At 43.7% G+C, this 144179-nt stretch overlaps 4 protein-coding genes and 1 pseudogene across 9 annotated transcripts; 2 read left to right on the top strand and 3 right to left on the bottom strand.

Annotated features, from left to right (window-relative positions):
- Positions 1-1030: 1030 nt before the first annotated feature.
- Positions 1031-54360, top strand: CAMSAP3 (calmodulin regulated spectrin associated protein family member 3). 3 transcript variants are annotated; one of them, XM_072149219.1, is made up of 19 exons: positions 1031-1581; positions 30256-30509; positions 36322-36450; positions 37045-37128; positions 37908-37940; positions 44891-44938; positions 46980-47118; positions 47392-47531; positions 47880-47955; positions 48090-48141; positions 49101-49138; positions 49237-49309; positions 49403-51242; positions 51369-51502; positions 51709-51941; positions 52030-52132; positions 52235-52353; positions 52604-52722; positions 53810-54360. In XM_072149219.1, exons 1-19 carry the CDS (start codon positions 1470-1472, stop codon positions 54110-54112), a joined length of 4029 nt encoding a protein of 1342 aa, XP_072005320.1. In that variant the 5' UTR covers positions 1031-1469; the 3' UTR covers positions 54113-54360. The 3 variants fall into 3 exon arrangements, with proteins under 3 accessions (XP_072005320.1, XP_072005321.1, XP_072005322.1); XM_072149220.1 differs by lacking the exon at positions 44891-44938 and having other exon boundaries at positions 1032-1581; XM_072149221.1 differs by lacking the exons at positions 37908-37940; positions 44891-44938 and having other exon boundaries at positions 1032-1581.
- Positions 32521-32668, top strand: LOC140129088 (5.8S ribosomal RNA; annotated as a pseudogene).
- Positions 54361-55013: 653 nt separating the features above from the next.
- XAB2 (XPA binding protein 2) lies at positions 55014-66242 on the bottom strand. Of its 2 annotated transcripts, none has more exons than XM_072149223.1 (19): positions 66085-66242; positions 65422-65570; positions 63854-63977; positions 63575-63772; positions 62823-62957; positions 62568-62732; positions 62330-62474; positions 62103-62254; positions 61279-61398; positions 60474-60605; positions 60253-60384; positions 60048-60161; positions 59807-59969; positions 59532-59722; positions 58907-59029; positions 58649-58829; positions 57575-57674; positions 57384-57487; positions 55014-56157 (listed from the first exon to the last, which is right to left on the bottom strand). In XM_072149223.1, the coding sequence occupies exons 1-19, from the start codon at positions 66106-66108 to the stop codon at positions 56096-56098; spliced, it is 2514 nt and encodes an 837-aa protein (XP_072005324.1). In that variant the 5' UTR covers positions 66109-66242; the 3' UTR covers positions 55014-56095. The 2 variants fall into 2 exon arrangements, with proteins under 2 accessions (XP_072005324.1, XP_072005323.1); XM_072149222.1 differs by having other exon boundaries at positions 57575-57677.
- A 3653-nt stretch (positions 66243-69895) lies between these two features.
- PCP2 (Purkinje cell protein 2) lies at positions 69896-85343 on the bottom strand. 3 transcript variants are annotated; one of them, XM_072149224.1, is made up of 4 exons: positions 85187-85343; positions 83392-83521; positions 82044-82204; positions 69896-71443 (listed from the first exon to the last, which is right to left on the bottom strand). In XM_072149224.1, the coding sequence occupies exons 1-4, from the start codon at positions 85259-85261 to the stop codon at positions 71327-71329; spliced, it is 483 nt and encodes a 160-aa protein (XP_072005325.1). In that variant the 5' UTR covers positions 85262-85343; the 3' UTR covers positions 69896-71326. The 3 variants fall into 3 exon arrangements, with proteins under 3 accessions (XP_072005325.1, XP_072005326.1, XP_072005327.1); XM_072149225.1 differs by having other exon boundaries at positions 83392-83518; positions 85187-85339; XM_072149226.1 differs by lacking the exon at positions 69896-71443 and adding an exon at positions 74789-74930.
- Positions 85344-91360: 6017 nt separating this feature from the next.
- Positions 91361-115780, bottom strand: STXBP2 (syntaxin binding protein 2). The gene is made up of 19 exons (XM_072149227.1): positions 115552-115780; positions 111042-111091; positions 110174-110255; positions 109664-109740; positions 107387-107465; positions 104093-104196; positions 102685-102833; positions 102238-102322; positions 101867-101997; positions 99809-99916; positions 99664-99721; positions 99181-99246; positions 98179-98259; positions 97729-97867; positions 97274-97380; positions 94213-94311; positions 93877-93965; positions 93641-93798; positions 91361-93310 (listed from the first exon to the last, which is right to left on the bottom strand). Exons 1-19 carry the CDS (start codon positions 115586-115588, stop codon positions 93231-93233), a joined length of 1779 nt encoding a protein of 592 aa, XP_072005328.1. The 5' UTR covers positions 115589-115780; the 3' UTR covers positions 91361-93230.
- Positions 115781-144179: the final 28399 nt, after the last annotated feature.

The raw sequence follows: 144179 nt of genomic DNA on the forward strand, positions 1-144179 counted from the left end.
CTGCTCCTGAAAAACTGAACGTGTGGCTGCACCTTGAGGGCACCTTCCCACGTGGCGTTTTTGTTGCATTTTTAAACTCATCCAAAACGCAAGTGGGAGGGGGGGGGGTCTGCCTGAAACACCTGCGTTTCATTCCAAACATATATCCGTTCAGGCCAAACCCCCTCCCAGTTTCGTTTTGTATGCGTTTAAAAACACGACAAAAAAGCCACGGGGGAAGGAGCCCCAAGACAGCATTTACATGTTGCGTTTAAAAAACGCAATTCAAGAGAATCAGACTGGCGTACTCGCAAACGTAGATTGTTCTGCTTTGTTAACTGGCAAAACATGTATTGCTTGTTCTCAATCATAAGCATTTAGATCTAAACGCATCTACGATTGGGAGAAGCTCCATCCTGCTGCGCTTCATTTGCGTTTCAAGATGCAATGTGAGAACACGTACTAAATACAAACTATGAACCGGAGAATGACAGTATAAGACTAAATTCACACTAGCGTTCCCTTCTTCTGTTAAAACGGTAAAGAATGGAAATTTAACGTATCAGTAAAAAATCCCATTGACATCGATGTTAATTTTATGTCATCCGTTATTATCATGGATCCGTTTATTCATAGCGGAGGAAAAGTACCACAGCCTCCGTCATTTTTTACCGTGGATAACAGATCTCTTCCTAAACGGAACATAACGGATGACATAAAACTCACATCAATGTCAATGGAATTTTTAAGTGATACGTTAAAACCTCCGTTCTTTACTATTTTAACGGAAGGATCGGCGGTAGTGTGAAATGAGCCTAACAAGCCCAAACTTGATCGACTGAGGTCTTTTTAACCTGACTAGAACCTCACAGTGATATCCACATGACCCACAGTGCTACAATGTAACAATACAAGGTAACAATAGGCTTCTGTTTGTACCTAATGTTACAATAACACCAAACATTCTAACAGCAGCCACAATGCCAGCCCTGCCTAAAGACATGGCAGCCCCTCCCTCACATGGTGCCCCTGCAGTGGGCTCATATAAGGAGACATCCATAGAGGAGAAGCTGCTGCAGCCATGATGAATCAGGGGAGACTTCCCCCATTGTCCATTCTGAATTACCTGTTAGCAAAGCACAGAGACTCCTCCCTGTAGTGAGGTCACATAGCATGAGAGAGAGGGGGAAGGGAGGAGAGAGACAGCCAGCCAGCCAGTGCACCTGAGACAGCTACAAGGAAGACATCTATACTGGGTGCAGCTCTGCCCTGTGCCCCCCATCATCCTCCTCCCCTCCATGTGGTGCTGAAGGACAGCTCTGCAGCAGGACCCCCACTTACCTACCCCAGCAGAGAGCAGGAGGGAGGATTATCCAGGCTGTCTCATTGCCCTTGTGAGGATTCCCTGTGTGCCTCTTCTCCATTCATATGCCCTCCCTCCCCTGATGGGTCTTCTGCACTAGCCCTGCCACCAACACAGGAGGACAAGGATGAAAAAGAGCTTCCTGGTGCCAGAGATTAAACCCTTGGATGTATATGATGTACAGCAGGCCAGGATCTCTGCCTCACTCAGCTGGCTCATCTACAGATGCTATGGCAAAGGTAAGGACTGTGTGCCAGGGCATCATCCACCACTATATACTGTGTCAGGTGGGGGACTACATGGGTGACATCATACCTGGACATGGGCTAACGAGTCATTACTATATGATATGATATGACTATGGAATATAAAATATTATGTGTACGCCAGAATACATTGCTATATACTGAGTGATAACCCTTAGTATCCTAATACATAATATTATATATGACTATACCATACAGGGTCCATATACTGTATAGTTATATAGTAGTGCCATATGTAAGATAGAAGACTTCAGGTCTATCTATATCATGTCATCTATCCAATCTCTATACCTTCCACTCCTATAAGAGCCACAGTCTCCATATTATACAGCAGATATGTGGCCTAATATATCAGGTTTACACCTGTATCCTATAGGATGACTGTAGCCCCCCATCCCTATATAGGGATCTAACCCTATAAAGGGGGAAAGTTCAGGTCTGGAGACCCACCCTATATACTCATGTTTACATTCAGATACATCACTGCTGACTTAGTTATGGCTCTTTCATTAATAATGAGGGGAGGATCTGGTTAACCCCCTGTGCCCCGCTGTCTGCACATGAGGATGGGTTTTTAATAGGAATTGACATCTAGTGTCATGTAATTCTTAAAAAATATTTCAAAAAATCTTTTTTTATTTAAAAAAAAAAAAAGTAAAATAGAACAAACCAATAAAAAGGTTATGATAAAAATTAGAATTAAATGTAAATTCAATATTTTATTTAAAAAAAAAAAAAAACAAATGAGAATCATCGTATAAAATCAGAACATCTAAATGTATATCATGGGATACATTTTTTTTACATAAAATAGATAAATAACATAATGTGCAGAAATAGATGTGCACAAGCAGCCGTGCCCTGTATTGTCTTTATGTAGATGCCACTGTATAAAAAAACCTCTTTGTTTTATAGATTTTTTTTGTTATCCTGGTAAAGACCCAATGGATATTAACAAATAAATGCATCTCTCACACCCTCGCCGTACACAAGGCCGCATCTCTTTATAGGGGGTGGGGAGCGTTTTTACGAGGGCCTCCCCTCCCTTACAAAACACCTTCAGGGTTGTTTGTAGAAGCGATAGTTAAAATAATGTAGAGATTTTTTTTTTTTTTTTGTTAATCCACCCACCCTTTTTTTTTTTTTTTACACCCCTGTCTTAGAAAACGGGGCCCTCCTATTGTGTCCTAGGGTGTGTCATAGGAATGGGGTCCTTGGATTATAGAGAGAAAATGTAAATTTGGAGTTTGTTTTTGAGTGTGTCAAACAGTAAGGGGTTAAATTTTGACAACTATGTGTATGTTCTATAGGCCGGAGCATGTGACCGGTGTATTGGTAGTGTCCCATGGTATCTATCTGTCAGCCTAGCTACCTCCTAGCACCCTGACTCATGCCGGGGCTGACCTGTAGGCCGCAGCAGGTGTGATGTCACCTGTCACGGATGACTCGGTCATTCCAGGAACGTTCCCTATATGACACTGCCAACGCCTTACCCGAATGACTCTGTGCCACGTACTGACATATGTTTGTAAAAAAATATCTAAAAATATAATGTGGACAGATAATTTAAACATGATTTTATCATATGTGCACGGCTATGATCATGCTGCTTAAATGCAATCTTAAAGGGGAACCGGCACCTAATAAGGTATAGCAGGTGGACCTCCAATATCGCTTACCTGAATATATTTAAAGGAATGGTCCATGAAAGTGTTATGTTTATTGTTGGGCTGTGGGCAGGGCTAAGACTTGATATCCCTTCGCAGTTTTACCCAGGGATGGATTAGGACTGCCATGAGCCCTGGGCTGTATGAATATTATAGCCCCTACAAGTCTGGAATCACTTCCTACATAAGGTACTAGAATCAGCTTCTTGGGGAATGGAGGATGTGTACCTTCTACCTGATTTTAATGTACAGTTTCAGGACCTTTAGAGGACCTTCGAAGGTTCTGAAATGGCTCATGTGTATTGAGAACAGGAACAGATGTACGAGGATTTCATGGGAGAAGGTCCTTGGTTTGATGGGTGGCCATGGTCTTCCTAGAAGGCTTAGGCCCTGGGGCTACCGCCCAAACCACCTATATTATGATCCACTACTTGTGTTACCCCTAACTTTGAAAGGTTATGTCCTTTTGCAGGTCATAAAGCTATACTTATTGGAGGTTGTCCCTCCTGACCATGAGTACCCCGGCGATTCTACATCCGACGGCCATCAGTAACCCGGCCATCCTTGGCCTCCGCAGTCATGACATAACGTGAGATATGGTGTATAATACAATGATTATGGGGGCAAAACTTCATATACTTCAAGTACTAAACTGAATAATACACAGCCAACGTTTGAAGTGGCTGATAACAGAGAACAACAGATGAATTTGAATACATGAGTAAACTTGACCTTCCTTTATGTGTGGTCATATACGTACCTTTAATGGCTATTTTTTTTTTCCAAGCCACCCCTATATCAAATGAGCATGCATGCGTTCTGAATGGGGAGAGGGGAGTTATGAAATTGGCTTCTCTTTCATGTAAGCAAAAGCATTGGCAAAGCAAAATTTGGAGATCCGATTTTTCTTTACCCTAACATCCTTTTTTGGTTTAACTTCATTCAAATCTAATATTTCACTTCCCCTTATGTTAAACCAATGTACGGGCATCTTAAAATGGGGGTACTTTACCTCCATATTTAATTAAGTAAAATATCTTAAAGTTGTCACCCTGGATTTTGATATTGATATCCTCTTCTTAGGATAGGTCACCAATATCAGATTGGGAAGGGATGAGCGGAACCAAATCTGCAACGTTCAGTTCTGTGCTGAACTTTAGCCACAAGTTTGGGTTCAGTGTTTGGGCACCGCTCTGCCGGTAGAGCTCACGATTGTTGCCGACATTTTTCCTGTGATCGTGACCTCAACGGGAAGTGGTTCCAGAACAGATCACGGATTTTACCAGTGGGGGGGTGGGGTGAGTGTTCTTTTACCCCAACCGAACTCTGTGAGTCTGAACCTGAACAGGTCCGCTCATCTCTACTAGTAGGTGATGAAAATGGCTGATCCGGGGCAGTACCAGGTGTTAAACTTAGCCTATCAGATTGCTGGGAGTTCAAGTAATCGATATCAGAAATCTGGACAGTCTCATGTTGTTGTCCAGACTTCTGATACCGATTACTTGAAGATATTGCCTGTATTTATCTACTCTTGGTGTACAAGAATTTCTAAAAATCTGCCATTCTGTTAACAATCGTGGCAATATGTACACGCAGGGAGTTCACATATTCAGTATAGTGTCGGGTCAGGACCAGAAAGTCTCCTCAGAGGGTACAAACCTATGACCTGCATAGCCCATAAGATATTGGAAAATTTGGAAGATGCCTTTGCTATGAAAAATCTTGTTCTCATATCTCTATGTGGGTGATATCAAGCTCTTAAGAAAGTCTCCTTGTTATCCTACATGAACCGTCTCTTCATAATATATGGCCAGGTTAGGAGTCTAGGAAATATTCAGGCCAATAAAACATGTTCCATATCAACCAGGTGGTCAACTGTTAGCACAATTTCATGTTCTCGTCTTGTACATGTGTTGGACATGTCAAGTTGCTGGGGCTGTGATGTCATATGAGACTTGACTCTTCCCAAGTACATTCAGGAGATGACTCCTCTGGGACATTAAAGTGGGTATTGGCAAAATATTATTGTTGACTTGTTAGCAGGTCCCATGAGGCGATTGTCTTAGATCTTGGACCTACGTCAATGCCCTGAACTGTGGGTTTTGGTCTTTTGAAGAGGTCATCAAACCTGGTTGTGGGATCATATTCCATATATTAGCACTATTACGACTATAGGGTTTTTATTGTCTTAGGTTGACCATTCGGAAGCAGAAGAAGACAAGGATGATGCTCTATTTGGAAAAAAAATGTTGAATGTCTCAGTTATTGATTGGTCGGGTTCAGTAATAAGAAACTAGGAGGATCTTTACCATCCAATATTGCATAAAATTATGGCACTATTGAAAATCCCATAAAAGTAAGGGTAACGCTGGATCTTCAGGCCGGTCCTCGTAAAGTGACGCTGAGATTTCCCATGATGTTATAAATTTTCTCTTACAACAATGTATATGCAGAATATATTAGTTATTATTAACCCATCCTGCCCCCATATAACAATGTATATGCAGAGTATATTAGTTATTATTAACCCTTCCTGCCCCCATATAATAATTCTATCATAAATGGGCAATTTTATATACGGTATTTGTCACTAAGTGCTGGTAAAACTTGGCCTAGTACGTTACATGGATCTGTACAGCGCTGCAGAATATGATGGCGCTTTATAAATAAAGATAATAATTAATAATAATTATTATTATTATTATGGATCTAATGGGTTTGATTCTGTGTTCTCTTGCATCTCCTTGTACGTTCTTCTATATGACACAATGCTTAGTAAGCATGGCATCCTCAAACCCCCCAGGGCCTGCGTTGCAGATATGTCCAGGATGCTGTCTGCATTGAATTGGCATCTCCGTCTCCTCTGGGTAGCCCCCGGTTAACAAGGTCTTGTTGGGTTAATTGTATTGTAATTGTGTGTCTGTAAAAGCGAAATTAGATTGTAAGCTCTAATGACAGATGTGTACATGGCAGAGATGGATAATGGGCTGCGGTATGTATGGAGGCTGTCGTCACCGTGCGCTGCGGTACACCCCCTGGTATTGTGTAGGCAGAGCCTGCGTAGCTATGTATGGGATGATGATGGTGGTGATATATACTTGCTGTATACAGTGTGAAGTACATGCTATTCCTAATACTCTGCCTCTCCCTTCTTGTCTTCCCCTTTGTTCTTTGTCCATGAATTAAACATTGCAGTTTGTCGCTGCTGTGCAAGCTGAACCCTCTGCGGGCCGAGTGCTGCCCCCCAACCATTTATCTTCCTGAATGGCTATAGTATTTCTGCTTGCCTTTCACCTCCCCGTCACTGATACATAGGCAGGTGTAGTGTACAGGAGTTATGTTCCATGACTAAATGTCAGGAAAACCGCACAATGGCGACTGTTTTCCCTGTTATCGGCTATTTGTTACATTGTTTTTCCATGCAAAAATGGATAATCTGCCAAAATTTCAGTTTTTATGGCCCGAGGTGTATTTGTTTTTTGTTTTGTTTTCCTGTATAACATTTGTATCACTAGTCTATCAAATAGTTACAGTCACACGACAGAGCAGTCAAGCCCTTGGCAGTAGCTATGTAAGACCTGAGGTCACAGGGGTTATCTCATAGGAGGTAATGGCTTTCAGAACATAACCACCAAGGAGATCGCATGGTCTCCCCACTTCTTGATCTTTTACCATTGGGAGACACTACAGTCGGTCAGGCATTGAATAACATGCCAGGAATTCAGATAAATGTACATGATAAAGGAAGGATACTACTGAGGATGTAGGGTTGGTCCAAGCTGTAAAATTCTGTATAATCGACACAAACTTGCGGATCAGTGGTGGTTTGACTGATGGGACCCCCACTGATCTGGGGCCCTGTTCCTCTGAATGAGAATGTGCACTGAAGGTCACCTAATCCTAGACCCTTAGTGTTATAAAGATCTGATTGTGGAGGGTTAGGTAACCTTAGTGGTATGAGGATCAAGGGGTGGACTGTTGGTGAGGTTTAGCGCTATGGGGATCAGAGATTGGGGAATAAGGAACCTTTGTTGTTTTCAGGAACAGAGGGTGGAGAGTTAGGGAACCTTAGTGCATTGAAGATAAAAGGGCGTAAACTTAAAGCGTCATTCTCATCTGGGCATTCACACTTTAATTTAATCAGCCATGTGCATGCATTTCTTCAATTGGATGTTATTAAAAATAATGGGGCAGATTTATCAAGTGTCTCAAAGTCAGAATATTTCCAGTTGCCCATAGAAACCAATCACAGCTCAGCTTTCATTTTACCAGTGCTCATGAATATTTTAAAGGGGAGCTGTGATTAGTTGCCATGGGCAACTGGAAATATTCTGACTTTCAGACACTTTATAAATCTGCCCCAATGTACCTGTGTGAAGATACTGTGAAGCCATGTTGTCTGTTAAAAAAGAGATGGTGGTCCTTGGATACGACCATCTTTGCCCTCTTGCACCACTGACCACACACACACAGTATTGAGGAGCCGATCACCTGAATTCAGGATGGCTGTGGGAGATGCAGTAACTCCTGGCCACTTCATATGCAAAAACCATTTGTATAATCTCTCCAGCAGCTGTGGTTATATCCAAGGACACCTATTTTAGGGACAATAAGACTACATTTATGGGAAATTATCTTCCCACAGGTACTTTGTTTTTAAAGGTAAATTAAATGTTAATGCCCGGATAAGAATACCCCTTTAAGGACTTTTACTGTTATGAGGACCAGTGGAGAGTTGCAGAGCCTTAGTGCTTTGAGGGGTAAAAGGTAGAGAGTAAAGGACTTTTACTGCAATGAGGACTAGAGCTCTAAAGATACAGAGGGCGGAAAGCTAGGGACTGAGGACTAGAGGATGGAGAGTTCGGGAATCTTAGGGCTGTGAGGGGTAGATGGTGGGGAGTTGGGTAACTTTAGCTCTATGGGGACCAGAGGGTGAAAAGTGAAGGACCTTTACTGCTATGCGGTGTAGAGGGTGGAACAATGGGTAGCCTCAATTATGGAGTGAAATGGAGACTAGGAAGTTGTTATGTAAAAAAGAGGCTTTGATAACACTAAGAAGAACATATGGTTACATAACCTCCCATGTGAGATCTGGGAAAGGTACAGAGTCACAGGACTGCGTGTAAGAAGTAGCACTGTGCATATGTCTTGTTATATAAAAGACTGTATAGTAACACGGAGAAGGGCAATTTGAAATCTGGTCTCAGTACTGGGGTAATAATCTGTTACCTCTGTATAAGGGGATGAAGGCCCTGCACCCTGACTACTAACTATGCTGGGACTAATAGAACAGATGGAAGTATGAGAATTAGAAGGAAATTCTCCACATTCTGCTGATAAACTGGACATTGTCATAGATGATACAAAGTATCTAGTGTCAAGGCCCTAATGTGCGGCTCAGATACCAATGTGCCCTGCATTTCCATAGACACTGCTGTGAATCCTCAGAGAGCCCCAGCTACAGGGCAGGCACCTGACACAGCTGACTACAGCCAAGTGCACTGTCACTCCGCGTCCCCTCCCTGGGTATACGGAAGCAGAACAAACATCCAGGAATTTGCATGGACTTTGAATACAGAGCAAAGTGTTTGTTGAGTTCTGCAAGAGACACATGTGGACATACTGTCTTACTGTGCACAGCGGGTATATATGTGGGCATTTATAGATACTCTAATGCATGTACATATGTTACTACATATATACATTATATGTGCATGTATCTTACTAACATGTACACTGGAAATATGCATTTTCATATGCTTCCCCCCCCCCCCTACTAGGTGAGCTTGGCGGACTCTTCTCTCCCCCCTACTAGGGTCAGCTTGGCAGACTCTTCTCTCCCCCCTACAAGGGTCAGCTTGGCGGACTCTTCTCTCCCCCCTACTAGGGTCAGCTTGGCGGACTCTTTTCTCCCCCCTACTAGGGTCAGCTTGGCGGACTCTTTTCTCCCCCCTACTAGGGTCAGCTTGGCGGAGTCTTTTCTCCCCCCTACTAGGGTCAGCTTGGCGGACTCTTTTCTCCCCCCTACTAGGGTCAGCTTGGCGGACTCTTTTCTCCCCCCTACTAGGGTCAGCTTGGCGGACTCTTTTCTCCCCCCTACTAGGGTCAGCTTGGCGGACTCTTTTCTCCCCCCTACTAGGGTCAGCTTGGCGGACTCTTTTCTCCCCCCTACTAGGGTCAGCTTGGCGGACTCTTTTCTCCCCCCTACTAGGGTCAGCTTGGCGGACTCTTTTCTCCCCCCTACTAGGGTCAGCTTGGCGGACTCTTTTCTCCCCCCTACTAGGGTCAGCTTGGCGGACTCTTTTCTCCCCCCTACTAGGGTCAGCTTGGCGGACTCTTTTCTCCCCCCTACTAGGGTCAGCTTGGCGGACTCTTCTCTCCCCCCTACTAGGGTCAGCTTGGCGGACTCTTCTTTCCTCTCCATCTATACATGTGACACTTGTGTCTGCTTTGAAAAGTTACAAAATAGCAAGTGGGTGCTCTTGAGAACACCCATGTAATGGCCCATATGGACCCCTAGAAGTTGGCAATTAAAACTTTTTCTCCTTTCACTATTGAAGTGGGTTATGCACCATAAGGCACAACTTACTCTATCCAGGTAACCCTAGGCCCAAGAAGCTTGCAGGACCCTTAATCTGTCTTTTCCCCTAAATCATTTATTATAATTTAGGGAGCCAGTATAGATTTTGTATGGTACCAGCAGTTTCAGGTTACGCCTCTTATTCTAGCCTATAGAATTTCATTGCATTGTTATCGGCTATATGTACATCAGAATAACAGGTGAGTGCTCCTTAAAAAAATGACTGCTGCAATAAGCGGAAAATCAGCAGATAAGACTCGGGCTAAAGCAAGCAGATGAAAGTTATGTTTACACAAAACCTGGCGACACCTCTGTATTCTCCTGCCCTCCGATGTGTTACATACACAGGAGAAGGAGACTTGTTAACCATTGCTATCTAACACCATGGCAGTGCTTGGGCGGAGTATATTATAAATAGCTTACGCCGGCTCTGGCTGGGTAACCGGTTCACGCAGCATATTAAAGAAGTCACCTGCTGGATCACATGTGCCTGGTGTGCTGTAATACAGCATTACAACATCTGTGAAAATGTGATGAGCTGGCCCGTACCCATTCATTAAAGGATTTTATTGCCATATTGGCAACCAAACCATTCCTTTATAGCATCTAGATAAAAGTATTTACAAAGCTTTATTTTGGAGATTGATAACATGATATCAGGAGGGTAACTTTTCTGTCCAAATAAATGGAGAAGAACCACTGTCATGTGCCAGTCAATAAATATAAGGTCCAATGTATGTGTTCTAAAAGTGTCTTGATTTAGGAGGACTCCGTATTGCATTTTTATCCATTCACTTGAATAGATACCGTGTAGTACTATAGTTGACCTGTAGTGGCTGCTGGAGAATATCAGTATGACTTGATTATTGGTGGTAATGTGGTAAAGTTTCACCTTCCATACTGGTGAATTGTCATCTGATCACCAAAACTTATATTAATCTTATAACTTATATCTTCTAGTTTAAAACCTGAAGCTTTGTGTTCCTCTTTTGGAGCTGATCAGTAGATTTGCATATAAAACCTGGCTTCCGAAAGTAAAGGAAAAAGTTCTAGAACTTCCTCATAACTATCCTCAGAGATCTGTCCCTGCTGTGGATGGTGAGGAGAGTCATGAACTGTAGATAAAAGAAGATGTCCATATAGTCCTACCAATTGTGGGAAGAGCAGCTCTTTGATAACATGGAGCCATGGGGTCCCCAAACCTGAAGAAAGGGGTGGGGGGTAGCACCTTGTATAAGTAAAGTACTCTGTACAGTACCTTAGAATTTAGGCGTTTTTCTAGTTCCTCACCTACTATCTCTTTACCTAACTCTGAAAACTAGGACATCTCCATCTATGGATATCACTAAATGCTCCGTGTTTGTGGCATTTCTTTAGAAGCATCTCCGGCTGTGATTATAGTAGTTAAAGAAATTGTTGTAGTTAGAATATTGATTGCATTTGTAATAACAACCATAATTTGAATCAACATCGATGCTTTGTTCTCAAAAACAGCTCTGTACATATTTGTTTATGGTGTATTAACTTCAATGGAGCTCAAGTACAGTACTGGACACAACCCATGGACATGTATGGTACTGTTTGAGGATGAAAGAAGCCATGTTTTTCTCATCCAGGACAACCCCATTAGGACCATGTTCCTAGGTCTTCATAATTAACTTGTTCCCGTAAAGGGTAAACCTAAAAGTAAATTTCTGGGATGTACATGCTATCCCTTTTTTGTAAGAAACATTTCCATTAATATTAATAGATTAAGGCCAGTTCGATGATGCTTTTAACTTCTTCTCCCAGTGGATGAGTACCATCAGAGGTTTCCTGCAGCCACTTACCCCATGAGTTGGCCAGGTCACTACCTCATGACCTGATGATTGAGTGATCTTGTTGGCCACAAGTAGTGGGGGGAGGACTACCATTTTTGGCTGGACCCATTGGGCACATATTAGATATCCAAGTTTTCTCACTAAAGACCATAAGATGCCCTAAAAGCGCAGAGTTGTGCAATGCTTCTCATTGGGGCAATTAGCAAAGTCGTTGACCTGGATTAAATAATTTCAGGAATGTTGGTCTAATTAAATAAGGGAGGGGGGCTAAAAATGGAGAAAACTGTGAATTGCCTTATTACCCTGTACATTCCATGCCCCTACAGGCTTCCCTTTTATGTCTCTCTTATATAATGTGAATCTCTTCTGTTATGCTTGTGGTTTACTCTCCGCCTCTCCTCTGCGTTCATAACAAACATGTCTGCACTTATCTTGCTTCTGGTGCTTTGTGAGTAACTTTTTCCCAGCTCAGCCGGTACTGGCCCTGTTCTTACACATGTGTGGTGTTCTCACACTAAGTAGGTAGTTGACTTTGTAAAGTCTACAGATACATAGCCAAAAATAAAGGCAGATAAAAAAGTTGGTCATGAATCGACAACCTCTGATGCCAGTCACAATGCCTCCAAACAAGTAACAGCGGTGTTCCCGATGCCATAGGACATCTAAAGTTGGCCATAATGTCCAAAATGCGCCAAGCCAATCAAAGACCTTCTTTGCCCTGAAATATCCTCAAAAGAGAGATTGGATGCGAGGATCGCTAAAAAGAAATGGGACAACGGAGTACCAAGAACTTCTGTCAACTGATGTTTGGTGGGCCCCCAACTCCAATCTTGTATAGTTTTCTAACCCTAGACAACCTGACCTAATTTTAGAAGACTGGTACAGTCTTCAAGATTATTATCCTTTTGTATGTTTGAAATGTTATCAAGTGCGGGTCATGTTTACCTTGGATTAACTTACACAGACACTAACAAACTGATTTATATAAATTAATCTCCCTATTGACGTGTTTGTGCTACGGCCCATTAGACTGTCAGCTCTTCAGGGTGGGGAGTTGCATTGTTCTGTATCCAGCAGGTCTGGCAAGGGAAGGTTTTGTTGTCTGTCGTCACTTTTATGTATTGTAATTGACTCGGGATTGGTTGTCAGTGATATCATACAGGGTGTAGTGCTTGGAGGTGACAGACGAGGATTGGGGTGTAGTGTTAATTAATATTGCCTGAGGGCTAAAGGTTTAATTAATCGTAATAACCAAAGGGCTTGTTAAATCTTGCCAGGAATATAAACAAGGAGATTAAGAGTGGTATTAGAGCAGCCTACAAATGAGTGATTGGAGTCAATTCCTTAACGATGACTAGAGCCCTATTGCTGGGTTTGTTGTTGGTATGTCTTGGATGCTTTGGGCAGGGCACTGTGATGGGTATGGATCTGGAACTTCATAGTATAGTGTCATATGTGGTGGATGGTAAAGACTTAAAAAGATTCTTTCACAAGATGGTAAAATTCCATAGGGAACAACTTTGACTTGTCTTGCCCCTTCCATTTGTCCAGTGAGTCTTGGATTAAGTGTGGGGCCATCAACACGTTTCAGGAGATGGTTTTTGTGTTGGCAAACTCCATAAGGGTGTCAGTGTTGTTGGCAAATACAGTCAGGGTGTCCATAAACAGTGCACTCACTTTGGCCAAGTAATGTGATTGAGATTCCCCTGGCTTTTCATAGACAGAAGATGCTAATGATGAACTATACATTGTTGATCTTTATATGGATTCTTTGGGATGTCAGCTACTGGTCTGGTAACAACTTATTAACCTTTCCCCATTGAAGGAGTATACATGTTCAGTCAATGACTTATCTGAAAGAGATTTTCCCAGGAAACAAATCGGGCCCTATAACTTGCTGATCTTGGGGGGACTCGGTGATGAGCGTCCCCACAGATCACAAGAAAGGGGAGTCTGATGGGGTCCAATGTACTTCTGTTGAACCACTCTTCACTCCACAAATTGAGCGGAGCAGCGAGCTCTGCATAGCCAGGCTGCCCCATTCATCTCTGTGAAGATTGTCGTGCATTGCCCTCAGACCCCATCAGAACCCCCTGTGCTTCTGATCTGTGGTAGTCTCACTGAAACCTCCTCCAATAAGCTAACTTTTTTTGGGGGAAAACCCCTTTAAGTGCATGTCCACCATGAAAGTACCAATTGAAGATAACTTTTACCTCCCTTTTATAGTTAGCCACAAGGGTTGGCCTATGCAAAACCCACTGTCCCTAGGATTCTGCATTTTCCCATATTTGGTCTATCCAATCACAGAAGAAGATAATCAATTATCTATAGATATCACTAACTACACAACTGTAGTATAAAGGGGCTACTTCATTTGGTTTTCCCCATAGCTGGTCGTAGTAGCTACCATAAAACTGACACATTTTAGGAAAATATATTGAAGTCGTTTCTCATTTTCATTCTGCTTTCCTCAAAACAAGCTTGGGATTGAGAATGGCCCCAAAGACAACAAGGTCCTAAGCCTCTTACCAACCAACAGATTCATGATAAACTAGGCTTGGCTTTCTAATTACATTAGAGGAGCTGACTTCTAGTGCAAGCCATGTGACATCTTAATTGAGCTTGCTTTTTATGTCATTCGTATAGGTGAAAATGTAGTTAATGGGTAAGCACTCCTCTTCTCTGGTTATTATGGGTCAAGTAGCCCTTGGGTAACTATGCTTTGCTTAGACTTTTTGAAGTAGCTTTTTCTTATTCATCACGTGCAGTAGTGTTATGTATACACCTTACAGGAGAACATGGAGTAATAAACTAAAATAAACAAAAGATAAGCTGAAGATCAACCAATGCAGATGTTATCCATGGGTGAAGGCTGGAGTATGATCATCCTAAGATTCTATAGTGGACACCTTCATTCTTCTGCCGTTGTGAATTCAGAAATATAGTACCGTATAGGCATTGGCTGTTTCTCCCGATTCCACATACGTGCTCTTGTGACCTTGGTTGTGGTTAATCCTTCCTTCCAGAATGTCTAACATCAGTTCTGGCATCCCCTTACACATTAGATTGCTGTTCATACCATAATTGTATGACTGTCATCATATGTTTTGTTTTACCATCTAGGGTTCATGATTATTAGATCATTTTGCCTTAATTTAGCCTTTTATTTTCAGAGTCAAGAGAGACAATTGTCAGACTCTTCCCGTTCCATTGTCTTTTTTGCCCACCAATTTGAAAGTAGAAATTGGATTGTTGTGGTTTCTTTGCCCATCTGCCCTGTGTCCTTCAAGATGCAAAAACACTTGTATGTTCGGATAAAATGGTGCGTAACTTCAATGCTCTATCAGTATAAGTATCTCTATCCGTATCCCCCCAAACCATTAAATATTGAAAGATCATAGAGGCAGTTCTCCTGAAGGAGGACACTTCTACATAGGCAAATCATTACAATGTGAGAATACTATTCACCGTTGTTTTTTTGCATAAAAACTTCCTCTTCTGTAGTAGCTCATTGTGAGCTATAGTGGAGACAGGTTTTTATCTTATACTTTTGTCCTAAGGGCTGCATAGTGTATGGCCAAATCTGATGCCTTCCGTGTACGAGTCTGGGTATGTGTAGGATTTATTGAGGTGGCTTATTTATTAGGTGGGTGGACAGTGTTTGCGGTCATACTCGGGCGCCATATTGGAGTAGACCAGAGCTGTACACGAGTTTGTACATGAGGAAGTTTATGTAACATCACTGGCAATCTGTATGTCTACTTTTATATGATGTGCAAATTGGGTTTAACGCCCAGCTGAGATGGGACAGTATATTCTGTACATTGTTTAATATGATAATGTGTTGAAGAGGAAATATCCTACTGTTAACAATAATATTAAGCTGTAATTTGTCGAATTTTTTATGGGTTTTTTTCCCCAACAACTTTAACATGGACCTTCGAGCAGCAGTCACGCTACTTTCCTACTACAGGAAGTCCCCTATTTAGAGAAAACCCAACTTGGATATGATCCATAGTTGCAAACAAAACCTCTCTGCCCAATGTGATCTCTGGCTGCTGGTAATTTTCTGAACTTTAGCCCCATGTGCCAATGGTCAACTGTACAGTACAATAATACATTATTATTAATCCTTGTTCCCAAAATTATGAAAATCCTATTGTCACTGACAAAAATGGCATTTGTCTGGAGCTACTCTTATAAAATATACTGGTTCTGACTTGCATACAGATTCAATCTTTTGTTACAGACTAACCTTGAGCTTAATGGCCTATTCCAATGGCCATATTTGGACTGGGAAACATGGTTTGTGTTAAATGTACTTCCCAGCCCCATCATGGCCAAAGAGTAATGAGGCCATAAGCTCAGATACAACCAGTCATGAGATGTGTCCACCACACAGACCCAGTCCAACTGCAGGGGTCTCCAATGGACCTTCACTTATAACATATTAGCCTGTCCATATACTTAAGATGGTGGCTTATTGGGCTGCAGCTCAATGAATATGAATGTCTTGTGAATAGAGAGATAAATAAGTATTTTTTATATCAGCCATTGGCTGGTCAGATGAGAATAGTGTTCTCTGAGACAGAGAACAGAGAGAGGTCAGAAAACGCCTATGACGGCAACTTATCTTCTCCGGGAGCAAAATTATTAGGCATGTTGAAATCCTCTGCCTATCATTCCTTCTCCCCTCCCTTGACATAAGAACGTTAGGACACCACCATACACATTAGACCATTGGTCAGGCTTTCCAATATTTAAGTCTGATAGACATCTGTATATGGCCATTTGTTCATGTATCGTTTTGTGAAGATATACTTGTATCGGAGCCAGGCTTAAAGTTGAGATTGCAGAGGATACTGTACATAGGCTTCGAATCATCTTTGGTGCTGCAAGTCAAAGCCTAAAAATGGTAGTCAAAAGGAGACAAACCCTTTAAGGATTGATTCCTTGAATGCCACTCTGTATCTCAGAGGGCATCACAACGGGCACATTCTGTAGATGGTGGCAACAAGCGCATCTAAAAAAAACCACCGCTCCTGTGTGAACTTGTGATGCACAAACAGATAAGGGCGCGGGCAAAGCACAAAATATTTAGACAAGTTCTTGCGGTTCTTCAATTTAATATGAGGCGGGAGAGCATATAATTATCCACAACCAAGGTTTAATAAATGGTTATATTGTTGTAAATAAAATTTTGATATTAATGCAAGTTTGATATGACGTGTGAACTTATTTATGTAGGACATAAATTACAACATCTTGTGAACTTTTACCTTGCATATAAAAGATGATTGAGATACATTAGTGATGGGTGGTTGTCAGTATGGTGGATGTAATCTCATGATTCTACCAGGGCATTGTCTTTTTTTTTTTTTTTTTTTAATTTGTTTTATTGGTAGCAAAAGTACAAATGATCAGGAACGCAGTCCTTATAACATTACAAACAATAAGCCAAGTGTAAGCCATAATTGGTAATAAGATTTACAGATGAGAAACCCTTGGTATATTTCTTTATGTACACGTTCCTGACCCCCTTGCACCCTCACCATTTTATGGGGTAAAAACACGAGGGTAGGCAGGAAGGTTGGAGCGTCCAGGACAGGAGGCACAAGGGGCGACCAAGACAGGCTGGGAGGAGATCTGCTACCAGGGCATTGTCTTGATTTGTTCCTTGTTTTAGCTGTTACCTGGCCTCCGGGAAAGGGCAAAATGGAGCAAGAGCAGCTTATCTGGTCCAAACTATAATGTAAGTGTGAAATTGATACCTGACAATCCTACACAAAGATAATGGGGAACTTAACTATGGCTATTCGTAAACAGTGGAGTTATGAACACCTGTAAAATGATGACATCCCCTGGATTCAGACTTCTGTAGGTTGCAATTTTTATAATTTTTACCCATGTAATTGAGGCACAGAGGGTTCACACCATAGAAGGTACCCATGTATCAATGGCACCAACCCTCTGGGTCTCCTAATAGTTGGTAAAAATTCTAAAAACCAAGTTTAAGTGCAGATGGTAGGTGATGGCTAATCAAGTTGGTAATAGTTTTCCCCCATACTACTGATTGCCAGTTGTAAATGGCACTCATTGATGAATGCTTGGGTAATGGGAACTATAGCCTAGACTAGTCTGAGGCCACCAGTCTGCAAGTTGTCGTTTCTAAAGGAGTCGAAAAAAAGTTGTGCACCCACGCTTTGCATAATGCAAGATTTCTATAAATGTCTAAATTGGCCATTTAGGCACATAAACATAAACCTAATTAGCGAACTAATAACATAATGTACATAATGATTTCTTTTACCATAGGCCTCTTTCACATGGACATATGCTCGTCCAGTCGTAGGGCGCTGCTTACCCCTCCCCTATCCATAGCGAGGCATGGTGCCTGGCCATAAACATGGGAAAAGATAGAGCATGCCTTTTCCCATGAATGGTATAGTGGCACATGTGATGGTTTGCACCTGGATTTATGTCCCCACAACGTCCATGGGAAAGAGCTCTTAGTCTAATGGGAAAAAATTGTAGTGTGACCTCTGCCATAGGGGAATAGAGTAACGGACACCATTAGCGGTGATGTGAACTTGGCCCTAAACCCATACTACAGAGGTATCTTTCTTCTAAAATGTATTCCTTGTTTCCTATTCTTTGTTACAAACTACTAGATATTAGTCCTCTTGGGAGAATAACCTCAGTCATCCAGTAATTTTCATTCTCACGAGGCGATCGCCTATTGTTGGCTTAAAGCCATGCTGGTGACTCAGCGGTGTCCATGTGTTCAGGGCTCTAACCTTTTACCTGTGTTGTCTCCTAGAGGAAAGCAAGAATGTGACCAAAAAAATAATTCTGATAACTTCCTTATCGAGCAGGTTGTGCACATTTTTTCACTATTAATCATGATTACAAAGCCCAAACCACAGGAATTCTCTTTTATCTCATTAGTCCCGTTACACATTAGCCTAACGTAGACATATTTATTGTGTTGACATATTTTTTTTAAAAACATATACAATCTGTTTATTGACCTGCATTTGCTATCTCTAATGGAACACGAGTTCATGATGTGCATTTGCTACAAATGGTCTATCACCAGCTACGACCTTGACGTTCTCCTGAAGTGCTCAGGAAGGAGTTGAGAGCTTACACATCAGAAATAATCGATAAGATCACTAGACAGTTACGTTTTGGACATGCAGTTACAAGGGCAAACGTGGGGGAAACCCGCGCAGTTGTTAAATGGAATAACTTGGCTTACTGTATCTTCAGGGGTGTCCTGTGATGACCCTTTGTAGAGGTCAATGAGCTTTGGATCTTAATCTTTTACTTTATCTTTTTGGCATCTACCACCAGGCACCAGATCCCTTTCCACTATCATGAGACTTTATGAACTTGCTGCATTAAGATGCTGAACCATATTCTGATTTCTGCTGAAAGATGGTTGCATCAAGGTGGCCAGATGAATGCAAAGTTGTAGATATTAAATGAAACTTGTATTGAGGATTTTTTTTTTTTTTTGCCCACAAAGCTTCACCATCTTGATACATAGGATAATGACCAAAAGGAGACATCCCAGGTTGACCCTTCTCTGCCCCGTGACTTTTTTACAGGTCTTCAGAGTTCAACATTTTTTCACAGAATACAGGATAATGGAGTTCATGACCATAATTCTCATGATAGGTTCCCTTCATAGCCACCGTGGAAAACCTTCAATATATGTTGCGGCTATATTTGGTATGGAATATCGTTTTTGGGTGATTGTCACCAGGGTCATGGTCTTTTTTTTTCTTTTTGTTTGCCTTTGTTTCATCTAACTCCTCTGTTATCATCTTTGACCCATTGACTTTTGTTTCTGTTTGCTTTTCTTTCCCCCTGTGGAGGTAATGACATTATAATATTGGATTTAAAGTGACCCTTTACCTAAAATGTTGCCTTATGTCTACGTTGTAATGTTAATAGAAGTTGGGTGACCTCGGAAAGGTATTGGTCATACCATGTTTCTACCCGCAACTGCATAAAAAAGACCCCATAAATACCGTATTTTTCAGACTATATGGTGCACAAAAAATCCTTTGAGTTTCTCAGAAATCAAAGGTGCGCCTTGTAGTCCAGTGCGCCTTCTATATGAACCGTACTTACAGACAACATCTGCCTTGAACTGTGAACAGGTCTGCCACCTGCTGGTCATTCATCCTTATAATCAGGTGCGCCTTATAATCCACTGCGCCTTCTATGTGAGCCTATTGATGGTGCGCCTTAAAGTCCGGAAATTACTGTAGAATGAATTGGCCTCAGTTATATAAGTTTAATGTGATGTATATTTTAGTTGGTCACCAACCTTACCATACAATCCTAAAAGATCTACCATCTATTAAATGGTCCTAACACGTATAACCTATACATGTTGTATAATCCCCAAGAATCAAAAGGGAAACTCTGTTCTCTATTATCACCACTAGTCAAATTCATAGTTTAGTTGTAATACCATGCGCTGCAGATGGTCAGGTGTGGCACTGTTTTTGGAAAAAAGCAGCCATGTCTTTCAACCTCTGGCCAACCCCTTTAGTACAGAATGAACATATTAAATATAAACCATTGTGGATTCTTTTATAACTTTTTAAACTATAGCGGCAACACTACCTTTTTAAACATTGTCACTCTGTCAGATTTGGTTTATATCAAAAAGTTTTACTGCATATAAAAAAACTTCTCACATCTCACAACGCCTGTACATAAGTATTGTGGGTATTCACTTATAATATTTCTCTTAGTGACATGCTGATTGCAGTGTCAGCTGTCGCTTTATGGCGGCTGCAAAATGTTAATTTCAGCATGCAATGTCCTGTGTGTTATCCATCAGCTGCTTGGTGAACTTGGGATCTCCTGTACAGTCATATCCACCTGGTATAGACTAAATCTTCTGAATATATGTGAAGCTGATATTAGTGATAACAGATTTCTTAAGGGGAATGACACCTTTTGTAGTGACGACAACTTAATGCTGTATATCTTTGTGAATATTTCCTTTTATCTATCTTCTGCTTTAAATTTAGCAGATATCAGCTTATTCTACGTTCAGAACAGAAGCTAATTTTGATCTTATAAGATGAAGACTAAATATTACATGTCGGCTGTCAGATCACATGACCCCCTAGATCACATGACTACATAGAGATCCAGGAAGAATTTTTACTTTCGCTTTGTATATGGATAGAAAAAAATTACTCTTATCTGAAAGTCTATAAAAGTTGAGTAGAGGAAGGTATTTGCAAAGTGACTCAGTTTGTTGTGCAGAGTTTAACTGTAAAAGGTTATAGAAAAGTTAAAGTTCCTTTAAGACCTTTTGCTAATACCTAATACTTATAAAGCAAGTGGAGTGTGTAATACTTTTTATTTCGGCTCCAATGTACAGACATGGGAGTGAACACCCATACGCTGCCAGTACGGGATAGACAGATGGCATTGTCCAATGTTGATGGTAATGTCCTGAATTTCCACCGATTTCATGAAGGAGGAGTTGAACAAATGCAAATCAACATGTCCAATTTGGAGGATGAGCTGCAATCAGATGTTTTGGGGACAACTTTTGGGGCGAAAGAACTCATGTATGCCCAGCCAAGTGTGCATGGTATCTAAGGTATAATAATAATAATAATAGTAATTCTTTATTTATATAGTGCACACAGATTACGCAGCGCTGCACAAAGCATGACAAATTGGTCCCTGTCCCCAAGGGGTTCACAATCTAAACAACCTACCAGTATGTTTTGGAGAGTGGGAGGAAACCGGAGTACCCGGAGGAAACCCACGCAAACACAGAGAGAACATACAAACTCTTTGTAGATGTTAACCTGGGTGGGACTAGGACCCAGGACTCCAGCGCTGCAAGGTTGTAGTGCTAACCGCTGAGCCACCGTGCTGCCCATATATAATCACCTTTAAGACTATAGTCCCATCATGTACTTCCATATTCCATGGATATTCCATGCAAATGGATATTTTCTTTCCAACTGTTTTAATTAATAATGGTAGATCCCCAAATCCAATCCTATTGCAAGGATTATATCTAACGGCACGTTTAAAGATTTCATTGCCATTAAGTGTCTGCGTCTATCAGGTGTGGACTAAATTTTTTTTTTTTTTTTTACATATTTTCTGAAAAACAAGTTTTGCTTCGGGCATGTAGGGGTTTTTTTGGATGATGAATAATTCATTCTAGTGGAATGCATTAACGGCTCAGCTATTTTTACTTGCATCCACTTACTGTGTATTACCAGTTATATAGGACACGCTGGGTTTCACCAATGTTCTGTACGGGTATATTCATATACATCAGGTTAGATGATATAGGAAACACCAGGCTCCACCAATGTCCTGTATAAGAGTATAATCATACACGGCATATTGGATGCAGACATTTTAGCTAGTGTTCCATGTATGTGATATGCGCACCATGTGGGGACCTTTTTATACTGTCCTGTGATACAATACAAAGGGACATTTATGCTTTTCATATTCCTGTTCCTGTAGGCAAATCTTATACAACATTCTTGCTAGAAAAAAAAAAAGGGCTGCATCATTTGACCTTTTTTAATAATGGCTTCAGTTCACTGCTGTCTAGTAGATGACCCGAGTGTTATGGAGGCATCGACCAGTTTGTTCAGATCATGTTTCATAATAAGGCGAATAATGTGTGGGGCAGCGCCAGGGATGCCCATGTCGGTGACTCCTGGCTAATTACAGACCCTTTGCTTCCTGTGATAGGTGTGACTTTAAAGCTGACGCCTTGGGGACAGGTGGTGGCTTGTGACACTGCTGTCATCATAAACTTGGCATTCATCTTCTGGCGCTACCGCTGATTAAGGGAATGTCGTAAAATTTTAGGCACCTGTAATTTTTTTTTTTTTTGTGCACTATAATTTTAATTTTTTTTTGTGTATGTTTTATTATTATGCATGGTGCTAAATACCTGAGCACTTGCTACAGCGCTTTATCCCCCTAGGGATGGGGAGGCGTTCTTGTAAAAACAAACATTTCTGGTAAAGCTTGGTGACAACAAATATGGCTGCCATTTAACCTTTTCGGGCTAGCGCTTCACTTTTCTATCACATAAAATATTCCATACTGTGCATTGGTCCATCCTTTATTGCCTAATAACACAATTTTTACACAAGCCATAGCATTTCTTTCATTCATCCCAATACTAGTGGGATCACCCTTATAGAATTGAATAAATTTGTATGAAAGAGAATTTTAGCGGGTGTCCCTGGGTGGGCTGGGAAGCATGGCATGAAATTTCCATGAGAAGGGGGATGTAAATATTGAGAGGTAAACTGATTTATTAACTATAATTTATTCATTACTTCATAGGGAAATACTGGATCTTGATGGGGGATTAAAATATCTAGATCCCCCATCTGAATGAGGCCTAGTTTACAGGGGTCTTCACATATCAGTTGGTTGCCTCTGGAAACCGTTTTTACTCCAAGTGTCAGACATGTGACCAAACACTCACTCTAGACATGAATGAAGTTTTTGGGGAGATTTATCAGAGTTTTCTATGGAAACCAATCAGAGCTCAACTTTAATGTTATAAACAGCTGTTGGAAAATGAAAGCTGAGCTCTGATTGGTTGCCATGAGCAACTAGAACAGTTCTGCTCTCAGACACTTCTTATAACTCTCCCCCACAGAATTAAATTAAGAATTTTGGGGAGATTTATCAGAAGTGTCTGAGAGCAGAACTGTTCTAGTTGCTCATGCCAACCAATCAGAGATTAGCTTTTAATTTTCCCACAGCTGTTTATAACATGAAAGCTGAACTCTGATTGCTATGAGCGACTAGAATAGTTTTGCTCTGACTCTTGTGATAAATCTCTCCATCCCTACAAAATAAAGCAAAATTCTCATAAAATGACTCAAAATTTCAGTGTAAAGTAATGATGTATAATTGGAGTTTTCTTTAAAATCATGCAGTCCTATGTAAAACCTATGATGAGATGGTGCAGATGACGAAGCACAGCTATGCTCATATTTATGAGGGTTTATGAGAAAATCTGAGGATGAAGATGTGAAGCTTCATATTTAATACAATTTGTACCCTGTAATTATAGGGATGAATTTTTTTTTCTTGTTTTTTTTGGACTCCTGCCTTGAGTGCTGTAGGAAATGGACTGAGTGATCACTTGATCTGTATGGTTTGAGAAAATCTTTTAAATCCTGCAGTGAACTTGAGACGACTGGTGGACGACAGACTGGGGCGTACGGAGCCACGGTGACCTAGTTTGCCCAATTGGTTGCCATGGAGATTGTAGTAATAGAGGGCAGGAGTGGGAAGCTGTGCCTATAATCCAATCCCTATCAGGCTTCATACACCCAGAAGAGGCGTCTGGGCTCATAAAATGTTAATTCCAGTCAGGTGCTGAGCAGAACTAGAGCTGGTCCCTGGTTAGGGTGATAAAGGACCCCGGGGAATTTTTGTCTATGCAGCAGAAGCCTAGAATTGTGCCTTCTTTCACCCCTTTTGCAAAAAAAAAAAAAAGGAATAAGAATAAAAAAACATTTGGATGTGGTCCGCAACAAGGCCCTGAGCCAGAAGGCCTTAAAAGGGTCATATAGCACCCATTGCCCAAACATGCGATGGACATATACATATATATCTTTGTGTCTGTGTATGTTGTGTGTTGCCTTATCTGACAAGTGGGTAGGTTTTTTTTTTGTGAACTTAGACTTCACATGTCTGGCTCAGTGAGGAAACAACACCACATACTGGAAACCGCTGGGGCTTAAGGGTGATGCCACACATGGTCTTCTGAACCCGTTTTTGGTCTGTTTTTTAAGCAGTCCGTTTTTGCATCCGTTTTTGACCAGTTTTAATTAAGATAATTGGTAAAACCTGTTAAAAAACTGATGCGTTTTCAAAAAATGTGTGCGTTTTTCAAAAACTCATGCAGTTTTTTTACACATGTGTTTTTAACTGATTACTTAAAAAATGGACCAAAATGCCACATGTGGCATCACCCTAGGATGTTACAATGAGTTACTCAGATTCCGGCAGCATTCTCTTTAATAGATGGAATAATCATTCCTTAAATCGTCCTTATTTACTATGCAGGTTTCTGCTGGCAGTTTTGGGTAATTTGTACCTGGTTGTAATTGACTGGAAGGTGCACATTTCATTGTTTTGTGTCTCTGGGGATTGTACAACCTGTCGGATGGGCTATCGTAATTGCGGGATATTGAGAGACAAGGACGGGAGGGTCGGGTGGAGCTGTGATTCACCTCCTTCATCCTTGGGTGTGAGGAGTTGTACACAGGCTAGGCTTAAGAGATACGCTCATGATAGGAAAAAACCTAGGACATATAAATAAATGAAATTTCTGGGAAAAGGACTGAGAATAACAACGCACAAAACATATTAACTGTATCATATAATATATTTAATAACATAATTGTGCTTATCTTTGATGACCAAAATATATGTACACGCCTTGATTTGTCAATAAAAAGGGTTTAAAAAAAATAAATGAAATTTCTGTCTAGAAATGTATTTTTTTTTTTTTTTCATGGAGTGCCATCAAGAAAAGCTGAAAGTTCTGCATATTTCTCAGTGGAAATATCCATTACCCTCAGTGTATGTTTAAAACACGTATAACTCCTCTATTAAAGTCCATTCCTCCTAGTTAACTACACTACACTGACCACTAAAGCCGTTTTCAAACAATGCATTTTATATATGCGTTTTCACCAAGATGGGCTAGAGATACATTCATAGTTCACTGCATGCGTTTATTTAAACATAGCTTGGGGTGAAGAAATAAACTCTGGGAGCAATAATTAAAAAATGGAAGACACATTCAAGATCTACCCCCGTGGGGTCAAAATGATCACAAGAATGATGGGAAAAAATCCCAGAAACCACACGGGGAACCTAGTGAATGATCTGCAGAAAGCTGGGACCAACGTAACAAATCCTACTGTCAGTAACGCACTATACAGCTAGGGACTCAAATCTTACAGTGCCAGACGTATTCCCCTGCTAAAAGGTCATCTACCACCAGGATGAAAGACTGTATTCAAATAAGCCTGAGGGGCTCCAGTCTCCATAGGTGCTAATGGAGCCTGGAGCTCCTCAGGCTTATTTGGATACAGTCCTCCATCCTGATGGTAGATGCCCTTTAAGTCAGTACATATAAAGACCTCTCTGAAGTTTGCTAGAGAGAATTTGGATGTTCCAGAAGAGTTTTGGAAGAATGCCATATGGTCAGATGAAACCAAAGTAGAACAGTTTGGTAGAAATGCAACTTGCCATGTTTGGAGGCAACTCCGCATTCAATCTCCTCTAAAGTCATACAACACCATACCTACTTTGAAGCATAGGGCTGACAACATCATGTTTTGTGGCTGTTTCTCTGCAAAAGGACCAGGAGGACTGATCCGTGTACATGAAAGAATGAATTGTGGCCATGTATTGTCAGGTTTTGAGTGCAAACCTCCTTGCATCAGACACGCCGCCAGGGCAAGAAGGGGTGGCTTCACAAGAGGTTCTGGAGTGGCCTAGCCAGTCTCCAGGTTCCAACACAATGAAAAACTTTTGGGCGGAGTTGAAAACCTGTTTTGCCCAGTGAATGCCCTAAAACATCACTTCGCTAGAAAAGATCTGCATGGAGGAATGGGCCAACATGCCAGCAACGGTGTGTACCTACCTTGTGAAGACTTACAGAAAGTGTTTGATCTCTGTCATTGCCAACAACTAATATGGAACAAAGTATTTGGATGGACTTTTGTTATTGACCAAATACTTATTTTCCACCATAACTTGAAAATAAATTCTTTAAAAAAAATCAGACAATGTGATTTTCTGGATTTGTATTCTCATTTGGTCTCGTTGAGGTCTGCCTATGTCAATTACAGGTGGGAGAGTGGGAGAATTTGCACTTTTTTCTCCCCTGTATGTCAGACATAAGCCACAGTATGCTTATACTGTGGGAGATGTTGTCCATTAATTGAATGGGGGGACGGACGGAACATAAGTAGCAGCCAGTGATTGGCTGATGCAAATGATTTTGGTGTCCTATTATGGGTTCTTCCTGAGTTACTTCCTCAGCGGAGGTCGGGAGTGACGCAGTACTGCTACCCTCCATAGACTTCAATGATCTCCACTAATCTTACATGTTGTTCATCCTAAGGCAGAACGGTGGAAAGATGTAGCTTGCTTTTTACGGAGTATCATGGTAAATAAGATTGGGAAAAAAGTGCTGGTCTATAACGTCCAGCCTAAAAAATTAAACAAATGCTGTTTTATTTCCCATAATCTGTGATTTGCTGTAATAAATGCGGCGCAGGGTCCAAACCTCATCTAGAAACTTCTCAGCTGCTTGATAACATACTGGAATTGGTATATCAGAGCAATTTCTGATGACGGGACCCCTTTAACGGGTTGCACTTGGAGTGTGTTCGAAAATGCATTGTAAGTGAATCTCTTCCCTAAACACCTCTTTTTTTTTTTTTTTTTTTTTTGTCCTTGCATTAAGTAATTAATATTAATAATAATAATTCCTTTCTTTATATAGCACACACAGATTATGCATGGCTTCACAGAGCTTGCCAGATCAGTCAGTAGCACACATCTTGTACTTGCCAAACACGAGTGCTATTGTTTTCACTAAATAACCCCCTTTAAAATTGGGACCATGTGATTTTATATTTAAAGGTATAAGAAAACCATGCTAAAAGTATTGCTGCACCTGTCTACAGGTTGTATCTGATGATACAGCTGTGCTCTTCACTTCAGTGGTGGACACAACCCACTAACAGGTGTGGCAAAGTTTTTGGAAGACTGTAATAGTCTCTGTGACATTTCCCTCCTCTCTGTCCCTTGTGATGATGTCAGTGATACGCAGCCTTTATCAAGGCTGCCTCGGCTAGTACCATCCCCCGTGTAGACACCTGTCATATTTTATAACCTATATTACTGCTCTGTATTAGTAATTCACGTAAAATAAATACGGAGTGAGAAAAAAATCTGCTCCTTTTAATTAATGTCCTTGTACCAGGAGACGCTGCCAAAAGCAAAGTCATGTTCAGGCTATAGATTCCTTTAATTGAGTGACTTGGTCAACAGGAACTCGGCTATTGTGTGCTTTGTGCCTCTGATAAAATATTCCAGCAACGTCGGATGGGGGGTGAAAAAGATTAAAGGGATAATCTTTATGCGCTTTGTAGGTCAGATTTCTCCTTCATTTTACCTCTGGCCAGAATTCCTGAGACTGGGGCCCTTAGCCAGCTTGATGGTGTCAAACCAGTTTGTCAGGTCTTTGTTTCCAGTAGAAAAGTTGTATGTTTTTGAATTTAACTAGTCAAATTTTTGTGCACCTCATTGAAGGGCTCTTCCATGTCTTGAGGACATCTTTAATGGTTTTCATCCCAAACATCCTCACACTTCCTCACACTTGGGCTACATTCACACTGCCGTTGCCTGCCGTACCATAGCACGGTGGGCACATGGTAGTGCCGGGGGAGAGGTGGAGGGGGAGAGCGCTGCTCACCGCCACCCCTCTCCATTGGAATATATGGCGCACGGCACCGTATTCCGTAGTAAGGTAGGACATGTCCTATCTTTCTACGGGGTACAGTGCCGCATGTGTGCTGCACCATAGCGCTCCCATTGGGCACCATAGATCCATAGCGATGTATGTGGGAAGTATATCGGCTGTATATACGTTGGTCGTATGTACATCCCCCATACGTTCGTGTGAATATAGCCTTAGGGTGGTGTCACACGTGGCGTTTTGAACCCGTTTTTAGTCATGCGTTTTCAACCTGTAAAAAAAAGCATGCATTTTTTTATGGACTGAAAGCACATGACTAAAAACGAGTTCAAAATGCCACGTGTGACACCACCCTTACTGTTATCCATTATGCATACCTACCAATCATACTGTTGTTTATAGGATCATCTGGTGAAACTAGTCTCGAAGGGGTAAATAAACTCTTCCTAGGCATGCATACATGCATGCATGCATACATACATACATACATACATACATACATACATACATACATACAGGGATATAAATTTTCCAATACTAAGAACCACCACATTCAAAGGTGTAACTTAAAGATTAAAGTTTTAGAAATGGGCCCTAACCATCATATATGTTGTGTTATTATATCATGTCCAGGTCGACCTCCAAGATGACCGCCGAAATCCAACACTAGATCATACAAATGTAATCCAGTTCTGGTGGCCATCTTGGCATCCAGGACCAAAGAGGCTGGGGGGAGGAGGGGGGGGGATGTATACATTATATAGATATATTTTTATTAGAGTGATGCCAGGCAAGGGGGTATATATTGTGTGGTAATTGTATGAGTAAATTGCGGCCTACAAATGTGTAAAGAGAGTAATAATGACTGTAATGTGCTGTTGCGTACATGAGTTGTTCTAGGATGGTGCTTAATAATGTCAGATGTGTAAAAGAAGAGCTTAAAATAAGAAAGAAAAGTGGTCTGACAGGTTCTTCTGGGTAAACCGGTTTTCCTGGGCCGAAGCCTATACTTTATTTTCATTCATGTTAATGTGGACACGCAGACACGCAGTGCACATGTACTACAACCGCTGTCACGTTCCATCTGTTGTGTCACACTTCGTTAAAATCTCCTGTGATGTCTGTTTGGCAAAGCTGGGTGACCACTAATGTATTCACAGTTCTAGCTTACTTGGGGATTGTTACCTAACTTATGTACAATTGTATCAGTGTTTTGTCTTTCCGGGGTACTGGGAAGGTTGGGTGGCTCACAACCTCAGAACTGTAGTGGTGGTGATATTGGTGACTCAAGTCTCCTAGAATTTGTAGATTGTATTATGTTATGCCTATTGGTATATATCAAGATAGAGACCGGGAAAGCTGGGTGATGTAACTACCATTAGAGCCACCTTAGTGGTGGTCAACTGTTGTATGGGCACCTAGCTTTCTAAAGAGCAAATTGAGCGAAGTATAAATTTAAATATATGGAGTAATGTGTCCATCCATCCTGTGTTTGCCGTTCAGGAGACGGGGAAAGCCGAGTGGCTAACATAAAAATAGTCAAATGGCTGGTCAGGCGCAGGTATAACTTAAAAAAGCTATGCATTTTTAATGTATTCAATGGTTTGCACATTGTTACACTATGGTAGATTTGCCATTCGGGAGACCTAGAAAGTTGAGTGACTATGAACCAATAAGTTTGGTAGGTTTTCTTAGGCAGCGCAGATCCCTTTGTCCCTTGTTAAGTATTTAATGAGGTTTATAAATCAGTAACTCTCCTCCTTCTACAGTTTTTCTGCTCTGTATTGTAGACTTCCACGATGGGATTATAAATTCCTGGTACTTAACCGCGTCCATGCTGAATGTGGCCATTAAGTGACGTTTGTCACACACCTACTATAGCTGTGCAGCATGGTATTGCAGTGTGAGGATTGAATTCTTGTGTAATGTGTATGAGAAAAAAAATTGGGTATGACACCCAACTTTTCTAGTATGCTGAATGGCATTATGTAATTACAATATAATGATAGTCTATTCTCTCTATTACAGATGTGCCAGAAGAACTATGTTCGCCCTGCTACACGGACCAGTATGAACAGGAGCATGTAAAACCAGCAGTGATTAGCCTCCTGTTGTCCGCTGATGTGTACTGCAGGGCATACCGCAGAGCATTGCCTCATGACAACTCCCCTCCCAGGGACAATGCTGGCCTGCTACTCCTCTTGGCTCGGAAGGGGTTCCCCCCAATATACCAATCGGAGCCTGTGAAGCCCAGTGACCTAAGGGAGAAGCCCATTCGTATGGTAAGGAAAAGTGTTACTATTAGTGGGAATGCTGTGAATGTAGAGCAGTGGGTAAGTTGTAAAGACGTTATTATAAAAATATAAATGATATAATTCCATCTGAAAAATGCTACCACTAGAGGGAGCCAGCTGTATATAAATGTATACTTTGTGCTACATGCGCTTCATCAAGCTTGCACCTCTGTACGCGCTAAAATAAAGAATTGTACTGATCTGGGTGAATGCTGCTATAGGTGCTGTATATAGACAACAGGCTTCCTCTAGTGTGGGCTGTGATGTCTGTGGACTGATTAATTTCTGCTTGGTTGTTTTGTGTGTCCAGTCAGTACAATTTAGTACATCACAATGTGGAGAGTTATGAGAATTGATATTTCTAATTGAAGGTCACTTGGTGCTGGTCACATGTTGGCCATGGTGAAAACCCGGATCACACATTCCAGGAGTGATTTGGGGGAGGGAGTGCCATCAGGTGATTGGGTTATGAAATTTTTGAGTTAATATGCAATGTAATGGACTATTCCACCATCAGTATGTCCTGTATGTACCAAGAACTTCAATAGTCTGCTGCCAAGATGTTTTGCAGGTAGGTTGGGCTCCCTAAGGTTTGGGCTGATCTGCCCCCACATTAGTATATCCAATACACAAAAGAATACAATTAGTCTGCCAATTAGATGATATTGAGAATGTTGGACTTTCTATCATCCAGGACATGCCAATGGTGGAATCTGAATAATCCAATTGTCTGCAAGATGGTGTCAGGAATGACGGACTAATGCAACTAGTAATCTTCCACTAAGATGATGTTGGAGATGTTCTACCGATAGAATAGTCTTCTACCAAGATGGTGTCTACAGTGTTGGGCTAAAACTGCCTAGATTGTGCCGGATTATGTTGAGCCACCAAGTTGGTGTTGGGCTTAATGCCACCAAGTTGGCGTTGGCAGTGTTGGGCTTAATGCCACCAAGTTGGTGTTGGGCTTAATGCCACCAAGTTGGCGTCGGCAGTGTTGGGCTTAATGCCACCAAGTTGGCGTCGGCAGTGTTGGGCTTAATGCCACCAAGTTGGTGTCGGCAGTGTTGGGCTTAATGCCACCAAGTTGGTGTCGGCAGTGTTGGGCTTAATGCCATCAAGTTGGTGTCGGCAGTGTTGGGCTTAATGCCATCAAGTTGGTGTCGGCAGTGTTGGGCTAAGAGTATAGTCTACTTATATCGATGCAAGTAGAAAGAATAGCAGCATTCACCTGGGTCAGTAAAATTCTTTATTTTAGCGAATACTAACAGAGGTGCAAGCTTGATGAAGCGCATGTACTGTTGCCTACCTCCAGTGTGTCCAGCTTTTAACCCTCTACACCTCTGTTTCTATGTGCTGAAGTAAAGAATTGGAATGATCATGATGAGTGCCGCTAGTTTTCTACCTACAATGATTTAAGTTGTCTTGCAATCTATACACAGTATTGTAGCATTCAACATATTGTACCTGCACCTCACACAAAGTGTCGTGTTTTGGTTGACCATAAAAGCGGTGCAAACCGCTATACCCTGATAAATGTGCCGGGAATGTTGGATTGTTGGAATCCTGCTTTTTGCCATGTATGTCTTTCTACGTGACGTTCTCTACGCCTCGTCACTGAATCTACAAAGTGTTTTGCTGAAAGCGTGATGGAGACACAGCTTTTACCTTTTCAGAGGAAAAAGATCGACAATGTTGTTGAGTGCTCGGTAAACATGTGTAAAATGAACCATTTGAAAGCAGAGCAATGAGTAGATGATGGGGCTTGAGGGGGGGGGGGGGGTCATGACTGGTTAGTCGTAGACCCTCCTCACTACGGAAAAGTCGAATGTGTATTTCCAGCTTTGTAATTGGCAGCTAGGGAGGTAACACACAGGTAGAACTAAAATCTCATCAAACCTAATGAACATATAATAGGATAAGAAAGAAGTTCCTGGGGAGATGGATAAGGACTGGAAAGTGTGGAGATGTGTGACCAGTGTGACGTAGATATCCTCGAAGAAACATGTGAATCACTCTGTTTGCGCGTCGATGAAGAACGTAGCTAGCTACAAGAATTAATGTGAATTGCAGGGCACATTGATCAAAGACACTTCGAACACACTTTGCGGCCCCGGGTTACTCCCGGGGCTACGCCTGTCTGGGGGTCGCTTTCTCTTGCAACATCCCCCACCAGGGCCTAGCCTTTTCTTGGGGCCTGGAGGCAGCCGGGGCCCAGAATACCGGAGTGGCTGGTGGTTGAGGCCTAGGCACGCTAGTGTCACAGTGCTTGGTATGGGGACCGGAGGGCTGTCCTATAGACTGGCAGGCGGTGTGTGTGCAAGAAATATGGAGGGAGAGGCTGATGTACTGGCTCTCCTGGGGGCAGCCCCTTAGTGTCTGTAGTATGAGTCCCTGTATGATAGATGGGGGCGCCCTTGATGGTGATACAGCCGTAGCAGGGACCAGACGAAGGCAAAGTTGTGCAAAAATAACTTACAGTTCTTTATTCGAACCAACAGCAGCAACGAGCCAAACGATTCTGTACAAAGGCAGATTACTGGAAGTGATCTTGGAGAGGAACCTCAGGAGTTTGGTCACCAGCCTGGTTGCATATGCAGGCTGGGATGTAGCTGTGTCCAATGCTGGAAGCTGCAGCTTTAATCCTGGTTGTTCTGTGTGAGCTCACTAGAGGTGTGAGGCCCATGCTGTCTCTGTTACTCAGTGTGGAGATGTGCTCTGAGGTGATGCTCTCTACAAGAGCTGGGCAGTATCTACCGCTGCATAATTACCTCTAAATGTACTAAATGGTATAAGGGGCTTATTCGCAAACACTCCTCTGCCTTGCGCATTGGCAGGGATGTTGCACATGTTTTTAAGGTTAGTTTAAAACCATAAATATTGCCACCTTGGTGGATCGGGGCGGTGAGTTCTACGGAATAGGTGCAGCACAGGAAAAGACTCTGACATCAGAAGATTGAATGGTTAAGTAGAGCATTCATACATGGTTTAACAGATGTATATGAGCAGGAAAACGTTCATAATTATATTTGAGAACATTACTACTACTACTGATTACCAAAATAAAAAAATCTCTAAACGCTGAAACCTTTTTGGAACAGCTCAGAGATTTCTATTTCCACACATCTGAAATAACATTCTAAATCCATCAATGATGCACCTTCAATATCTGACAGGCGCTTGTGGAGCTGACCGCTACTGAATATGGTGCCCCCATACACATGCACACTCATTTCTGCCAAGTATGCAGGCTTTACATATGGAGAGGGGAGCTATATATTTTAGGTAGCTTCCGGTCTTATTGCCGATTTTTCCGTTTAACATGGTTACAGAAAGGGTTAAGACCAGGACTTGGGTGCTCTTCAGTTCCAGAGATTGCTTCTCATTCCACCTAATCCAAAGTAATTGTATAAATGTCAGGTAAACAAAGGCCTCATTCAGTGCTGAAATCTGCCGAAATCAAAAACTGCTTGTAGTGGGCCCTTTGTCCTCGAAGAAGCTGGCGCACAACTTTGTATCTTACTTGAGGTTAGAATTTGTTTTTATCCCTGCTCCTTCAAAGCATTTCAATCACTTGCTTGCTTTCCCACTCAGCCATGACTGCTCCACCCTGTTGTGCTTCACGCCATTACACTGCATTATACGCCAAGGCCATCCCTTTCCGGATGTCACCATGGTTCATTTTGGTGATGTACACATGTCTGTACATTCCCTATTCTAATTATTCTAATCCAAGAAGTGAAAGGTGACAGACAATACAAAATTCAGTCTACTGTAAAGTCTCACGAGACGGCCATTGTGTCATTGTTTACATCCCTCCTCCTTTCTCACCAGAGTATGTGAAACGATTAAGCTCATTATACACTTTAGGTAGTTGTTGTCCAAATATTTGAGATCCCTCCTGACCCTCATCCACTGCCGCACCCCAATCCCAAACCCATGCACGCTTTGGTTGTCATATGTCTCTGGTAGTAGCTTGTCATCCCTGGGAAAAGGGGTACAGTTATACCCAATCCTTCATACCACTTCCATCGCTGGAGAATTGGGAGGGCACCTTAACTATAGATGGCCTGTCAATCTGGGCTAACCAGCTCTGGTTTCTGAGACAGCAACACCGTTTGGCCAGGAAACCGCTTTCTATAGCAGAAACAAGACTGGCCATCCTTATTTTGGGCAGTTCAGTGTATGATTTCTAACCTTCCATCTGAAGAAAGATACTTTGGACAACAACTTTGGACTTCTACTGGTCAAACAATTATTGGCTCCCCATTGTAAGCACAAGCTGTCCAAGAGCCATAAAGGGTCTTTTCCCCAGATGACAACACTATTATTCTAAATGATGTCTTATAGTTGGGGTCTGGTACAGATTTTGCATTGAGGTCCAATTTAAATTTCTGTGGATGGGAGAGTCGAATGGAACACCCGCCAATGGCTGCCAGTCTGTAATTTATGTGCCGCTCTATTCGGAAGGATGTGCCTGATACGGAACAATATATTTATATATTTTGGCATCAGAGGAAAGATCTGTCATAATGTACATTCCCATCATGATAGATCAGCTGCTCTATGTTCAAGCCCATAACATCTGTGAAGGAGCACCCAAGGGTGAACGTTCCCTATAACAATTACGCCATTTGTTTCGATAAGATAAACACTATAATAATCATTTTATACTGGCATGCTTACAAACAAAATGATGTAATGATGAAACCTTGGTTATGCTGCTGCCACCAATGTTGTGTCTGTGCAGGCCTGGGCCTATTAGGCCGATCCACAGATCCTGACATGATTGTATAGTATTACATTCTCCACTGCAATTTGCTGGACCATTGTCAAACATACCCGTGTGAACGTAGCACGTGTAGCCAAATAGAGACGTTTAATAGTAACACTGCTCTCTGGTTAACGAGGAACATGCTGGAATATTCTAACGATCAGTCATGACTAGTAATAGGACTACACTGAAAGCACAAAGTTGTCATTAATCGGGTCAAGATGGCCAAAATGTTAGCGTTCTTCAAAATTAGCAATGGTTCCTTTAGAGATTTAGTGGTTTAGTACTATAAATGATCAGGCCCAGCCTTGCATTGGATGGGGCCCAGCGATGGCCAATAACGCAAAGTGTTTATGATCGCCAGAAAGCAACTTCTGCAAAGCTTTGGTCAAAACGAGTACTAGAAACGTCCTAATAAGTAGGATTCTTAGAAGATGGAGATCTGGTTGGGTTCCTTCTGTTCAATTATTAAGGTATATATTTCGGTCATGAGGAACTTTTGAGATCCTAAAACTTAAGAAGGACCCATCAATATAAAAAAAAAAATTTTTCTTGGCTTCTGGATAGAGATGGATTTCTTGGCTCAGAGTTCATTGAACCTGTATAATGTATATCTAGGTGGTGACAACACTAAAGAAAAAGATGGGATACGTACAAAGGACTAACCATAAATGACAAAATTTATTTATTGTATTTAATAAATTTTGTCATTTATGGTTAGTTCTTTGTACGTATCCCATCTTTTTCTTTAGTGTTGTCATATGTTGTATTTAGGGATACGTGGACAATATTATTTAACACATTTTTCCAGTAGTGCCCGCTCACATTATAGTATATACTGTATATCTAGGTGGTAATATGGTTCCCATGATGGGAACCCAGTACTTGCTGACAGTAAAAAATCTTAATTTGTCAATTTCGTGCTCCCCTTCCCCACGCCATCATGTATGAGATTAGTTGGGAACTATAAATGTCTCTTTGATCTTCACTCGAGTTTGTTTTCTAATATCTAACTTTTTTCTCTTCTAGGCTGCCCATCTATCTGTGATTGATTCCATGATGCTTGTTTACTCAAGTCATTGTACAGAGTCTCTTCCTTCCATCGAGGAGCCTGGACTGGGAGGCTTGGAGGTTAAGCTTCTTTCGTGGATTGATAAGGTAAAAAAAAAGTGTTATGGCACGAAAGGCCTCAATATGTTATGAAGTGTGTCTTAAAATATATGTATCTTGAGTAAATACTGAAAGGGCACCACATATCCAACATTTTAAGTAGCGCTTAGTGTGGCTATCCCTTCTTTCTACTATAAAGAAAGTTGGCTCAGTTGCTACCTATAGAGGGCCTAAGTGCATGTGGCCATCAGGTTCCTTACCCAACTTCAACCGTGGATTGACTTCTTGGGGAACAAAACCTAAACTTCTGTCTCCTGGTGGAAGCCAGTAGCAAGATGGGCTTTTCCTAAGCCTTGGCAAATAGAGACCATCAATCCCTAACCCTTGTGGAGCCTTCGGATTTAGCATTGTGTAAGGTGTTTTCTTATTGCAATTTCTTTGTGCATGTGTTTTTGTACAGCAGACTATCCTTTTTTTACTAGCTCTTGGGTGAAGAAAACGCATATTAGGGCTTTCAGATTAAAATTTTAATTTGTGTCTAGGGATGTTTTTATCGCTTGGCCAAGCTTAAAATTTTCTCTAGAAGTGACCTGATTTCAGACAATTATTGGTGGTGCTCACGCCTTTCATGTGTCTTTCTAGATAAATCAGCAGTTACTGGAGGAAGCTGAAAGGGAACAAGGTCGAAAGCAGCTCTCTGCCCCAGAAGGTCACAACCAGGCTGGGGTAAGTACTGTAAACTATCTGATAAGCTTCATAGTTTGGATCTAATGTTTCTGCTTAGTCCGTTTTACCCGTAGAGACGATCCTCTTATTTTGATTCTTGGCAAACATTTCTAGATGACCCTTCTAGTCTATGTTCCCTTACACTTCTCAGAATTCAAGCTAAAGCTAATTTCTGTAATTTCTCTGGTTCTATATAGATTTCTGAAAACAGTGGAAAGTATGTATTATAGGAGATGCTTAGACTGATTCTTCTCCTCTCCTGGTCTGTCTCCTTACTCTTTTTCTAGCTTTCTTCTACGTTTTCTTGTTGTCCTCCATTTGACCAATTCAATTCCTTCTCTTTCTCTCATCTCTGACCATCTCTTTACATTTCTCTTTCTTTGTTGACCCTCTTCAACTCATTGTAAGATCTCTTCTGTCTTCTTCAGTCTTCACTTTCTCTCCTCAGACCCACCTAAATTTACTTATCGAGAATTTTTTACCCCCCTTCCCACTTTACTCCTATGCATTAGGCTTCTTTCCTTTTTTGTGTACCCCTTGCCTACACACTGCGATAGTAGCCATTTTGTTGGTTGATGTAGTCTTTATGGGAATGTAGCCAACTAATCAAAACATCGCTGAGAGTTCGAAGAGACAAAATGGATGTCTCCATAGTGTGTACTCAACAGGTAGATCTCACATGCCCCTTATTCTTCTTCGCTATAATGCCCCCTATTTCTATTCTATCCTATATGTTTCTCTGTTATTCCATCCCTCCATATTTTTCTCTTTCTCTCCAGTGCCCCTCCCGCTGGTACTGGAAGCTGGTCCCTGTAAGTGGCTTTTCTTGTTTCCTGCCCTTTTACTCCTATGTGCCAGTTATTCGTCTTATGTTGGCGTATCATACCCATTCCCTAACAGCCAATGCCTGTTCCAGTTCTCTTATCCAGAAAAATGCATGTGCAATGCTGCTTGATCTTTATTATTAGCAAAGGCTTGTGGGATATGTGATTTTTGTCATGTCCTATTTACATTTTTATGGTTATTTCTAACTTTCATTTAATTTCTTCTTCATTCAATTTTTATTTTTCTTAAACTTTAGGTGCTTTTTGTGGTCTCTTCTAATATTTTGTAGTAATATTTACTACCACTTTTTTGTCACTTCCCATCATTCATTTTATTCCTCTTCTCATGTGTGTTTATGTATGTTTTCATCCATATTTTAATGCCGCAATAGAGCTGCTATCCCAGAATCCTTTGCACTCCACCTCCTCTTTTAGGCCCTAGATTCAAAACCTTCAGCTATAAATTTTTAAATGTATTTTCAATTGGCCTCCAAAAGTTCCCAAACTTAAAAAAAAATATTTTTTTATTGAAATATTCATGTGCTGGGCCAAGAGTGGAAGCCAACATGAATGACAGAATTAACCCTTATGCTGCATGTTTTTGAGATTTTAATTTTTTTTTTCAAACCCATTTTCTTGTTCTCATGAGAGTGCTGGTGCAGTTTTAAGGGTTTAGAGCAGCAATGTCCTGTGTTTTCTTTAGCTGTATTTTATGAGATGTCATTTTTGAATTACACTTGTCTAAAATGCTAAATTGTTCTACTGTAAATACTCTAATTTATGTTTGTGCCAGTCAGGGGACCTCCAAAAGAATTGGTTGTTGGGTTTGAGTTATTACCATCTATGGGTCCTCGGGGGCGGATATAGAAGAGGTGCAGAGTTCGCAGCTCTATATCTATAGAAGTAGATCATTACTACAAACACTTGTCTAAAATGCATAATTCTTCTCCTGTAAATACTGTAATTAGTTTATACTGTAATTAGGACATAGATTTCTGAATGAAATGGAAGTTAGTTTTGGGTAATTACTATCTATGACTCCTCAGGGGCGGAGCTAGAAGAGGTGCAGAGCTTGCAGCTGTGAACTTCATCTATGTACAAGTAGATCATTACTTCAAACGACACATGGTATTTTTACCTTGGAGATTTGGAAACCTTGATTTAGGCCTTGGACTGATCAACTATACTGTGGACTGTTATGCTCTGGACTGGCAGTAGCTATGACCATGTCCCTGTCATGCATGCATGCTGTAGTAGCTCTTTGTTTCAAGTTGTTCTAAACTTTTTCTAGTATTTCACTTTTTTTTTTTTTTAATTGACCTTTAAAGTGTAGTTCTCAAATTTGACATAGGTCTAGATATTCCAACTATGCTTCTCCGTATATATACAAATGGCTGCCCATGGTGGAATGTATCTTTTCTATTGTGTGCTGAGAAATCTGGGTTTTCTCTGTTGATCATGCTGTCCTTATGGTCTATTTTCTGTCTGGGATTTTCTTTTCAGAAAGTACCCAGAAAGTCTCAAGGTACCCAAAAAGTCCCAAAATATAGACCAGGGACTAGAGTGACAGACTTTTTTTTGCAAATGTCTCCAAGTCATGAATCTGGCTTTGCGCTGTGTTGCACTAGCAGATTAATGAAGAGGTGTAAATAGTCCTGTGAGACTTTATAGCAGTGAAAAGTCTCAAAAAACCTCAATGAGACTACTTTGACTTTTTTTTTTTTTACACCAAAATAGCCCAGGAAAACCAATGATAAATAACCCCCTTTGTCTTTGTCTATGGTTCAATAGACCACAGAACCACAAGTTTAATAAAAATCTCATATTTCATATCCCAAAAATTGCTCCAAAAATAGACCTAGAACTGTCCCAACGATAAAGAACTCTCAAAAACGTAAAGAAATAGTTGGAAATTTGAACTGCAGATAAAAATCAAAGTCCCTCCTTTTTTACTGCCTGAATCTCCTGTTCTGTAAATCATTTAAAATTAGATTCTTTCACTTATAGAATTGAAGATTGATCCCTCTTCTCAGCTCATTTCCATGTATCTTGGGAGGAACTTTTTTAATAGGCAAGATTTTACATGTAAAGGACATTTCATACCCTACCTGAGGAGGCTAGTATTTTTTTTTTTTGGGACACAATCTGGTGACAAGTACTCTTTAAATTAAACCTACCATCTTGGATCTACCTACCGTAATAAAGTAGATCTGACGGTAGGTTGCTGTATTTGCCGCTGCCTTTTTTGTGTAATCTTTTAATTTAGGAAAACCTATTAATCTTGCCTTTTTTTTTTCTAGAGGCTACTGGGGTGTAGCTACGGCTACTCCACGCCCTATTAGCCTCTCTCGATCACTACTACCAGCTTCCTACCAACTTCTCTTCAGCACTAGTCAGCAAAGCTGGAGTTCTGCGCATGCTTTGGAGCTCCAGCCTGAAAGTGCTGAAGAACAGCCGGTAGGGAGGGACTGAGAGGGGCTACTGGGGCGTGGAATAGCCGTAGCTCTTGCTCCATGATACGGCTACTCCACGCCCTGCTAGCCTCTAGAGAAAATTGGCAAAAATGAAAGAGAACATTTTTCATAGGTTTTGCTAAATTAAAGTTTAAACAAACTGCTGGGGCATTATACAGAAATCTACCATCTGATCTACCTTATTATAGATCTGGTAGATTTCAGATGGTAGATTTCCTTTGAGATAACGAGATGGAGTCCTCACATTGATGAGGTGTGTGTGTGTTATACATAGACTTAGAGCATACACATATCATACACATTCACACTCGCACACAGATACACAGATACACATTCACACTCGCACACGGATACACACATTCACACTCGCACACGGATACACACATTCACACTCGCACACGGATACACACATTCACACTCGCACACGGATACACACATTCACACTCGCACACGGATACACACATTCACACTCGCACACGGATACACACATTCACACTCGCACACGGATACACACATTCACACTCGCACACGGATACACACATTCACACTCGCACACGGATTCACACATTCACACTCGCACACGGATACACACATTCACACTCGCACACGGATACACACATTCACACTCACACTCACACACTTCTGTGTTAACTGATGTAGTCTTTTGTGTGTGGCAATGTTGTGGCCTGTGTAGTGAAATGGATGTTTCCACACGTGCATTGTATCTGAGTGGGATAATATAAGCTTACTTCTCATTCATTCTAAAAAGTCCCAAAGGCTAACTAAAATAGGGAGAAAATCCTGACTTCTCAGATGGCTAACACATATCCCATTTCGGGCCTAATGTTCCCTGACTGAAATGTTCAACAAGGGAGCTGCAGGAAGATCTGTGCTGTCTGAGGTAAACTATTTCTGTACAGGAGCATCTTTGGCGTATCTTTGTTTCTGTTAGGCCCAGTTGGGGGTTTCAGTAGAATGTAACAGAAATTGAAGATAAACACAAGTACTTCCGTTCACCTTCCAAATACTATAGATTTCAATGTATGAAAAGTTACCTTTCATTACACTTCCAAGACGCGGGACAGCTCAAACATCCATGAATTATGAGCAAACAGCACCTCATTGCTGACTTTGAAGGAATTGGGTTATTGGGCTTAAAGGGGTTGGCCACTTCACCTTATGTTATGTGTGTTAGTATGTGGGAAGGATATTTATTTAATTTTGGTATGTTAATTTACCAGTATGCATCTATTAAAAGTTCAGCTCCACCTTCTTTTATATGTAAAGTGAAGCCTCCTGCATTTTACCTCATCAGCCAGACGTCCCTGACCATAAAATAGAATACTTTATTATCCCCATAGAGGAAATGACTTGTGTCACAACAACACCATCCGCACGATAATAAAAAATGACAATAACACATACATACAACTACATACACATATACAGTTAACAAGTACATAGACTTAAAAATAAAATAGTGGTTACACAATACAAGTAAAAATGTCAAGCATTAATAATCATGTCCACCATTACTTCCTTTTATTAGCTACACGTATCACGCAAGGTACAAACAAATTTTTAAGTCTGTTTGTCCTGCACTTTTCTTTCAAGAACCTTTCGCTAAAGGTGCTATGTTATCCCATTAGTGTACTATAAAATGGGTTTGCTTCATTAATTAAAATTGAATCAAGTTTGGAGAGGATTCTGATGCCCAGAACCAACCCCAAGTTATCCAACGGGGGGCCCACAATGGAACTTGTCTTCTTTACAAGTTTCTTAAATCTCTTACAGTCCGCTATACTCACATTATTTTCTCGGCATACAACTGCATAGTATAAAACACTCCTAATATACAGTTTCTCAGAATTAATATGCCACAACAACTTGTAGTCTAAATACACTCCCATGTACTTATAACTGGAGACCTGCTCCACCTGAACACCCCTGCATCGGCTTGTGCCTCATATTCCGCTCCCTTCGGAAAATGATCACCATTTCTTTTGTTTTTGCTAGATTCAATTCCAGTCTATTCACTCCTCACCAATTTAATAATAAGTCTATGGTTGACCTTTGCTCCTCCAAATCACACTGCTTTATGCACCCTATTATAGCAGTGATTTTTGTGAAAGTCAGCAGTATAGATGGTGAACAAAAATGGAACCAATACAGTCCCCTGAAGGGCACCACTATTACTCACAGCCATGTCAGACATGATATTCCCAATTTGCACCATTTGTGGTCTTGGTGTCAAATAATCATAAATCCACTGGGTCATAGTAGAGCCGACCCCCCCCCCCCCCCATTTTCCCTAATTTATGGTATAAACACTCTGGAATTATTATTTTGAACACGCTTCCGACATAAAAAAAACAGTATCCTAATCAGAGACCATAGAGCATCCACATGCACATATACTCTGTGAAACAGGTGTAGAACGCATCCTCCAAACTCAGACGAGGTAAATACGCAAATTGAAGGTGCGACTTCACTACTCCAGCCAAGTGTCTTAAGATAAATCGTTCAAACACCTTCATAATTATTGGTGTAAGTGCTATCGGACGATAATTGTTGGGTTCTCTAGGAGTATTCACTCTCTGAACAGGCACTATACTAGATGTCTTTCTGAGCTTGGGCACCGCACCTGATGACAAACTATTATTGAATAGTTCACAAAAAACTGGACCAAGTTCCCTTGCACATGTGCGCAGAATTTTTGCACTAATACCGTCAGGCCCTGACTATTTTCTAACCCTTAATATACTCCGTTCGCTAATCCCTTCTTCCTCATAAATAAAGAATCTGACATCATTACCCTCTACTCGTCCTGATGTAACAGAAGGCCAATCAAGATCTGCCCCATGCTCATTCTGTAGAACCTGTCCCCCTACACTAAACCGATTTAAAAAAAATTTACGCATTTGCAGTCACCTTGTCCCGACTCAAGTTTCATGCCTTTCCACACCTCCCTGACCTGATTGCCCGCTAATTTATTTATGTTCTAAGTTTCCTTTATATTTATCTTTACAATCCCTAATTTTGACCTGAACTTCCTTTACGATCTCCTTACCAATACTTTTGCCCGAAATGCTTTAAATTTCCGCCCAAGTAGATCTTTCAATTCTTTCCTCTGGTATTTTTTAAGGTCTTAATAGGCACTATCGATTCTACACAAAAACTAATATACTCCCTCACCATGTCTACACACATGTTGGTGTCCCCGCCGGACTCTCTAAAAAACGGATCCTAGTCTGTAGCTGCAAAACAGGTCTGAAGTTCATACCCCACCTCTTCTGACCACAAACTGACCTGATGAGTACAAATAGGGAGTCTGTGCCTCACAGAATAGTACTTAGGATATAACAGATTTAGGTAGTGATCAGATCTACCCAACGGGGGAAGTGTTACTGGGCGGTAGACATTTTTTAAATTGACAATGGGCGTAGATGGAGTGTCATGTGACCTGTCATGTGATCTGTTCATGAACAATCACCCTTCCAGGACCTTAATCTTGTATTCACGACTACCATCATCAGGTCCTAGTAGGGAGATTGTTCATGGACAGGTAGACATCACATGACCCTTCTTCTGCAGTATATTACCTAATATCCAGCCCCCCCCCCACTTCCTTCCACAGTTCCTTAAACCTGATTGTTCCACCATTGAGAGGAATTCTGCTTCAATTGGCTTATTTTCTTTTGCTAAGGAAGCCCTGTTGTATTTTTTTTTTTTTTAATCAAAGCTTTTTTTTATTGAACATTTTTAACATTTTTTTACATACATTTTCCCTTTGTCCCCCCCACCCCCACCCACTAGCAGACAAGCTCCCCCCTTTTTGAACTGTCCGGACAATATACATATCAAACATTACCCCTTCAGGATTTAATACATATACATGTAATGCCTATACATTATTTGATAGCATGCTATACACCAATTTTGCACATATTCATACACATTTACAGAAATGCTGTAAGTGGGTTACAGAGTAAATAAGCTGTCGGTAGACCAGGGGTGTCTATCCACTGCCCCCATATGTATTCAAACTTCCTGTTTGCCTTCCTCTTGCAATAGACCCCTTTTTCAAGTCTGATTATATTGTTCATTTTCTTGATATACGTTTCTAGATCGGGAGCCTCCGGACGCAACCAGTACATGGCTATGAGTTTCCTAGCTTGGTATAACCCTGTTGTATTTTTAATATCACTTGACGTACCAGTAGATGTCAGAGGAAGCATTAAGTGTTTTGTTTTTTTTTTAATTTTTATTTTTGCGGCCATTTTGCCTCCTTCTTCTCCTCCATTATATCTCCACGTTGCTGCTCCCAGACAAGTGTTGTTGTTGCCTAAGAAAAGGACACTCCTGCTGTAGGCCCTGCTGCTCAGCCTCTCTGTCTGTCTCTGTCATTCCCTCTGATATGACGCTGCCCTGACTTTCTCCGTTGCTCTTTTCCGTTGCGTTTAGCATGCCATCGCTTTTTGTTTAAAGGAGTCTGGGAATAAGCCTCCTGTGGTAACGTATTGTGCACGCCATCATTACCAATCATTCAAAACTCCATTTTTGTTGTAAAATACTTTTTAAAAAATGTTTTGTTTTATATTTGATCAAATCTGTATTTCTTCCTCTTATGCCAGCTGCCATAGCTAAAAAAAAGCAAAAATCAAGCAAAGCAGTTAAAAAAATTTCTATAGTGGTAAGAGGACACCTAGAGGCCACTTTTAGGTCTGCTTGAGGCACTATAGATGCTGCCCGTTAATTACCGTCTGGTATTTGGAGAAATTAGTTTATCTTTGCCTTATTTAGAGGAGCTGTAGTGAGTAAGGAGGTCTCAGTTGAACCCTATACTTTGGGCCTGTAGAAGCCCAAAAGTGACTCGCCAGAAATGTATATGGAAGGTGGAGGTCCTACTCCATCATTTTCATTGAGGTCCAGGATTTTTAAAGCATTCCTCAGGTTTTCTAGGTCAGTTTTTACTAAAGTTACGGTAGTCCTTTTTAACAAGATGTGTAGTAGGGTTGGTAGATCTTCCTGGAGAACAGGAGATAAGAAAAATGCATCAAACAATGGACACCAGAGGGAAGAATCCTTCATCTACATATTGTCTTCTGGTGTAGAACTGCAGTCTGAGAACGAAGAGTCAATGTCTGGAGGACATTGAGGCTTTGGTTATGTTAATATAGACATCAGACACTCATTGGATAATTGGCTTGGCTTGCCACAGTATGCCATCTCCTCCTTTGGCCAGCACATTCCTGAATGATTCCAGGACCGGGCCATCTGGAGACCTGCTATGGCTGCTGTACACATGATGTTATCCCTGTTTACATGCTTTGATGGTGTTCAAGTTATCCATGTGAATTGAAGGATGCTAGCTGTTTTACTGACCGAGCTATGGATACCTCAAGATACTGCTATGACTTGCTGATTGTTGATGGGAAAGAATCCAGTCATTTTCTTCAGTTCAGATTGCATATACATAGGTACCTATATTCCTTTGTATAGTCCTCCCCAACTCCAGGACTTTCGGAGACGCAAGCTGAATTTGCCAAATTTTAGATGTTTTAGGAAAAGTAGAGCTGTGCAAGCCATCATCAACATTACCCAAATGGCTAGGCCTCAATAAAGTTGTAGGATTAGGATGTATGGGGCCTGCATTGAGGTGTTGTCCTCGATTAGAAAGTTGGCCTGTGGTCCCGGTAAAAGGAATAATTACGAGGTTCAGTTGTCCTTCTATATAGAACACATGGACCTGCGTCTAAAGGACAAGGAAGTATAAGTGACTTCCAATAGATGTCTAAGAAGGAGACCCTTGTGAAGTTGTCTTCTGGAAGACCTTTGATGCCCAGTTTTGTCAAAGCGTAGACACACTGGAGGATCTCCGCACCATGATAGTGTATAGATGTTCACTATAGACTATAAACTAATGAGGGGGGAAGTGGAAAGAGTAGAACCTCGTTCTTGTTGGACCTTCTTAACGTTCCTCCACCTCTTCTCCAAGCTATTAGCCTTACTGTGACCATCGTGGAAACCAGTGTAAAAGGAGGAAAAACAGATTTGGGGAATGTTTTTATTATTTTTGTGAATGACGCATTAACCCCTGATTGCAACATAAAATCTTGACTGTTTTGTACGCTGTTTTCTATATTTTTTTGGTTATACATTTTTTTTTCTCCCGCAGCTTGCTGAATGTGTATTGGTTTTGTGCACACACCCTTGTAGTAGCTGCATGTTTCGTTCACACGCCGGCCTGTATTGAATATGTTGATGACTTTGTAGAGCGCACACACACAGTATTTCCCGAATTGTTGTGAGGCTTGTCATAAAACAGGCTCTCACATCCACACCCTGCACTCAATGCTGTAGGTGGCTGGTAAAGCCTAGTATATAGTTTCCACCTGTATCACACTGGAGAGAGGTAGCTGACTACCGTGTCATATTGGTAGCTGCTACGTATGTGTTTAGCATATTGTACACGCTTAGACCCTATGCCCCCTGTAGCTGTCAGCCATGTTTGTACAGTGTACACTACTAATCCTGTTGATTTCTCCACTAGATCCGGTATCGGAAAGACAAAGCTCTATCCAGACAGACCCCGTGTTTCACATCCGTATCATCCTTGAGAGACTTGTCTAATGGCAGTGCCCTGGCCGCCCTGATCCATTATTACTGCCCGGCTGAGCTCAGACTACAGGGTGAGTACCCAATGTATTATATATAGCAATGGAGATTTCCGGTGAGGCCAAAACTATGGCAGAGCAGAAAGTAATATAATTTCTGCCCCTCCATTTGGATGTTGGTTCTTTATCACCAGGTTTGATTTGTTTTGTGCCACATAATGACCCAGAAGAACGACCTTAAATAGATTTTTTTCTACCAATTTGGGAACTATATAAGCAACTTTAAGTACTTTACTACTACTACTACTTCTACTTCTACTTCTTCTAATTTCTCATTTTATTTGTCAGATGTCTGTCTGAAGGATACAATGTCAGTGGCTGATAGCCTGTACAACCTTCAGCTCCTGAGAGACTTCTATGCCAACCATCTGCCACCATCTTGCCCACTTACCCTGGAGGACCTCTTATATGTACCCACTGCCTTGCGGGTAAGACACCAATGTTTCAGACTTGTTACTCTGTTTGTTGGAGAGTAGGCTGGTCATACTGGTTATAATTATGGATATCTGACTCATTGGCCTGATGGTTATCCTTCCTGAAATCCATCTTGGCCGAGCATATTTGTTTGAAAGTAGTTGAATCGAGCTTCCAGATAGTTCGATTTCGATAGACAAGAGCTGTCTGACCTATCTCTCTCCCAACGTCCGTCATGGTGGTTGGGAGGCCACCATATTTCCATTAAGTTGTCCTGTTGTAACTGGCAGGATTGACTGATGCTAATCTAACATGTATATCCACCTATAAGGTGATTAATATTTTTCTTCTCCTCCCATCAGGTAAACCTCATTTCGCTCTTGGCTGACCTGTATTATTGTTTTGAAGTCGCCAAACCTGAGTTTGTGCAACCAAAAGGTAAGTGTATGCGGATCCTGTGCCCATCCATAGTTGACCCAATCTATAAAATAAATATTTGATGCATTATGTTTGAAACATGTCTTGGTGTTTTTGACCTGTTTCATATGTTTTGTTTTTGTGTTTTCTTTTAGATTTGCAGCTCGGAAACGAGAGTACAACACCATCCAGTGCACACAGTGGGGGGTAGGTATACATTACAAGCATTTACAAGTTTTCCTCTATCCACAAGATGGGGGGGGGGTCCCAGTGGTAGGATCTCCATTGTCATGAGAACAGAGGTCCATTTTACCCCCAGATTAATGGAGTTCCAGGTTGGACATGTGCACTACTGCTCCATTCACTGTCAATGGCAATGAGATTGCCAAGCTCCACTCACGGCTATCTTAATCACCACCATAGACATGAATAGAACAGCAGGTGCATGTGAGGCTGCTCTCAGGATACGTGGGGATCTTAGGCAGAAACTTGATTGGCTGAAAGCCCTTTTACCAGTCTTGGGTCAATATTCATTTCAAAGTTCTGATCTTGGGTGTGTAATTGTCTTTTCAATAATAAGGTAGGCTGGTCCATGGTCTCTATTTAAAGGACATCTACCACCAGAATCCAGGATTGCACATGAAGTACACTGACATACCGGTGTGTGCCCCCTATGCGAGATCTGCTCTTCTTTTAGCTTCTTATGCCCTGGTTTTTACCAAAAAAAGGCTTTTTGGAATTATGCAAATGAGCCTGAGGGCTTTGAGTCTGGAGCCCCTCAGGTTTATTTGCATTATTTTGACCCCTCCCCTTTAAAAAAAATCCTTGTGGTAGATATTCTTTAAATGGATCTTCTTTGAGGGATTGTACTACTTTAGAAGGTTTGTTCATGGATCTTTATTTGTTAGAGACCCTGGGGTCTATACTTATTTTCAGGATTAGTCTGGGGTCTTTATGTATTTTGTGTGAGAGTTTGGTTTGCATACTTTTGCTCTCAGGGTCTATTATTAGGTTAGGGACCAAGTTTGTTGTTTTATGAAGATGTGAATCCCTTTACGGCGTATACTTCTTCCAGCCTAGTTGACAAACTCCAGAACACCAAGTATTTGAACCAAACATGTTTTATCTTCTCCAAAGTGATTAACTCAATGTCCTCTTTTTCTCAGGGGTTCTCCTGTATTCACCTTCCGGCCGGGAACCACAGGTAAATTTGACTTTTTCTTCAAAGATCTTTTAAACAATATGAGTATTTTTAAATAGTGGCCACAGATGTTTGTTCTTTTTTTTTTTTTTTTATTGTAGGATCATTGCCTCACTCTTCATCAATGTCTCACATGGATGGATTTGGAAAGACGTGGACAAAAAACCCATTGAGGTGTGTTGACATATAGTTTATAAATTGGCGTGTATGATTGTATTAAGTGCTCTGTTTTAACAGATTCTTTCTTCTTTTATTGTCTTTCCATAGTCATCCTCTGTCCCAAGCAGTCTCTTTTAGTATACCATTTGGTCTCGACAGTGACGTTGACATTGTAATGGGGAACCCTGTAAACATTCTTCGCTCTGTCAGCTCTGACAGCCTAACTCCTCCACCAGTATATGCTCCATCCTCACCAAACTGTGTTACAAGAGCTACCTATACCCCTCCTGAGGATGCAGCAGAATTTTCAATGCAACCTCGCAACTTTAAAAAAGTCCCATTGACTGGGAAAGGAACAAATGACCTGCAGGTTCAGGAGAAACCAAGTGGTGGACAAGGAACACAGAGTGATCTCCCAACCATTGAAGAAGCTTTGCAGATTATTCATAGTTCTGAAACTAGGCTACTCCCAGAGGGGGCGCCAGATGGTTTCTATCTTCACTCACCAGAGGAATCTAAGCCATCTAAAGTGGAAGAGGAGCCTGTTCCAAATTTGGGTGTCTACAGGACTCATGATGGTTCTAGAAGGCTGTCTAGAGATGATGACTCTGTTCTTCGTGATAATAGCCTAGATTCTGATGCAGAGGAAACCAGGCATACTCAAGAATCCAGCCGAAGCTCACTCAGTTCCCAAGCTGATTCCTCTGCCGGGTCAAGTGCAAAGATGACAAGTTTTGCAGAACGCAAGAAGAAACTTGATGCCAAAGTTAACTCAGATGGTTCCCCATCTTCAGTACCTATTAACTCTCCTAATACAACCACATGGGCACAAAAAGCTGAAGAGTCCCCGGTTAAGAGCCCAGCCTTGAACTCTGAGATGAACCAGCTTGGAGCTAGGCTTGAAGAAAAAAGAAGGGCTATTGAGGCCCAGAAAAAAAGAATAGAAGCTATATTTGCAAAGCATCGACAACGTCTTGGGAAGAGTGCCTTCCTCCAGTTAAAAAAGAGGGATGGCGAAGAGGACGGAGATGATGAAGGTTTGGACGATTTGAAGTTGTCTCCAGATGAGGGACTTCCAAAAGAAAATGAAGATGAAAAACTTAAGAAACTAAGTGAAGTAGAAGAGAAAAATAATGGAAAGACGCCTGAGACTGTAAAAAGTCGTAGTGAGAAACAAGTGAGCTTTTCTCCAGATGTGACGAAAGCAGGACTAGAGGATAATCTTGGCGAGTACAACCGAGCAGTAGCAAAGCTGAATTCTGCACTATCCTCTCTGCAGTCTGACATGAAAAGACTGTCAGACCAACAGGACAAGCTAATGAAAAAAGAAAGTAAAGCGTGGGTAATACCAGCCGCAAAGTCCTCACCTCCAGCCCATCGACCAAAGTCATCACCCCCTACTAGACTTACGAGGGAGATCCAAACTCCTCGTTCCTCCCCAGCATCCCCTTCACAGTCACCTTCACGTATGGCTCCAAAATCTCCCCAGCCCAACACCAGAAGGTCGCTGCAGGTACAACCAGTTGTACCCAAGAGTCCTAAAAATACTCGTCCGGTTGAGCTTAAGATTCCACCTCTTAATAGAGTACTCACACCTCCGCAGAATGTGGACACCATACCTCACTTGCGTAAATTCTCTCCCAGCAAAGTCCCAGTCCAGACAAGGTCCTCCATACATTTTGCAGATGAAGAGAATGAAAATGAGGAACCTCAAGCGACTTATGAGGTTCATGGAAATTCACGTCCTGTGGCTTCAGTGGTTCCTCAAAGCAGTGGTGTTGGGTCCTTGCTTGGGGATGATAAGGAATCAAAACGCAGTAGTTTGATTGAAATCCCATTAGCTGAACTACAACCCACCGAAGATGCCGAAGTAGATGGAATGGACTCCTTAGAAGGAACTCCAGGGGAGGAAGGAGGATTGCAGAGAGGGGTTGGATTCTTCTTTAAGGTAAGGAAATCAAGTGCACCTGTACTATGGCCATTTGTATTTCCATGACTTTTTGGTTTGCTTAAACTTTTCTTTATCCTTTCCGGAGATGAAGTAAATTAATTTGTAATTATTTCCTGTCTTCAGGGTGAGGAGCGGACAGAGGATGAGATGGCACAGAGGCGGGCGGCTTTGCTGGAGAAACAACAGAAGAGAGTAGAGGAGGCACGGAAAAGGAAGCAATGGCAAGAGGAGGAAAAAGAAAAGAAAGAGGAGGCCGTGTAAGGGCAGAGTTGTTACTTCCCCCCTGAATGGGTGAAAGAAGGGTATGGGAGGTCGGGTAGTGCCAGATTTGGTATTGGTATAGATTTGGGCTTACAGATCTCTGTATTTGCTGCCCTGATCACTATGAAGGAATGGGGTGAGCAGGGGAAACGGTTTCAAAATTATCTGCTGATGTTTTTTTACTTTTTTTTTTTTTTTCTAGTCGACAGCAACAGCAAGAAGAGCAGCAACAAAAAGAAGAGGAAACCGTGCAGCGCCGAGGGGACTTCACCAGGCAAGAATACCAGCGGCGACATCAGCTAAAGATTATGGAAGATCTGGATAAAGTCCTTCGACAGAAGCCCATGACCGTGAGGGCTGTTAAAAAACCTCGCCCCAAGACAGTCTTCCATGATGACTCTGTTATTTCCAGAAGTCCTGTGAGGGGATTGTTGGGTAAGATTGTCTACGATTGAATCTGGTCCTAATATCTGTTAATATTGTTGAAAAGGATAGAAGTGACTTTCTTTGACTTGATTTTTAGGTTCCAAATTGAGTAAGGTCTATTCTCAGTCCACTATGTCCCTGTCTACTGTGGGTAACGACAATGGTAGCGGAACAATGAAAAAATCACCTCGATCACCAAGGTATGGACTTCATCCATCTACAGAAATTGCTATAGAAAGACATTAATTGTAAAGATATCCTTAATATTCTTATATCCTTCCTTGTGGTTTTGTTCCCATCAGAGCGGTCTCCCCCTCCGGACTTGTGTCTCCCAGTCGGGGTCTATTCACACAGAATGGAGACAAGGATTGGGATACCGGTTCTACTGCATCATCTCCAGCCTCCATTCCAGAGTATACAGGTAATCTCCTTCCCCATAGCTAATTTCCCTGACTTCTTGTCTAACCCCCAAAGGGGAAAGGATAGGTCAATCATGTTTTCAAATATGACATAGACCGACTTATCTGTAGAGTAAGTGTCTGTGCAAGGATGGAAATAGAAAATTAGGAAATCCATGTTTGTTGAGTAGATAATTTAAGAATATGGCTGCCCCGGTTATGACAGAGACAATGTAAAAATTTCTTCTTAAATTATTTGCTTTATAATTCCAGGACCGCGTCTGTACAAAGAACCAAGTGCAAAATCAAACAAATTTATCATCCACAACGCATTGTCCCACTGCTGCCTTGCCGGCAAAGTCAATGAACCGCAAAAGAGCAAAGTGCTAGAGGTGAGTGGATATGGATCGATTTTGTCCAGAATTATTGCATGGTCACCCGATAATACATCCATGTAAGGGCTCTTTTACATTGACGTTGTTTTTCATGTCCGTGGTTCAGTGATTTCCCCGGATGCTTCTCAAAAACATTGTTTTCACATTGGCTTGTATTTTCGCTAATCTGTTGTCGGTGGAAAAAAATTAAGTATTTTGGTCACTTTCAGCCTTAATTGAGAACATCCAAAAGCTGCTTAATACACGGCATTGGTCCTATTTTTACCTATTTTTATATTTTTATATTTTTTTATTTCATCACAAAGGCAATGGAAGTCTATGGGTCCGCAAAAAAAACTGATAAAACCTTTGTTTTATTTTTACTGATGAGGCTGGAAAACCAGGTGTGATGTTTTCAAAGCAATGTCCAGTTTTTTTTACGGAGGTGCAATGGAGACAAATGCAACTGATGTGCAATAAAAGCTGAGCACCAATGTCAATGTGAAACTAAATCCTTTATTGTTGCGGGAGATCCAGTGATCTGCAGCACTGGTAGAGAGTAGATATGCCCTCAGAATGTAATCAAGGGTTGCAGAGAGTTGTAGATTGCTAAGTATTGGAAGATCGTGGTAATGGTAGCAATTCTATATCCACCAACCTACTCCGCTCATCCCAGGTTAGAATTGGTAACCAACCCTGTTGAGCGTTTTGTTGGCCTAGATTTCCGATGACCTGGTTTCCTGTTGCTGTGATGTCTTTGCAGGAGGTGCTAATTTGCGGGATAATTAAAAATGTGCATACTTGTTTAGAAGTATTTAGGTCACTTCGAGCTTTAAATTGTGAACATCCAAAATGTGCCTAATACACTGCGTTAGTTATAATCATGTGCTATTATTTATTAAAGAACTGTGCCCAAGAAGAGCCAAACCTGTTAATTTTTTTATGGATGGTTCCCTTGGGGGTTGTGCGTATTACATAGGTGGTGGACACCAGATGGTTGGTGGCTTTATTAAGTGGTTTGGCCTCTCATCTTGGTAGCAGTCTGACATAGCGAGACTGAAATCATGACCTGGAAAATATCAAATTCTTATTTTCTCTTTCCTAGGATATGGAGAAGAGCCAAGCCAACCATTTTCTCATCCTGTTCCGTGACAGCAGTTGCCAGTTTCGAGCTGTTTATACCTTTTCGTCGGAGACTGATGAACTTACTCGCCTGGCGGGTTACGGCCCACGATCTATTAGTCTGTCCATGGTGGAAGAAATCTACAAGTACAGTTCTGACCGCAAACGATTCACTCAGATACCCAGCAAGACCATGTCCATGAGCGTTGACGCCTTCACCATCCAAGGTCATCTCTGGCAGAGCAAAAGGCCCACAACTCCCAAAAAAGCCAGTACTCCTAAATGAATATCCACCGTGGGATTTTTACCAAATTATTTCAGCTTATCCTTTTACTTCTAAGGCTTTTTAATTTGAACCCCAGTGGGTTTTAACTTTGAGGACACTGGTGAGGGAACTTGGGTCCATAGTGTAGGTCAGGTAGGTCTTCTCCGATCTAGGCAATGGTTGTATAAGCTACGATCTAAACCGATGACCATTGCACTTGACTGGTGTCATGAGGTTTATGAATGTAGGCTCAGTAGCTTCCACCTTTTTCAACACAAGATGTCTTGTTACATTCTTTTCCAACCTCGATAACGTGCCAAGCTGGTGCCTTCCGTTAACTTGGTGCCACATCTCTTACTGTAGTCCACATCAGTTTTTGCATCGGTGCCTTCCACAGAATGGCAGATGTATCTGCACTTGAAGCTGGCCGGAGCTTTTTTTTTTTTTACGTTCTTGGTCTGTATCATCTTCTGTTTGCTCACCTGCTGATAAATCCATGACTTGTGGTTGACTAGTTTCTGCTGGCTTTGTTGCACGGCTTCTCCGACCACAGGTTTTTTTTGTTCACAATTGTTTACTGCCCTTCACATTATTTCACTGCCTGTTATGACCTGCACCCATGGTGGGTATCCACTGCCTCTAACGATTGCCCTTCATCTCTTATACGGCTCCACTGATAGCTTATGGTTCAGTGTTGTGTAGCATGTCCAGTGCTCAATGAATTGCCCTAGTCTTGTATCTGTGCTTGCTTACATCACGCTTTTGGAGCGCTTCACGTAGGAAGGGTTTATTTTTTTTTTGTTGTTGTTAAGTCAACCTATTCTTTTTTTTTTTTTTTTTGTTATATATTTGTTTTAATAAATCCTAAGTTACAGGGGCTGGTACCTAGTAGCCTAGGTGCCCCTGAATTTGACGTAAAAAAGGCGAATGTTGGTGACGTTCTAGCCCCTAGGTGGAGAATTCTTTTTTTTTTTCTGGTCTTTAAAGAAAATGTACATAGTTTGTATATTCTTAATATCTGGGGGTCCATGACCTGGATTGAAGCTGTTTATATGTATGAATTGTGGTGGGGAATGAATTTATGGGTTGCAAATGTTCTGTCCCTTTAGGCGAATCCATTTTCTTTCTAATAACTTTACTGGTCGGTCACCTCATGGTTCTCTATATAGTCTGGTTTAGGTCTGCAAACATGGTGCATGTACCTACTGAGCCACCTCCACTGAAGCGGCTAATGAAATAGTCCTTAAAACAAGGCCCTTATCCTCCAATCTGCATACTCTCGCTACTTATGCAAAGTAGAAATCCAGTTGCACCCCCAGAACGATGAGACTTGTGGTTTTTCAACCAGCCAAAACAATTTGCTTCTCAATCAGACCCATTTTTACAGTTTTGCATCCCTATATTCAGCACAATGATGGTATATAAGTTCCAGGAGGGTAGCTGTACGCTACACAAGCACACATTGTAATACATTGGGTGGGCTTTCTTGTATTACTAGAACACTGAATAAAATTTTTTTTTTTTATTATGCTGCTTGGACATATACAAACTTAAAAAACTTCCCTGTACTTTATTGCTTAGACACGTATCACAGCTGTAAGGTTGGTGTAGTGAAGGGTTCAGAATAATTTTTCACTTTTTGGCAGGAGAATATCTACAACACATTCATCATTCTTATTAAGAGCTAAGCCCTGCCCCTGCGGACTAAGGTCACACCCCCACAGAACTGAAACAATGCGCATCATCCTCTATTTATAAACATACTACAGAGAACATGGATGAACTGGAGGTGGCACAGGTCTCAGCGAGTCTGGACTCCATAGCTGATGACAAGCTACCCACCCCCCCGGCCGCCACATGTATTTATAATATACATACAGATTTATTATAAATATCTATATTAAATGATTTTGCAATTATTTGTATATAAAAACAATCAATGAGAATGAAAAGTTTGGCGTTTTTGTCTTTTTATTTAATGGTCCTAAATTGGTGATGGAGGGTTTAGTCATCGGCAAGTCCAGAGAAAACCGAAGAAGGGACGGACTTCTGTTCGAGCTGCACCTCTGTGAAAGGAATGGAACAGTATTGTAATTATTCAATGGCTCTCAGCTGGGTTTTTACCAATTTGTATCAATCTATATTAATGTCGCTGTTGGATATAATGGGAAGAAGAGTATAGATCTTTCTCCATCAAAGGCGTGGGAACCTATATAGGCTCAACGAGATTTGGAAGTATATGCCACAACAGAGACCTAATATTCTTTAAAAAGTAACCTAGGAAATTTCAGGTGCCTAGGATTACACACCATTTCTTAAATGCAACATTCACTAAGGGGTTAGAGTCCTAACTTGGGCTGCATTCATACTGCTGTATGGGGGACATATATTCAGCCTATATACATCCCCCATAGACGGCAAAGGGTGCATGGCGTCCTACGTGTCCTATCTCTTCCCGGAATACGCCACTGTGCCCCATGTTCCACTACGGAGAGTGGCGGGGTTGACCAGCGTTCACCACACCCCCTCCTTCCCCCAGCGCCGACGAGTGCCTGCCGTGCTACGGTACGGTGGACACACGTCAATGAGAATGCAGCCTTAGTCAAACGACAGCTCGTACTACAGTACAACATCCATGCCCTCCACTGAGTCCTATGTATTATGCAAGAGAAGACTGAAGCTGTGCTACATACATCTTCTGCTCTCACTCCAGGCCTGGCTGGTGGTCTCTGACAGCCGAGCTCCTGCCGTATTCTACATATATCATATGGGTTTTTACTAGATACTAGAGCTTTTACAAACTGAGGCAGCCATCAATCTTAGTACAGAAGGATGGCTGTGGTCCCTTTAAGGTAACTGCATAGGTTATCCCCAGGATAGGCGATAATTAGGTGCGAGTCTGACTACTAGGACCCCTGCAACTAAGATAATGGAGGACATGTTCACACCAATAGGTGGAATGGCAGGTAGAGTACGCGTCCTGCCGTTCCATTTAATGGGATTGTCAAAAATTGCTGAGCACAGCACCCACCTATTACCACGACTTGAATAGGTGAACACTGCAATAGATGCTAGCACCTGACACATTTTATTTAGCAGCTTGCAGGATCTTTTATATGGGCCAATGATCAGGAACAAGTGGTCCCACTATCTTATGGCAGATTACTGGCCGGTGTATACGACACCAGGTTTGTTGCAGAGGTCCATACAAGCTGCAGAAACAACCCCAGTACAATAGAACAGGGTTTCACTCTCTGCCACCTGAGAATATATCCTAAACCTTGTCACTTACCATCAGGCTCCATGTCCTCTTCCGAATCCTCATCTCCTATGTTGATCTCGTCTGGATTGTTCTGGAGCGTCAGCTCTGCCAACTCTGTGCGGGAGGCGTCAGACCTGCTCATGGAGAGAAAACATGTCATGAAATATAGACAAGGGGAACACAGGCTGTGAGGGTGAATGCTGCATCCTGGAGCTACAGACCTGACAAAGAGGATCTTCTCCTTCATTTGCGGTTTATCCTTCTCGGCCTCCGCCGCCACCACGGCCGCTCTTTGCTCCAGAGCCTGCATCTCATCAGCTGCTTCTTAGGAGACAACAGGGATAGAGGTCAGCAGGATAGAGTGTGCGCTGTGATACATCAGGGGAATATATTCCCCATGCTGTTTACACGGTAATGTCATGGCTGGGGAGAGGAGAGTTCTGTGTTCTCCTGAAACCAGAGGAACAAAAACTACATATTCTGGTGATTGCAGATCAGTACAGACAACTCCCAACAACTGCCTTCCACTCATCATGATGTCAGAGGTCATGCCGATTGCCTCAGCATAGGACCCTATGGGCGGAGGATTGAACACAGCTCGTACGCTATTATTTCTCCAAAATAGTCTCAATTCCTGGTGTACAGCAGCCGTCTGCCCTCTTATGCCACTTCTATGCCAAGCGGATGCTAAAGTGCGTCAGGACCAGACAGAGGCTACAGCCGAATTCTCAGCAGCACATGCACCTGCCGGACATATCCGGAGGCCGGAGCACCTCACTGTATCCGGCGTGGGGAAGGGCAGCGCACAAAGCACCAGCGAATGATAGAATACACCACATGGGGGAATTTGTGTGCATGGTTAAAGTACATAGCTGAAGCGCCATCTGGTGGTCAATATGGGAAATATTCAAGAGGATTTCCATCACATTAAATGACATCTAGCACCAGGATGTAGGATTGTAAACCAAGCACACTGACATACTGCTGTGTACCTACACATACATACACATAAGTGTGTATGTCGGTGTGCTCGATTTACAATCCAACATCCTGGTGGTAGATGTTCTTTAAATATTGCCTCAAATGTGAAACAGCAAAATAAAAAAAAGACGCTAATTTATATTCATATTTAAAACAATTCCCTTTTTTAGTGACACATTTCTTTTTAAGAAAGTAGAGCTAATACAGGAGAGGTGGATAATGTAGGGAATATCTTGTGGTTCATGTGTCATGGCTTCCTGCTAAGTACTAGACACGCAGGATCCTTAGATCTTTATATAGCGCAGTGTTCTTACCTTTGCCATCGTCATTAGCTCCTCCTCCTTCAGCCCTTAACCTCTGAGACACAAGGAAAGTGCCCTGTGTGTTGTACTTGGCTTGCACGCTGCGCTTCACCCTCAGCATCTCACGCAGCGTGTCCTCATTACCGTGCCGTACCTCGAAATCCCTCCAGGTCTGCCAAAACCCTGATGTCAGCTGGAATGAGGAAAACTTATGCTTACACCACGTCCCTTTATACAAGATGAAATCCGACATACAACACCAGCACTCACCCGCGGATCACACATCTGAGAGCAGTAGGAGTACACAGCGCGGGCGCGATCAATCTCTCCTAACTTACACTCCATGTCAGCAAACCGTAGACACATCTCCCGGGCATGGTCATCTGCTAAAATCTGAAGAGAGAATGGCAGAATCATGTACAATTTACCTTGTCTATAGGTCCTTTAGAGCACAGATATATAAACCTCTGGTACCAGAACTTCAAACCTCACGTGCATGGAGATGTATGGATAACCAGCTAATAGATAGATGGATAATAACGCCATACATATGGAATCTTTGGAATCTTATGGAATACATACGGAATTTAATGGAATACATACGGAATTTAATGGAATACATACGGAATCATATGAACCGTGCCATGTGCAAACAGAAGTTTACTGGGCCACAGTAAGGCCTCATAGACCTCTATGGGTGACAAATTACTGCTTGTCCCACTTGTGACATGGAGAAATATACGCAGACATCTGCTTGATCATACTGGTGCTATACTAGACCAGGTATTAATGTTATTTAAGGAAAGTTTACTATACCCATTTAGTTCAGATGGAATTCCCTCATTCATATTATGCAATATTCAGAATTATGCCCTGGAAACCTAGCAGCCCGTACCTCTATAGCCTTCTCATAAATGCTGCGGGTGTGTGTGACGCCATATATTTCAGCCGCCCTCTTAATGTAAATGTTGAACATCTCATACTGCTCTCCTGGCTCCACTGCCTGTGTGGCTCGCTCATACAGAGCCATGGCGTGCCGGGCCAGGCCATGCTCCTCCTCCAGCTTGGCATACAGTAAGAATATATCTATCAGGAGAAAGAAGCAATGGTCAGTGACTACACTAATAACTCTTCTCCATCCAACTTAGAATCAGACTTTGCTATACAAACTTTTTGCAAACTTTCGAGGACAACCATCCAAGGCCTGTTCAAATAGATCCCGAGCTCTTTCCAGTTTCTTCCCTCCATAACGTGCGATAAACTTAGACAGGTAAGTGCTCCAGATGTCATACACGTTGGGCCACCGGAACAGGGCGATGCCGCGCTCATAGGCCTGGTGAGAAAGCGGCATTGTGGTTAACAGGACCATCATAAGAGGCGACAATGTACACGCAAAAAAAATTCCATCTACCTTAAAACTTTCTTCAAAGTAGTTGTGTTCTTCCAAGAAGAGGGCGTAGTTGATGATGATTTGTGGTGTGGCTATTCGGAGGTCTATTATGCGATCATATACCGCCTTAGTAGACTGTGGGTACAGACAGAGATTAGTAGCAGATTACAGACAGGTCTTGGATTAGTTCTAGATATCTTCATACATTTCATGGTATTAATCTTACCTTGAAAGTGCCCAGACTTTCCTCTAGGTCAGCCAGCATGGACCACACCTTAAGGGACTTATACAATCTGTTCTGCACTGGCTCAGAGGCATCAAAGTACTCAGCTTTCCGTGCAGGTACCGCCGTGGCTTTCTATGAGAAAATACATAGCGCAGATTAGTATACACTGGAAACAAACTGACGTAACTCTGAGGAAGTCTACATTGCTCAAAGATCCGTACCCTCAATATTTTTAGCGCCTCCTCGTAATTCTCATGTCTCAGCTCCATCTCGCCAAACTGGCACCAAACCGAGGCCAAGTCATCCACATGTGTGTACTGCACCTGCGTCGCTCTCTGCAGGATCGCCCGGGCCTGGAAGGAAATCAAGCGTCAACGTGACCACGTATGGAATAAAAACTGGAAATAGTCATCATCTAATCAGTTCAACAAGCTCAGGCTTCAGTTCTGATACTACAACAACTGGCCACAATGGCAGGCTTGGACATGAACTGAGGCCAGCCTCCGTCACTAGCATTGTAATCCTCTTGTACAGGGAAATAGTGAAGGGGATATAAAGCAACAAGGTAAAAAACGTAGAACCTTTATTAACAGGATCAATGCTGAATCCAAAGGTTGATACCCCTCTAATCCCAATGTAGTGATGTATGCTATCATTTTACAATTGTGAATACCACTTAAGCCAGTACTTATGTTCTATTCTTGTAAAGCATTGTGCCTCACATGTTACCAGGTCTTGGTGAACCCACCAAGGAGCTTAGCTGACATGGCATTTTACTGGCACCCCCACAATTGATAGTCAGAGCTAACCCCATTCTCTTACTAGCCACTCAGATGTCGCAGTCACTATTAACCACAGTATCTGACCGGTTAATCATCTAGGATTGGGGTAACATCACTGCAGGAAGCAAGCACACGATGCTAAGGGGCCTGGCATCTTGGGTGTAGGCCCCACCACAGAACAGGACAGAAATCTCCATCAAAAGAAAAAAAAAAAAAAAAACATTAAACCCGCAAAATGACTTACATCATCAATCTGTCCATTGTCCTCGTAAAACTTGGCGAATGACACCCACAATGTGTGCGGTTTTCCTGTAGCCTTTGCTGGGTTCACTGTCTGAACAGCCTCTGTGTAGGTGTTAATGATCTAGAGAGCAGAAATACAATTAAAAACTAGAAATGTTAAAGGAACACTCCAGTCACAGCCGATTCATTGAATTATACTTTGTGCAGGGCCTTGAAGCAGGACTCTAGGGTCTAGCAAGGTTCTAGGAATACAATGAAAATAATTCCTGCTCCTGCGCCATGTATTATTCAATGACTGGAGTGATGCTTTAAGAAACCAAAAAAAAAAACCCTTAAAAAAGGGAGATAAACAAGATTTAATAAAACATGGCAGCTAAGAGACTCATTTCTGGGCTATGTCTGCAGTAATAATAACGTGTCTGCTGTAATAACATGTGCAGGCTGCTGACAGGTGTGGCGCTGCTGGAAAAAAAAATGTAAATGTGTTTTTGGAATCCTGTACAATTCCTTTTAAGAATCAGGGTGCAAAAGCTGCATAAATTTCCTGGATTGAACACTGTGCAAGGCCCTGGAACATGTTTTCAGTAGAGTAACGCAGTCCTATAGATAGTGACGTTTATAACCATAGGCAATAAAGCTCTTAGTCCTTCTCCCTGCACAGTGTTCAGTCCAGGAAATATAACCACTACACATACAGAGTTTCTAGAACTTATAATGGTTCTTGGGTCGGCCACAGCCATGTAAACAGGAAAGTGAATTATGTAACAGGCACCCAAAATGCTTAAGAGTGCTACTGTACTGATCACACACCAGCCTTAGACTCACCTCTCGTGGCTTGCCTTCATACAGCTGCACCCGCTTGTGCCACTCGTGAATATTGTGTGGGTTCTGTCGCAGTAACACAGCATTAAGTAAAAGAGGTCTCCGCTCCATCAGCTGCTCAAAGCGAGCCAATCGCAGCTCAAGGTCTAGGTCATCTAACAAGATACAAGGTACAATATGAGGAGACTGAAGATCAGAGGCGAAATAACAAAGATCATGTGAATTCTTACCCTCCTCTTCTTTCCCCATCTCACTGACTGTCTCCATCTTGGCAGCAATGATGCTCTCTTCAAACTGAGCGTAACTGTCGAAGACTTGGGTAAAGTCTCGTACGGTGGTGACAGTCTGAATTGCCTCCTCGTAGACATCACGAGCCTTGGAGGGAGAGAATGTAATAACCAAAAATGCGTAGAACACAACAACAGGACAGGCATGGAGGTGATGAAGAGACATGTCAGGTCCGGTTACCTTCTCAAAATGGCCACTGCGTGTGTGATATTCGGCCAGTGCACACCACAACTTGCCTCTCTGGTCTGTAAAACGTGTCAAGCCGCCTCGAATGATTGCTCCGGAGTCAAGGGAGCGGATAGAGCTCGGGTGCTGGGACAGGAGGGTACAAAGCTCCTGCCATAGCTGCAGTGGAGAGAACAGCAGTCAACAGATAATGGCTGCAACAAACTGGTTACCGGCTACAAGGTCTCAGTCTCCGCTTTTCACACTCACCTGATAATTGGATTTTCCTTCCTTTGATACAAAGTCGTCTTGGTTTACAATGGTGGCTAACCTGGAGGCTGCTTCATCCAATCTGTCCACAGACCGCAGATATTCTATGTATTCCTCCGCATTCTCCGGACACAGCTGTGATGAAGGAGAAATATGTTAGTAATAACAACAACATGAAAAATCTGAAGGAGAACAGAAATGTTTCTTACTTATCTTGAAACATACTTAACAGCCATAAGATTAGGACCACCTACCTAATACTATGTAGGGTCCTATGTCACTAAATGTCCTCTGGCCTGCCACACCATGGACTCCACTGGCCTCTTTAACAATCTAACATGCTGTAGTTCTGTGCATTGTGACCAGATGAGGGAGCGACCAATGGGTAACCATTGACCCCGTTGCCAATTCACCTTCCTATATCTGGAAATTTCCTTCCTTGCACCACTTTTGGTAGATATTTACACACACAGGGAACATGTCACAAGACCTGCCATTTTGGAGACGCGCTGACCCAGTCATTTGGCCGATACACGCAACTTGAAGACTTTGGTGTTAACTTTCCCCCAATACATCCCCCTACCAGAGACCACAGTCACATGATAATATCATCCGCTTCTCCCCAATATGAGTGTGTAAATGCAGAGTATATTACTCTAAGATAATGGTGGTACTTGCCATGAGTTTATAGCAGCACCACATTTCTCAGTCTGGACAGTTAGATCATGTGCCATTAGCTGACAGACACCTACCTTCAGGTACCTCCTGTAGACCCTGACAGCCGTTTCAGGCAGGGAGTGCGCGCGGACAAAGCGCAAGTACAGAGGCCAGATGCGATAATGCTGAGTGATAGGAAGGGCGCGCAGAGCCCGATCAAATGTCCTCCTGCTACGGGTTATTTTACACTGGTCCATGAGGAACTGGCAGTAGTCCAGCCAAATCCGGGGCATCTGATGGAAGAAGACATCACATTATTAGAGGAGAGACCGGGCAGCGTGCAGGCAGATGCAGAGATCATATATAGTCTGTACCTTGTGCATGAAGACCAGGGCTCTCTCATGGCAATTATTCACCTCCTCGAAGGCCAGGTCCGTGATGCATCTCCTCTTCACCTGCTTCCTGCGCTGCTTCAGATAGGCGTACCACAACTTATAGCTGGAGGAGAGAGCCGTGTAGATAATGATATACCTTATATATCATATGTAATATAGGATCTGCCTGGGCATACACTATACCGACAGCATGAAACCACCTAAGGCGATGTTCACATCCCAGCCTCCATTGTAACGATACTTTGGGCAGATCCCCAATGTATTATGAAAGGGAAACTGTCACCAGGGACTTAATTTTCACTAAAGACAGGTTACAGTAGCCCATCACACCTGCAGTGCAAAAATGTCTTTGAGCCTTTTCTAAGCATTTGCCTTACAATATAAGTGTGAGATAACTTAACTTAAACCATGACAGAATCCTCTATTATGTCCCAGGGGTTGGGCTTTGGTTTGGATGCATTTCAAAAAACAACAAACTCCTCATCCCCCACCTTTGTGCTACCTTACAGCTCCTCCCTTAGGTCACTACACTGTGAGGGAGCCTGACATCAGTAGGGGAGGGAGGAGCTGTACAGGAGCACAAAGGTGGGGGCTGAGAGCTAAGCAGTCTGCAGAACAGTCTGCATCCAAACCAAAGCCCAACCCCTGGGACTACATAGCGGATTTTGTCAGGGTGCAAGATAAGTTATAACACACAATTATATTGTAATGCAAATGCTTAGAAAAGGCAGAAATACATATTTGCACTGCAGCTGTGATGGACTTTTGCAACCTGTCTTTGGTGAAAATGAGGTCCCTGGTGTCAGGTTCCGTTTAAAAATGGCAGCAACGTAAACCACAGTAAGCGCATCCAAATCCATCATTATAAACCAGGGGCACTTACTCATAATACCGCAGATTCACAGGCAACAGCAAGATGTGCAGAGGAAAGGGAGACATGGTTTCTCAATGTAACAGCCTAAGAAGCTACAGCACAGAGGGACTCTGGTAACACCCACCAGAGCCATTCAGCCTCATTAGCATAATTATAAAAGTTGATTTTAGAAGGAAGGAGGCCATGGATAACAAATATAAGAAGATTACCACAGTCACGGAGCCTGGATCTATGAGTAATGTCCCTGGTTAATTATGATGGATTTTGAGTGTCCTTATATGGACAGTTACATCACTGGGTAAATTCATACAGTATACATATATATATAGCCTCTCAAGGCCTCTGCTGAGCGTATACTTCGTTTTATAGCAGTGTAGGATGACACGGTGCAGGCCACAACACTATTCTATCCTGTGCTTCCTCCTGGACACGACATATACTGAGCAGACAAAGGCAAACGGGAAGCCAAGGACAAATACAGTGTATACACCGGGAGCTTTCTGGGCAAGAAGGGAGCATATACAAATGTGTAGGGAAGGCTCCATCAAGATGGGAATATACCTAGTGTGCAATAATTAGATAACCAGGTATCACTGTTATAAAGCGGTAAGTGAGCATAGCCTTATACACAGTCACCAGCCCTGGTTCTGGAGGCGGTGTCAGTTCCACTCACCTCCCCGGAAGCTCCTTAAGTGCTCGCTCATAGATGAGGTTGAGTATATGCGCCGGGGCGGAGAGCTTGGATTCAATGTATCGCATCCAACACTTGACAGAGTAGGGATTGCGCAGGATCTCCTCCTCAAACTGCAAGTCATCTTCTTCCTGGAAACAGGGGAAGGTCAGTAAGTGTTGTCATAGTCCCAAACACAAGAATATCTCCACTCATTTCTATAATCTCCTACAGCTACAGAACCATCCGCTATGGGCCAAGGCTCCGCACATCAATAAGATATGGGGGTCTGTATGTGCTGAGCACAAGGGGGACCCCGGGACTCTGCAGAGCATCTCTCCCATTACACAGCGGGGGTCCTGGTGGTCTCAGCGCTTCTTGTCCTGATTAGCAGGAGGTTGTTACAAGATAACTTAAAATAATCCTACACTGACACACTGTAACAAACCCAGTGATACAATCATATCCTCTGAATGGAGCAAGAAGAACAGAGGTGACAAAAAAGCAAGCAGAGATCTTATAAATACTTGATAACAAACGCATCAGGAAGTTAGAGAACCAAGACTAATACAGACACAGAGAGGGACTATAACACCCAGCAATCCCCAGTGCTATCTCTCCCCACACACACTGCCCTCCCCGCCTCCTATCACTTCAGTCACTTACAAACGCGATCTCCTGCTCCGGCATGTTTGAGATCTCCGCGGCTCGTGTTTACAACGTCACTGCCGGGAATTGTCCCTTCAGGAATCCCGTACCGCGCCTCTGTACAGGTCGCTGACGTAAAGGACGTACGGTACGTAGCTTACGCCACGCTTCGATGAGCAGGGGGCCATTTTGTTTGAGGGCATGGACCCGCTGGTGTCAAGAACACGCATGCGCTAAATTCAAAACTCAGAATAAGATCTCAGTGTGGAGGAGGGGGTCATAGAGGAGTGATGGATGCTGAGAGGAGTAGTTCTATACAATACTAGGGTGTTTACATAGCAGTGACCAAGCAGACAATACAGAAGTCATTTACTATAACTGCACATTGTAACAAAGGCTCCAAAAAACGGACCAAAAAATTCTCCATGAACCACTCATTTTACTCCACCTCCATACAGTATCATTTCCCCCTTAGTGGCCTCCATCTCCCCTCACATTGTGCCCCCCCAGCTTCAGGTCACATTGTAGCCCCTCTGATATTTTGCCCCCTCCCCCCAGCTCATCCCTCATATTGTGCCCCCCAGCACCACCCCCTCATATTGTGCCCCCCAGCAGCTTCCCTTCAGATTTTGCCTTCTTAGCAGCTTCACTTCATATTGTACACCCCCTCCCCGGCAGCCCCACTTCTCATTGTAACCCTCAGCTGTTCCCCCTCTTATTTTGCCCCGGCCCCAGAAGCTTCCCCTTTTATTGTACCCCCACAGTAAAATAATAAACACATTCAGTGGGTAACAAAACTACTCAGACCCCTTTACATTTTTCGCTCTCTGTGTCATTGCACCCATTGCAGCAGGTTCTATTTTTTTTGTTCATTAATGAACACTCTGCTCCCTATCCTAACAGAAACAAAACAGAAATGTAGATATTTTTGCTAATATTATTACACAAGAAAAACTGAAATATCACATGGTCATAAGTATTCAGACATGCTGTCTATTTCCTTCTGATCCTCCTTGAGATGGTTCTACTCCTTCATTGGAGTCCAGCCAGTGTCGGAATGGCCCATCAGAGGATTCTTCTGGGGGAGTGAAGAAGCTGTAATAGGCGAAACACGTGTCAGGTTGGTTTTTACCTTGTCCGTGGTTGGTATTTATTCATTATGTTCCCTGCTGGTTTATTGACTGTTCCAATTAGACATTTTCCTTCTTCATCCCTGGCTTACAACCAGGTTTAGCTTGTCCGTCTTTACATAGTATTTTGTAGACTTCGTTCCACATTTTGGTATAGTATATCTAGCAGGTTATAAGTAGAGCAGGGGCTTATTAGTATAGCAACTTGTTCAAACCCGGGCATTGGGTAATAATATTTTTTCTGTTTGTTACTCCTCCATAGATGTGTTGTATTTATCCATGTGCTATTTTTAATCTTTATTGGATTTTATAAATGTTTACATTTTCTACCATTGTGTTTGTTATTATTTTTTACTCTTCACATGTATTGTAGGTGTGTAGTATTATTTTGGAGGGGTTAGTCATTGGCCATACACTTTCACCCCCAAACCCCCTTTTTTAAGTATTGTATTTATACTCGAGTATAAGCCTAGTTTTTCAGCACAAAAAAAGTGCTGAAACCCCAAACTCGGCTTATACTCGAGTAAAAAATATAGGTTTTGCCAGGTTTTTGTGCTAAAATTTGGGGCCTCGGCTTATACTCGAGTATATATGGTATATCAGTTCTAGGTAAAGGGGGGGTGATTTGAATTTTTAGTTCTTTTTATTATAATTTTTTAAAAATTTTTTCTTAATTTTTATTTTTACTATTTTTCAGACCCCCTAGCGTACTTTAACCCTAGGTTGTCTGATTGATCCTACCATATACTGCCATACTACAGTATGGTCTTCGGAAGACCCGAGGCTGTCATAGCAACAGATCGCCACTCCCTGATGACGTCACAGGGAGCAACGATCTTCGTCAATATGGCGGCGCCCATGCGATAAAAGACACCCGCGATCGGTGCTAGCGCGGATTGCGGTTGTTACTGGTAAGTCTATTCAATATGCAGCAAAGACTTACTGGCTATGGAGAGGGCTCACCCATGAGCACCCTCCATGCACCGGGACCCGACGCATCGGTAAGGTGTTAAAGTAAAATTTTATATGAGAATTTTTCCCATCTGTTCCAATTTTCAATCCACTCTCTGACAGGATCTGCTTTTCTTACAAAAAAAAGGCTGTAAAAATTATGCAAATGAGCCTCAGACAAATGTGCATAATTTTTAAAGCCTTTTTTTTGTAAAAATTAGGGAATTATAAGATAAAAGAAGAGCATAGGAGGCACACAGCATGTAAGTGTGAAAGGTTTACAATCCTTCATCCTGGTGGTAGATTTCCTTTAAGGTTCTATAACTTCTCCAACTGAGGGTTTCCATCTGATATAATGTGACATAGGATTTTACTTAGTTTGGAACCAAATTTACAATATGGAAAAATGTCAAAATAGAACAGATATAGCCAAGGATATAATTCAATATCCAGGGCTCTAATTCGGAACATGACCTCTTTCATATCTCTCCTAAATAATTGCTGCTAACTTCTATCTCCGGAATATTAATTCCTCCCTGAAGAAAGGATGGAGGGGGATTACATCTCGTAGAGGGCACAGAGAAAAGTTGAAGAATTTTTGCTTAATCTGTCACTTTGGGATGACTGAGAGTTTTTTTTTTGTTAGGTAGATGTGTGAAATTTCACATAAAAGAGGGAATTCTAGAAAGGACATTTCATTCCTTACCTGAGAGGGCTAGTAGTTTAGTGGGGTAAAATTTGCTGATAGGTTCCCTTTAAATTGTGAGATGTCAAAAGAGGTCAGAGTGATGCACAAGTACTTGTGAGCTTATGGCCCAGTAGTAAATATAGTCTACCCATAATTATATTAGCTACAGGTCTACCCCAAGAGTATATTAGCCAGAGGTGTGCCCCAACAGCTTTGTAAGACACAGGTTTGCCCATTACGTATATTCCCCATGGGTGTGCCCCCCTGGAGCGTAACTACAGTGTTAACAGCCATAGCAGCTGATATGGGGCCCACGGTGTCAGGGGACCCCGGCATCCGACCTGACACACTAAAGAATGGATGTCACCATTATATACATGCTGTCCTGCACATTGTACAGTATAATATGCATATAACAATGCACATCTTCCACGTACACAGCATCAATCAGCAATTCGGATAAGAAATGTCAGGGGAGATGGAGAGGACAGCATAACGACAGGACTAGGGATCTCTCATCTCTTATTCCTGCTGTGTACTTACCCCATGTGCTCAGGAGATCTGTGTAAGTCTATAAATGTATACAGGAGGTCCCCTACTTAAGAACACCTGACTTACAGACGACCCCTAGTTACAAACGGGCCTCTGGATGTTGGTAAATTACTGTACTTTAGCATTAGGCTTCTATAAACAGTGATAACAGTTATTAAAGGTGTCTTCAATTAAGATTTAATTGTTAATTCTGGTTCTTATGACAATCCAACATTTTTAAAATCCAATTGTCACAGAGACCAAAAAAATTCTGTCTGGCGTAACAGTTATAAAATATACAGTTCCGACTAACATACAAATTCAACTTAAGAACAAACCTACAGAACCCATCCTGTACGTTACCCGGGGACTGCCTGTATATCAGTATATAAATGTGTGAGTATAAGTTTTTAAAGGGGCCCTGCCTCTCCTAGATACACCCCTACAAGTGTGTATCCCCATGTGTGTATTACCCACAGGTTTGCCCCCACAAGTATTATTATACACCATGGCGCAAAAAAACATACTATTCAGTTTGTAACACATAGCTTTATTAACAGTAATAATTTGTATAAGCAAACGTCACATGCCAGGAGGGTCTCACTAGAAGGTCACATAATTGGGGTAAGAAAAATACAGCATAACAACACCGAGGCCAAGCTCTTTGTATTTCAGGCAGCTCCAAAACGTCTGCTCTCTATGTACAGACATACACCAGCAACTCCATGGGGTTTATGTAGGGCTTCTCTCCACTCAGAGGAGGGCACTTTCACAGTATGTTTCTTCATGCTTCAGTGGTCAGCTGTGGTATTACATGCTCAGTCTTCCTGCAGCGCCTCCACTGGGTATGTGAAGTATTACGCAGTCGTCGTTTATCCCAATGGGTAAGAGACCCTCCTTGTAGCTTCACTCTACTTTGAGAATCCTGACTAAAGAATCCCCCCACACCCACTCATTAATGCAGAACTTCCTAAATATTTTGTATAAAGTTGGGTTTTCTAATCTGGATAACCCCTTTAAGGCTGCTCTATAGAGTAATAAAGAATCATGGACTCTTTCCTCCATTATCTATTAGGACCCTAAGGTTTGGAAAATGTGTTTTTGGCAAGAAGCCCATGGCACAATCCCAAGGGTGCACATTGACTTTCTGCCACCAGTCCGCACACTGAAACAGTAATCCTGCAGATTTATGTATCAAAATTAGGGTAAAAAACCCCTCTGTGGAGGTTTATGAGCAAGAGACAGTAATGCTCAGTAACATATTATAATACTAGTTGCCCTAGGGCAGTGGTGGCGAACCTATGGCACGAGTGCCAGAGGTGGCAATTGGAGCACTCTCTGTGGGCACCCAGGCAGGAATCAAAACCTCCTCCTGCAGTCCCGGACCACCCAGGATGTGCAATATTATTGGAGCTCCTTCTCTGGGCCCTGCAATTCTTCCTGTTCAGGGGACCCTGGAAGGAAGCTACAATGTTAATCTGAATTTCTCCTCTTTCTTTTAACTGTATTGGTGTCCACAGGATGCCAATACAATTAAAAGCTGTAGCAACATGTTACTGCTTAAATTTCCATGTTGGCACTCTTCATTTAAATCAGTGCGTTTGGTGGTAGTTTGGGCACTCAGTCTCTAATAGGTTCGCCATCACTGCCCTATGTTTAATACAAAACATAACACAAAAAAACATTTGAATAAAACCTAAAATTCCTGGGCGGTGATTGGGACCATACCCTCCCATAAGTGTTTATTCCTGATCACTAACCCCCTTATTGGCTGTAGATACAAATAGCAGTCATCAGGATAGTATGGCATTTAGTTTGGGGGATTTTCGGTCAAGTCTTACAATTGATGATGAAGGATATCCCTGTTTCTTCAGAATAGGATCTTCTGTTATATTGTGATTTTGTCCAATTTACAACCAATAATAGTAACTTATGGCTCATGTGATTTGGTGTCCTATTTTTAAGACTTTTTTTGACCTCCAGGATTTTTTAGAAGCTTCCCAAGATGTCGGCTGTGGACTTGATTAATGAAGCTGAAATAATCATCTCCAGATGCAAAGGGCACAGCTTCTGCTTCCTGGCAAGAGAGGGAACCAGTGGTCATGTTAGAGAAGGAGAACAAGCAAACATTTTTATACCAATATCAATCATAACGCTCATCAGAAACTAGCAGAACTTGTACTTAATCATCAGCCTGAAATCTGATAGTAAGGAGTCCAACCACTGTGTTCCCCAAGACATTGGGGGTCTTCAAGGTAGTGCACATGCTAGGACACCTCACCATGCTCTACTATGGGAATGCCAGTATTGGCTATCCCAGAAGTCAATAAAAGTGAATAATTTTTAACCGCCTTATTTTACAATTTTACTCAGTTTTATTGCTGTTTTAGCTTCTATCACTCATTATTGTTGTAAAATTTCAGAGTGTGGACTGGGACTCTCTAAGTAGACACTTCATGATTCCTCTGTGCTGTGAGATGCTGTGTGCTGACAATGTGCTTATATTATTAGGGTCCAGGGTTTATTTACATTTTTATTTAGGTTCTGAACATTCTACCAGTATCTGACACATAGAAAAAGAGGGAGATGAGACAGATAAGAGATAATGAGATCCATGAGACGCATATTACACACAATGGGGCTTATTTACTAAGGGTCCGCGGACGCACTTTCGTCGAACTTCCTGATGTTTTCGGGTTTTGCGCGGCTGTGACTGATATTTAAGAGGGGATTGTGTTGTATGCGATCGGATTGTGGCGCAGCTGCGCCAGCTTTCATGCGACAGAAATAGAGGCGGCGTGCCGTCATACGATCCGACGGATTCGGACGGAGCGTGGGATTTAACTTTCAAATTGTGTGGCAAGATCAAGCACTTACATGCACCAAGAGGAAGAACGTGAACTCTGTCGGACCTGAGCAGGGAAGTGACACATGCAGGTTATTGGGGACACAATATTAGTGAATCGTGGCAGAGTGCATTATCGTCGGACAATGCACATTCTGTGAACTCCTCCGTACGGATAAGTAAATGTGCCCCAATGACACATTCAGCTCTGCTCCCTCACCTATAACGCACAAACAGAGTCAGCTCTGCTATATGTCTCCCTCCCGGATAAAAACCTTATCTGTCTGCAGCTTGTAGAGTAAGTCACTGCACATTGCTGCTTGCTGGCAGGATGTGCCTGTGTCTGAGCTGGTCTTATAATACAGGTGGAGGGGTAGGAGGTAGAGAGCACTGTAGTGTGCAGACAAGAGAAGCTATTCATGAGAAGAATCTGACCATAGTCAGAAGATTTACAGTCATAACCAGCAATACCCAAAATTGTGTACACCAGGACGGATAGGGACAGGTTGGAATTATATATGTGAAATTCTGTATTTTTGTTAATAACAGTGAGTTAGAGAATGTGTTATTTTTTTATCCTGAGTATATTTAAGAGTCTTGTTTTTCTGGGAATACGCCTTTAAAGCACATGGTATGAGCTTACTCAGAATTTTTGAACATTATGGGAGAATAACGTACATAAAATTAGAATTGAGGCGACCAGGACTGACACCTTCCAGCTATTTGAAGGGATATGGGATCCATGGATTGTTTCGCAGGGCTTCTCCACCCTTGCGAGGGCTTTGGTATTATCACCCTAACAGTCCCTTTGTAATCTCATGGCATATTTGTCTCCTCAACTATTGCTGACTTCTTCTCCTGCTACAATTGCACCAATCTTGTACCATGATTTTGTTCTCTCAGAGAATGGTACCATTAATTTTTTAACTTATCCCACACTTGCTGTGCAAGCGTTTTCAGTATAACTGTAAAGGTATTCCATCCTTCCAGAGGCTTAGCTAGCAAGGGCGCATGGTGAACAGCGGCTCCATGGCCAAAGACTTTATACTTTTCAGGAAATGTATATATGTATACAATGGCTGTATTGTAGCCCTACACTCCTTATTCATAGATACGTGCCCCCCTCTACTTTTTTGTATGGTGAAAATGGAAGGCCCCTCTAACAACTATGCTGTAGTTGCAGAACCAGATGTGCTGCAAATTTTATAGATATAAGACAGGGTTGGAAGAATTAGGTCATGGTGGTCTTTGTAGGATGGAGCACTTACTTGTGAGTGCATGGGTATATTTTAACTCTGGTTAGTAGATATGTTGGCATTAGGGGTTAACAGCAGGTACATTTAAGTATTGGAAGTTAATAAGTGGGCACAGCAGGAATGTACATTTGACTATTGGTAGTGGCTCTGTGGGTATATCTGAGTATTCGAAGTGGATATGTGGGTACATCCTCACACCAGGTATTAGATACGTGGCTACATTTAAGATTTGGGGAGTGAATATGTGGTTAGATTTCAGCGTGGTGTATCTTGAGGGTGGTTTCACTTGTGGCGTTTGCATTGCGTTTACAAACACCATGTGACCCACCCAATGGCATTTACATGGCGTTTGTAAACGCAATGCAAACTCTATGTGTTAATGCACTTGGAGCATTACAATTGCGTACAACATGATGTTTCAAGCTATAAAACCTTAGAAGCTTTTGTGTTTTCAGTCTATTTTTTGGTGGTAGCCTTTAGGTAGTGTTAGTGTTACCCATGCACCAAATACACATTTTTTCCTGGTAGGGTTGTGCAATTTTGGTAGAATATTAGCAGAATTTTTAAAGGGACACTTCCTTTTTGTATAAGACTTATTGACATGTGCAAATTATTTAGCCAAACTCTGTGTTTCCTCCACAGTAGGTTCCTTCTCCTTGATGTTGTCATTTCTTTACATACAGAGCATTTAAGGTATATTACTATATATATACATTAGGGGAGAAGTATAGTAGATGTCTATAGAATCCAATCAAAACACGTAGGTGGCTCGCCTACATCCACACTTTACAACCTTTTTAATGTAAGAAGAATAAAGTCACTTTTATTGAATGTGCCACGTCTTTTTCCTTTTTGTTGGATTTCCTTCAATCAAAATCTAGTTCATTTGAAAACAGGAGATTTATTAGAAGTGTCTGATAAATCTCCCTCGCTTAGTTACTTGATCAGTTGCTTGTGTATGTAGTCCATGGACAAAGATTATAAACCCCAAAACTGCTGAAGAAAAGTAGCTTATAATTATTACAAGCCATGACCACATTTGTGCTTTTTTCAGTACACATTGGACAAATCTGGAGAACCCCTTTAAGAAAGGCTTTATTTATGTACCCTATTCATGTACCCTATTCTACCCATGTTAATATGGATATGGTCCCAGATATGGACCAGAGGTTCATGGGAAGATGTATTAACCAGGGCTGTAGTGCATATATTGTTCCAGAGACATACACAATAGTAGACACATTTAAAGACAACCCCTTTAATTAACCCTGTGTTTGAAAAGTTATAACTGTGAATCTATGTAATTAAACAACAAGGTTAGTAGAGCTGGAAATTATTTATTGAGTAGATTGAGAATAAATTCTTATAAGATACAGAAAAAAAACACATCTTAAAGGATCTTGACAGATCATCTCCTCTTCCAAGAAATGGATAACTAGGAGGTCAGGTGGCTATGCTTTGTTCTGAAGGGGGACATAAAGAAGCAAGACGGAAACGTTACATACAACACGAGTGTCATGAATCACATAACATATAACTTAAAGGGGTTCTCCATCTAAAGCTTAAAGGGAACCTGTCATCAGCAATTGGCCTAATAAGTCACTACTAGTATATTGTCAGGCAGTGTAACATCTTCTAGTTTTTGTTTCTTTCATGGCCCAGTGTGGTTACATCATCCTGAAAATCAGCTTTGAAGTGAGATGTAAATTGGTTGTATAAAGTCAAGGAGGAAGAAAACTCTTCAAGCTGAACTCAAGATGAGGAGCTCTGAGCCTCCTCTGTGATTGACATCATGCTTGGACTTCAGGAGATCTGGTTAGTGATGTCTCTGGATGCAGGAGCATCAATTACAATGAAGGGACTTTCTGGGGAAGAGAGAGCTTGACTTCAGAGTTAAAATCTCCGCCTCCTTGACTTTATACAACCAATTTACATCTCACTTCAAAGATGATTTTCTGTATGATGCAACCACACTGGGTCATGAATTAAACATGGAAGGTGTTCAACTGTTTGGCAACATACTGGTAGGGGTTTATTAGGTCAATTACTGCTGACAGGTTTCCTTTAAAGGGGTTTTTGATATAATTCAAACATAAAATCGAAATTGAAGAGGTTCTTCACCCATTGTCGACCCTCGGGATGCTATATTTTCAATATACTACAAAACTTTTCTAGGTTTTCACTTTCTTGCCTTGTAAAGTCTGTGGCACGCCATCCCACATTAGTATACATGGCCTTACTAAGACTTTAAAGATCTCTTCATCAGGCCATATGATGGTGCACTACTTTCAGAAGACATTTGGAAGAAGACCTACTGATACGGCATGACAAATGTGCATCCAGTCTCTTTATGTATACATGGCCATATTCCCTATTTAGGTGTAAAGGCCACAAGTAGATAAAGTATTTTTCTTATATTTGCACCATTGGAGGACACAAAGACAAAAAAATGAAACAAAACAAAGAAGACTTAACAGAAATAATGAGCAAAGGTAAAACAAAACTTAGGATTTTGTATGTTTTGGACTTTTGATCTAATGCAAATCACCTGAACTTAAAGGGGCTGTTCACGTAATTGATATTGTTTGTGTAAGGCTACATTCACACTGCCGTATGGGGCACGTATATACGTCCGAAGTATTTGCGGCCGATATACGTCCCCCATAGACCCCATACCGCCCCGTACCCCAGAAAAAGATATGACATGTCCTATCTTTCTTCGTAGTACGGCGCCGTGCACCATATGTTCCTATGGAGAGGGGCGGGGGTGAGCTGCGCTCACCTCCTCCTCCTCCTCTCCCCGTGTACTGCCGTTGCCCGCTACGGTACGGTACGGGCGGGCAACGGCAGTGTGAATGTAGCCTAAAGAAAACTACTACAAATGTTTAATAGACTTTCCGTATTAATTCTTTACAGTTTTCTAGATCTCTTCTTGCTATCGTGCAACAGAAAACTTCATTGTTTACTTCCTGAATATAAACACCGGTTCATGGTCATGTGATGTCATACAGGTATACGACTCATTAGTATCACACAGCTCTGATTACACTGGAGCACATTTACTTACCCGCGATCGCTGAGGTGCGTTGTCCGACAAGGATGAAGTCCGGCGCGATTCACTAAGATCATGCGCCCGAGATCCTGCATGTGTGGCTTCCACGCTCAGGTCCGCCGGAGTTCACCTTCTTCTTCCCGGTGTATGTGAGTGCTTGTCTTGCTATACAATTTGAATTTTAAATCCTGCGCTCAGTCGGGTTGTCTGACGGCCACGCCCCCTATTTGTGTCGAATAGAAAGATTGCACCAAAATCTGTTTGCGTGCGCCAAAAACCCCTCTTAAATTTGCCGCAAATCAGAAATTGTCAAGAAACCCTACGGAAATGCAGTCAGCAGACCTTTAGTAAATGTGCCTCACTGTGTGTTATAACGAGCCGTGCACCTGTGTGACATCACATGACAATGGAGCGGTGTTTATCTACAGGAAGTGAACATAGAAGCTTCCTGTTACAGGACAGCAAGAAGAGATCTAGAATACTGTAGAGAACTGATACAGAAAGTATATAGGAAATTTGGATAACTTTTCATTACATAAACAATATCGGTTATATGCTGGAATGTGATTAAAGTGAACAACCCCTTTAAGGGCTAGATTAAATGAATAGATAAACTGATGATGACTGTAGTGTTGTGTATTGAAGGCTCTATGTTGTTCACTAGGACATGACAGCAGTGGTGACAGGAGTAACCAAACACCAGTTACTTATTGTTGAAGATTTGGATATACAGAAAAAACTTTTTTAAACCCACTTTAGACCAACTTCTCTTCACTCCCTGCTTGTTCAGTTTCTGCATGAAGTTTGCTTTGATGTTCTGAATGTCGGGGAGTTTACATAGACAACCAGTATATCTAGTGCTGGAGTATAATGCAGTCTATAACCTCAGTAAATTCATATGTAATATACTTAAAAATAATGTTAGTTATATATTTTACAACTTGGCGACAGACTCGTTTCTGAAAGCCTGAAGCAAACTAGGCCAATTCAGAGAGGGGAAGAAGCTAGATATTATTTGCTGATCAAGTATTAGGGATCACCAGAGATTTCCTGGTGTTTCACAGATAATTGATTAGGCAAATTAAAATATTTATTACCAATATATAAAACTATACTTCCTAATAATATAAAGGTAGTATGATAACACAATTGAAAAGATCTAAGGCCCTGAAACACATGATGTGATAACATAACATCACAGTGCCGTGTGTGTTGCAGGCCCCTCCTAACACATACCAAAAAATCAGTATTCTGGTTTCTATATCTGCCCCAGCCAACATGATGCTTCATCTTCCTCCCATTTCTTCCACGCACTTCAGTTTAAGAAAAAGACTAGAGTGGACCCAGTAGGACTGATCACCCTACTGGGCTCTGTAACTCAGAGATTCAGCTGACTAGGAAACACAACTCAACTATTTCACGTTCCTATAGAAATCTCCCTATTTGGGCTGCATTGTATATATTCTGTTCTGGTACCAAAGAGTTAAAACAAACCTGTTACCAGGAATGTCATTTTTAGCTGGTGACAGGTTCCTATAGCCACTGCCTTTGCTGATTTTTTTTTTAAATCAGATGGTCTTTATTAAAGCATATAAATTTACATCCATTTTGAAGAACAGACATTTGTATTAGTACAAATTCCAATGTATAAATTACATCACATGACCAAAACCATAAACCAACCCCTCCCCTCCCTTTCTTAACAAACCTCTCCCCCCCCCCCCCACCCAGCGGTCCGGTCCCTTCTAGTCCAGGATTAAACTCCCTTTTTGCTGCACCACACAACCCGCCCCTGTGTTATATCACTTCCTGCCTTCCCCCTAACAGTCCCTCTGGGCACACCTGCCTCCACCTTCTGAGCAGCTCCTCCTCTTGGGCAATCCAACCATTTGCTCCACTGCTTTTCAAACTTCCTCAATGCAGCCTTTGCTGATTTTAAAAATACTATTGTCAGCATTCTGAATCAGCACTTTATATAAGTTTAATTCACATTACCTGGCTCCCTGCTAGCAGCATGTGGTGTGTCCCAGGAGGAGTCATCGGCAGCCTTTGTGTGCCTGATTTTCCTCCATGGGGATCTGAGTGACCTTGCTTTACATGGCGTTTCACTAGCAGTTGTTCTGTGTTTAAGATTCGGGTTGTTTTTTTATGCTCTTCTGCTATTAGAGAGCTTTGCTGATTTAGTGCTGCAGATGCAGCAGAGCCAATTCGCCTCCCAGGAGATTTATCCAGCCTAGCAGACCACTGGTTCAGGGCTGAGGTAGTACCTTTACAACAAAGGGATTTATTGCATTTCAGCTAGCCAACCGGACAGCCCTGTATGCCATCTGACTGGAACGTTGCACAGCCCGTTATCGCTGCTGACCTGTTTGTGGATTCTTGTAATAAAGAAACTGTGAGTTTTTCATCATCTCCTTTTTCACTCACCTGGATGAGGCCTATACAAGGCCTGAGCTATTGTGACATCTGTGGCTAGGCCGCAACCAAGACAGCCACTCAGATTGTGGTATGTAGCTTCCACAATATATATACCCCATTGGGGATTTTACCGATCCTGTTTGTGCTTTGATCACAGGACTTTAATAAGTAGCATCTGCTTCCCTCAACACACAGATACAGTGGGAAAAAAGTATCTAATCAGCCAGCAGTTAAAAAGATGAGAGGCCTGTACTTAACATCTTAGGTAAACCTCAACTATGAGAGACAAAATGTAAAACCAAATTCAGAAAATCACATTGTCTGATTTTTACTGAATTTATTTGCAAATTATAGTGGAAAATAAGTATTTGATCACCTTCAGACAAGCAAGATTTCTAACTCTCGGACCTGTAACTTCTTCTCCAAGAGGCTCCTCCGTCCTCCACTAGTTTCCTGTAGTAATGGATCCTGCTTGACCTTGTTATCAGTATTAAAAAGACTCATGTCCACAACCTCAAATGGTCACATTTCAAACTACCACTATGGTGAAGACCAAAGAGTTGTCGAAGGACATTAGAAACAGAATTGTAGACCTGCACCAGGTTGGGAAGACTGAATCTACAATAGGCAGCAGCTTGGTGTGAATAAATGAACTGTGGGCGCAATAATTAGGACACACAGGACCACTGATAATCTCCCTCGATCAGGTGCTCCACGCAAGATCTCAAATGATCACAAGAACGGTGATCAAAAATCCCAGATCCACACATGGACCTAGTGACCTGCAGAAACCTGGGACCAATATAACAAAGGCTACCATCAGTAACACACTACGCCACCAGGGAGTCAGATCCTGCATCTCCTCCTGCTTAAGCCATTACATATACAGGCCCTTCTGAAGTTTGCTAGAGAGCATTTGGAGGTTCCAAAAGAGTATTGGGAGTATGTCATATGGTCTGATCAAAATGGAAGTGTTTGGTAGAAACACAACTCATCATGTTTGGAAGAGAGTAAATGCTGAGTTGCATTCAGAGATCACCAGACCTCCTGTAAAGCACGTGGGGTGGCAACATCATGACGAGGGGCTGGTTCTCGGACCGGCATGACTGATTCATGTACATAAAAGAATGAATGGGGCCATGTATCGTGAGATTTTCTATCAGCATAGACAGTGACGGACTGGCCCACCAGAGTACCGGAGGATCCTCCGATGGGCCCAGCTGAACCTTAATACTGAACACCATAGATACAGCAGAAGACAACCTAATTTGGAGGTTACTAGGGTTTATTTCCTAGAGGATGATGAAGGTTGGTCCTCGGAACAATTTTATCTGGTGGGCCCAAGATGTCCCAGTCCGACACTGAGCATAGGCATTGAAGATGAACATGGCTGGTGAAACAATGATCCCATGAGCACCACCATGGTAAGACGAGCGACTTCACAAGAAGCCTTTCATGGTTCTGGGGTGGCCCAGCTAGTGTCCAGATCACAACTCCATGGAAAACCTTTGGAGGAAGTTGAAAATATTTGTTGCCCAGTAACAGCCCAAAACATCACTGCTGTAGAGAAGATCTGAATGGAGGAATGGGCCAACATACAAGCACCAGTGTGTGCCGACCTTGTGAAGACTTTCAGAAAACATCTGACCTCTGTCATTGCTTACAAATGATATAACACTTGTTATTGACCAAATACTTCTTTTCCACCATAATATGCAAATAAATTCTTTAAAAAACAGACAATGGGGCACATTTACTAAGGGCTTTGCGCCAGTTTTCTGTTGGACTTTACAAGTTCTTTCTAGTGTAAACTGCTTGCACAGGTATTTAAGAACTGTCCACGCCACTATTGTGTTGTACACAACCGTTTTGTGGCGCAGCTGCACTAGTCTTCATGTGACACAAATTAGGCGGCGTTCCGGCGCTCAGTCGGACCATGCGCCAGATTTAACATGCAAAGTCTGTTGCATACCCTATATTAAAGGTGCCCCACAAAAAAGTTGGTGAACTCTGTCGGGCCACATCCTTAAAGGGGTATTCCAGGAATATGAACATCTGATACAAAAAACCATAATTCTATAAATAAATGAATAGAACAAAACTCAATGTCGTTAGTCACAAAACGGAGCTTAAATAGTTTGATTTTATGATTCACAAAATTTTATGGCCTCTCTAAAGTAGGCAGAGTAATCACCAAGATGGCTGCCACTGGAAACTACAAGTCCCATGATCCTTTAGTTATCAGTAACTCCTCCTCCCTCTTATGCTCTGCTCCTGGTGATGATATAACAGGCTTTCTTGCTCTGTTACCATAGTAATGATGTGTAACTGCCATCACCACAACACCGGCCATACTGGATGCACTGCAACCAACCGACTACAGCCAAACATATTGGTGATCACATGACCTGCCCAGGCAGGTGCAGGACATGTGATGTGGACATGTGACCAGCGGCCATCTTCTGTCCTGTGTCTGCTCCGCAACGGACCATGTGGGGGAAATTAACGGACTGATTAAAGGGCCAGTAGCATTTTAATTCTTCATTACAGTCTATATCACCAGCATTTTCTGCTAAGGGGAGCAAAATTTTAAATAACAACTAATTACATATTAGCTTAAATTTTAAGGACCCATTTGTATATGAATTATACTGATTCCTGGAATACCCCTTTAATGAATTTGGCGCACCCAGCATTATAGGGCACTTTTAGTGAAGTTTCCTACATTCTTAGTAAATGTGGCCCACTGGGATTTTCTCGATTGGTTTTCTCATTTTGTCTCTCATGGTTTAGGCTCTACCTATGATGTAATTTCAGGCATTTCTTATCTTTTTAAGTGGGAGAACTTGCACAATTGGTGGCTGACCATTTTTTCCCCCCTGTAGCTTGTCATTCATTGGGTAAGAGTTGTGTATGTGTGTGTATATATATATATCGCACATACAGTATATATATATATATATTTATCTCTTAGGCCTCACTCACATAACTGTATGGGGGCCCCCGTAGATGTCGATGGCAACATGGTGCAGTGAGCACAAGGTATCGACCTAGATGGTTTATAGGGAAGGGGGAGATTTAATTTTGGATTTAATAAACTACTCACCTTCAGGCCCCCATTGTCTTGGGACACCCTGCGAGTAGGCATAGTGTCAGGAAATGAGGGAGACTGGATAAACTCTGCTCTCTGATCGTCCAGTCGACGACTTTGTGACTGCGCCAACATGTCCATCAAATGGTTCATCTCAGGTGGTGGAGTCACTGGATCTGTGGAAAGAAATTGACTTAGCTGGGGGATACTAACAAAATATTAGGGACAATAAGTCGGCCAGTGATAAATTTGAAGCAGATTCTGACTCATGTACATGAACGTCCAAGGAGAACATCAATATTTGAGGTTTTATTGAGCATTTGGCCGATGGGCAACTAAAGCCTTTACCAAGGGCTTCTTCAATATGAACACCAGAAGATAATGACTTGTGAATTATTGACCAGGATTTGTAACATTATGGAGGTTCTACACAGATACCAAGATATTGCTGAGAGGGAATGGAGGTCATTATTGCCTGAGGAATCATCTCAGTTCTGGCTTTTAATTGTAGGACATATTGGTGTGCATTGTGGTTCAGTAAGTCCAGGCCGAGGGGGCTGATTAGTTTGGTGTTTATAGCATGTAATTTTACTATTGTCTCCTGCCATGTTGAAAGTCTCTGGTATAACTATAGAGATTATTATATTTTCCTTTTTGTATGATGGGTCCCTAAACAATGGGGTAGTTGCCAGGAACCCTATCATACAGATGTAATCTGTGGAGCACTCTAATTTCAGTTCACCTTTAGTGCCATGAGGAAACTAAGCATTACCTAATTCCCATTGAAATCAGTGGGAGTAATGCATTGATGTGTCAGATTCTTTAAATTCTATCCGCTCTCCACTTAAAGTATACTTTTCTGAGTTTAATTTTATTTTGCATTGCGATTCAATTTTTTATGTTTTGAATTTATGAGGGCTTGTTTTCTTTGGGGCAAGTACCACTTTCTAGTGGCACCATTTATTATTCCATGCAGTCTACCACTGTAAGTTAAAAGGATCTTCTACACTTTTTGGAAAACCCACGGAGGGTGGGAAGTAAAATAATAAAAAAAAGTATTACAACTCTGGTATGGTCTACCTTTCCACCACTTGCAATGCTGAAGTGGTGTGGCTGATACTTCAGTGACTTTCTGAGAGCAGAAACGGAAGGAATAGGCTACTGGAACAGATCACCAAAAATAGGCTTTAATAGAACCCCTGGCCACCAGTAGGTTTTCTGAGTAGCCCCTTTAATAATGAGATTTCATGGCTCAATGCTCTCATCTATAAAGTGCTATAAAATGTTGCTTGAAAATATTCTAATGCCAACAACTGCAACTGTATGACTATTTATCGCAGATACAGGTCATGGAGAGACTTACTGCTGTTCTTTCTTTCTTGGTCTCCTTTGCTGTGGACAATCTGGATGTTGCATCTCTGCTCGTCCATTCTTGCACCTTGAACATGGGTGAGGAGGTTGAAGAAACCTTCTTGTTCCTTACTGACTTCCTGCTATAGAAACAAAATCCATCAAAGAAATACAGAACATGAAAGAAGAAACAGTGTCCGAAAACCTCAAATAATAAAAAGTGACCCATTAGAAAAATGTTTTGGCAAAAATTCTATGCCAAACCTGTAACATGTTGAAGGGACTCCGAGTTAACAAATCTCACGGATCTACTAACCAGATCCCATGGTGGAGTTAGCAAAAGACATAATTGTAAAGATCCAACAAGAAGGATTATGTTTACTAAAATGATCTAAACTAAGTAACATTAATTAAAGACCCTCTCATATTGACCCTCTCTATGAGTTGGCGTGACAAAGCCTCTTTTGCGGTGCCCTAGGATGAGCAGTGTGCAACACTTGTGGATAACTTTTTGGATGGAGGATTCTTTGAACAAAAATAGTTGTCCTCTGCTAGGCACAAATGTTTTTGTAAAAAGGATGCTCAGACCATGAACTGATCCACACGGTGTCCTACATTTTTGGCCTCTACAGAGATTCAAGATCCTGAAGAGAGAAAAACTCATACCTAATGCTCATTATTGCTTTTCCAAACCAGACAACTCATTTAAGTCAGTATGGAAGCTTTGTTGTAGCTCGGACTTACCATGATGTAATTTACACCTGAACTTAAACCATATCGTAGGGCAGTGCTGGAGCATCTAGTAAGCTTGGATATTTCTTAGATAGTACAAAAGTTTATCTCTAGATGAGAAACATCCAGACAGAATGTCAGAGAATCTTCAAAATAGTCATCTAGAAAATTGGACATGGACAAATCATAAGTATCCTAGAGAGATTCTGGACGACACGTGTGTATCAATGTTAAGAGCCCATTTACTAGATAGGGATCCATCCAGAGGGACCTTTCAATTAGGATCTGGTCTAGTGATAAATACTCAAAATCTCATTACTCATTCCTTCAGATAGGGGTCAGAGCTTAATTCCTAATAATTAACATTACATGGACATGATAGAAGACAATACTTCATCATCCAACTATTTAATATTCTAGTCCAGGATTAGGTAGGTATCTTCTGAACTGTTCCTCAGTTCCACCACATACGGTATGTTATATTTGAGGATTGCCATGCTCATAGTGAATCTAAAGGTATTTTTTTAACACTTTCTTTGAAGGACTAATATATTCCTATTAGAACACAGACTGTCCATTGATTTTAATTGCCACCATGTAATACCTAATTTTACCTGTGGTGGCACTGCAGGGAAATAAAATTCTTCCTGCTAGGGTCCCCAAGTCGATCATAGATGATTGCTGGGCTTGTAAAAAGTTTGAAAACCCTGAGAGTAGCCTTTTTATTAATGAAACTCATCAAGACAACTTGATTAAAACTGGGGCTATACCTTAGGGTGTTGTGATGTCATCCTACTGCAGCCCATAATCAAAACATTACATAGAATGAGTATGCCATGTCATAGACCATGTATTCTCAAGACTAAATAATAACTAGGTTATTGTAAGATGCTGGCAGCAAGATTACAGGTGAAGATACAGGCATCTATTGCCATGAACTGGTTGACTATATTGAGTCCAACAAACACAAAGCTCAGTCTACAGACAGAAACAAGTCCTTGATATATATGGAACAAGCGGATCTGCACATCTAGATTATCCTCCCGCCACCCACACATGATAAATACTCCTCTTACCACAAGCCCCGATTCAGGATCAGTCATGGAGTCCTTCCTGTCCTGCACCTCCTCAGCTCCATCTACTGGCTCCATCCTGGTTGCCCCTGGTGAGCAGATATCTGTGTGCCCATCTCAGATCTGCAGCCCTATTAAATGTCCTCCGGGGTCAACCTACCCTCCCTCCCCTTGTACAGATCATTAAATCATCTCATAATAAGGGAGGCCCCATCTGCAGGAAGGAGCTGGTTAATCCCCCATTAAGATTATCTGGGATAATTGTTAGTGGAGCAGAGGGTATATGTTGCTCTGTGTGTTTACATATTTCTGTGATTATAAGGGATGTCACAGCATTGATATCCAGCGGCAAATAGCGATTCCTATATAGTTATACTGACACATGTATCTACATGTGACGTCCGGGTCATACGCATTTTAGGAATTCAGGGTCATTCCATGGAAAAGGCAAAGAAACTGGATTATAATTCAAAATTGATAAACTATAGATAAATATCAGATATCTGCTGTAATATTATCTTACATCACTCACGTCAATAGGATATCATTGGCTAATGATGTTTTGGACTTGATGTTAAAACTTTTCCAAGTATAGATGGTCATACGATATAATAGATTATTATTACATTAACCACATAGTGCTAAAAGCAGTAGTTGTTTTCTGCAAGAGCCGCAGTTATATGGTGGGATTTTAGACACCCTATACCAGTGATGGCGAACCTTTTGGAGACAGAGTGCCCAAACTTCAACCAAAACCCAATTATATGTTGAAAAGTGCCAACATGACAACTTAAGCAGTAACTTATCGATCCATGATCTTTCACAGGTTTCAATCATATTGGCGTCCTGATTTCACCAATATTATAGAAATTTGATGGAGAAATTTGGATTGTAGCTTCCCTCCAGCGTCCCCTAAAAAAGGAAGAATCCGGGTCTCCAGAGCAGGAGCTCCAAAAATAATCTGTCTCTATCCACACCTTCTCGCTCCTCCTATAGCCCTGGTAGCCAAGGATGTCGTTCTAAAACACTGTGTTAGGGTGATAGCCTGGGTGCCCCGTGCCATAGGTTCGCCACCACTGCCCTATACAAAGAAATATAAGGCCCCCGTCACATGGGCATATTTTGTCCCTAAAATAAGGATGTTCTGATGGCCATATTTTTTTAGATTGATCATTGCTCTGTAGGCTCTACTTCTGACAAGAGAGACCTATATGATGTGAAGGGGGACTTAAGAAAAATACCACTTACAGATGATGAGAAAAGTGTATCAATGGGCACCGCCATGGGTCCCTATCCAAGGCCATAAAAGGGTAACCTTTCTTTTCCATGACCCAACTAGTTCTCAGTTATTTTTAGGTGTACAATTAGGTTGCTATATATCCACAAGGTATTTATTTCTACTTTTTATATGCAAAGAGTATATTTATTCACTTCTAGAAGTGTTTCAAATTGTTTATATCATTGTGGGAAGCTGAAGAAATTTGAAAAAGTATTAAAAGATCCTTATTGGCATGTATTGAAAGATTCATATAACTCAAATGGTTTGGAAGACTCTTAAAAAATTTTTCTGGTAATTTTTTGGGGGAGATTATCCACAGAACAAACATTTTAGCCAGGGTCCACATAGACCCACCCCTTTCAGGCCATAATTTACTCAGCAAGCAGGGGTCGTTACTAAAAATTTAGGAAAATCTTTACAAATTTTGGACTGATGCATAATTTATAAAATTCCAATACATTTTGTCACTAAAAAGACCATTGTATCTGCTCATCTGATCTGAGGAAGGCTACCTTCCTTTTTTTGTAATGATGAATTACTTCTGTACAGCTCCTCCCTCCTGCTCCATTACACAGCTCACAGCCTGGTGAGGTGACATCAGTGGGAAAGGGAGGAGCTGTAAGGGAGCACAAAGGTGGGGGCTGAGAGCTGAGCAGTCTGCAGCACAGACAAGTCACGTATTGTTTTTTTGAAATGCAACCAAAGCCCAACCCCTGGGACTACACAGAGGATTCTGTCAGGGTGCAAGGTAAGTGATAACACAAATATATTGTAATGCAAATGCTTAGAGAAAGCAGAAAGGCAGATTTGTACTGCAGGTGTGATGGGCTTCTGTAACCTGTCTTTAGTTAAAATAAGGTCCCTGGTGACGAGTGCCCTTTAAAGCAGGACAACCACAAAAAACTTTCTGGTGCCTGTATGTGAGTCCTATAGGAATGACTATAGAAACTTTTGAAAGGATTGTCGATGGCTGGTCACGATTGTCATGACATAGCCATCGGGAAAACCACTCCCTTACCACGATTTTTATTATGTGTCTAATACTGAAGAGAATAACCAGCTACTTTAATATCTCAACAACCTTAAATTCTTCTTTGGGTAATGTGACGGGGTCCCTTTTTTTGTTTTTTTTTCGCATTGCCCATTTACTTATATGCTTCAGGAGATTTGTGGTGTGTCCATAGACCACCATTCAGTTGTCATTTTGGCCTTCACCTCACTAGTTCTTGGGAATAACCCAGTAGACCGGGCCATTCCATTACAAAGTTACCCAGTAAAAACAAATGTCTAGATGCTAATATACATTTGGTATAGTTGGTACCGAAAGGGTTGGACAACACAATGGGTCTTATATACTAAGGTCCCGCGGCCGCATTTCCGTCCGGTTGTCCGTCATTTTCGGGCGGACCTCAGCGGAAAATTGACACATGCAGGATCTCGGGCGCACAGTCTTGGTGAATCGTGCCGATTTCTTCCTCGCCAGACAGTCTGGATAAAGATCGTGACAGGACTGGGTAAGTAAATGTGCCCCAATGTGCTTATACAGTGGCATCTATTGAGGAATCTTCCAGATGCAAATAGCCGAAAAGTACTGCAAAACTCACTTTTACCACCCACTAGTCACTGACTGGGAACTACAACATTTCATAAAATGAAACAGAACTATTTTGTTGGCAATGGTACAAAAACTTGGTTCCCAATGTGGCACCAGAGCAGCCATCAACAATTTTAGCCATGGCGTTAGTTTCCTTTGGGATGGGATGGGGAAATTTAAAGTGCCCGGAGGGGAAATAATAGGCCCAGATTTTCTACTCTCCGGGTCCTTTGACTAAATTGAAGTAATCAAATTCAGTTGAGGTGGTTATGTCAATGGCATCAAGCAGACCTCCTATAGGCTTGGCTCCTTACACACTGGGGCGTATTTACTAAGGGTCCATGGCTGCACTTTCGCCGCTTTTTCTGACGTTTTCTGGTTTTGCATGGCTGTGACTGGTATTTAACTGGGGATTGTGTCGCATGCGATTTGATTGTGGCGCTGGCTTTCATGCGACAGAAATGGGGGGCTGGCCTTTGGACGATTCGGACTGAGCGCGGGATCTAAGATTCAAATTGTGTCACAAGACAATGCACTTACATGCACCGGGAAGAAGAAGGTGAACTCTGGCGGACCTGAGCGGGGAAGCGACACATGCAGGATATCGGGTGCGCGATCCTAGTGAATTGCGGCGTGATCGTTGGTCAAAGCATTTTCGTGAACTCTGCAGGACCAGATACAAGACATCAGCAGGGTACAGTAATAAGGTTTATGGAAACTTGAGTTCGGGTGCCCTGATGCTTCTGTCGGGAGACCCGCACCCACCGATAGGCCTCCACTATAGAGTGTCCATACTTGGCTAACGTGAAGACTCCTCGGGGTATTGAGGCCAGCATCTGCTCCATTGCTTCCAGTGTCAACTAGTAAGATTTGGCGCATGTCCAGTAATTAGTAGATGTGAACTATCTGGCAGATCTCATTAATGTGCAGAATATGGTAAGATTTTAAGAGGATTGAATTTATACGATGACGCGTGGTAAGCACATTATTTTGCAACGTGTGTATATTTCTATATCCCAAAGAACCCCACGATTGGCCTCCTATAGAAATGGATAGACCTTGGAGTGGATTTCTCTCTTACAAATTGTCTTTCTCCCGCTCCTCGACAATAAGTCGTATCATCATATACATCACTACTGGAAGACTATAGAGAATACATGTAGTGCCCAAAACATGGGATTGTCATACACAGAAATGTTTGGCAATCATAACTCATACAGATGGTTGTCAGGTCTGTGAGTGTTAATCCATGGGAAGGATTACTTGGTATGGGGCCAAACGGAGGTTACCTTATCTTCTGGGCGGGAGAGATTTGATCACAAGGTCACTCACCTTATGGGAACCATAAAAAGTTTGCTATATTTAGATGTAGTAACCAACTATCAATAGGAGGATGCTCTCCTGTACTCAGCCATCCCCCCATGCTACACACATCTCTAAAAAGTGAAATAGATTGTTGTTTGTAGTGTAGAGAATATTTTTCAATATGTTCTTATCTTTAAATGTATATGGTTTTGTATCTACAGCTCTTTTGCAGTTAAGGCGTATCCATGGTTACAGACTACAAACACACTGGGGGTCATTTACTAAGGGCCCGATTTGCGTTTTCCCGACGTGTTACGCGAATATTTCCGATTTGCGCCGATTTTCCCTGCATTGCCCCGGGATTTTGGCGCACACGATCGGATTGTGGCGCATCGGCTCTGGCATGCACGCGACGGAAATCGGGGGGCGTGGCCGAGCGAAAACCCGACGGATTCGGAAAAACCGCCGCATTTAAAAACAAAAAGTGTCGCGGAGCTTGCACTTACATTCACTAGGAATAGGCCGGTGAACTTGAGTGCAGTCCGGGGAACTTTAGCGCAGCAGCGCCATCTGGTGGACGTCAGAGAAATTGCCTTAGTGAAATTCCGGCCGAACCCAAATCCACCGCAGAGAACGAGCCGCTGGATCGCGAATGGACCGGGTAAGTAAATCTGCCCCACTCTATGTAGTCTGATCCTCCAGCATACCATTTCCATCTCTACCCTACCTTTTATGAAAAGCCCAATGTATGTGTGTGCATAATATAGGGAAAAGAACTAGCATAACATCAAGAACATAAATCAATAATAGTTTTTTTTCTGTTTTTGTTTTATTTTACAAGGTGCCTCCTTCTTCGATTACTTGGCTCCTTTCATGCTCTCCTAACTTTCTCTTTGAAATCTCTAATAAATTCTGTCTTGCTTGTAAGAGAGATAATCACTGTGGTGTCAGATAACACAGAAGTCTATGGAGAAGGGAAAGAGTGTGTCACTGCAGCTAGGTCTCTACGCAGCAGCTACATGTGCAGTAGGTCAATACACATTACAAGTCACATAATGACCAGAACGAGAGATACTCCTTGTATGCAACAGACAAGTTGTAGGCTTTACAGCAGGGGTAGGGAACCTATGGAGCGGGAGCCAGATGTGGCTCTTTTGACAGCTGCATCTAGCAGATAGACAAACCTAACACCTGGGTGCATGTGCAGTGGCTACCTATCTACTGGGGGCGAATGTGCTGGGGCTACTTATCTACTTTGGAGGCATGTGTTGGGGCTACCCATCTACGGGGGACAGTTGCTGGAGTTATCTAGATACTGGGGTGCATGTTTAGTGGCTACGAATCTACTGGGGCACATGTGCTGGGACTACTTACCTACTTTAGGGGGCATGTGTAGGGGCTGCCCATCTACAGGGGACAGTTGCTGGGGCTACCCAGCTACTGGGGTGCATGTGCTGGGGTTACTTATCTACTTTGGAGGCATGTGTTGGGGCTACCCATCTACGGGGGACAGTTGCTGGAGTTACCTAGCTACTTGGGTGCATGTTTAGTGGCTACGAATCTACTGGGGCACATGTGCTGGGGCTACTTATCTACTTTAGGGGGCATGTGTAGGGGCTGCCCATCTACAGGGGACAGTTGCTGGGGCTACCCAGCTACTGGGGTGCATGTGCAGTGGCTACCTATCTACAGGGGTCATGTGTTGTGACTATGTAGCTACTGGGGGGCATGTGCATATTGTATGGCTCCCACCCAAATACATTTTTCAAATATGTGACGTTCATGGCTCTCTCAGGCAAAAAGTTCCCGACCCCTGCTTTACACTGACTCAAACCTGATTTTTCTCCCATTTAGGTCATGTACCCTATGTATAGTCCAAGTGTTCTCCATTGTCTGAGCCCTATATGTCACCAGTGGTTACGCTTTTTTCCCCCCCTATATACAAGACCTTTTCCATTCACGTTTATGTATTCTTTATTAAATTATCACAACAATCACATAAAGGTTATATTAGAATTTATTACAATCACTCTGCAGGGGTAAATACACACAGTGGCAGAGCCGTTACCACCACATGTGGGTGATGTGTATAGTATGTATAGGTGTATGTACATTTATATCAGGTGACCGCATAGAGGAGACTGAACCTCCCTACAGACAAGTCTCCTGGACCTCAAATGTGTAAGAGAAGATTGTGCTTCTTTATATGGGGATGGAGGTCACTTACCAGGAAAGGTGTAGTTCATAGCGAACTGAGGGGGGGGGGGGGGAGGGGGGGGGGTAGGACTCTACCAAAATAGACCTACATTGTGCTGGAGGCCATAGCCATCACTGCTGCTTTGTATGTGATTATCACTAATGGCGTGTGAGATCTGTATGTCCCACAGCAAAAAGTCACTATATCTCCTCAGTCATGAAGTAATAGGAACAGCAGCAGCCTCCGTCTGTGGTCTACGTCTGGTATCGCAGCTCAGCCCCATTAACCTAAACGTGATCGCCTACCACAGGCACAAAGGTCACAGGTCATAGGGGAGGATCCTAAAAAGCTTTATTAGAAAATCTGTTCCAGTCCCAGGTGATTGTAGAGGACTAAAGAATTGGCCGACCATCTAATTTATATGGGGCAGATGTTGGTATAGAGAAGAAGCCACAAAGCTGGATTCTTTCATGCTCTACTCTTACATTCTCAGGATAGGCGACCCATGTCTGAGGTGCCAGCGCACATCCATCTCTCGCTGCAGGACGTGCATGCTCGGCAGCCAGGTGTGAATGTGTAGAGGGACACATAATTGCACCAGCTGATGACACCAGACGCAGTATGGAGATGATATGAAATTAATTGACTTATCTTGCCTTGAATATAGAGCATCCAGACCGGAACCAGTAGATTTTGTCCAGAACAGGAAGAGATTGTAACAAAAAGGGGAAGATCTGACCACAAATAAAGCAAAGGACCGATTTCTACTGTAACGTGAAAACCGTAGCAGTGGAGGAGAGCAGGAGAATACTGATAAACACGTACATGTATATATGTCATAGGAAAAGGAACATATATTTTCATTTCCAATATAAAACAAACAAAATCCAGAAAAGCCCGGCCCATGGCCCTATCCACATGTGCACATACACTGGACTGTACCTCCTCCAGCTTCACACACGTCCATCCTTCTAGACATCAGAGGACAACGTACACATCCCCTGTACCTCCTCCTGCCATGGCCTCCTTCCCTGAAATTCAATGCCTCAAAGCTTTATTTACAGGCAGCAGACAAACTGCTACAGACGTATCACTAAAGCACCAGCTTATTGTTACCTAAACCGTAAGAGACGTTACATATACATCACCAATACAAAGCAAGAAAACAGAGTTTCAGCTTCCTAGGAAGTCACCTGTTCTAATAATGGAAGAATACATTTTTCTGTTTAAGAATTTCAATAGGGGGCGCTCTTTATAGTTTTGTGCAAATCCATTTACAGTATAGAAAACCTCTGCTTCCCCTTAACCAAAATAACTATACCCAAAAGACACTGTAGACCATCCTGGACCTAAAGCAGAGGGCGTGAAATGTCTGTGGAAGGAAGGTGGACCTCCAGGGTAGGTCCTGTAAGGCACGTTATCAAAATATAAATATCCTTCAGGAAATTCATTTTTTTTTTTCTTAGCAAAAATATATATGTCTTATCAAAACAGAGTTATCTGATAAAAACACATCTAAAGCTGGATGAAAGATTCTGCCAGGGCCTTCCGCTCTGCCGAAATCTGGTTTAATAAGGTAACCGCTGCCTCCAGTGGGGAGAGGGGGGCACTGGTGTCCTCACATGGAGTGTTACTAAGTCGGACGTAGATCCAAAAGGTATGGAGGACGTCTTCACTCGTACTTCGGGAGCTGCTGGTCCAGAGTCTTCAGGCCGTCCAGGAAGATGGTGGGGGTCAATATATGAGTGGACCCTAAGAGACAGAAGCGAAAGATAAAATTATTTGTTTGGGGGTTGAAAAGCATGGCTGCTTTCTTCCAAAAACAGTGCCGCACCTGACCATGGTATGTGCTGGTATTGCAACTCAGCTGCATAGAAATGCAATACCGGTACAAACCATGGCCAGATGTGGCGCTGTTTTGGGGGCGGGCGAGGGGTTTCAGAGGGGAAAAAAGAAAAGGAAAAAACCCCCCCCAAAAAAACCAAAAACAAACCATGTCTCTTTTCTTTTCCTTTCCTCGGACAACCCCTGTAAGTCAGCATGTGATGAATTAGATATAACAGAGCGCTGCTCCGCACTCACCCATCAGAACTTCCCATTTGGAGTCTGTAGCTTTGGTCAGCTCGTAGGCGCATCTCATTTCAGACATGGAAACTCCTCCCAGGACGTAGACAATGAGCCGCGGTCCTGATCTGTATTCTGCCGCGCTGCGGGTTTTGTGCCAGTGACCGAACCTCGCACTGAAATACAGAAAAAAAACTTATTAAAACAGGTCAAACATATACACCTATACTATAACCACTACGGTCTCTCCGCACCTCACCACCGTCTGAGCGCTGCCCACTTGGCCGCAGGGCTCTGACACAAAAGGCCATTGCTTCCTGTCCAGCTTCTCCTCTATGGCGTCCTACAAAAGATGCAGGAGACACATTCATATACAAGTCATTTATACAACAGCAGGGAAAGATACAGGTAAAGGAAAGTCTTAAAGGGTATTTCAGCACTGGGCCAGGTGTTACGTCCATATATTACATGGCCTGTTTGCTGATCAGTCCCTCTCAAGTAAATGGGGCTTAGCTGCAATACCCTAGAACAGCCACTATACAATACATAATAGGCGACAATGGATTTCTAAAGCTTTTTTTTTTATTTACCTCCATGATGTCCTTCAGCGCTGGCGTCCAGCGAGACAGCTGATAGGTGGACTCCGGCCGGATCTTTCTGTCAGGCTTGTGAGGTGTGGAGGACGGTTGCTGTCGGATGGAAAACAGATTTTACTCATCGGGTACAGGGCAGTATATAGGACACCGTGACAAACTGGGGATAAGAATATGCCAGATTACAGTTCTGTTACAAACATGTCCGTCTCCATGGTATCAGACTACATAAGTGCGGGTAGTCTGATCTTGCATTTACACTTTGTCTGTCTTGAAAGTGTAAATGCAATATCAGACTACGGCGCTCTTGTGTAGTCTGATACCATGGAGACGGACATTTATTGAGTAAGCGGGGGGCTGTATATATGTAGATTAGCAAGGTAGACTCCGCATAGAAAGCAAAATGGAGGCTGAAGGTTCTTACTATTCAGGGACTGGCTTACAACCAACAAAGCTATACAATACAGGTCTGCACTGAAGGCGCTATTTTCTTGTTTTGTTATATTATTTTAAGGAATTGTATAGGGTTAGAAAAATAAGACTGCCTTGTTCCAGAAACACTGCCCCCACAGGTCACAGATGTGTGGTACAGCAGCATTCATCAGAATGGAGGAGATAGAAAGCCAGAAAAAAAAATCCATGCTAAAAGAAAGCAGCCCTGGTTTCTATTTCTGGACAATCCCTTTAAGTTGGAATGAGTTACCTTAATAGTTTGTTTACAAAGTAAAAGGGGTTGGCCACTTTACCTCATGTTTTGTGTTATGTGTGTATAAGTGTGAGGGGCAGGATATGAGGTAATTTACCAATATACATCTATTAACCCCTTAAGGACCAGGCCCTTTTTCGTTTTTGCGTTTTTATTTTTCACTCCCCACCTTCAAAAATCTATAACTTTTTGATTTTTCCATGTACAGAGTTGTGTGAGGTCTTATTTTCTGCATAACAAATTGCACTTCATAGAGATGGTATTAAATATTCCATGCCGTGTACTGGGAAGCGGGAAAACAATTCTAAATGCAGTGAAAATTATGAAAAAACACATTTGCGTCATTTCTTGTGGGCTTGGTTTTTACAGCTTTCACTGAGCGCCCCAAATGACAGGTCTACTTCATTCATTGGGTCAATACGATCACAGGGATACCAAATTTGTATAGGTTTTATAATGTTTTCATACATTTACAAAAATTAAAACCTCCTGTACAGAAAAAAAATTCTTCATTTTAGTGTTCTTGCGCTAATACTTCATACTTTAGTGTACAGAGCTGTAGGTGGTGTCATTTTTTGCGACTTCTGATGATGTTTTCAACGCTTTTATTTTTAGGACTGTGCTACCTTTTGATCACTTTTTATAGAATTTTTTCTATTCTTCAAAATGGCTAAAAAAATGCAATTTGCGACTTTGGTCGCTATTTTCCGCTACGGGGTAAAACGCATTGAAAAACGGTTATTATATTTTGATAGATCGGGCATTTTCGGATGCAGCGATACCTAATGTGTTTAGGGATTTTACTGTTTAATTATATTTATATCAGTTCTAGGGAAAGGGGGGTGATTTGAATTTTTATGTTTTTTTAATATAAATTTTTTTTTTTTTACTTTTTTTTTATTTATTTTTTTTTACTATTTTTCAGACTCCCTAGAGTACTTTAACCCTAGGTCGTCTGATTGATCCTACCATACACTGCCATACTACAGAATGGCAGTATATGGGGATTTTGCATACCATCTATTACAATGTGCAGATCGCACATTGTAATAGATAGCCTCGATCATGACAGCCTCGGATCTTTGTGTGATCCGAGGCTGTCATGACAACGGATCGCCGCTCCCCGGTGACGTCACGGGGAGTGACGATCGCAGCCAAGATGGCGGCGCCCACGCGCCACCGGCTCTTTAATACCGCCGGCAGCTTTGCCAGCGGCGATCAAAGGGTTAACACCCGCGATCGGTGCAAGCACCGATCGTGGGTGTTAGCGACGGGTGTTTGCTTCATTATGAAGCAAACACCCGGTGAGTATGAAGAGGGCTCAGCCCGTGAGCCCTCTTCATACTCCCCCATGCGCAGCAAGACGTAAGGGTACGTCTTATTGCGCTATGGGGTTAATAGTTCTGCTCCGCTTTCTTGATATGTAAAGTGAAGCCTCCTGTCTTTTACCTCATCAGCCGGACATTCCTGTCCCTAAAATTGCTCAAAATGGAGGGTCATGTGATCTTTATCTCTCCATGAGCAATTGCCCTGCCAGGACCTTCATCTTATATTCATGAAAACCATCATAAGATCCTGGGAGGGCAATTGTTCATGGACAGTTAGAGATCACATGACCCTCCATCTGCGGCCATTTTGTGGTAAGGAACGTCTGGCTGATGAGGTAAAAGACTGGAGGGTTCACTTTACATATCAAGAAAGCGAAGCAGAACTATAAATAGATGTTTAGGCAGTCTCCGTATTATGTACAAAATCGGTTCTTTAGGTTTGTTCCCAGGTTGAATTTGTATGCAAGTCGGAACTGTATATTTTATAATTGTAGCTTCAGACAAACTTTTTTTTTGTCCCGGTGACAATTGGATTTTCAAAGTTTTTTGCTGTAATGGGAACAAGGAATATTAATAAAACCTCATTACAGACACCTTACAGCTGATCATAGCGACCTGGGAGTATCCAGAAAGGTTCACAAGAGGTCACAGTGGTCAGAGGGGTCTGTCTGTAACTATGGGTTGTCTGTTAGTCAGTCCTTAAGTAGGGGACTGTCTGTATATTGGCAAATTACCAAATATCCTCCCCCTCACATTTGGCAAAAACCATGAGGTAAAGTGGCCAACCCCTTTAATCTATACATTTCAGACATGTCTGGGTTGCCTCTCTGGATGAATACTATACAATACAAGTGACTGAATGTGCTGTAGTGGTCACAGAAAGTGCGACCCATGACGTAGTCACTACCTTTCCATGATACACAGACAGGTCACAGGTAGGACATAAAAAATAAGAAAATCTCCAGGTCCAATTCACCAAGAGAGAAGAGATGGAAAGGTAAGGTGGTGTGCTGCCATCACATACCCCTGATATGACGCGGGTCCCCAGGCGCTGCAGGTTGCGTATGATGTTGCTGTCGCTCTGTATGTTGGCGTGCTGGATTAGTTTGGTGAGGTTTTCCTCTGTTATACCTATGGGTGATAGAAATAAAGACATTCACGTTCTGAGAGTCAGTCATGTATCAATACACATCTAGTGATCTAGACTACAGAGAGCTCCATGACAGGAACATCTCCACTACCATGTGCTACAACACATGGCCACTAGGGATGTAGTCTAAGAGCGCTATATATTGCTACAAGGTGGGGGGGGGGGGAGATTTATTTAGGAACTTGTGACCATTTGCCATAGATGCCAAGGCCCAACTTGTGAATGTAAACTAGAAACCGGCCGGCTGACATGATACAACCCTGTCCATCAGGTATGACACTAGCATGTATTTGCTTGCTTTATGTGCAGTAGACTGCATCTGCACGCACCGTTCTTCAGGTAAATATATAGCACGATGATGCGGATTTTGTCATAAGGTTTGACGGCCGGATCCAGAAGCACGGGGACGATAATCTTCATGGGGTCTTTCAATTTCTCCCCCTCGGCGTCAGCCCCCATGGCCAAGTCCTAGGAAAAAAAAAATTATACTCAAATTTGAATAGAATACGAAGTCTGTTTTCTGCTCTCCGCATTGTTGCTTACTAGACGTGGCTTCTGCCGGTGTGTGTTACTTATTGGGAAGATTTTCATGGTTCAATTTGATATCCCCCAACCCTTCCATTCCTTACTACCAAAATCAGACATATAAAGTATTTCTGGCTCTTTGCTATGGAGCTTGTTTACAATTGCACAGTTTCTAAGATCACTTCTATAATCAGACAAATCAGTGCCAGGGCCCGGCCCAAGGCTCGCATCCAATGGCCACATATTGGACCTACCTGTTCCACAGCGCAGAGTTTGTCTATTCCTCCTTTGAAGCGCTTCATGCAGTCCTCTGCGAGGTGCAGGTGTGTGGAGTACTGAGAGACGGAAGGGAATATCAGAGGTCATATATGCAATTCTCTAAGGTAAATCTGGAGACAATAGTATAATAAAAAGGAGAGATAACAGCCTGGTACAGGCTCCTCTGTACAGTTACCATGGCGGGGAGAGACGCAGGAACGTTTCATCATGTCATCACCTACCTTACCAATACCGGCCTATTAGAGGAATATCTCCTCTGTACAGTTACCATGGAGGGGAGAGGCGCATGAGCTTTTCTTTACTTTAGCACGACTCTTACTTGCATTAATAATTGGGATCACCACCGCTTGTTGAAGACAATTAAGTGCATTTGGATTGTACAGAATCGGTTGTAGATCAGTTTTATTACAGACATGTCTCTTCTGCACAGTTACCAGGAGAGGAGAGGTACAGGAACTTTTCAGGTCATCACCTCTCTCACCAATCCTGGCCTATTACAAGCGTTTGCCCTTTGTACAGCTACCATGGACCCCGGACATACGGGAACTTTTCATCAGGTCATCACCTCCCTTACCAATCCCACCCTACTACAGCTACCAGGAGAGGAGAGATACGGGAACTATTCTTTAGTTTACCACGACTTGTTGGAAGGCTCATGTCGGAAGTTTCCATGCATTTGGATGGTGGAAATTTGATCAGTTCTAGCTTACAGTGCTTACACAAGATTGCAAAGTTTTTTGCCAATTACTGGCAGAGCAAGGATTGCTGGGAGATTTCAGCAGTGAAGTCTTCAAATCTGTGACTGCGGTTGTGAAGCAGCTCCTGAGCAGCAGCAGCAGTAACTTATGTGAAGAGCGACTTACCATTTTAGTACAATATATATATATATATATATATATATATATATATATATATATATATATATATATATATATATATATATAGGGAATCATACTGCCCTCCTTGCCAGCACTTACCTTATTTAACTCTTTCTGATACTGCGGCATCTTTTTCAGTATCTGAGACAAATCCTTGATGTTGGCCTTAAAAGAAAACCAAACAGATTGATACAGATTATTACAAAGAAACAATGAGACTCTCGTGACCGCTTATGAGTTGTATGGAGACATCCGTGCACAAGGTGTAAAGAGGCAATAATAGAAATCATGAATATGGTAAAGAGAAATCTGAAAACAAAAGACAGGACATTCTGGAACGCCTTGAAAATAGATGATAATTATAGCTGTAATTAATAGATGACTAATAATTAGGTAAAGTGGGTTTTGGCTTAACATCTACATTGCAAAAGTAATCATGCACATCTTTTACACATGATCTGTGGTGGTGCAGGATATGATGGGGCTATATACAGATTTATTCATTTTCAGCAATAATTTCCTGTACTACAGCGCCCTCTAATGGTCAATTAAAACAAACAAACTAAACCGAGAGACTTCTACCTTGTCTGTCGTCATCCTTTTACTCTCGCAGAAAGATTTCAACAATTCAGTGACCTTCCTGCAATGAGAGAAAGACGCTTTACCAAAGGTCCACGAGATTGTAAGATGTAGCCCCCCCCCCGAGTTATAAGATGTTGTCACTTACTTGGAGACATCTGCGATGTGCATATGGCGGAGCTCTACCCACAGGTCATCGTCTTCATCTAGAAGGACCTGCTTCTCCCGGGAATCTCCTATGCCCGTGGTCTCATAGCTGTGAGGGAGAATACAGGAGGGAGAGAGGTCACAACATAGGAACAAAATAGTATCATGTAAAAGCCCAAGACTAAATATTCACACCTTCCAATATTCAGGAGGACAGAACTTTTTTGGACTGTGCCGATCCATGACGACGTCATATTGTGACATTCTATTTCTGTATGGGTCAGCTCCAGGATCTCACTTGTATAGCCCCCTATACGGGTCAGCTTCAATTTCTCACTTACATAGCCCCCTGTACAGGTCAGCTCCAGGTTCTCACTTTTACAGCCCCCCCCCCCCCCCTTTGCGGGTCAGCTCCAGATTCTCACTTACATAGCCCCCCTGTACAGGTCAGCTCCAGGATCTCACTTATATAGCCCCCCTGTACAGGTCAGCTCCAGGATCTCACTTATATAGCCCCCCTGTACAGGTCAGCTCCAGGATCTCACTTATATAGCCACCCCTGCACAGGTCAGCTCCAGGATCTCACTTATATAGCCCCCCCTGCACAGGTCAGCTCCAGGATCTCACTTATATAGCCCCCCCTGCACAGGTCAGCTCCAGGATCTCACTTATATAGCCCCCCTGTACAGGTCAGCTCCAGGATCTCACTTATATAGCCCCCCCTGCACAGGTCAGCTCCAGGATCTCACTTATATAGCCCCCCCTGCACAGGTCAGCTCCAGGATCTCACTTATATAGCCCCCCCTGCACAGGTCAGCTCCAGGATCTCACTTATATAGCCACCCCTGCACAGGTCAGCTCCAGGATCTCACGTATATAGCCCCCCCTGCACAGGTCAGCTCCAGGATCTCACTTATATAGCCCCCCCTGCACAGGTCAGCTCCAGGATCTCACTTATATAGCCCCCCCTGCACAGGTCAGCTCCAGGATCTCACTTATATAGCCCCCCTGTACAGGTCAGCTCCAGGATCTCAGTAGTACTAGTACAAGTGTACAGTATACCATATATACATCCCTGTGCATCACATAGCTATGCTCACATATAATAGGGAAGTGGGCAGCTTACAAAACATGTGTAGGCCTCAGCTATGTAGCAATGTATAAGTGGAAAATCCCATGAATCATTAGAAGCGCCTGATTCTTGTATTTCAGAGTCCAGATCCTTGCATACCCGATACAGCCCTATCTGTGAGCGGAGTTAGAGGTGTACAGACTTCCAGCCTCAGTATCTAAACTTGTATCCTCATTTACTGACTGTAAGCAGAGATCTTAAAAAACGTGGAGCAATGTAATACAATATCTGAACCTTCTTTTCTCAATGGACTGGAGTAACAGGTTCAGCATGGGCCCCACCGCTCTATTCATTCTCTATGGTGATAGCAATCATCTCCAGACAGTCAATAGAGCAGCTGTGTTCATGTCTGATTTGTTGCTCCATTCCTTTGTAGGATCATACTGATTCTAGGGATCAATGGTGATTCCAGTATTCAGCCCCACAGCGATCAGTGATTATACCTATAGATAGATAATGTGATAAAATTTTAGGCCAACTCTTTAAAAGGAAATCTACCATCAAAATTCATCTTGATAACCCAGGGACACTTACTCATAGATGGGAGTGTGATAATCTTCTTATATTTGTTATCTATGGCCTCCTTCCTTCCAAAATCGACTTCTAATTATGCTGATGAGCCCATCCGTGCTGAAGCTTCACAAGCCGTTACACTGCATCTCCCCTACCACAGCATGATATTACATAAGGCAGTGGGAGGGGGAGTGCGAGACAGTGCCTTCTCAACAGCATCCTTTTTAAAAGTTGATTTTAGAAGGAGGCCATAGATAACAAATACGATTACCAGTGTCACGGTGCCTGCATTTATGAGTAAGTGTTTATGATGTTGGATTTTCATGGTAGATTTCCTTAAATCCAGTTGATCACGCATGGATAAAGCAGGCGTGTAGGCTGCACTGGAGACGAGGGGTGATGCACTGCACCTACTGGTATATGTCTTGCTGAATATCAAGGAGGTCGTAAGCCATGGCCTGAAAGGTGAGCTCATGCAGGAGGGGAGACACAGGGTCATATCCACGGTCCACGATCAGGAGCTGGGAGCGGGACTTGTCTGGGCCCTGGGATGGGAGAAACACATGGAAGGGATAGGGGGAATCAGGATGGGTATGAAGAAGCAGGGAGAAGAGTTGGAACAGAAAAGCAGAGGAGGCTAGCGGACAGTACAAGCTGCATGGAAAGAAAAAGACTCATAGAAACATGTCCACCAGTGTCTGTACTACAAGGAGAAGGCAGTGACACCCAATGTGGGACACTATAAGAGGAAGGATATGATCAGATGTCCAAGGTGGAGACCTCACCTCTCCCATGCTTGGGTTGTCGGCTTTGAATGCGTTCAGCCTGTCCTGCACCATGTGAGCGAGGGTGGTGTTATCCTCATAGCCACTGCAATAGAATCAGGAAACTGATTAGTGAAATCACTAATGTAGTGTAAGGCCCCGTCCACATCTGGAGAAAAGCTTCAGCCATAGATACGTATGTAAAACAACAGCAATGTCCGATGTACAAAATGATGGCTCCGGTCTGCATTAACAGACGACATAAATGACATGATAATGTATTTAATGCTCAACCTGGCTTCCATTCAATACACTGCAATTCAAGGGGCTTTACATCACCTTTTTACTAGTAATCTTATAGCCTTTAAGGACAATGCGGCCCAAGTTCTCCACTAGCCCATGTACAGGTATGCACCCCACAACATTGTGCTTTATATGGATATCCCTCCTCCATCACTGGGCACGTACCTGCGGTATCGGACAGACGGGTACTCCTTTAAGGTCTCACATAACGTGGCTATCTGCTCTGCCAGCTGCTCCAGGCATCTGTTCCGCACTTCCTTTTCTGCCTTGCTGAAGAGTGTGTGGAAAGAGTCCTTTGCATCCAGACAGTAGACCTGGAAATAGAGAGGTAGGGTTATGTGAAGTATTCTTACATCTATGGAAGAAAACACTGGAACGTGGACAAGCCCATGATGTATGGTGTAAAAAAACTATACACTCCTGTGTGTGGATATAGCAGCAACATCATCAATTTGGCGCTCCCTGGTGTTCTTTTGACTTCCCCTTAGAACATCCACCTGACGGTGGTCACACATGGTCCCTAGGGACACATCAGGTAGAGGCTCCGAGATGGAACCAACAACACAAGTAAATTTTATAGGATTCCAATTGAAACTTTAAGGTTTCAGTGCAATGCACGACCACTGAACATTCTTGTCGTACAGCTATAACCATATGGCTATGGCATGGACTATGTGTACAAGCTGAGCACTCTAACTATTCTGACCACCACGAGACGTGCATTTCTATGGTTTGCATGGCCCTATAGACTCCACCATCTACAGTATTAGGCTACATGCACACTGCCGTGTGCCCGTCGCACCGTAGCACGGCGGGCACACGGCAGCGAGGGGAGAGGAGGAGGAGGTGAGCGCCGCTCACCCCCGCCCCTCTCCACAGGAAGTTATGGCGCACGGCGCCATAATATGGGAAAAGGTAGGACATGTCCTATCTTTTCCCGGGCTACGGAGCGGTACGGTGCCGCACGTGTGCTGCACCGTACCGCTCCTGTACAGGGCCGTGAGCCCATAGAAGTGTATGGGGGACGTATATAGGCTGTATATACGTCCCCCATACATGTGTGTGAATGTAGCCTAAGGATGTGCTCCATGCAAATAAATGCATCACCACTATGTTGGCCCCAAAAAACTCTGCTATAGGAAAAATGACAGTGCCAACCTTACTGAGCACGCCAAGTTGTTTATAGTTATTGGCTTCCTGCCTGCGTTTCTATTACTAGATGTAACATATGACAAGTGATGATGGGACTCTCCACCCAGGTATTTGCTCTCTCTACACACAGGTCTGTCATTTCCTATTGTTTAGAAGTGATCTGCGATATCCATGAGATAACAGAGATAAGCCTCTGGATCAAACAGTGTATACATCGATGTGTCTTAGCCCAAAATAAGACAGAACCAATTCCTTTAGTCTGTGAACAGCTATTTTATAGTGGCTGTTGTTGGTATTGCGGCCCACTGTAGCTATACACAGGCCATGTGACATCACAAGTATGATAGAGTAATACTTATATCATATAATAGCACAGAGGCTGCTACACATAAAGAACAAGGCGGACACACGTGTGACTTACCTGACTCTCATAAGGGAGGAACGCCAAATTAATTTCCTTTAATGTCTTGATGACTTTTGGGACTCTCGATTTCCCCAGTTCATTAAATAAGCTCTCTGGGCAAGCTGAGAAGGAGAGGGGACAAGTTATCACAGTGACCTTCATGTGCGGCTCTTACTTAGGTCATTTAAACTGGTTACAAATTTGTGCCGATTCAGCAACAGAGTGAAATGCGGCCACCACTAGGGGGAGCTAGAGAAAAACATTGATACATCTCCAACTGATAATAATAATAATATACTCATGTATTAGAAGTTTTTCAGTAAATAAAATGTGCTGAATAACCTAAAGGGAACCTGTCACAAGGGACCTCAATTTCACTAAAGACAGGTTACAGAAGATTATCACACCTGCATTACAAATATACCTTTCTGTTTTCTCTAAGCATTTGTATTACAATATAATTGTGTGTTATAACTTACCTTGCACCCTGACAGAATGCTCTGTGTAGTCGCAGGGCTTGGACTTTGGATGCATTTCAATAAACAACATGTTCCTTGTCTGTGCTGCAGACTGCTCAGCTCTTGGCCCCCACCTTTGTGCTCCTGTACAGCTCCTCCTTCTACCACTGATGTCACCTCACCAGGCTGTGAGCTCTGTGAAGGAGCTAAAGAAGTCTGCAGCACAGACAAGTCACATGTTTTTTGAAATGCATTCAAACCAAAGCACAACCCCTGGGACTACACAGAGGATTCTGCCAGGGTGCAAGGTAAGTTATAACACACAATTACACTCACCGGCCACTTTATTAGGTACACCTGTCCAACTGCTCGTTAACACTTAATTTCTAATCAGCCAATCACATGGCGGCAACTCAGTGCATTTAGGCATGTAGACATGGTCAGGACAATCTCCTGCAGTTCAAACCGAGCATCAGTATGGGGAAGAAAGGTGATTTGAGGCCTTTGAACGTGGCATGGTTGTTGGTGCCAGAAGGGCTGGTCTGAGTATTTCAGAAACTGCTGATCTACTGGGATTTTCATGCACAACCATCTCTAGGGTTTACAGAGAATGGCCCGAAAAAAAAAAACATCCAGTGAGCGGCAGTTCTGTGGGCGGAAATGCCTTGTTGATGCCAGAGGTCAGAGGAGAATGGGCAGACTGGTTCGAGCTGATAGAAAGGCAACAGTGACTCAAATCGCCACCCGTTACAACCAAGGTAGGCAGAAGAGCATCTCTGAACGCACAGGACGTCGAACTTTGAGGCAGATGGGCTACAGCAGCAGAAGACCACACCGGGTGCCACTCCTTTCAGCTAAGAACAGGAAACTGAGGCTACAATTTGCACAAGCTCATCGAAATTGGACAGTAGAAGATTGGAAAAACGTTGCCTGGTCTGATGAGTCTCGATTTCTGCTGTGACATTCGGATGGTAGGGTCAGAATTTGGCGTCAACAACATGAAAGCATGGATCCATCCTGCCTTGTATCAACGGTTCAGGCTGGTGGTGGTGGTGTCATGGTGTGGGGAATATTTTCTTGGCACTCTTTGGGCCCCTTGGTACAACGCCACAGCCTACCTGAGTATTGTTGCTGACCATGTCCATCCCTTTATGAGCACAATGTACCCTGTAACATCTGATGGCTACTTTCAGCAGGATAATGCGCCATGTCATAAAGCTGGAATCATCTCAGACTGGTTTCTTGAACATGACAATGAGGTCACTGTACTCAAATGGCCTCCACAGTCACCAGATCTCAATCCAATAGAGCATCTTTGGGATGTGGTGGAACGGGAGATTCGCATCATGGATGTGCAGCCGACAAATCTGCGGCAACTGTGTGATGCCATCATGTCAATATGGACCAAAATCTCTGAGGAATGCTTCCAGCACCTTGTTGAATCTATGCCACGAAGAATTGAGGCAGTTCTGAAGGCAAAAGGAGGTCCAACCCGTTACTAGCATGGTGTACCTAATAAAGTGGCCGGTGAGTGTATATTGTAATGCAAATGTTGAGAGAAGGCAGAAAGGAATATCTGTAACCTTTCTTTAGTGAAAATGAGGTCCCTGGTGACAGGTTCCTTTTAACACAAGCGTATAAAATAAATAAATCTTACATACTTACCTTCCAAATTTCTCCACGGTTTATCTTCCTTCTCCTATTCATGTCAGCGGTGAGAGACGTGTCTATGCTCTCTGACTGCGCGCATACAATGATATCATCAGCGGCGTCATGGCCGCATCATAGTGTGTGCGGGGGCAGAGAGCATGGATGCTCCGATACATATAAAGAAAATTTATTTTGCATGGGGCTATTCCTCTGGGGGAGGGAGTGACCAATGCATTGCCCACTTATACTCAAGTCAATACATTTCCAAGTATTAAGTGGCAAAATTAGGTGCGTAAACTTATACAGGCGGTCCCCAACTTACAGACGACCCCCTAGTTACAAACGGACCTCTGGATGTTGGTAATTTACTGTACTTTAGCCCTAGATTAGAATAAACAGCTGGAATAGTTATCACAGGTGTCAGTAATGAAGATTTATTGTTACTCCTGGTTCTTATGACAACCCAACATTTTTAAAATCCAATTGTCACAGAGACCAAAAAATATTTGTCTGGAGCTACAATGATAAAATATACAGTTCCGACTTACATACAAATTCAACTTAAAGGAAGCCTACCAGTTAGAATGGTAGGGGTAAGCTGTAAGTACCGAGCACCAGCTCAGGGTGAGCTGGTGCCGGTACTTACTTTCGTTAGTGTTATTAACCACTGTATCGCGGTTTTAACACTGTTTAAACTGTAGACCAGAACAGGCTTCGGCGCTGCATGCGCACGATGGTGAGCGCGCCTACATAGGAAATAGCGGAGATGTTGCGCGCGCAAAGTTTAAAAAGTGTTAAAACCGCTATACCGCGGTTTATAACACTAACGAAAGTAAGTACCGGCACCAGCTCACCCTGAGCTGGTGCCCGGTACTTACAGCTTACCCCGGCCATTCTAAATGGTAGGTTTCCTTTAAGAACAAACCTACAGAACCTATCTTGTATGTAACCCAGGGACTGCCTGTACTTTAGTATATATGGTATGTACTAACTTCCCTTTAGTAGTGTCTGGCTGCAAAACAACTGGCTTCAACGGGAGTCTCCTCCCTCCTCCATGTTTAATGTAGGGAAAAAAAAAAAAAAAAAGACCCACCCCAGTTAAAAAGACTACAAATCTTGTCTAATTTGATCCTGCTTATTCAGGTTTAGCATTCCTTTATTGACAACCCCCGTAGGTGTAGTCTGGCCCAATAACCATACTCACTGTCTGTGAAGAATATATGGACTGCTTTGTACATGGGAGCACCCAGGTCCTTGAAGTCAAAGATAAGAGCTTGGATCGACTGGTAAAAAAAAAAATACATAAGACAATGAAAAAGGTCATGGTACCCAAGGTATAAAAGTTCTGGAAATACCGTGTATATATATAAGTGACATAAGGTTATTAAAGGACCGTAGCCTTTACGTTAGAAGTTTTCCTCAACCAAGCTTATCACATGTCCTACTGCTAAACAGTTAATAAGTAATCTGCACAAAAACCTACCAGAAAATAATTCATTTCCCTACAGTGCCCCCAGAGGAGAGATGAGGTATTGCACTGTGCCCATTCATATCAGTGGGCATCACATTGTACGTCATAGGACTCTGCATACTGTCCACACAAGAGTGCGCTCCCATCACCCCGGAGAGGATAACCCTTTTATGTTGTGTTATAGAGGAGACAATAGACTGGAGTAAGGATCTCCTGCTGCAACGTTACTGTAATGTCATTGTTATTGTACTCGGTACTGAAAGTAGCATTAGAGGAACTAGTCCGACTGGTTTGTGTCATTACCGCCGTGAGAATACAGTCTTTATTCTCACAGCAGAATCGGGAGAAGGAGCCTCATACACATTGAGCAGTGTAAGCGAGAGAGCGTGACATGGCGGCTGCAGGACTGTAGTACATTATCACATAGTGGCCGTCACAGGGGACACAGCCCGGATATATTGCTCCTGCACTTCAGGGATTGAACACTGCAAGACAACACTGGGGACATAAATCAGCACAAAGGCATCAGGCAGGGCCAATGAGAGGAGTCCGAGCTCTTGCCTGGTTCAAGACCGCCCAGTAGGCACTTGAAAGCTCATTTGCATATGCTAAGAGTTGCTTTCTCAGCAGAACGCTTCCATTGTATAAGAGTAGAGATTGAATAAAGATGATAAAGTCTATGAGTGGTATTTTATAGACGAGTAAGGGTCTGGGAGAGGACAGTGGCGAATACTGACCTTAAAGGAGACCCGTCAGCAGGAATGTCATTTTTGGCTGGTGACAGGTTCCGATAGCCTCTGCTATGCCGATATAGAAAATGCCTTTGTCAGCATTCTGAATCGTTTCAGTAGTTTATACAAGTTTCATTCACATTAACTGGATCCCTGCCAGCAGCGTGTGGCAAGTCCAAGAGTAAGGGCTTTAGCGGCAGCCAGTGTGTTCTTTTGTACACTCATGCACACCCCACACTCATGCAGCCCCCTCCACCCCTTCCTATAATGTGCATTGTGCAGGGAGGGGAGGAGGGGAAGAGTGAGGAGACACAGGCACACAAAGGCTGCAGCTGCACCCTCCGGGACTGACCACAGGGAGCCAGGTAATGTAAATCAAACTATTCTAAACTACTGAAATGATTCAGGATCGCTGACAAAGGAATTTTCTATAACAGCATAACATAGGCCATTGGAACCTGTCATCAGCTAAAAATCACATTCCTGGTAACAGGGTTAAAAAACTGGATGTATTGGAGCATTGCAGGAATTTGGAGCGAGAGAAAGGTATACTTTGGTTCTATGGCATTTCTGATGGATTGTCTGTGGATAGTCTTTGCTTTGTTACTACGGTCACATCTATACACCCTATTCCTGAACAATAATACACCTAGGCTTCCCAGAACAGCTCCTCGCATCACAGGGATACTTGACTCCTATCTCTCCTAATCACTGTGCCCCCCCCCCCAATCACAGGTACAGAAAAACAAACAAACCTCACACTGGCTGAAAGGACCAACCCCAGCACATACTTCTGGGAACCAAACTTTTACACAAACTCTGTCATGAACACCGCAGACAGAAGTCAGACTGGGTAAACCACATTCTCCTATTCCATTCATTACTGCTCAAAAGCGGAAGGCAAGGCAAAGGGGTGAAGTTCAAATTTATCAAAGGGGTGTGGGCGCCAAAAAATATAAAAATAAAGTGCAAATGATGAAAAAGCTAAATGTAATAAATGGTCACAATTTCAGGCAACTAAAAGGAGGTGCACAGTAGGATAATGTATACTGTCTGACACTGCTGGCTCTGCTCCTTCCCTGACAAGCAGGGCAAAGAGCTATTCCTATTGGCTGCCCTGCAGTGACCAAAGTATGCGACGCAGAGTCTAGGAGGTGACTGAATGCATTAGCTGGACGTGCACTGTACACACCAGGTGGCGCCATATTATGTAAATAAGGGTCATAGGTCCTTTTTTTTAGCATCTAACAGTATGCCAGTTAATATTAGCTTTTGGTACCTTCTCGCTGGGAGTGATGAGGTAAATGGCTTCCAGGCTGGGGATCGGTTCTCTTCTTTTATTCACATCTTCAACGACTGAAGTTTTCAAATTAAAAATAAAACGTAAAGAAATTATTTTACATTTCCCATATGACATCCATCTAGATGTATAAAACACATCTACATTATTACCGACACAAAATATCAAAGTGGTTGGCCACTTTCTAGGAACATCTTTTTTGGGGGAAAGTAACCCAAATAACCTAACCCACCGGGGAGGAGGGCTGTGTATAACATGACCTTGAGGAGTAGTTTAGGATGATAAAGTAGGGAATATTTTAGTTTCTGTATTTTTAATGCAAAGGGGCCCACTGAGGCTCTGTCGCCCAGGGGCCTACTGAAACCTGGAGCCTGCCCTGAAGACCAAACAGAGATGGCGGTGTGCAGAGAGTTGTAGTTTACCTACAGATTGTCAGTGGGTGCTGTACATGGGGTGACGGTCAGTGTTACATACTATGCAGAGACTTACTGGTGATGCCTTCGTCCAATATGTCTGACATCTTACAGCAGGAGGAGAGGATGCGCATGCTGGTGTGATCCACGATAAGAACCTAGAGAAAGAAAACCAACATCACACCTACAGACTGGACAACACTGGGATCCAGTACTAGTATAGATCTATACATCAGGACAATGGTACAGGGTGTCCGCTAATATCAAGTCAGACGCTGCTGTTGTCCTCAATGGATACTGGTCTCGCTGCCCACACGGGGAATAAGCTTTGGTCATTCCAACTAACAAAATTTAACAAAATGCAGTCCTCATGATACAGAGCATCAAATACACTGCACAGGTAGAATTAAATCATAACATTTATCACCACTAGGGGGAGCTTTCTGAATTCTATAAATTTCCAAAAAGATGAAAAAGTGTATTTAGAAAGCTTACTGCCTCCCTCTAGTGGTGGCTGTAGTCAGCAAAAATGTTCTATCCATCTACAGAGTTCGAGCCATAGAAGTGTCCGGCCTTGGTGGCTTTATAGGAGGCGTTACCCTGGTTTAGTCAGAGGGTCCCATCACCCGTCAATTCCTAGATAAATGCTTTAACCCTTTATACAGTCACAGACGTCTCAATTTTAACCCCTAGGATGCTCAAGATCTTTCCTCCCGCTGACCTAGATCACCAGGGATTTGCACGATTCCCTTCCCACATCCAAGGCCAGCCAAAATGTTGCTTCTTTACCCTTTCTCCACCCAAGGCCAGCAGGGAACTGTGCATAATTATCTGTACTGTACAGGTTTTACTCGTGATCCCTTTCAATAGGCCAACCATTGCATTATCTCTATGCACCTTATATATTACATGCAGGGGATGGTGTGAATGGGTGCTGAGCTTACCTTCCATTCTCCATCCTTCTTCACACTGCCGATCACCCCGGTCAGGATTTCTGCAAGGGAAGAGGATAAAGGATGAGCAAAAACAGCGGGTGCTGAGATAGGACAGAACCTCATGTAAAATACAGTGGGAGAATATACTGTGGCATGATGTATTGCTGTGATCAGTAGACCAGACAGCTATCCCTAACTGGCGGTACTTGGGTGGCTTATCCTAATGATATACTATAACCTGTCTGTATCCACAGAATTCCAGAAGCAGCGCCCCCTATGTTTATGGGTAGTACAAGACCCCAAAGCGAACAAATCCAGCATTACCATATACACAAAGTGGCCATATTTTATACGTTTACATTTTTATTCAAAGAAAATCCATTACATAGTAACATCAATTATCAAAAAGATGTGTATCAGTGATAAAAGGGTTAAACCAGCACACCCCCCCCCCCTCCAAAAAAAAAAAAAAAAAACACCACGTCTGTAATGAAGCTTTTACAATCGTCCTAAAAGCAGGAAATAAAAAATAATGTAAAAAGAATAAAGCAATAATTTGCGCTGAACTATGTAAGACAGATAAGGAGCCCCGTGTGGGTGATAATACAATATCCTACAGAGTACAGCACATCAGCGAGGAACAACACACAAAATACTGAGCGAATGGAAAGCAGAGAGAAGAGGAAGCACCCGCTGTGACACCGGCCGGGTGTGACCGCAAGGAAATCCTGTGATGGAGGAGCGTTACCAGATAAGAGCCCTGGCCCCAGCTCAGTACACACAGCACCCAGCAACTACAGGCTCCTCTCAGAGGGAATAAGCCAAAGACTGGCAGAGCAGAGGTTATCCCCATCTCATGTATGTGGTGACAAATCCATAGGATACGTTATAAACACCTGACGAATGCAGGTCCCTCACTCACTTTTCTGAATGGAGACCTGAGGTGCTGTGTAAATATGTGATCAGCCACAGACCTCGGGTGCTGTGTACATACGTGATCAGCCACAGACCTCGGGTGCCGGGTACATACGTGATCAGCCACAGAGATCGGGTGCCGTGTACATACGTGATCAGCCACAGACCTCGGGTGCCGGGTACATACGTGATCAGCCACAGAGATCGGGTGCCGTGTACATACGTGATCAGCCACAGACCTCGGGTGCCGGGTACATACGTGATCAGCCACAGAGATCGGGTGCCGTGTACATACGTGATCAGCCACAGACCTCGGGTGCCGGGTACATACGTGATCAGCCACAGAGATCGGGTGCCGTGTACAGACGTGATCAGCCACAGACCTCGGGTGCTGGGTACAGACATGATCAGCCACAGTGATCGGGTGCTGTGTACATATGTGATCAGCCACAGGCCTCGGGTGCTGTGTACAGACGTGATCAGCCACAGGCCTCGGGTGCTGTGTACAGACGTGATCAGCCACAGGCCTCGGGTGCTGTGTACAGACGTGATCAGCCACAGGCCTCGGGTGCTGTGTACAGACGTGATCAGCCACAGGCCTCGGGTGCTGTGTACAGACGTGATCAGCCACAGGCCTCGGGTGCTGTGTACAGACGTAATCAGCCACAGGCCTCGGGTGCTGTGTACAGACGTAATCAGCCACAGGCCTCGGGTGCTGTGTACAGACGTGATCAGCCACAGGCCTCGGGTGCTGTGTACAGACGTGATCAGCCACAGGCCTCGGGTGCTGTGTACAGACGTGATCAGCCACAGGCCTCGGGTGCTGTGTACAGACGTGATCAGCCACAGGCCTCGGGTGCTGTGTACAGACGTGATCAGCCACAGGCCTCGGGTGCTGTGTACAGACGTGATCAGCCACAGACCTCGGGTGCTGGGTACAGGCGTGATCAGCCACGACCTCGGGTGCTGGGTACAGGCGTGATCAGCCACGACCTCGGGCGCTGGGTACAGACGTGATCAGCCACAGACCTCGGGTGCTGGGTACAGACGTGATCAGCCACAGACCTCGGGTACCGGGTACAGACGTGATCAGCCACAGACCTCGGGTACCGGGTACAGACGTGATCAGCCACAGACCTCGGGTACCGGGTACAGACGTGATCAGCCACAGACCTCAGGTACTGGGTACAGACGTGATCAGCCACAGACCTCGGGTGCTAGGTACAGACGTGATCAGCCACAGACCTCGGGTGCCGTGTACAGACGTGATCAGCCACAGGCCTCGGGTGCTGTGTACAGACGTGATCAGCCACAGGCCTCGGGTGCTGTGTACAGACGTGATCAGCCACAGGCCTCGGGTGCCGTGTACAGACGTGATCAGCCACAGGCCTCGGGTGCCGTGTACAGACGTGATCAGCCACAGACCTGCGGTGCTATGTACAGACGTGATCAGCCACAGACCTCGGGTGCTGTGTACATACGTGATCAGCCACAGAGATCGGGTGCTGTGTACATATGGAGCAGTCCTACATCCGTTTCCTTCCGGGCGCTGTACAGGAGCTGTCAGACTGTATACACATACACAGGAGTCCTCTATGTACACACACATACAGGAGCCAAGTGTGACGTTCTATAAACATCCCGAGCTGCAGAGCTGACGCTCTAATGACTGCTGGTTACTACATAAACAGTTTTGAATTAACCTTCATACTATACAAGTACAAGTTTAAGGATGATGAAATGGAAAGTATCAGTGAGTGTACATGTGTATGTTCAAGGTGCTGCTATAAGGTCCTGTCCGGTCCATGTACTACAGGATACCCAATATTACACCCCATGCTATGGCTCCAGCATCCAGGGTGGCCATCTCCAGAAAGGATTGTCCTTGTTAGGAGAACTGGGTGCAGTGACCCATCTACCCACTCCATGTGCATCCATGGGACACGAAATGACCTTGCCATGTACATGGTTTGCAGGGAAGGGACACAGATGTTCTTTCCAGTAATTTTGCATTTGAAGGTCCTTGTAGAAAAGGGATAATAAGATTTAAAGGGATTATCCTCACAGACAATGGAGACAGTGTCCCCCTGCTGGTAGCCCATTCACAGTACAGGATGACAGTCCTATAAGGTGGCAAGGACTCCTCAGCATCATAGGGGCCTAGAATACAGAGACCAGCTTTACACACGTCCCAGAATGTGAAACATTTCATCTTTAGAAGAGGAAATAAATTTTGCATAGAGTCTCCATACACCTGCTAGATCTCCCTATTTTTACCAGTGTCCCGGGTGTGGGTTCTGAAAGCACTGTGTGCTCCCCCCCACCATGAACCACAAACTGTACTAAAAATACCCGCTACCCGCCCCTCACACTGCAAGAACACAGGACTCAATAGTAATGAATGTGATGAGCTATTAGACACAGTCACAGTGATCCCCCATAAACTATTTACAGCCTGTAAAATCCACCATAAAAATACTAATGCAGCACAGTCACTACACACATTACATAGCTGTGGGCTCACAACGTACAGACCAGAATCACCAGGCTGCATATACCTGACCAGCATGGCCCTCAGACCGACTGGACACCTCCAGACCAACTGGACATTTGAACCCTGTCCCTACGGTGACCCCACAGTCTGTGGGGGCTAACCCCGTCCCTACGGTGACCCCACAGTCTGTGGGGGCTAACCCCGTCCCTACGGTGACCCCACAGTCCGGAGACTAACGCCATTATTAATTCTCTGGATGACATGGGCTCCAGCTGTCCTCGCTATCATAGTCATGGATCAGGCATTACATAATGTTATGTAAGTTACATCCTGAGACACACAACACGGTGTTAAAGGATCAGCACCAGTTTATGTGGATCAAAATATCCATTCCCAGGAGGAATTACAGGGGGCGCCATATGATGATCTATGTTACAGTGATCAGCAATGTGAGTGCAGCTCTGGAGCACAGGGCAGCAGTGTGAGTGCAGCTCTGGAGCACAGGGCAGCAGTGTGAGTGCAGCTCTGGAGCACAGGGCAGCAGTGTGAGTGCAGCTCTGGAGCACAGGGCAGCAGTGTGAGTGCAGCTCTGGAGCACAGGGCAGCAGTGTGAGTGCAGCTCTGGAGCACAGGGCAGCAGTGTGAGTGCAGCTCTGGAGCACAGGGCAGCAGTGTGAGTGCAGCTCTGGAGCACAGGGCAGCAGTGTGAGTGCAGCTCTGGAGCACAGGGCAGCAGTGTGAGTGCAGCTCTGGAGCACAGGGCAGCAGTGTGAGTGCAGCTCTGGAGCACAGGGCAGCAGTGTGAGTGCAGCTCTGGAGCACAGGGCAGCAGTGTGAGTGCAGCTCTGGAGCACAGGGCAGCAGTGTGAGTGCAGCTCTGGAGCACAGGGCAGCAGTGTGAGTGCAGCTCTGGAGTACAGGGCAGCAGTATAATGCTCCTCCAATCACATCGTATGGAAACCTTCGTCATAGTCTGACACAAACCCCTGCTCCCAGCTATATCACATGACGTAAAACCGCGCCGTGCCTAAATGACGTCACACCCATACGTTCTCACTAACCACCGAGTCTGCCGGACCCTATCACTGACGTCACACCACTGCAACTTACTCTCTCCGACCACCGCCTTCAGTCCGGTCGGCGCCATCTTCTCCCGTCACCAAACGACGGCTCCCCCGAAACTTAGGTGACTTCCGCGTTGTGACGTCACGGCCACTCGTGACATCACGGGAGGAGCAGGAAGTCCGTTGCCTAGAGGCGGTTCTTGGTTGTTAGGGGGAGTTGACGGCGAGCCAATGACGTGGTTTATTTACCAGAGCGCTGAAAGCGGAGGAGGGCGTGGCGAAGTGATGTCATTACATTAACTGTTTGCTTATTGGTCGGTCTTACTGTCTGGAAGTTACAGTAGGGGTTAATAGGAAATCATGGGTGGGGCCTTACGTCTCATTGGTTGCTGCGGACCGAGAGGAAGAAATGAATATACAGTAGATGATACTGGGGCGGGAAAGACGAGTGTCACCACCACACAGCTGGTTTACTACAGGTGTGACGTCACTGCCCTGGGTATACAGGACGCATACACAGAGCGAGACTGACAAATGCATTATGCTATTCTAGTAAGGAGCCCTCTATAGTATAGATACCCTGGTAAGGAGCCCTCTATAGTACAGATACCCTGGTAGGGGGCCCTCTATAGTACAGATACCCTGGTAGGGGGCCCTCTATAGTACAGATACCCTGGTAGGGGGCCCTCTATAGTATAGATACCCTGGTAGGGGGCCCTCTATAGTACAGATACCCTGGTAGGGGGCCCTCTATAGTACAGATACCCTGGTAGGGGGCCCTCTATAGTATAGATACCCTGGTAGGGAACGCTCTATAGTATAGATACCCTGGTAGGGGGCCCTCTATAGTACAGATGCTCTGGTAGGGGGCCCTCTATAGTACAGATGCCCTGGTAGGGGGCGCTCTATAGTACAGATACCCTGGTAGGGGGCCCTCTATAGTATAGATACCCTGGTAGGGAGCCCTCTATAGTATAGATACCCTGGTAGGGGGCCCTCTATAGTATAGATACCCTGGTAGGGAGCCCTCTATAGTATAGATACCCTGGTAGGGGACCCTCTATAGCAGTGATGGTGAACCTTTTAGAGACCGAGTGCCCAAACTACAACAAAGACCCACTTATTTATTGCAAAGTGCCAACATAGAAATGTAATTTGTGATTTATACTCCCTTCTCTGTCACAGTTTTCATTGATACCAGCACCTGAGGACACTAATAAAGCAGAAAATAGTCCCAGGTACAGCTGTCACTTTAATATAGCTCTGTGCACAGCAAGTCCTGGGCTGTCTGGGACGGCAGGTATATACCTGGAGTCATCTCTGGTGATGGCCTGAGTGCCCACAGACAGGGCTCTGAGTGCCACCTCTGGCACCAGTGCCATAGGTTAGCCATCACTGCTCTATAGTATAGATACCCTGGTAGGGAGCCCTCTATAGTATAGATACCCTGGTAGGGAGCCCTCTATAGTATAGATACCCTGGTAGGGAGCCCTCTATAGTACAGATACCTTGGTAAGGAGCCCTCTATAGTATAGATACCCTGGTAAGGAGCCCTCTATAGTATAGATACCCTGGTAGGGAGCCCTCTATAGTATAGATACCCTGGTAGGGGGCCCTCTATAGTATAGATACCCTGGTAAGGAGCCCTCTATAGTATAGATACCCTGGTAGGGGGCCCTCTATAGTATAGATGCCCTGGTAGGGGGCCCTCTATAGTATAGATGCCCTGGTAGGGGGCCCTCTATAGTATAGATGCCCTGGTAGGGAGCCCTCTATAGTACAGATACCCTGGTAGGGAACGCTCTATAGTATAGATACCCTGGTAGGGGGCCCTCTATAGTACAGATACCCTGGTAGGGAACGCTCTATAGTATAGATACCCTGGTAAGGAGTCCTCTATAGTATAGATACCCTGGTAGGGAGCCCTCTATAGTATAGATACCCTGGTAGGGAGCCCTCTATAGTATAGATACCCTGGTAGGGGGCCCTCTATAGTACAGATACCCTGGTAGGGGGCCCTCTATAGTACAGATACCCTGGTAGGGGGCCCTCTATAGTATAGATACCCTGGTAGGGGGCCCTCTATAGTATAGATACCCTGGTAAGGAGCCCTCTATAGTATAGATACCCTGGTAAGGAGCCCTCTATAGTTTAGATACCCTGGTAAGGAGCCCTCTATAGTATAGATACCCTGGTAGGGGGCCCTCTATAGTATAGATACCCTGGTAAGGAGCCCTCTATAGTATAGATACCCTGCTAAGGAGCCCTCTATAGTATAGATACCCTGGTAGGGGGCCCTCTATAGTATAGATACCCTGGTAAGGAGCCCTCTATAGTACAGATACCTTGGTAAGGAGCCCTCTATAGTATAGATACCCTGGTAGGGAGCCCTCTATAGTATAAATACCGTGGTAGGGGGCCCTCTATAGTATAGATACCCTGGTAGGGGGCCCTCTATAGTATAGATAGCCTGGTAAGGAGCCCTCTATAGTACAGATGCCCTGGTAGGGGTCCCCCCAATTGTATAGATGCCCTGGTAGGGGGCCCTCTATTGTATAGATGCCCTGGTAGGGGGCCCTCTATAGTACAGATGCCCTGGTAGGGGGCCCTCTATAGTACAGATGCTCTGGTAGGGGGCCCTCTATAGTACAGATGCCCTGGTAGAGGGCCCTCTATAGTACAGATGCCCTGGTAGGGGGCCCTCTATAGTACAGATGCCCTGGTAGGGGGCCCTCTATAGTACAGATGCCCTGGTAGGGGGCCCTCTATAGTACAGATGCCCTGGTAGGGGGCCCTCTATAGTACAGATGCCCTGGTAGGGAGCCCTCTATAGTACAGATGCCCTGGTAGGGGGCCCTCTATAGTACAGATGCCCTGGTAGGGGGCCCTCTATAGTACAGATGCCCTGGTAGGGGGCCCTCTATAGCAGTGGTGGCGAACCTATGGCACGGGTGTCAGAGGTGGCACTCAGAGCCCTTTCTATGGGCACCCAGGCCTTCACCAGAGATGACTTCAGGTATCTTCCTACAGTCCCAGACAGCCCAGGACTTGCTGTGCACAGAGCTATTTTAACATGGCAGCGCTACCTGGCACTACTGGAGGAGTGGAGGGGGGGAGGGGGCAGATCTGGATTATCATTGTAGCTCCTGCTCCGGCCCTGACAATTCTTGCTATTTATGGGACCCAAGAGGGAAGCTACAATGATCATCCAAATTTCTTCTATTTTCTGCTTTATTGGTGTCCTCAGGTGCTGGTATCAATGAAAGCTGTGACCGAGCAGGGAGTATAAATCACAAATTAAATTTATATGTTGGCACATATAAATAAGTAGGTCTTGGTTGTAGTTTGGGCACTCAGTCACTAAAAGGTTTGCCATCACTGCTCTATAGTATAGATACCCTGGTAAGGAGCCCTCTATGGCAGTGATGGCGAACCCTTTGGAGACCGAGTGCCCAAACTACAACCAAAATCCACTTATTTACTGTGAAGTGCCAACATGACAATTTAAGCAGTAACTTATTGCTACCTTTTCTTCCACATCTTTCAATCGAATCGGCTGCCTGAGGCCACCAACACTGTTGAAAGAAGGGGGGCAAATCAGACTCTCGTTGTAGCTTCTCTCCAGGGTCTCTCTGTAAAGAAAGAATGGAGAGTCCGCCTGGGACTGCAGGAAGAATTGGTCCTATTTGGTGAACTCTGTCCTTGGGCGATGGTCTGAGTGCCCACAGAAATGGCTCCGAGTGCCACCTCTGGCACCCGTGCCATAGGTTCGCCACCACTGCTCTATAGTATAGATACCCTGGTAGGGGGCCCTCTATAGTACAGATACCCTGGTAGGGAGCCCTCTATAGTATAGATACCCTGGTAGGGAGCCCTCTATAGTACAGATGCCCTGGTAGGGGGCGCTCTATAGTACAGATACCCTGTTAGGGGGCGCTCTATAGTACAGATACCCTGGTAGGGAGCCCTCTATAGTACAGATACCCTGGTAGGGGGCGCTCTATAGTACAGATACCCTGGTAGGGAGCCCTCTATAGTATAGATACCCTGGTAGGGAGCCCTCTACAGTATAGATACCCTGGTAGGGGGCGCTCTATAGTACAGATACCCTGGTAGGGGGCGCTCTATAGTACAGATACCCTGGTAGGGGGCGCTCTATAGTACAGATACCCTGGTAGGGAGCCCTCTATAGTACAGATACCCCGGTAGGGGGCGCTCTATAGTACAGATACCCTGGTAGGGAGCCCTCTATAGTATAGATACCCTGGTAGGGGGCGCTCTATAGTACAGATACCCTGGTAGGGAGCCCTCTATAGTACAGATACCCTGGTAGGGGGCGCTCTATAGTACAGATACCCTGGTAGGGAGCCCTCTATAGTATAGATACCCTGGTAGGGGGCGCTCTATAGTACAGATACCCTGGTAGGGAGCCCTCTATAGTACAGATACCCTGGTAGGGGGCGCTCTATAGTACAGATACCCTGGTAGGGAGCCCTCTATAGTATAGATACCCCTGGTTTCCCAGGCTTCTGCTGGTGGCTGGGCTGTGGTTAGGGATAGTATAAGAGTTACCCTTGGTTTCCCGGGCTTCTGCTGGTGGCTGGGCTGTGGTTAGGGATGTAAGTGTTCACACTGCACCAACCTTCCAATAAGGAAATGCTGAAAACCTTTATAAGAACTGATGACATTAACCCTACTCTGGCGTCCCTGCGCCACATAGACAAGTCATTTTTTAAAAAAAAAATGAGGCGGTTTTTCCGAATCCATCGGGTTTTCGTACGGCCACGTGCATGCCGATGCGCCACAATCCATTCGCGTGCGCCGAAATCCCAGGGCAATACAGGGAAAATCGGCGCAAAACAGAAATATTCGGTTAACCCGTTGCAAAAACGCGAATCGGGCCCTTAGTAAATTACCCCCACTGTCTCATTCACCTCCGGTTCGGTGGAACACACGGCCATTTTCTTAATATGTACAGCGCATGTCCGGATATTTCATCTTGGCGGGGCGGAAGTGGGTGGGCTGGGCTACGTTGGAGCGGCTGAGGTATTTAAGTGTATCACTCTCTGTGTGCCGGTATCCCCTGACGAAGCCCGGGAGCCGGGCGGTACGCGTGGAGCATCTGTTCCTCCCCAGACTGGACCTATTTCTATGGTAATGTAGATTTTCATCCCTTAAATGTACCTTGTCTTCACTGGACTCTGCTATTTGATGATATGCATATTTCTTGCAGGGATTTCTTTGACTTTTTGTTCCAGTGTGAATGTGCATTTTTTTAGATCATTACCCATTCATCTATGTAACATCAGTTTTGGCAATTATTTGCCGCATATTCAGTCCGTATCTTGGGGAGTTTATGTGATATATACCCAGATTGGGCTTTTAATTGTGTTTTAATGCTGATATTAATAAAGTTTATTGTTTGTCATACATACACATCTCCTTTTTCTTTTAATATAACATATCAGTATGGGGGAGGGGGGGTCGTACAGGGTCGCTGCACCCCCATATCAGTAGACTTTTTTCTATTAGTCCCACTATGGGACATGAACAGGTAATCTTCAGTATGCTTGATCACTATAATACGCAGCAGTCCTGATGTATTGCAGGGTATTATCACTGTCACCCTAAGCATAGGCTCACACCGAGACTGTAAGATCCTGTCTGTAAGGTCGCACCTCTGGGTAGCCAAAGCAGCACAGTTACACAGGGGTGTCAGCTGTTAGATGCAGCTGATACCGGCTCAGCTCCGGTGATGGATAAATCCTTCACTGAACAAACAATGAAGTGTTTTGTTTTATATTCTTTTCTTGTTGTGGAAACTACTTTTACTGTATATCAATTGGCGACCAATCACAGAGCAGCTTTCATTTTAAGACAGAACTTTTAGGAATGAAAGCTGTGCTGTGATTGGTAGCTATGGGTAACCAGCACAGTTATGGCCTATGTTAGACCTCGTTCCTTCAGGGATGTGTGTACACGTGATACCTGTACAGTATGTAAGGGGCAATCACTGGGGTAGATGCATCCATAGGGGCAGTTACTGGACTATGTTCTCTCATGTGTTTTCCTTATGACCCTGTGAGATGTGATGAATTAAACCAAAGAAGACCCAATAAATAGACAAAAGACAAATAATTGGGAATTAAATAACCTAATATTTATTTATGATCCCATCCCATGGCAGACCCTGGACTCACGAAGAGTCACCCTTCAGCACTCAGGAGAGGAAAAACCCCCTGTGGAGGAAACCTCTAGGGAAGCCATGGCTGAAGGATTGCCCTTCCTCTGGGCTTAGAGGGTTACTGCCAATAAATATCTGTCACCCAGGTAGTCGGGTGTCCAGCGATCCAGGGCTCCACACGTCCCGGGCTCCACGCTCCATACGTCCAGGGTACGTCCAGGGGTCCAGGCTCCATACGTCCAGGGGTCCAGGCTCCATACGTCCAGGGGTCCACGCTCCATACGTCCAGGGGTCCATGCTCCATACGTCCAGGGTTACATAAATCCACGGTTCTTCATACCTTGACGTCTCACCCCCCAGTGCCTGCCCCTATTGACCGGCACAGATATTTATACTTGAGGCAAGTGGGCGTGGCAGCATGATGTGGCTCCTGATTGGCCAGTTCAGGTGGGTGGGGCTGTATGATCTTGCTTCTGATTGGTCAGTTTCAGTGTCTATCTGTCAGAAGTGGGAATTATGACATCAGCGCATCTATGACACAAAATTCTGAAGAATTAACCCTTTAATGTCTGACTAGAGTGTAATATGTCTGCACTGTATTAAAATATCGATCTTTTAATGTTATTTATTGGAGTGCACAGTAATTCAAGTTTTTGAGGAAAAAATATGATATGTGTGAATAAAGATTATTATATAATATATGGCCCGAGGCGAGCCATAGAGAGATGCCCCCCCCCCCTCATGTATGTATATCAGGGAGTATCAGGACCAGATCCATCATATTGGTTTGGTGTAAAAATAAAGTATTGCAAAATGCATACAGCGTGCCGCCATATAGTAAAAGATAGATAAAGCATATCGCCATGTAGTATATGTATGCTCTATGGTTTGCATACAGCATACCGCCATGTAGTATAAAATGCATACAGCGTGCCACTATGTTCAATAAAATGCATACAGCGTGCCACCATGTTGTATAAAATGCATACAGTGTGCCGCCATGTTGTATAAAATGCATACAGCGTGCCGCCATGTAGTATATAATGCATACAGCATACCGCCATGTAGTATAAAATGCATACAGCATGCATCCATGTAGTGTAAATGCATACAGTGTGCCGCCATGTAGTATAAAATGCATACAGCGTGCCTCCATGTAGTATAAAATGCATACAGCGTGCCTCCATGAAGTATAAAATGCATACAGCGTGCCTCCATGTAGTATAAAATGCATACAGCGTCCCTCCATGTAGTATAAAATGCATACAGCGTCCCTCCATGTAGTATAAAATGCATACAGCGTCCCTCCATGTAGTATAAAATGCATACAGCATACCGCCATGTAGTTTATGTTTTTATTAAGGCCTCCCAATGCACACTGCCATTCCACCCCCTCCACATTTTATTAAGGCCCCCCACACCTACATATTTTATTAAGGCCCCTCCCCTCTCCTTCATATTTTATTAAGGCCCCTCCCCTCTCCTTCATATTTTATTAAGGCCTTCCCCCTCCCCTCCATATTTTATTAAGTGCCCCCCCTCCCCTCCATATTTTATTAAGGTCTTCCCCCCTCCCCTCCATAATTTATTAAGGCACCCCCTCCTCTCCATATTTTATTATGGCCTCCCACCCTCTCCTCCATATTTTATTAAGGCCCCCCCCCTCCCCTCCATATTTTATTGAGGCTTCCCCCCTTACCTCTATTTTTTAGCAAGTGCCCCTCCCTCCCCTCCATATTTTATCAAGGGCCCCCCTTCCAGTCCATAATTTAATATTGCCCCCCCTCCCCTCCATATTTTATTAAGGCCCCCCATCCCCTCTATATTTTATTAAAGGGCCCCCCTCCCCTCCATAATTTATTAAGGCCTCCCACGCACACTTCCATCTCCCACCCCTCATATTTTATTAAGGCTCCCAATGCACACTGCCATTCCTCCCCTCCATATTTTATTAAAGCCCCCCCCCCCCTCCCCTCCATATTTTATAAAGGCCCCTCCATATTTTATTAAGGCCCAGCTCCCCTCCATATTTTATTAAAGGCCCCCCTCCGCTCCATAATTTATTAAGGCCCCTCCTCCACTCCATATTTTATTAAATGGCCCACCCTCCCCTCCGTATTTTATTAAGAGAAAACGTTCAGTCTATGGGGCAGCAGGCAGTTATGGTCTTCATAAACATGGCCGCTCTGTGTGGAGGCAGTTGTCCTGAGGAGACGCTGTGCAGCTTGAGCTCTATGGTTTGTCCTCAACTGTAAACAAATCTTCGGGCCTTATTCAATCAGTGTGAGCGAGAGGGTCTGTTGTCATGGCAATAGTAAACCACATGCCTGAAGGGCTTTACTCTATGGATGAAGGATCAGAATGCTCAGGTGTGTATGGGGGAGGCTAGAAGGTCAGCTGAACCCACATATAAGTACAGGGGGGTAATATAGGGTCATGTGCACATATATATCAGTACAGGGGGTCTTACGGGGACCTGTGCACCCAAATTTCCGGGGGAGGGGGGTCGTACAGGGTCGCTGCACCCCCATATCAGTAGAATTTTTTTAAATTAGCCCCACTATGGGACATGAACAAGTAATCTTCAGTTTGCTTGATCATTATAATATGCAGCAGTCCTGATGTATTGCAGGTTATTATCACTGTCACCCTAAGCATAGGCTCACACCGAGACTGTAAGATCCTGTCTGTAAGGTCGCACCTCAGGGTTGCCATAGCAGCGATTGGCAACCCCAGAAAGCAGCACAGAGGTGTCAGCTGTTAGATGCAGATGACACCCCGGCTTCCTGATAGCGGCTCAGCTCCGGTGATGGATAAATCCTTCACTGAACATCAATAGGTTAATGAAGTGTTTTGTTTTATATTCTTTTCTTGTTGTGGAAACTACTTTTACTGTTTATCAATTGGCGACCAATCACAGAGCAGCTTTCATTTTAAGACAGAACTTTTAGGAATGAAAGCTGTGCTGTGATTGGTAGCTATGGGTAACCAGCACAGTTATGACCTATGTTAGACCTCGTTCCTTCAGGGATTGGTGTACACGTGATACCTGTACAGTATGTAAGGGGCAATCACTGGGGTAGATGCATCCATAGGGGCAGTTACTGGACTATGTTCTCTCATGTGTTTTCCTTATGACCCTGTGAGATGTGATGAATTAAACCAAAGAAGACCCAATAAATAGACAAAAGACAAATAATTGGGAATTAAATAACCTAATATTTATTTATGATCCCATCCCATGGCAGACCCTGGACTCACGAAGAGTCACCCTTCAGCACTCAGGAGAGGAAAAACCCCCTGTGGAGGAAACCTCTAGGGAAGCCATGGCTGAAGGATTGCCCTTCCTCTGGGCTTAGAGGGTTACTGCCAATAAATATCTGTCACCCAGGTAGTCGGGTGTCCAGCGATCCAGGGCTCCACACGTCCAGGAATCCAGGCTCCATACGTCCAGGGGTCCACGCTCCATACGTCCAGGGGTCCACGCTCCATACGTCCAGGGGTCCACGCTCCATACGTCCAGGGGTCCAGGCTCCATACGTCCAGGGGTCCAGGCTCCATACGTCCAGGGGTCCAGGCTCCGTACGTCCAGGGGCCCAGGCTCCATACGTCCAGGGGTCCACTCTCCATACGTCCAGGGGTCCAGGCTCCATACGTCCAGGGGTCCAGGCTCCATACGTCCAGGGGTCCATGCTCCATACTTCCAGGGTTACATAAATCCACGGTTCTTCATGCCTTGACGTCTCACCACCCAGTGCCTGCCCCTATTGACCGGCACAGATATTTATACTTGCGGCAGGTGGGCGTGGCAGAATGATGTGGCTCCTGATTGGCCAGTTCAGGTGGGGCTGTATGATCTTGCTTCTGATTGGTCAGTTTCAGTGTCTATCTGTCAGAAGTGGGAATTATGACATCAGCGCATCTATGACACAAAATTCTGAAGAATTAACCCTTTAATGTCTGACTAGAGTGTAATATGTCTGCACTGTATTAAAATATCGATCTTTCAATGTTATTTATTGGTGTGCACAATAATTCAAGTTTTTGAGGACAAAATATGATATGTGTGAATAAAGATTATTATATAATATATGGTTTGTATACAGCATACCACCATGTAGCATAAAATGCATACAGCGTACCGCCATGAAGTATAAAATGCATACAGCGTACTGCCATACAGTATAAAATAGAAGCTCTGATAAATATCACAAATACAGCATATACATACAGCATATTGTATAGATACCCTGGTAAGGAGCATGCTATAGTATAGATACCCTGGTAAGGAGCATGCTATAGTATAGATACCCTGGTAAGGAGCATGCTATTGTATAGATACCCTGGTAAGGAGCATGCTATTGTATAGATACCCTGGTAAGGGGCCCTCTACTGTATAAATATCCCTGGTAAGGGGCATGCTATTGTATAGATACCCTGGTAAGGGGCATGCTATTGTATAGATACCCTGGTAAGGAGCATGCTATTGTATAGATACCCTGGTAAGGGGCCCTCTACAGTATAAATATCCCTGGTAAGGAGCCCTCTATATTATAGATACCCTGGTAAGGAGCCCTCTATAGTATAGATACCCTGGTAGGGAGCCCTCTATAGTATAGATACCCTGGTAGGGGGCCCTCTATATTATAGATACCCTGGTAAGGAGCATGCTATAGTACAGATACCCTGGTAAGGGGCATGCTATTGTATAGATACCCTGGTAAGGAGCATGCTATTGTATAGATACCCTGGTAAGGGGCCCTCTACAGTATAAATATCCCTGGTAAGGAGCCCTCTATAGTATAGATACCCTGGTAAGGAGCCCTCTATAGTATAGATACCCTGGTAAGGAGCCCTCTATAGTTTAGATTCCCTGGTAAGGAGCCCTCTATAGTTTAGATTCCCTGGTAAGGAGCCCTCTATAGTTTAGATACCCTGGTAAGGAGCCCTCTATATTATAGATACCCTGGTAAGGAGCCCTCTATAGTATAGATACCCTGGTAGGGAGCCCTCTATAGTACAGATACCCTGGTAAGGAGCCCTCTATATTATAGATACCCTGGTAAGGAGCATGCTATTGTATAGATACCCTGGTAAGGAGCATGCTATTTTATTAAGTGCCCCACCCTCCCCTACATATTTTATTAAGGCCCCCTTCCCCTCCATATTTTATTAAGGCTCCCTGCCATTCCACCCCCTACATATTTTATTAAGGCCCCCCCCTCCCCTCCACATTTTATTAAGGCCCAACCCTCCCCTCCATATTTTATTAAGGCCCCCCCCCCTCCCCTCCACATTTTATTAAGGCCCAACCCTCCCCTCCATATTTTATTAAGACCCCCCCCTCCATATTTTATTAAGTGCCCCACCCTCCCCTCCATATTTTATTAAGGGCCCCCATCCGCTCCATAATTTATTAAGGCCCTACCCTCCCCTCCATATTTTATTAAAGGAAACCTACCAGTTAGAATGGCAGGGGTAAGCTGTTAGTGTTATTAACCACTGTATCGCGGTTTTAACACTGTTTAAACTTTAGCGCAGAAGAGGCTTCGGCGCTGCATGCGCACGATCGTGCGCGCGCCTACATAAGAAATACCAGAGATGTTGTGTGCGCACGACCGCGCGCGGCGCCGAAGCCTCTTCTGCTCTAAAGTTTACAAAGTGTTATTAACCACGATACAGCGGTTAATAACACTAACGAGAGTAAGTACCGGCACCAGCTCACCCTGAGCTGGTGCTTGGTACTTACTGCTTACCCCTGCCATTGTAACTGGTAGGTTTCCTTTAAGGCCCCCCCTCACCTCCATATTTTATTGAGGCCTTCTCCCCTCCCCTCCATAATTTATTAAGGGCCTTCCTCCCCTCCATAATTTATTAAGGGCCCCCCTCCCCTCCACATTTTATTAAGGCCCAACCCTCCCCTCCATATTTTATTAAGACCCCCCCCCTCCATATTTTATTAAGGCTCCCCCTCCCCTCCATATTTTATTAAGGCCCCCCATGCACATTGCCATTTCACTCTCTCCTCCATATTTTTATTAAGGCCCCAGTCCTCTCCATATTTTATTAAGGCCCCCCTCCTCTCCATATTTTATTAAGGCCCCCCTCACCTCCATATTTTATTAAGGCCCTCCCCCCTCCCCTCCATATTTTATTAAGGCTCCTCCTCCCCTCCATATTTTATTAAGGCCCCCCCATGCACACTTACACCCCCCTAATATTTTATTAAGGCTCCCAATGCACATTGCCATTCCACCCACTGCATATTTTATTCAGGCCCCCCCTCCCCTCCATATTTTATTAAGGGCCCCCATCCACTCCATCATTTATTAAGGCCCCCCTCCTGTCCATATTTTATTAAGGCCCCCCTCACCTCCATATTTTATTAAGGCACTCCCTCCCCCCCATATTTTATTAAGGCACCCCCTCCCTTCCATAATTTATTAAGGCCCTTCCCCTCCATAATTAACTAAGGCCTCCCCCCTCCCCTCCATATTTTATTAAGGCCTCCCCTCCTCCCCTCCATATTTTATTAAGGCCTCCCGCCGCCCCTCCATATTTGATTAAGTGCCCCTCCCCTCCATATTTTATTAAGACCCCCCTCACCTCCGTATTTTATTAAGGGCCCCCATCCACTCCATCATTTATTAAGGCACTCCCTCCCCTCCATATTTTATTAAGGCACCCCCTCCCCTCCATATTTTATTAAGGCACCCCCTCCCCTCCATATTTTTTTAAGGCCCCCCTCCCCTTCATATTTTATTAAGGCCCTACCTTCCCTCCATATTTTATTAAGGCTCCATTCCATATTTTATTTAGGCCTCCCCCCTCCCCTCCATATTTTATTAAGGCCCCCCCCCCCTCCATATTTTATTAAGGCCCCCCTCACCTCCATATTTTATTAAGGCACTCCCTCCCCTCCATATTTTATTAAGGCACCCCCTCCCTTCCATAATTTATTAAGGCCTTTCCTCCTCCCCTTCATAATTTATTAAGGCCTTTCCTCCTCCCCTTCATAATTTATTAAGGCACCACCTCCCCTCCATATTGTATTAAGGGCCCCCTCCCCTCCATAATTTATTAAGGCCCTTCCCCCTTCCCCTCCATAATTAACTCAGGCCTCCCCCCGCCTCTCCATATTTAATGAGGGCCTTCCCGCTCCCCTCCATATTTTATTAAGTGCCCCCCCTCCCCTCCATATTTTATTAAGGCTCCCCCTCCCCTCCATATTTTATTAAGGCCCCCCATGCACACTTCCACCCCCCTAATATTTTATTAAGGCTCCCAATGCACATTGCCATTCCACCGACTGCATATTTTATTAAGACCCCCCCTCCCCGCCATATTTTTTTAAGGCCCCCCTCCCCTTCATATTTTATTAAGGCCCTACCTTCCCTCCATATTTTAGTAAGGCTCCATTCCATATTTTATTTAGGCCTCCCCCCTCCCCTCCATATTTTATTTAGGCCTCCCCCCTCCCCTCCATATTTTATTTAGGCCTCCCCCCTCCCCTCCATATTTTATTAAGGCCTCCCCCCTCCCCTCCATATTTTATTAAGGGCCCCCCTCCACTCCATAATTTATTAAGGCTCCCCCTCCCCTCTATATATACACTTAGAAGCATCCCCAAGGATCTGTCTTCTGGGACTGCTGGATAACGATATGGCCATTACACCCAACATCATAGGCATGTCTCGTATTCTTTACCAGGCCCAAAAGCTAATAGCAGCCAAATGGATTCAGACGCTCCCCCCTACTATTAAAGAACTGAAGGAACGCCGGCGTAATGTAATCAGATTAGAAAAGGGAGTGTATAAAAAAAAGCAATCAAAAAGTTTGATGCCATATGGGGTCCTAGGATCGCTACGTAGGGTCTTCCCCTAGATTTTCGCTGAGCCCCTCTGCCTTTTTAGAGTAGATTTACCAAGCATTTATGTAAATGTGTACATTATACGGGCAATGTCCTGGTTGGAATGAATGGTGAATGTCTGTCTGGGGGAGTGGAGTAAGTTGGGTCGTTATATTGTGGACGGGGTAACTGATTGAAGACAATTGCCGACCTGAACGGACATTGTACTTCACTAAACGGCCAAAGTAGTGACTCTGGAAGAAAAGTACCAGGGAATGGGGGAGGCTGAGGATTGGGGGGAAGGATGGGGAACATGTTGTATTTTTGTTCTTAGTGCTGTAAATGGAAAAAGTGTTGAGATTAATAAAAAAGATATGATTTAAAAAAAAAAAGTCCATGAAATGCTGTTTCACGATCCCTGGAGACTTCTCATCACCACCACCTTCCTGAACAAGTCATCTGGTGGTAACGTACCACGTTTTTACCAGTCCTGATTCCTTAAACTTGTCCCGGAGTCTCGTGGAGGCTCGGCCTCTATAAACTCAGGGCAAAGACCAATACTACAAACAGCTTGTGTAAGAATTTAGCACAATTCACTATGAGACTATAACCTATTTCTGAATAATGCTTTATTCACAGTTATTAAGAGAAAACGTTCGGATGTCACAGTGTCTTCTGTCCAGGAGACATATTGGGGCAGATTTACTTACCTGGCCCATTCGCGATCCAGCGGCGCGTTCTCTGAACAGTATTCGGGTCCGGACGGGATTTATGAAGGTAGTTCCTCCGCCGTCCACCAGGTGGCGCTGCTGCGCTGAAATTCATCTGAATGCACCGGAATACACCGAGCTGGACCAGGTGAAGGTAAGCGATTCCCAAGCGACACAATTTCGGTTTTTAAATGCGGCGGTTTTTCCGAATACGTCGGGTTTTCGTTCGGCCAAGCCCCCGATTTCCGTCGCGCGCATGCCGGCGCCGATGCGCCACAATCCGATCGCGTGCGCCAAAATCCTGGGGCAATTCAGGTACAATCGGCGCAAATCGGAAATATTCGGGTAACACGTAGGGAAAACGTAAATGACCCCCATTGTTGGGGCCAGTCTATGGGGCAGCAGGCAGTTATGGTCTTCATAAACATGGCCGCTCTGTGCAGCGTCAGTTGTCCTGAGGAGACGCTGTGCAGCTGGAGCTCTATGGTTTGTCAGGTGTATATGGGGGAGGCTAGAAGGTCAGCTGAACCCACATATAAGTACAGGGGGGTAATATAGGGTCCTGTATCCCCCATATTAGTACATTGAGGTCACACAGGGACCTGTTCACCCAAATATCAGTTCACATACCTCCCAACATTTGTGAAAGGGAAAGAGGGACAAAATGGCGGCACGCGAAGCGATCCCCTAAGCCACACTCCCAATCACTCCCTCGCCACGCCCCAAATTGTAGCCATATTATAATAATAAAAATCATCTCAATAAAAAAAAAAACAAATTATTCTCATTGGGATTTGAACCCAGAACCTGCAGTGTCCATGTACAATAATGTCAACCAACTGAGCTATAATCTCAGTGACTATCTAGGTGTGGAATTTTGGTAACTAAGAACTATGACTACTGTTACACTGTGACACAGATTTAATGCCTTGGTATATAGGGAGGGATCTTCTCAGAGATTATTGTAATTATTGAGACTATTATTATTATTATGGAGATTATTATTATTATTGAGATGATTAGTATTATTATTTTTACTATTATTAATAATTGTCTCCATAATAATAAAAATAATAAAATTTATAATAATAATAGTCTCAATAATTACAATAATAATCTCTGAGAAGATCCCTCTCTATATATCAGGGCATTAGTCTGTGTCACAGTGTAACAGTGGCAGATAACACTTCTTAGTTACCAGAAATCCTCAGCTCTGTATCACTGGGCTTATAGCTCAGTTGGCTAAGGCTCCTGTCTGCAGTGCAGAGGGTCCCAGGTTTGAATCTCAGCCTGGGCAAAACTTTATTTAATTTAATTATATAAATAGCTTGTGTCTGGGGAAGCCCTGGAGACAATATATGGACAGATGCTGATCTGACCTGATGACGTGGTCCCTGCTCTCTCAGCTAAGCCGACACTTCTCTGAAAAGGATTCCCTGCCCGATGTTTGCTCTGGGGAACCCTAGGAGATGCAGTGACCATATATGGACAGATGCTGATCTGACCTGATGACGTGGTCCCTGCTCTCTCCGCTAAGCCGACACTTATCTGAAAAGGATTCCCTGCCCGATGTCTGCTCTGGGGAACCCTAGGAGATGCAGTGACCATATATGGACAGATGCTGATCTGAAGCTGATGACGTGGTCCCTGCTCTCCGCTAAAGCCGACACTTCTCTGAAAAGGATTCCCTCCCGATGTCTGTAGAAGCCATTCTGTACTGTGAGTTCAGACTTTCAAAGTATTTACTATGGGGACACAGCGCCGGGACACAGCGGGACCTGGGGGGAAAATCCGTGACAATCTCATAGCTGCCCGTGACGCGGGGCAGAGGTAAGAAAAACGGGACTTTCCCGGCAAAATCGGGACGGTTGGGAGCTATGCAGTACAGGGGGGCTCATACAGGATCAACTGCACCCACAAATCAGTATAGGGGTCTTACAGGGTTTTGTACGCCCATATATCAGTACAGGGGGGGGGGGGTTTATACAGAGTTCCATAAACCCACATATCAGTACGGGGGAGGGGGGTCGTACAGGGTCGCTCCACCCCCGTATGAGTAGACTTTTTTTATTAGTCCCACTATGGAACATCTTCAGTTTGCTTGATCATTATAATACGCAGCAGTCCTAATGTATTGCAGGTTATTATCACTCTAAGCATAAGCATAGGCTCACACCGAGACTGTAAGATCCTGTCTGTAAGGTCGCACCTCAGGGTTGCTATAGCAGCGATTGGCAACCCCAGAAAGCAGCACAGTTACACAGGGGTGTCAGCTGTTAGATGCAGATGACACCCCGGCTTCCTGATAGCGGCTCAGCTCCGGTCATGGATAAATCCTACACTGTTTTATATTCTTTTCTTGTTGTGGAAACTACTTTTTTTTTTTTTAAACTCAGTTTTATTGTAACAATGGATTACAGATAAAAGCATTACATCCGTCATGCAAGCAAGTTGTTGGAAGCATTAGAATCGCATATCATTATAATAGATATTGAGTCCAGTTATGCTAAACATTTGTATATGCGAAAGACAAACAGATGTGTACATTAGTAAGGAATAACAATCCTAACATATATCCCAATAAAGGGGACAAACAAGTAAAACAGACATTGAAACTATACATGAGGGAGGATCTGTCTTGGTGTAGGGGAGAGTTAGCCTAAGGCCTGAAGGGCATCAGACAAGTCATTAGAGGTATAGGCAGTTAGGTCGGATGAGCACCACCTATCCCAAATTTTGTGGAATTTGTCAGGACACTTCCTGTTCTTATATACCACTTTTTCATATGGAATAATGTTGTTAACAAGGCCCTTCCACATGTCCACTGTGGGGGGTCTTGGGTCCATCCATCTAAGGACTATGGTTTTCCTAGCTAGGAAGAGGGTGGATGTTAGAAAAATTTTAACATATTTTGGCCATAGTTCCTCATCCAAAATTGCGAATAAACATATCTCTGGTCGCAATGGGACTGGGAGATTTAGGATGTCAGAAAGCAGGGAGATCACCTCTGACCAGAATGACTGTAGCACAGGGCAATCCCAAATCATGTGCCAGAATGCGGCAGGGGCAAATCGGCATCTGTGGCATTCCGGGGAAGGGATGCGGTGCATCTTAGCAAGTCTCAGGGGGGTAAGATAGCTCTGATGGATAATGTGTAGCTGTATCATTTTATTATTCACTGCTGGTGAAACTTGTAGATGAGAACATAAAATATCTGCCATAGTTTCCTCGTCTAAAGCGGGTATCAGTGCTTTCCAACTGGAGACAGCCTTGAGAGGCGTCGCCTCTGCTCTGCTGCGGATGAGGTGAGAGTAGATCATGGAGACCAGTCCCCCTGGGCCCTGTGAGCGTATAACTCCAATGAGTGGGTAGTTTGAGATGGGGAGATGGGGTTCAGGGAATTGTGTTGCAAGGGCATGTCTTAGCTGCAGATAGTTATAAAACCGGTTATTTGGCATGTCGTATTTCCCCTTGACTTGCTCGAAGGACATTAGAATGTTATCTTCATATAAGTCTGCTAGGGTGAGCACTCCAGACGATTTCCATATGTGTATGTCTTGTAACTGGGTGATGTGAGGTAAGGTGGGGTTGTCCCATAGTGGTGTCTCAGCTATAATAGCTGGGGCCGGTGAGATCTTTTTGGCTGCTTGCCATACTTTCCTAGCGGTTAAGTGAATGGGTAGTAATCTGCCCCTATGTGTAGAATTGCCTTGTAGGATCTGCCAGAGGGTGGGGATGTTCAGGTAGAAGGCCAGATAGGATTCCGGACTAGTGGGTGGTTTGGGGGATAACCATTCTCCCAAATATTTTAGTTGGCCTGAGAGGTAGTATAAATATATGTTCGGTAGGGCCATACCTGCCATATCTTTAGGACGCTGCAGTTTCGCTAGTTGTAATTTGGACCTAGAGGAGCCCCATATGAATGAGATAAGTAGGGAGTCTAGAGCCTCAAAGCAGGCGCGTGGTATGGGGACGAAAACATTTTGGAGGACGTAGAGGCACTTCGGCTGGACAACCATTTTAACTAGGTTTATTCTACCCGGCGTAGACAACGGGAGTGAGGACCATATTTTAAATTTATCTTTGAATAATGGTAGTAAGGGGTCTATGTTTGCCGCTAATATATTGTATAGCTTGTAAGAGTCACACCCAAGTATCGAAAGCTGTCAGTGGGTTTCAAATTACATAGTGTTTGGTCTGCATTGGGACGAGATGGGTCTAGATACATAAGGTGGGATTTGCCCCAGTTGATCGTCAAGCCAGAGAAGGAGCCAAAGGTGTCTATCAATTGAATCGCTCTAGGGAGTGAAGTTTCTGGGGCGGAGAGAAATAAAAGTAAGTCGTCTGCATATAAAGCTAAACGGTCTTCTTGCTCAGATATTTTAATTCCCTTGTACAGTGGGTCTGCTCTAATGCGCATGGCCAGCGGTTCGATAGCCAGATCGAACAGGAGAGGCGACAGGGGGCATCCCTGCCGAGTGCCCCGTTGAAGGGGAAAGTAGGAGGAACATATTCCGTTTAAAGCTACTGCTGCACGAGGGGCCGCATATTATAGGGAGACCCATTTGATAAAAGCTGGGCCAATACCGAATCTCCCCAGGGTTGAAATCAGAAAGGGCCATTCAATGGAATCGAAGGCCTTGGCCGCATCTAATGATGCCAAGGCCCAGTCTTCTCCAGCTGCCTCTGCTATCTGCATTATTATCTGTGCCCTTCTCAAATTGTTGGAAGTGTTACGGCCCGGAATGAATCCAGATTGGTCCGAGTTAATCAGACTCGTGATAACCGTATTCAGTCGACGGGCCAATACTTTTGTGAGCAATTTATAGTCGGAATTTAAGAGAGATATCTATAAGACCCACACTCTAGGGGGTCCTTGTCTGGTTTCAGAATCACCACTATCGTGGCATCATAAAATGAGGAGGGTAGGGAGTTGTTTGTATGTGCCAAGGTTAGTGTTTGTAAAAGAGCTGGTAAAAGGTAATCTTGGTATTGGGTGTATGTTTCAATCGGAAACCCATCTGGCCCGGCCGCTTTCCCACACGCCATATCCCTTAGAGCCTCCTGTAGCTCCTCTAGTGTGATGGGGGCATCTAAAATGTCCCGCTGCTAGAGATGAGCGAGCACTAAAATGCTCGGGTACTCGTTATTCGAGACGAACTTTTCCCGATGCTCGAGTGCTCGTTTCGAGTAACGAGCCCCATTGAAGTCAATGGGAGACTCGAGCATTTTTCAAGGGGACCAAGGCTCTGCACAGGGAAGCTTGGCCAAACACCTGGGAACCTCAGAAAAGGATGGAAACACCACGGAAATGGACAGGAAACAGCAGGGACAGCATGCATGGATGCCTCTGAGGCTGCTTAATCGCACCATTATGCCAAAATTATGGGCAACAGCATGGCCATGACAGAGTGACCGAATGAGGCTAGATAGCATCTAAAACATCCAATAATTGACCCTGACACTATAGGGGACGGCATGCAGAGGCAGCGGCAGCGGCAGCAGCGGCAGGCTAGAGTGTGTCATGGCAACATACCCTAAATGGACTCAGGCTTCAAACCAATGGGTGGCAGAGAGGAACCAAAGGAGGTGAGCAAGAAGCGCTCAAATAATATCGGTACATGATAAAAGTTTGCCAGTATATTTTGTGGATTACACAGCAGGGTGGCGACAAAGTTAACAAGTTTGATGTGGAAGCCATGAAAACAACCCAAAATTCTGCCTGACACAGCTCGTTTGATAAGGGGACCATGTATGGAGGCAGTGAACTAGTAGTAGATTAAAGGTGCTGCAGTTAAAACTATGTTAGTTGGATCTTGGCATGGAGCTGGCGCTCCGCTGCCAGGCGAGCTTTCGCCAATCCAAGCCCCTGTCTCTAGGCTACTCCCCAAACAGCACTTCTAAGAACCTTTTGTATAAGATCAAGTGTAGTAGCGTTCTTATAAGTTTGGGATATGGCGGGTGAGGGGAATGTAAACAGAAGCGCAAGAAGCGCTGAAATAATATCCGTAAATGAAAAAAGTTTTCCAGTATATTTTGTGGCTTACACAGCAGGGTGGCGACAAAGTTAACAAGTTTGATGTGGAATGCCCTGCAATAGCTCTTGGGCGGTGTGCCTTTTATCACCTAGGCTCAGCAGTTTGAGCACCGCCTGCTGTCGCTTAGCGACGGCACTGCTGCTGTGCCTAGAGCTACCGACTGATGGCGCCATGCCCACGGATGGTAATTCGGAGGAGGAGGAGGTGGAGGAGGGGTGGGAGGATTTGGAGGTATAGTAGGCCTTTGAGACCTGGACCGAGGTAGGCCCCGCAATCCTCTGCGTCGGCAGTATATGACCAGCCCCAGGGTCAGACTCGGTCCCAGCCTGCACCAAGTTAAGTGTAGTAGCGTTCTTATAAGTTTGGGATATGGCGGGTGAGGGGAATGTAAACATCTGCGCAAGAAGCGCTGAAATAATATCCGTAAATGGTAAAAGTTTGCCAGTATATTTTGTGGATTACACAGCAGGGTGGCGACAAAGTTAACAAGTTTGTTGTGGAAGCCATGAAAACAACCCAAATTTCTGCCTGACACAGCACGTTTGATAAGGCGGGCATGTATGGAGGCAGTGAACTAGTAGTAGATTAAAGGTGCTGCAGTTAAAACTATGTTAGTTGTTTCTTGGCATGGAGCTGGCGCTCCGCTGCCAGGCGAGCTTTCGCCAATCCAAGCCCCTGTCTCTAGGCTACTCCCCAAACAGCACTTCTAAGAACCTTTTGTATAAGATCAAGTGTAGTAGCGTTCTTATAAGTTTGGGATATGGCGGGTGAGGGGAATGTAAACATCTGCGCAAGAAGCGCTGAAATAATATCCGTAAATGGTAAAAGTTTGCCAGTATATTTTGTGGATTACACAGCAGGGTGGCGACAAAGTTAACAAGTTTGTTGTGGAAGCCATGAAAACAACCCAAAATTCTGCCTGACACAGCACGTTTGATAAGGCGGGCATGTATGGAGGCAGTGAACTAGTAGTAGATTAAAGGTGCTGCAGTTAAAACTATGTTAGTTGGTTCTTGGCATGGAGCTGGCGCTCCGCTGCCAGGCGAGCTTTCGCCAATCCAAGCCCCTGTCTCTAGGCTACTCCCCAAACAGCACTTCTAAGAACCTTTTGTATAAGATCAAGTGTAGTAGCGTTCTTATAAGTTTGGGATATGGCGGGTGAGGGGAATGTAAACAGATGCGCAAGAAGCGCTGAAATAATATCCGTAAATGGTAAAAGTTTGCCAGTGTATTTTGTGGATAACACAGCAGGGTGGTGACAAAGTTAACAACTTTGATGTGGAATCCATGAAAACAACCCAAATTTCGGCCTGACAAACCTCGTTTGATAAAGGGACGATGTATGGAGGCAGCTATATGGACGACTTTTGGAGGTAGCAATGGAGACAACGTGTGGAGGCTGCTATGGAGACAATTCAATTTGGATAGTGCCTGTATGTGGCAGTCCAAAAAATTTTTCAAACCAGAGGAGCAGGTAGGTGGCCCTCCAGAAAAATGGAATAGATTGAGTGCCTGTATGTGGCAGTCCAAAAAAGTTTTTAAACCAGAGGAGTAGGTAGGTGGCCCTCCAGAAAAATTGAATAGATTGAGTGCCTGTATGTGGCAGTCCAAAAAAGTTTTCAAACCAGAGGAGCAGGTAGGTGGAGCTCCAGAAAAATTGAATAGATTGAGTGCCTGTATGTGGCACTCCCAAAAATTGTTTAAAACAGAGGACCGGGTCGGTGGCCCTCCAGAAAAATTAAATGCATAAAGTACTATAGGTAGAGCCAGTGGGCCCTGTCAAAAAATAGCCAGTTTCCTCTGCTTTACTGTACAAAGAGCAGGAGAAGGAGGAAAATGAGGAGGAGGAGGAGGAGGAGTGGATAAATTATTCAGGTTGAGCTTCCTTCACCTGCTGGAGATTGGAAATTAGGAGAAATCCATGCTTTATTCATCTTGATAAGCGTCAGCCTGTCAGCGCTGTCAGTCGACAGGCGTGTACGCTTATCGGTGATGATGCCACCAGCTGCACTGAAAACCCGCTCGGACAAGACGCTAGCGGCAGGGCAGGCAAGAACCTCCAAGGCGTACAGCGCCAGTTCGTGCCACATGTCCAGCTTTGAAACCCAGTAGTTGTAGGGAGCTGTGTGATCATTTAGGACGATGGTATGGTCAGCTACGTACTCCCTCACCATCTTTCTGTAAAGATCAGCCCTACTCTGCCGAGACTGGGGACAGGTGACAGTGTCTTGCTGGGGTGACATAAAGCTGGCAAAAGCCTTGTAAAGCGTACCCTTGCCAGTGCTGGACAAGCTGCCTGCTCGCCTACTCTCCCTCGCTACTTGTCCCGCAGAACTACGCACTCTGCCGCTAGTGCTGTCAGAAGGGAAATACTGTTTCAGATTGTGCACCAGGGCCTGCTGGTATTCATGCATTCTCACACTCCTTTCCTCTCCAGGGATGAGAGTGGAAAGATTTTGCTTGTACCGTGGGTCCAGGAGAGTGAACACCCAGTAATCGGTGCTGGAATAAATTCTTTGAACGCGAGGGTCACGGGATAGGCAGCCTAGCATGAAATCTGCCATATGCGCCAGAGTACCAACGCGTAAGAATTCGCTCCCCTCACTGGCCTGACTGTCCATTTCCTCCTCCTCCAACTCCTCCAATTCCTCTTCTTCTGCCCATACACGCTCAACAGTGAAGGACTCAACAATGGTCCCCTCTTGTGTCTCGCCAACATTCTCCTCCTCTTCCTCCTCATCCTCCTCCACCTCCACCTCCTCCGATATGCGCTGAGAAACAGACCTAAGGGTGCTTTGGCTATCAACAAGGGAATCTTCTTCCCCCGTCTCTTGTGAGGAGCGCAAAGCTTCCGACTTCATGCTGACCAGAGAGTTTTTCAACAGGCCAAGCAGCGGGATGGTGAGGCTGATGATGGCGGCATCGCCACTGACCATCTGTGTTGACTCCTCAAAGTTACTCAGCACCTGACAGATATCAGACATCCACGTCCACTCCTCATTGTAGACTTGAGGAAGCTGACTGACCTGACTACCAGTTCTGGTGGAAGTTGACATCTGGCAGTCTACAATCGCTCGGCGCTGCTGGTAAACTCTGGATAACATGGTCAGTGTTGAATTCCACCTCGTGGGCACGTCGCACAACAGTCGGTGAGCGGGCAGTTGGAGGCGGCGCTGCGCTGCCCTGAGAGTGGCAGCATCTGTGCTGGACTTCCTGAAATGCGCACAGATGCGGCGCACCTTCGTGAGCAAATCAGACAGATTGGGGTATGTCTTGAGGAAACGCTGAACTATCAGATTTAACACATGGGCCAGGCATGGCACATGTGTCAGTCTGCCGAGTTGCAGAGCCGCCACCAGGTTACGGCCGTTGTCACACACAACCATGCCTGGCTTCAGGTTCAGCGGTGCCAGCCACAGATCAGTCTGCGCCGTGATGCCCTGTAATAGTTCTTGGGCGGTGTGCCTTTTATCGCCTAGGCTCAGCAGTTTCAGCACCGCCTGCTGTCGCTTAGCGACGGCACTGCTGCTGTGCCTAGAGCTACCGACTGATGGCGCCATGCCCACGGATGGTCGTTCGGAGGAGGAGGTGGAGGAGGGGTGGGAGGAGGAGGAGGCATAGTAGGCCTGAAACACCTGGACCGAGGTAGGCCCCGCAATCCTCGGCGTCGGCAGTATATGACCAGCCGCAGGGTCAGACTCGGTCCCAGCCTCCACCAAGTTAACCCAATGTGCCGTCAGCGATATATAGTGGCCCTGCCCGGCAGCACTCGTCCACGTGTCCGTGGTCAGGTGGACCTTGTCAGAAACGGCGTTGGTCAGGGCACGGATTATGTTGTCTGACACGTGCTGGTGCAGGGCTGGGACGGCACATCGGGAAAAGTAGTGGCGGCTGGGGACCGAATAGCGAGGGGCGGCCGCCGCCATGAGGCTGCGAAAGGCCTCGGTCTCTACTAGCCTATAGGGCAGCATCTCCAGGCTTAGCAATCTGGAGATGTGCACATTAAAGGACACCTGTAATCAGGTCTGTGTCACTAGTCCTGTCACCTCTACCTGTTGGAGCAGCTCACAAGGATCCCATCCCAGCCTTTATCTAGTTATTTCATACATTAATCATTATAAAATCATCTATTCTTTATTATGTAAATGAGGCTGGTCACATGGTCAGAGGCAGTGATGTCACCCCTGTTACCCCTCCCCTCTCCTCCCCCTGCTCATGTCTGTGTGTAATGTATAGTAAAGCATAGTTAGTGTGTGCTGCATCTGCTGACATGCTGCATCCTCCTAATACACATGAGAGACACAGACATCAGCTACACATGAATCTGACATGTTCTGCTGTAACATGGCTGCCTCCTGGAGCTGCTGTATCTCTCCTAAACACACACATATGCACACACAGGCTGCAGGGGGCGTGGCCACCAGCACCAGGAAGCACATCATTATACAGCCTCACACCATTGTACAGGCTGTCAGTCATGCACTGGGGGTGTGGCTGTGCCTCCCACTCATGAATAGAGTGGACAGCTTGAATATGCTAATGCTTCATTGGACATTTCACAGGTCATTTGCATACAGCTTTAGGACCTCATTGCTTAGGTTTACAGGCATGTAGAGGGACAATGAAGGGATAGAGGCAATGCTCTCTAAAGGCAGTTTATGAAAATATATTTAGTTTAGGGGGGTTATTTTGCATGACGGGTTCTCTTTAAGGGCTTGGGCGTGCGGGTGGGTTGCACTATATTTGCGTTTCCGCTCCAGCGTCTGGGGTATGGAGAGCTGAACGCTGGTGGATGCTGTGGAGGATCGTGGAGGCGACGATGGGGTTTTTGTGGCAGGGTCCTGGGCAGGGGGCTGACTATCAGCTGACACAGGGGAAGGAGCAGTGGTGTGCACGGCCGGAGGTGAACGCGCTTGTTGCCACTGAGTGGGGTGTTTAGCATTCATATGCCTGCGCATACTGGTGGTAGTTAAGCTAGTAGTGGTGGAACCCCTGCTGATCCTGGTTTGGCAAATGTGGCACACCACAGTCCGTCGGTCATCCGGTGTTTCCTTAAAGAACCTCCAGACTTCTGAAAATCTAGCCCTCGCCGCAGGAGCCCTTGCCACGGGAGCTTCACTAGTTGACACATTTGACGCTGATGCACCAGCTCTGGCCCTGCCTCTCCGTCTGGCCCCACCACTGCCTCTTCCAACCTGTTCTGGTCGAGGACTCTCCTCCGTCTCAGAAGCACTGTGTTCACCCGGCCTCTCAACCCAGCTTGGGTCTGTCACCTCATCATCCTCCGATCCCTCAGTCTGCTCCCCCTCGGACTTCCTGCCCTGACAACAACTTCCCCACTGTCTGACAACCGTGTCTCCTCATCGTCGGACACCTCTTTACACACTTCTTCCAGTACGTCAACAAGGTCATCATCACCCACAGACTGCGACTGGTGGAAAACCTGGGCATCGGAAAATTGCTCATCAGCAACCGGACAAGTGGTTTGTGACTGTGGGAATGGTCCAGAAAACAGTTCCTCAGAGTATGCCGGTTCAAATGTCAAATTTTGCTGGGAGGGGGCAGACTGGGGGGGAGGAGGCTGAGGTGCAGGAGCTGGAGGAGTGCCGATTTCGGTGACATGGGTGGACTGCGTGGAAGACTGACTGGTGGACAAATTGCTCGAAGCATTGTCGGCAATCCACGACATCACCTGTTCGCACTGTTCTGGCCTCAACAGTGCTCTACCACGATTCCCAGTAACTTCAGACATGAACCTAGGGAGTGTAGCTCTGCGGCGTTCCCCTGCTCCCTCATAAGCAGGTGGTGTCTCACCCCGCCCAGGACCACGGCCTCTGACCCCTGCAGTAGTTGGACGCCCACGTCCCCGCCCTCGTCCTCTACCCCTAGCCCTCGGGTTAAACATTTTGAAAATGAGAGTTATAACTTGAATTTTTTTTTTAACTTTTTTTTTTTTTTTTTGTTTTTTTTTTGTGTTTTTTAGTTTTTAAAACCAAACGATGCTATCCTATTGCTATGGCTATTTTATAGCCAAGTATGAAAGCACACTGCTATGCCAGATGAGATGACGCTGAGTTATGAAAAAAATAAACGTAAAATTAAAAAGGAAATGGCAGACTGCCTAATTGAAATACAACCCCGGGCCCTAATAAATTTTCCCACTTCGGTCTTTGCGATGGATATGTGCGTCACTAAGCGCAAAACACAGTGGTCGCAAGTCTGACTCCAAATTGCTCACAATTTGCTAGTAGATGCACTGCAACAACTACAGCCACCAGCAGATCAACCAGAAATCAAATATATATAACGCTACTGTAGGCGTAATTAAGCCGTTTGTATTCTCCTATGGCTATTTTCTAGCCAAGTATTACAGCACACTACTATGCCAGATGAGATGACGCTGAGTTATGAAAAAAATAAACGTAAAATAAAAAAGGAAATGGCAGACTGTGCCTAATTGAAATACAACCCCGGGCCCTAATAAATTTTCGCACTTCGGTCTTTGCGATGGATATGTGCGTCACTAAAACACAGTGGTCGCAAGTCTGACTCCAAATTGCTCACAATTTACTAGTAGATGCACTGCAACAACTACAGCCACCAGCAGATCAACCAGAAATCAAATATATATAACGCTACTGTAGGCGTAATTAAGCCGTTTGTATTCTCCTATGGCTATTTTCTAGCCAAGTATTACAGCACACTACTATGCCAGATGAGATGACGCTGAGTTATGAAAAAAATAAACGTAAAATAAAAAAGGAAATGGCAGACTGTGCCTAATTGAAATACAACCCCGGGCCCTAATAAATTTTCGCACTTCGGTCTTTGCGATGGATATGTGTGTCACTAAAACACAGTGGTCGCAAGTCTGACTCCAAATTGCTCACAATTTACTAGTAGATGCACTGCAACAACTACAGCCACCAGCAGATCAACCAGAAATCAAATATATATAACGCTACTGTAGGCGTAATTAAGCCGTTTGTATTCTCCTATGGCTATTTTCTAGCCAAGTATTACAGCACACTACTATGCCAGATGAGATGACGCTGAGTTATGAAAAAAATAAACGTAAAATAAAAAAGGAAATGGCAGACTGTGCCTAATTGAAATACAACCCCGGGCCCTAATAAATTTTCGCACTTCGGTCTTTGCGATGGATATGTGCGTCACTAAAACACAGTGGTCGCAAGTCTGACTCCAAATTGCTCACAATTTACTAGTAGATGCACTGCAACAACTACAGCCACCAGCAGATCAACCAGAAATCAAATATATATAACGCTACTGTAGGCGTAATTAAGCCGTTTGTATTCTCCTATGGCTATTTTCTAGCCAAGTATGAAAGCACACTACTATGCCAGATGAGATGACGCTGAGTTATGAAAAAAATAAACGTAAAATAAAAAAGGAAATGGCAGACTGTGCCTAATTGAAATACAACCCCGGGCCCTAATAAATTTTCGCACTTCGGTCTTTGCGATGGATATGTGCGTCACTAAAACACAGTGGTCGCAAGTCTGACTCCAAATTGCTCACAATTTACTAGTAGATGCACTGCAACAACTACAGCCACCAGCAGATCAACCAGAAATCAAATATATATAACGCTACTGTAGGCGTAATTAAGCCGTTTGTATTCTCCTATGGCTATTTTCTAGCCAAGTATTACAGCACACTACTATGCCAGATGAGATGACACTGAGTTATTAAAACAATAAACGTAAACTAAAAAGAAACTGGCAGACTGTGCCTAATTCTACTCAAACCCCTAATAAATTTTCCCACTTTGGTGTTTGAGGTGGATATGTGTGTCACTAAGAGCTAAACACAACGGTAGCAAGTCCCCCTGCTAATTCCTCACAATATGGTACTAGCTGCAAATAATAA

Source organism: Engystomops pustulosus, chromosome 4 (genome assembly GCF_040894005.1).
Source record: "Engystomops pustulosus chromosome 4, aEngPut4.maternal, whole genome shotgun sequence".
Taxonomy (NCBI): Eukaryota; Metazoa; Chordata; class Amphibia; order Anura; family Leptodactylidae; genus Engystomops; species Engystomops pustulosus.

Bases quoted from the DNA above. Each gene is read 5' to 3' on its own strand.
- CAMSAP3 (XM_072149219.1), top strand. From the start codon at position 1,470: ATGAAAAAGAGCTTCCTGGTGCCAGAGATTAAACCCTTGGATGTATAT. The intron at 49,139-49,236 runs GTAAATTTGACT...TTTTTATTGTAG, and splicing joins CTTCCGGCCGGGAACCACAG to GATCATTGCCTCACTCTTCA. The intron at 49,310-49,402 runs GTGTGTTGACAT...GTCTTTCCATAG, and splicing joins TGGACAAAAAACCCATTGAG to TCATCCTCTGTCCCAAGCAG.
- XAB2 (XM_072149222.1), bottom strand. From the start codon at position 66,108: ATGCCGGAGCAGGAGATCGCGTTT. The intron at 65,571-66,084 runs GTAAGTGACTGA...CCCTGTTTCCAG, and splicing joins CGGAGCAGGAGATCGCGTTT to GAAGAAGATGACTTGCAGTT. The intron at 58,830-58,906 runs GTGAGTGCTGGT...TCCTCATTCCAG, and splicing joins CTCAGATGTGTGATCCGCGG to CTGACATCAGGGTTTTGGCA.
- PCP2 (XM_072149224.1), bottom strand. From the start codon at position 85,261: ATGGAGCCAGTAGATGGAGCTGAGGAGGTGCAGGACAGGAAGGACTCC. The intron at 82,205-83,391 runs GTAAGTCTCTCC...TTCTTTCCACAG, and splicing joins CCAAGAAAGAAAGAACAGCA to ATCCAGTGACTCCACCACCT. The intron at 71,444-82,043 runs GTGAGTAGTTTA...CTCTCTTGCCAG, and splicing joins AAGACAATGGGGGCCTGAAG to GAAGCAGAAGCTGTGCCCTT.
- STXBP2 (XM_072149227.1), bottom strand. From the start codon at position 115,588: ATGGCGCCGACCGGACTGAAGGCGGTGGTCGGAGAGA. The intron at 111,092-115,551 runs GTAAGTTGCAGT...CTTCCCTTGCAG, and splicing joins GAAGGCGGTGGTCGGAGAGA to AAATCCTGACCGGGGTGATC. The intron at 109,741-110,173 runs GTAAGTCTCTGC...TGAAAACTTCAG, and splicing joins ATTGGACGAAGGCATCACCA to TCGTTGAAGATGTGAATAAA.